This window comes from Rattus rattus, chromosome 8 (genome assembly GCF_011064425.1).
Source record: "Rattus rattus isolate New Zealand chromosome 8, Rrattus_CSIRO_v1, whole genome shotgun sequence".
Lineage (NCBI taxonomy): Eukaryota > Metazoa > Chordata > Mammalia > Rodentia > Muridae > Rattus > Rattus rattus.
Genome location: NC_046161.1, coordinates 105,337,008 through 105,474,277, shown reverse-complemented (window position 1 = coordinate 105,474,277; position 137,270 = coordinate 105,337,008). Strand labels below are relative to the sequence as shown.

The following is a 137,270-nucleotide window of genomic DNA, read 5'->3' as shown; positions in this document are numbered from 1 at the left end:
ACCTTTGATTTCCTTGGATTTAGACGTTTGGGATCCTGTGCATGTTTGATGGTAAAGTGTTACCAGACCCCCATGGGAGCGCAGACAGCACCGGGAAACGTGGTTACGTCTGCCCCCCCTCCTGGGGGAGGGGCCTGTACCTGTAGTGACACGGATCGTTCACTGCTGGAACTTGGACTGAGATGCTGGGACACTGGACTCAGTAAGAAGAGTCACCCAGCGTGACTACCACCTTTGGATTTTGTTTGGCCCCCCAAAGGCCTGTGTGTTCAAAGTTAGCCCTCAGCTCTGTGCTACTGAAAGGTAATTAAAAAAAAAAAAACAAAACATAAGAGACGAAAGAAGGCAGCTTTACTCACCTCAGATCATTCCGTGCTTTAAAGGGAATCCGTAAAGATTCCCTCAGCATTACCCATCACCCTCTCCCCCTCCGCACTTTGACATTATCACTCCTCCACAAGGAGCTGAATTAGGATCTACAACTGGGGAGTGAGTCAGGTGTTTGCCTCACGAGCATGAGGCCCTGAGTTCAAATCCCCAGACTCCACCTAAAGCCAGGGGTGGCCCTCCTCAACTGCAGTCCCACCTCTGCTGTAGTAGGAAGAGGGGCAGAGACCACCAAAGCCGGCCCGTGCGGCAGCAAGCAAGGCAGAAGGTGAGGGCTGATCCCCAAGGCTGTCCTCTGATCTCCACGCGTACATCCCGGCACACACGAACCCACGACCAAATCCCGACCCAGGAACGCTCGCGCACAAAGATGTAAAAAGGAAAAGAGTTGAGATCTAGGACCAGGGACACAGCTCGGGGTTAGAGCACTGACACAGTATGTCCCTTAGTACTGCCACAGCCAGAAAGAGACTCCATCCAATTCCTTTCGACTCTGGCCTGACCTGATGACTCCTGTCACGTGACTTCCCAGGTTCACACAGAAAACGCTAATCTGCTTCTGCTTAGCGGTCTTAGGACGCTCCCTCTGTGGTAAGCCAGCCACTATGTATGAACCCAGTTCCCCTGGGGGTTCCAATGGCCCAGCCAACAGTCCTAGCACAGACAGCCTTCCAGCCACCCCCACCAATGCACCGGACGAGGGTGCCAGCCCCCTGGATCCTTCAGACCAGTCCATCTCCCCACTGAGCAACCTCAGCCCACACCCCAAGGATCAAATGAACCGCTTGGCTAAGTCCTGCTCGAGCTCCTGACCCACAAAGTCTGACACAACAGAGCTTGTTTTTAGTCACTGCATGTTGCCTAGCTTGCTGTGCGGCGTCTGTAATGTGACACACACCCGTGCGTCCCCTGATCCTAATGACAATTGTTCTTATTTCTGGGTCAGAAAACTCACCCGGCTCGGCCCAGGTGACAGGAAGGCCATAGAACAGCTCTCTGCTCTTTCTCCTGACATGTGCTGCTCCTGTGGCAGAGGAAGAAACCAGCATGAAGAAGCAGAAAGCTAGGGCAGACCCTGCCTCCTGTGTCCTGCTATCCCCATAAAGCCGCTTCCAGGACTTCTCCCCTTCTAGAGACAGACTCACGGAACACAGGCTGGCTTGAACCGACTACTGCAGCCTTAGATTTGCATCCTCCTGCCTCTACCTCCTGACCTCTGGGAAAACAAGAGTGAGTCATCACTGTCCGTTTGTGGAAGGGAGGAGACAGAGCCCAGGGCTTTGTGCACACTGGCGACCATCCCACCAGCCGAGTTACATGCCCAGCCTCAAGGTTTTTGATTATTGCTCTTCATTGGTTGGTGGTTTGATTTTGTTTTGTTTCTGAGGCAGTCTTTTTTTTTTTTTAAAGTTACTTATTCATTTAGTTTTTATTTTTAAGATTTATTATGTAGAGAGTCCTGCCTGCGTGTACACTTGTACACCAGAAGAGGGCGTCAGATCTCATTTCAGTTGGTTGTGAGCCACCATGTGTTTGCTGGGACTTGAACTCAGGACCTTTGGAAGAGCAGCCAGTGCTCTTAACCACTGAGCCATCTCTCCAGCTTCTCGGAGACAGAGTCTAAACTCTGTAATTTTGTCTAGGCTGGAACTTACTACATAGACCAGGTTGGCCTCAAATTCACAGAGCTTGCCCTGCCTCTGTCTCTCTGTCTCTATGGAGGAAGGTCTTTGCTGTCCTCTGATTTTTCAGCAAACTCTGACTCCAGTTATTCCCAGTGGTTTTTATCTACTGTGCCCATTGCACACTGAATACTGTGCTGAATGCAGAGGCAAACACATACAAAATCCCTCCCACACCCAAGGATCGATAGAACCTGGTTGTACCCAGGAACAGGTGTCAAGACATAAGGGAATAGGGAAGAAAGGTGCCACAGGCATCGAGGATGGTGGGGCAGGGAGACTTGGACATGTCCTCTCTGCACAGATCTGGGAGGTGGCTTTATAGCTCTCTGACTCTCATTCTGAGAGACAAATTCTGGGCAAGCATCTCTGCAAAGGCAAGGGCCCCAAAGAGAGTGTCTCAGGGTTGGAGAGGAAGCCCTGTGGCTTGGGAAGGGACTGAGGAAAGGGGATCAGAAGTTACTGAGCCCAGAGCCATAAGCTCTTCCCCTTGGTAAACACACTGACCTTCACCTCAGATCAAAGCTTACACGTGCCAATCAAAGCTTACACGTGCCGTAGTTCTGCGCATGATGGATCACCGGGTCTCCAGAACCCAAGCTGGGTCACACGCCTGCTTAACAAGGCCTGTATCAAAACCAGAAAAACAGTCTGGGCTGCTGCTCGTTGGTCGATGGCTTGCCTGGCATGCACAAGGCCTGGGTTTGGCCCCCTGAACCACATAAACCAGATGTAGTGGCACACACCTGTGAGCCTGGCACTCTAGGGGTAGAGACGAGAGGAATGTGAGTTCAAGGACTTTCCCTACACTTAGTGACTTTGAGGTTAGCCTGGGCTACATGAGACCCTGTGTGGATAAAACCCATTCAAAATAGAAGCTAGGAGGACTTGGTCAATTGGAGAGATGCTGGCACAAACCTCTCTTCGGTAACTAGTTGCTATCGTGAAAGGAAATTCTTGTTAAGAACCTGTGTGTGTCGAGGCTGATGGACTGATCAGTGTTCCATGAATGCCAAGTTTGGGATGTTACAGGGTCTGAGGACCTGATCGTGATTTCTCTTAGGCGATCACTAGCCTCCTCCCCCAGCCAAAGGACCTTTCCTTGCCTGTGCATGTGTCAGATCCAACAGCTTGCTAAACAAATTAAGGCCATTGGAATGTACTACCCGAGCCCTCTTCTCCACCAGCAGAAGGGCCAAGAATGCTATCAGACAGCATCCGAGACCATCTGCCTGATGTCCCCTGCTTCCCTGATGTACCCGCCATGGTATCTTCAAATCGTATTAATTTATGACTTTCTTTGTTCTGCTACTAAAACTCTGTGAAACTCCTTTGGGGTAACCTGGTTCTGTTTTCCTGGGCCTTGGTCGCTCGTATTTGGCTCCTGGATAAGCTCTCGTTTATTCTCTTTGAGATGAGAACAATGGTTTTGGTTTGTTTTTAATGGTCACTGGTTAGAGCATTCACACACCCACTCACCCACTTGTGCCCATGTACTGGGTGCCAGCTCTGTGTAAAGAAAGCCCCGTACTAGTAGTCTCCAGGGGAACGGAGGTCTCTGTCCTTAAGCACACAGTGTTTAAACAGATCACTACATCAGCGTAGTGACTCTGCTTTAAGCCCAGCACTTGGGAGGCAGAGGCAGGCCGATCTCCAAGTTGGAGGCTGATCTGGTCTATAGAATGAGTTCCATGACAGCCAGGGCTTCGTGGAGAGAGAGAGAGAGAGAGAGAGAGAGAGAGAGAGAGAGAGAGAGAGAGAGAGAGAGAGAGAGAGAGAGAGAGAGAGAGAGAGAGAGAGAGAGAGAGAGACCAAAGCCCAATCCTAGTAAGATAATTTCAAACTAAAGCATTGTGCCCATTTTAATGGTAGTATGAGGGATTTCAGGACTGTGTGTGGTGGCATGCCTGTGCGTGTGTGTGTGTGTGTGTTGCACATGTGTGTGCACATGCGTATACATGTATGGAGGCCAGAGATGTCAGGCTTCCTCTTTCAGCAGTCTCACTAAGACAGGTCTAGACAGGTCTCTCGCTGAACCCAGACCCTGGCCTTTCTTCCCCCAGGCCCTCCTGTGTTCAGTCACTACAGTACTGGGGTGCAGATGTCCAGGCTATACCTGGGTTCTCATGGGTGACAGGGATCTGAACTCAGGTCCTTGTGCTTGCAAGCACACACTCAAACATACCCAGCCCAAGACTAACTTTTATTAGGTAGGACTCACTGAGAACTAGGGCTTCTATTGGGTCTGACAGCATGAGTAAGTTTTGCAAAGACCAGGGCAGAAGGGTGATCCAGGCGGCAGGCCCACAAGCATCAAGGCATCAACAAAGGAAAATGTATCTATTTAGCCTAAAACTTTTCCTTTGGCAAAAACACATGTCACTAACATTGAGGTGGGCCTCCATTCCTATCATCCAACATGGTGAGGATGTGCTTACTGCCTCGACCCCATCTGGACCCCGGTGTGGAGAAAAGACAGGTTCATCCTCCCATGGAGGCCCTCCTCGGTGGAAGTGTACCTCGATGTGCACCAAACCATCTCTCTACCACCTCCGCAGGAGAGGCTGTGGATCAGAGCTGCTGAGGGTGTGAAGGAGACAGCAAGTCCTGGCTCTGGTCTGTCTCCTCTCCAAGACAGCACCACAGCTCCCCAGCCCCCCATGGCTGGGAACTGCCTGCCTCAGGCCAGAATTAGGAGATGGGATTCTTCCCCTGGAAAAGGAAAAGGAAAAGGAAAAGGAGGGAGTTGGGGAGGCGACTGAAAAGCCAGGCCCCATGTAAAGACAGACATGGGGCAGAGTGTTGAGCCTCTTCCTAGAAAGCTAATTTTGAAGCACTTCCTCCCCCAGCAAGGTCTGTCTGTCCCAAAAGGACACTGTCCCACAGTAGCCTTCAATTGTTTCCTCGGATGCTATTCAGGCAGAGAATGGGAGCCCAGCCTGGGGATTGCTACACAGCTGGAGAGTGCCCTGAAGCTTAGTCACTCAGAAGTTGGGGCGAAGTATAACTAAGCAGCCCAGAAGTGGAGTCTTAAACAAAATCGAGAACCCCTATGGGCTGAGACATCCAATCAATAGCAAGCGGGCACCAAGGCCAGAACCACAAACCCTGGGGATTTTTTTCTTTCATCTGCTTGGAAGAGTGGTCGGGAAGAGAGAAAGTGCATCCCCTTCTCTAGGAGCAGGGCTCTGAAGGGACACGGAAAGAGGCATAGCTATTCCTGTAAAGAGTCCGGAAGATTCTTTGGGTTGTAATTTTGCCGGGAGCTATTTACCTTCCTTAAACGTAAATCACACTGTACAATAGTGTAATTGCTTTCTCGGAATTCACTAGCTGCAAGAACTGAGATTTTCAGTATTGACTCTCCTGGTTTAGGAGAAAGGGTTGGGAGGCGGGAAATGGAGGCACTGGGTGGGAATGATGGAGAGACAGCCCTTCGTGCCAGGGCGTTCAAATGCTTCTACCACATTCTACTGCAGTCTCCTTGGGAGTTCCTCAAAGACCCACTCTCCCGATTACACCCAATAAAGCTCATCTCTGAAAGTGGGAGCTGCCCGCTTACTGCAGAAAAGGCTCTCCTAATAAGACTTTTTTTAAAAAAAGATTTTACTTTATTTACTTTATTTGTATGAGACAGTGTAGCTGTCTTCAGACACACCAGAAGCAGGCATCAGATCTCATTACAGATGGTTGTGAGCCACCATGTGGTTGCTGGGAATTGAACCCAGGACCTTTGGAAGAGCAGTCAGTGCTCTTAACCACTGAGCCATCTCTCCAGCCCAACAGTATTTTTTTTTTAATTTTTACTTTATGTGTTTTGCCTATGTGAACTCTGTGTGCTGACATCAGATCCCCTAAAACTAGAGTCAGCAGCACTTGTGAGCTGCCATGGGGGTGCTGAGAATTGAACCCGGATCCTGAGACAGGGTTTCTCTGTGTAGCTCTGGCTGTCCTGGAACTCCCTCTGTAGGCCAGGCTGGCCTCGAACTCAAAGATCCAACTTCCTCTGCCTCCCCAGTGCTAGGACTAAAGGTGTGTACCACTTCTGTCTGGCACAGTAATTTAAAAACAACAACAACAACAATAAGAAAAACCTTCATGGGCTGGAGAGATGGCTCAGCCGTTAAAGGCTAGGCTCACAACCAAAAATATAAGAAAAACCTTCATGATAGCTCAGTTGATAAATCATTTGCCTTGCAAGCATGAGGATCCAAGTTTGACTTCTAGACATGGTGTCCAGAGCCTATAATCCCTGTGCCAGGGAACTCCATGGGGTTTACTGGGCTGTACTGGCCAGACAGCCCAGTCTACATGGTGAGCTCTAGGCCGGTGAGAGCAGACAAGGTAAATGGTGCCTGAGGAAAAACAGATAGGGTTGTTCTCTGGCCTCCACATGCACACACATGTGCACACACACACACACATACATGTACGTGCACACACATGTACATGCACACACAAACACAAGTGAATATTTCCAGATATCTATAATGAGATCAAAGTCCTTTTCACTATTTTTTATTATATGTGTATGAGTGTTTTGCCTGGCTGTATATATATATATGTGTGTCCTGGCTGCAATAGACCAGGCTAGCCTTGATCTCACAGAGCCCTGCCTGCCTGAGCGCTGGGATTAAAAGACACAAGTCACCAGGCCAAGATAAACTGAATAAAACTTTTTCTTTTTTTCGGAGCTGGGGACCGAACCCAGGGCCTTGCACTTACTAGGCAAGTGCTCTACCACTGAGCTAAATCCCAACCCCTGAATAAAACTTTTAAAACAACAAGTGTGTGGTACTGGCTTGGACTTGGGGAGCTCTGAAGCTCCTCGGGCGATGCTCACCTGCAGGTAGGGTTGAGGACCGTGGTCCTAAGACATCTTCTGTTCTTGCCGTCTCTCTCCCCCAGCTCACGGAGCAGTAGCCATTGCTGCTACAGGAGGGACAGGCAGGGGACCAATGCCGAACCACTGGGCACTCTCACAGAAAACTGCAACCTAAGACGCAAGTTCTAGCTCAGTCTAGCTGTCTTCGTCAACCCAGGAAAACAGGTAGCAAAATCCTGTTGGCTACCATGTCCCCCAGAGACCAGAGAGAAAGCTGGACTCCTCTGGGAAGAGAAGACTGGGGTGCTCCAGTCTTCCCCCGTGAGGTTATGAGTGATCGGCTGAAGAGAACTTGGTGTTTGTCTCTAGATGGGGACCTACTTACAGGCTGGAGTCCTCGTGTGACTGTCACCTGCAATGTGGAATGTCTACAGACCTTTGAAAGGCCAACCCAGGGGCTAGAGACATAGCTCACTTAGAGACCCTGGGTTTGCTCCCCGGACCCCACACAAACCAGGTATCATGGTACGCACTGTGATCCCAGCACTCGTGAGGTAGAGAGAGAAGGATTGGGAGTTCAAGGTCATCGCGAGCTACATAAGGAGTTCTGAGTCAAGCTGATGGGGGGGGGGGAACCTCTAAAAGCCAGCATACGCAAAGCATTCCGAGTCCCCAAGAATGCACAGCTTTCCCCATTATCTCATAAAATTCATGTAAAGAGAAGGCTTGGGTTTTGTTTTTGTTTTCCAAGTTTGAAGACGGCCACGGACTGGTTCCTCTTGCAGAGGAATCTGCAGCCTTGAGCTTCTGCAACTTCTTGGTGGAGCAGTGTCCTGCCTTTGGGAGCATGGGAACCTAATTACTTCTTTTCTTGTCTATGAGATGGAATGAGGAGTACCAAGCTAGCCAGATTGCTCAGGACAGCAACTAATAAAAGGGCTGTGAGTCATGACACAGAGGTTGTAGAAATACCTCTCGTGAATGAATCACCCCTCATGGGAGGCATCACTGCAGAACTGTGAAAGAGAGACCTCAGGAAAAGTGTTGAAATCCAGTCCGTCCACCCAGGCAGTGACGCAATCTTGGGCGAATGAGGGAACCACTCTGCACCTCCGATTCCTCACTGCAGATGTGGTTGACCACACCCACTTGCAGAATTTCTCCGAGGGTCAGGTAAAACAATGCATAGAGATGTTTCCTTTCCCACCAATCCTATCTCAGCACTCAGGAAACAGAGGCAGGAGGATCAGAAACTTGAGGTCATCCTCTACAGCATGGTAGATTGGAAGCTGCCTGGGCTACATGAGACCCTGACTTTTTAAAGAACACAAAACAAGGACCAGGAGAAAACTAGGCCTTTGCTGCAATCAGGAAATAAGGTAACTCAAAAGATTCTCTCTGGTTAACCTCACACCATGGACCCATACTCCTTGTGTTCTGGAGCGAAGCCACCTCTAGAGATGGAGATAAATAAAAATCAGTCACGTGTGAAGCTCGGCCTCAATAAATATCCAGCAAAGCATCCAGAGACTGCACATCCCTGCGGCTTAGCAGAAGGCACTGTTGCTCTGCACCCTGGCTTCTCCCCACATCTTGCTGAACCACCTGCCAATCCCAGTGGCACAGTCTGCACCGTCCCACCTTTTCCCCAGAGACAAGACAGTGGCATAACCATAGCCTAGCTATGATCAAGGGGGTACCCTGCTCTGTGTCTGCCCCCTGACTGTGCTGGGGAATCTAACTGGTTCCTCTGATTACACATAGTCCAGGTCAAAGAAAGGGATGAACTCGAGCTGACTGTCACCTAGTAATTAACCTAATGCTATCATTTCAGCTCAGGCAACCAGGGCAGGGCCTCACAAGTCAGGTCCGAGCCTCTCCCCACCTCCCAAATCAGCCATAAGGAGGTCAGGGACTGAAGGGACAGTTGGTTGCCTTTAAGCAAAAGGAGGTTTTTAAAAGATGGGGGAGTTGGGGAGATGGCTTAGTCATTAAAGTACTGAGCCCTGTGCTCTAATGCTCAGGCTCAGGTAAAAAGCCAGATGTGGTAGCATGTACCTGTTCTTCCAAGATGGGACAGGTGGATCCTTGGGAGCTCACTGGCTAGGACCGGCTTAAGCTGAGCAAACTGAGACCCTGTCTCAAACAGAAGGCAGAAAGCATCTGAGGAGTAACACCCAAAGTTGTCCCTGTACCACACACACACACACACACACACACACACACACACACACACACACACACACTAGGAGGAGGAAGGGAAGGAGGACTCTTGGCTTCACAATCACACAGGCAACAGGAACTGTAGAATGACCCTGTAACGCAGTTTACCTGCTACTTGCCAGGAAGTCTTCAAAAACGCATACATGTACCTTCATACACCTCTGGTGTTTTGTTTGTTTCTTGCTGAGTAATGACCATAGCCACCTCTACATTCCGGGGTCTCATCGCCTCTTTGCAAACAGTTCATTGTCTACAAACAAACATCTGAATATCTGTTGGTGCCCAAGGTGCAGAGCTCTCCAATAAATTCTTCCCAAAGCAGAAGTCCTTGGTAAGCGATAGGCCACTCTGGAAATTGCTTGTTTTGGAAGTTCCTTTGGCCAGAGACTTCAGGCGAGGCACTTGACGGATATAACTGCTGCTTCTAATTTCCTGTCCAACGTTTGGTGTGCTTCCGACAGCACTGTAGACACATCTCAGCCCTTCCTTGGGTGTGGCCAGCATTGCGAGGGCAGATTCTGCTCACCCGGCATTGGGAGGGCAGCACTGCTCACCCAGCACCTCAGACAGGAATTCAAACGTGGGCGCCTAATGAACGCTAATGAGCAGAAGGTGTTGGCATCAGGACCGCCAGTTGAGCTTTGTTCCAAGCCCTTCCTCCTGGCAGAACTTAAGACTTGGCAGTGCCACTAACAGGGCTATCCAGACTGGTCCACTGGCATTCAGCAAGGTAGGCCCTAGCAACAAGCGCGTGGTGTTTTAAGCAGCTGCGGCCTCCAGCTTTATTCAGTAGGGCTTATGGTTTTGTTCTGTGGACCTTCGGCTGCAGTCTTCGGAGATCCTGTTTGGGTCTGTGGTGCTTCCTACACCTTCAGTTCTGCAAACTTGAACTTCCGGCTGCATTCTGGGGAACTTCCGGCCGCATCCCCTCGTACGCCCCGCCCTGCTTTAGGAAGCTTCTCCTGCACCTTTTACCAAGTTAACTGGCCTGTTTCTAGAAACCAGGGTCTTTCTCACTTGGACCTTACTGGGAGACACGGTTCACCCATGGGTCTGTTTGTATCTGACCTGACTCCTTGTTTGATTAAACTTGACCTTCCCTCAATACGCTTCCATTTTTATCTAGTAACCTGGCGCGAGGACGTTCTAAGCCTCCGGGGTGGGAGAAACTAGCCACTTACTGGACATGTATATATTATGTCTGTGTATCTCTTGTTTCATTTTCTGCTAGCTCGTGTAAATAGCTGTAAGTTGCGAGTGTGCAGAACAAGAGAGACTTAACGCATGTTTACCCCCTAAAAAGATTATAACCCGTGGCTACGCCATGTGTTGTATGCCGAGTCTTTGTGTGTAGCCTAGGATGGCCTTCTGTCCTCCTGCCTCTGCTCCCTCCTAAATGACGGGATTACAGATATATGACATCATGCCCAGGGCTAGTTATTGAACCTAGGCCTTCCACACGATAGGCCAGCACTCCATCTTTGAGTCTTATCCCAAATCCCCTTCCTTATCTCTAACAGTGAAATGTTCACCCATGGGATGTTTATTGAAGAGGAGGAGCGGGGAGGAAGGACTCTCTGAAATCCACAGAGGAGGCATTTCCCTTTAGCTGTATCAGCAAAAACACTACTAGCGCTTCCTGTCTGCCCAACTCTGTCTCTTCTATAATTTCCTCATCTAGCCCGTCATTCTTTGCTTAGTTGAATCTGAACAGCCCTTGAAAGCAGTGTAAATATTTGCTCCCGGAAGAAACTGTGCCCTAGCCCAGGCTGATCTTGCTACCCTCCTCCTGGACAAAGTTGTCCCTGGCCCATTTGTAGCATAGTGGGTACCATCCATCCTTGTTCAATCTCTAGTCCATTGGAAGCCTAATGGGGTACCACTCATTCCTGCTGCATCCCACTCTTGATCCCACTCCTTCAGAGAAGAGACTGTGTCTTACTTTCCAAACTGTGTATTCTCGTAGCAAATGCCACACCTTATATAAATACATTTTGAGACTCTGAATACAGATAAGGACACTAGGGAAAACTAGGCATGGTAGCCACAGCTTTAATCTTAGCCCTCAGGAGGCAGAGGCAGGTGGATCTTTCTGAGATCAAGACAAGTCTCGTCTACATAAGGAGTTCTAGGCTAGCCAAGGCTACATAGTGAGACCCTGGTTTTGGTTTGTTTGTTTGTTTGTTTGTTTTCTTAAACAAAGCAAAAACGAAAAATGAACAAACTTCGAGTTCATCTTCTTGTGACCAAGACCTTTTAATAGTTTGTTTGTTTGTTTGTTTATTTATGTTTCTTTGTTTGTTTTGTTGTGCCAGGGATTAAACCCAGGGCCTTAAGCTATATTTACAACCTCGGGAGAAATTTGAAACTATATTTTTATTTTTAACCAACACATAGTAATATAAATAATTGTTTATTGCAGTGTGACCAGCATATATTCCCTTGACTGTTGTTACTTCTTTGATTGGAAACCGCCCCCCCCCCAAAAAAATCCTCTCCCCTCGCTCCTTGAATATATTCAGTTAACTGTAGTCTGTCACAGCTCGCATGCTCAGGCACATCAGTCATTGTCCCTCCTAGCCAGCTGTAGCGCACAGCCACCTCCTCTCCACCCCTCCCTTACTCCTTTCTCCGGCTTTGGTAGCAACTGTTACTTTCTCAACTTGCCTGAGACCCACTGTTTAGCTCCTGCATTAAGTGAGACAATGTAGCTTTTGTCTTTCTGTATCTGACTCATTTCGTGAACCTCCAGCACCACCAGTGTGACTGCGAATGACAGAATGTCTCTTCCTCTTCTGTGGAACCATTCCGCTGTGTACGTACAGCGCATCTTCCAGTTATCTGGTATCGGCAGTTAGATTGTTTTAGCTCTTAGCTGTTGTGAATGGTGCAGCAATAAGCATTGGGGTACAGATGTTTCTCTGACACACTGGCTCCGTTTCTTTTGCAGATATGTCGTGTGTGTGTGTGTGTGTGTGTGTGTGTGTGTGTGTGTGTGGTGTGTGTGTATGAATATGCATGTGGAGGCCATAAAATCAACTTTGGATATTGTTCCCTACGTGCCATCCCCAACTCCCTTTCTTTTTTTCTTTTTTTTTTCTTTTTTTCGGGGCTGGGGACCGAACCCAGGGCCTTGCGCTTGCTAGGCAAGTGCTCTACCACTGAGCTAAATCCCCAACCCCGCCCAACTCCCTTTCTTAAAGTCTTATTTATTTTTCGGGTTGCAGAGGTGGCTCAGCAGTTAAGAGCACCGGCTGCTCTTCCAGAGGACCCAGGTTCAATTCCCAGAACCCACATGGCGGCTCACAACTGTAACTTCGGTTCCAGAGTATCTAACACCCTCATTCAGACGTACGAAACACCGATGCATGTGAGATACAAATAAAACCAAATCATTAAAAGGGGCATTTGTTTTGTTTATGTGCATGTACGCTTGCCTGCATACATTTGTGAGCATAACCTAAATTCGAGAGTCGGTGAAGGACAGAAGGGGGAATTGGACCCACTGAGACTAGACGTACAGGTGGTTGTGAGCCTTCATGTGGGTGCTAAGAATCAAACCTGCGTCCTCTGCCAGAGCAGAAGAGCATCGTGTTCTTTTACCCACAGAGCCATCTTTCCAGCCCCAATCCACCCCAGCTCGGATCGCTGTGCATAAAACAGTGAGAAAGGTTCTCTCACCATCCGGGAACTCACCAGGTAGGCTAGACCAGTTGGCCAGCAAGCTTGAGCGTCTGCCTCTACCTCTCCAACTCTGAGACTACAAGCACGTGCCACCACTCTCAGCTTTTGTCTGCTCTCTCCCCATAATTAAACCCAGTATGCATTTGGATGGGAACGCCGCAGTAGAGAGTCATATTCTGTTTAGTGCATTATATCCAGAGGCACACAATGTCCCCTGAGTTTCATGGGCTTCTCTCCTGCAAAGTTATGAAATTCAAGGAGGAGCACTAGCATTTTCTGGCAGAGTCTTTGAGATGTTGTAAATGGTCTTTTAAAAGTCCTACTTATATCCACGAATCCTAACATCGACTGATGTTTCTTGCCTGAACTAGGAAGTTTAATTTAAAAGTAATGGAATAATAAAAAGATATAAATGATAGGTGGCCCTATGGAGACAACCTCATAAATGAGACTGTGCCCTGGTCTTCTATTAGATAGCAGGCAGAAGCCACAAATTATCCACTGAATGGTTTAAATGACTCTTGACTTCTAGGCCGTCTGAACCCATGAGAGAGTGAGTCTTATTTGCTTATTGGATAATATGGCCCTGCAGCCAGAACTTCACTCTGCATCCCCTGAGAGGAAATCTCCTGGGATCTCTTGGCACTTGGTTGCTCTTGACCAGCTCACCTGGCACTTGTGTCAGTGAGGATGGCTGGACACTGCTGTGATAGCTTGTCTTTTAGTTTTAGTTTTAAAATTTTTTAATTTTTAAATAGCTTTGTTTTGATTTTTAATTATGTATGTATAGGGGCTGTGATAGCTAGTCTTTTGTTTTAATTTGAGATAAATTTGTTTTAATTTTTAATTATGTATGTTGTAGGGGACTGGGGGTGAGTGTTGGTGCCTTGGAGGTCAGAAGCATCAACCCCAGCTGGACCTGGAGTTACTGGTCATTTGTGAGCCATCCGATATGGATGTTGGCAGCCAAACTTGAGAATTCTCTACAAGAGCAGCAAGCACTGTCTAAACACTAAGCTATCTCTCCAGCCAAAAATGAAGTTTTGTTTTGTTTGAGACAGGGACTCACTGTGTAGTTTGGGCTAGCCTGAAACTTACTGTGTAGCTATGGCAACCAGGCTACTCTGAGACTCTTATCGGTCTGCCTGCCTCTGTTTCCTGAGTGGGACTGAGAATGTGAACCCCTCACACTTGACCATTTTAACTTTGTATTCATATTTGGGGTGGGGCTGTCCCAGAGCATGTGTTTAGAGGTCAGAGGACATCCCAAGGGTATCAGTTCTTCCTTCTGCTACATGGGTCCCAACCTTGGTGGCAGATACCTTAACCCAGCAAGCGTCCCATCTTCCTGCTTTCTTCTTTAGTTTTGTATTCCTACAGATCTCAACTCTAAGCACTGTTCAACACAAAGTCCTCAGGGAAGCATTTCTTAAGTTCCTAGGAAAATGTAGTTGGTGGGAAATCTATCTGAGCCGGACTGGAGCTATTTATCATCTTTGTCTCAGTAGGTTAGGAAGTGGCCATTAGGAGACAGCCATAACTCTGTGGGACTCCTTCCACGCAAAGATGATGTTTGGTTTCCTGTTCAGATCTGGCTGGCCTTTGGCATTAGAGTATGTGTCTGTGTGTTTTGTTTTGTTTTGTTTTGAACATGCTGCAAATCTTGAGGGTCTATGCCTGTGGTCCCTGCTTGTGATAGTTCACCTTCAGGTTAACTTTATTGGATTTGAATCACCTAGGAGACACACCTCTGGGTGTGTCTGAGGAATAGTCTCCTGGGAGGTTTAATGAAACTGAGAAGACTCTCTGTGAACATGGGTGGCACAGAAACACTGACACTTGGACAGAATGAGATGGAGAAAGTCAACTGAGCAACACACACACACACACACACACACACACACACACACACACTCACACACTCCTCTCTCTGCTTCCTGCCTGTGGATACAGTGTGGCCAGCTGTGTCCCACTCCTCACACTCCTGCCAACAGACCTCTCCTGCTATGGCTACTGTATCCTTCTCAAACTATGAACCCCAGTGAGCCCTCCCTTCTTTAAGCTTTCTTTGTCGGATACTTGAAGCAACAAGAAAAGTAACTAATGTATCGCTTTTGCCCCTCTTAGTGGCCAGCAGCTACAGAGCCCACCATGCTGCAATGGAGTCCAGCTTCATGGAAAAGCCAGCCCAGTGAGTGTAGCGTCTATGGGAGGGACACCTTTCCAATTACCCAGCCCAGCCAGTTCCCAGATGAGAGCGTGCCTCCAACTCCACAGGAACTGAAGACCTGCCTGCCAGGTCTAGCTGCAATTCATAGCCAACAGTTTCCTGGGTAAATAAAATGGGAATTTGAAGCTGCTGGTGTTCAGAATCAGTTATTCTGTGATAGATAATTCCAACACATACATACACTACAGAAAATTAGTCCCTGTGATTGGGACCTTGCACAGGGTCATCCGCTATATGTGCATCTGTTGGAGCTGGGGAGATGGTTGGTAGAGAAGAGAACTTGCTGCAGGACCTGAGTTCATGTAAAAAGCTGGTCTGGCCACAAACTTGTCTTTAACTCCAGCACCATCAGAGGTGGATACAGGAGGATCACTGGGTTTGCTGGATTCCGACCTACCTCCAGGATCAGTGGGAGACCCTGTCTCGAGGGAATAACACAGTGACAGAACACAACAGTGAATGTACTTCCCTGGCCTCATACACGTGCACTCACTCCCACAAACTCGCCCCCTACACACACATATGCACACACATTCATACACACACACACACACACAAAGAAAATGGCATATATACTTATTTTACTTGTTTTTAAAAAAGGTTTATTTGTTTTATGTATTCGAGCACACTGTAGCTATCTTCAGACACACCAGAAGAGGGCACCGGATCCCATTACAGATGGTTGTGAGCCACCTTGTGGTTGCTGGGAATTGAACTCAGGACCTCTGAAGCACAGTCAGTGCTCTTAACCACTGAGTCATCTCTCCAGCCCTTTATTTTACCTTTTTAAAGATTTCTGTACATTTCTGTGTCTTTGTGAGCGTACATGAAGTGCAGGTCCCTGAGGAATCCAGAAGAGGGCGCTGCATCCTCTGGACCTAGAGCTGCAGTTGGTTATCAGCTGCTGGACAAGGGTGCTGGGAACCCAACTCCCGTCTTCTGTCAGAACAGTCTCGCTTTTGTGCCTGGGCCAACTCTCCAGCCCCTTAGTCTACCTTCCAAAAATAAAGAAGAACCAGAATTCTGAAAGCCATCCTGCCCCACGGGTCTCAGAGAGGGAGTGTCCTTTGTATTATGAATAGAGTTGCTGAGACCACGTTTTCAGTATTGGGTGTGTGGTGTGCCCGTTGCCTCAGGTTCCTCCAGATGCCTGCGTCTCTCCCAAGCCCCATTAGCAATTTCTCTGAGCACTCGGTTTTTGGAGGTTCATCCCCATGCAGCCTCCTGGCTCTGTCCTCAGTAGTTTGGTCTTCTGTGGAGTCTAAAAGTTGAATTCCCGAGGCTGGAGAGGTGGCTCAGTGGTTAAGAGCACTAGCTACTCTTCCAGAGGATGTGAGTTCAATTCCCAGCACCCACATGGCAGTCCACAAGGTCTGTAACTCCAGTTCCAGGGGGATCTGACACTACGGTGCACATGAAATACAAACAATTATATAAATGAAGGTGTGGTGGTCCAAGCCTTTAATCCCAGCCCTACTTGATTCATATGGTAGCAAGTAGGTGGTGCCTCGTGGAAAAATTTTATTTCATTGGGAATGGGAAGGGAGAGCGAGTCTCACTATGTAGCCCAGCCTGGTGTCAACCCCTCTGTGGAGCCCAAAATGACCTCGAACCCTATTTTGAGATAGGGTTTCTGTATCCAGGCTGAGCTCCCTAGGTAGCACAGACTATTGTTTGAGAGGGACTCACCCTATAACTTTAAGCTAGCTTTGAACGCTATCCTCCTGCCTTAGCTCCCCCGCTAATGAGATTATAGGTATGAGCCACCGCACTGAAATTATTGGCATATCCTTGAAACGCTTCACCCCAGAGTTTTCCTAGGGATGCTCCAGGTTTAAACTCTTCCCGCCCCCACCCCTCAAGACAGGGTTTCTCTGTGTATCTCTGGCTGTCCTGGCACTCACTCTGTAGATCAGGCTGGCCTTGAACTCAGAGATCTGCCTACCTCTGCCTCTTGAGTGCACCACCACCATCTTCCATAACTAACTCCTATTAGCTTGCTGATTGTGCTTTCTTTTTGGATCCACCTACAGGATGCACCTTCTGACAACTTTTTAAAATCTGATATGCCTTCGCTTTGAGCCAAAACCCAGCTGGTGGGCTCAGATTAATTGTCTATTGTCACTCTTCACAAAACAGGAAGGGGGACAGGCGCAGGGAAGCAGATCCTATTGGCCAGATGTCCATCGTCCATCAAAGTCTGTCTTGAAACACGGGTGATACCACTGAGGTCCAGTAGAGCAGACCCAGTAACTTCATGCTAATTACACAAGTACCCAGGGTTCAGTGCAGCCCTCACCTGACTGGCACACAGCTGCCCACCCAACGAGATGTCCATCCCTTCCTCCTTGACCCCAAGAAACACAGCTGGCTTGTCATCAACATCACTTTGCACAGACGGTTCCTTTCAAGTTTGAAATACGTTTTTCCCCCCTCCAAGGCTAATGAGATCCGTCATAATGATACATCTTGACCAGGAACCCCGAACATCTCCCCACCTTCCCTTCCTCTCCGTGCTCCAGTTAATCCTCGCCAAAGCTGTGGAGAGTCCCTGGAGACGTCTCGCTCTCATTCCCGGGCGATTAAGTTGGTTCCTCAAATTGTTTCCAACAGGAGAGGCAGGAAACAGAGCCTGGCTTTGGTGGCAGCTGCAGCGGAGTGGGTGAGGGCTGCCCGAGTGGCCTCTCATCGATCCCCGGTCTAGGTCTGGTTGGGTCACAATTCTAGCCTTCCTCCCCCATCCGCCTGGTTGTCTGAGTCCGGGAGCCTCCACGTCCCTGGAGGCCTGGGTTTCCTTAAGAGGCCCTGTTGTTGCCAGTCCGGCCAGGTGGGAGGAAGCTGGTCCAAGTCTGGTGGCCCTAGGTGGGCGGAGCCTGATTGCGGCCCGAGCTTGGAGAAGTGCGACCTGGAGGTGCCGCTCACCCTTAGCGACCCGGAGAGCTCTCAGTCCGCGGGAGACAGGTGCTGTGGCCGCGCGGCGGCGCCCCCGAGGGGAGGTCCCGGAGTGCCCGCCCTCACCCGCCTTGTCTACGCCCCTCCCCTTTTTCCCCTCCCCCGCCGTCCGCAGCCACCGGTCGCCAGCGATCCCGCTCCCGGGTCCGGGAGCAAACCCGGAGTGCGCGCGTCGACGTGTGGGGACACTCGCTGACCTGACCCTGGGGAATCACCCGGGTTTGCCCGCTTCCCATCAGCCGCGATTCTCTGGCCTGCGACCCTGAGCCCAGGGAATTCATTTTGTGGGGGTAGGGTCCCCGGGGACCCGGGCCAGCTCCCGGCGCGACCATGGAAGAGCAGCAGCGCGGGCGCTCGCACACGGTCACCACCACTTCCAGCTCCTTCGCGGAGAACTTCTCTACCACCAGCAGCAGCTTCGCTTACGACCGAGAGTTCCTCCGCACCCCGCCAGGGCTCCTGATCATAGCTGAGATCGTAAGTGTCGGGCCCGGCCGGGCCGGGCTGGGCCGGGCGGAGGGAGGCAGGTGGACTGGGCTAGCTCGCGCGCCTCCAGCTCCGCCCACCGAGCTGGCTCCGGTCTTCCCGCGGACTCCGGGAACACTCTTGAGCTCAGCTTCGACTTCTTTGTAAAGTGTAAAACTCACATCCAGGTTCTTTCGCCTGAGGCTCTCTTGGGGACCGGGGTCGTGACCCTCAGGATGTCTGTTGTGGGAGGCATCCCAGCTTTTGCTGTTTTCGTTCGACGGTGATGGCCTTTCCTGAGAGCCGGATACTTTGGTGGGCACTTATTGATCATGGGTGTCCAGAATACCTAGGGCCTACCTCACCTGATCTCCACGTGCATGGGTCCCTAAAAACAAAACTTTTCTCAAACTGACCCTTCCAAAGTGCTGGGCTGGAACCCAGAGCTTCACGTGCCAGTCGGATGCTCTACCTCTGAGCCGCACCCCCAGTTCTAAACGTTTTCCTGAGTTATAAAGGAGAGAGCTTTTTCATAATTGTCTTCCTGTAGTCAAATTGAGATGAATCAAGAACATTTCCCTGAATAAATCTGAGAATCTCGGACTCTTTGAGATCTTGAGAACCGCTGTACTGGACCCGAGTACATCCTGGTGGGGGCTGGGCACGTGCCTCGGAGGGAGGCTGGGCTTGTACATGCTGTTCCTGGGAAGCCGGGCCTTCCGCCTGGAGTTCTGTTGACTACTTGTGGCGGCCACGATCTATTGTCTTCGCCCTCTGCCAGGGTGTCAGTCCTGAAGAGGCTTCTGAGTTTGTGTGGTCCCTGAAGCGCTCTCCTGTGAAGGTGGTTGCAAGTAAGCTTATTTTACACGCGAGGAAACTGAGGTTCAGAGAGGGGAAGGAAGTTTATAGTGGTGGAGCTGAGATTCAAACCCACGCCTACCTTTTTCTTGCTTTCTACTCTTACCTGCTAAGGAGTGTCGACTCCCATAGTCTAATAGGAGTCCCCCTTCTGTTGTATCTCGGACCCAAGGAAGCTTTTGTAAAACTCAAATCCAGCCCAAATGAAAGCTAGAGGGGCAGGGGGCGGGGAGGGGGGTCGTGGTGTACAGTGACTGAGGCGTACATGAACCCTCTGAGAAACCTTCAGCAGTCCCTGTGTGGATGCCAGGAGCTTGCTGGAGCGTGCGCAGATGCACCCCAGACCCACCCAATCAGCTTCCACAGAAAGTTGGGAACGTGTTGGCTTAGCTCATCTCCAAAGTGGTTAGCCCAGGCAGCCCCGAGGGTATCTGCAGCCCTATACAGTCACAGAGCAAGGCCTGACCTGGCGTAAAGAGCTCTACAAATATTTGCTCTATGAGTGAGGGAGTTGGCAAGCTCTCCTGCTCCAGCAAAGCAAACAGACGCTCAAGAGACTGATCTGGGGCTTCTGCGGGATGGCTCGGACCACCACCACTTTGCATGCTCTCTGTGACGCACTTTCAGAAAACATGAAAGCAAAAGAACTGTAAAGGACCCTTCATCTACCGTTCATGGGTTGCCATGGGTCTATAGGCTGCGGAGAGCTAGCTCCTTAGTACGGTTTTGGGTTTTGGTGTATGTGTGGGCATGCGTGGCTATGTTCATCCTGGTGTGGTGGATTCCTGAGAGAGACCTGCGAATGTCTTCATATTTCCCTTCTTTATTTGGGAGGGGGCGTGGCCCGTGGAGGTCAGAGGACAATGGCAGTCTATTCGCTCCTTCCGCCAGGTTATCCCTGGGATTTGAAGCACGTTGTCAGAATAGGCGGCAAGCATCTTTATCCATGGAGCCGTCTTACCAGCCCTCCACCTTAGTTTTTGCGATACAATCTCTCACTGAACCTGAGCGTTTAGTTGAGCCTCTGAGATCCACTTGTCTCAAACCCCGAACCCCGGCATTATAGACATGTACCAACACACCCGGATTTCTACATGGGTGTTGGGAATCAAACATCAGGAGTCAAATCATCCCTGAGCTGGCAGTGGTGGTGCACGCCTTTAACCCCAGCACTTAGGAGGCAGAGGCAGGTGGATCTCTGTGAGTTCAAGGCCTGTCTAGTTCACAGAGTTCTAGGATAGGCAGAGCTACACAGAAAAACCCTGTCTCAAAAAATACCAAAGTAAGTAGGTAAATAAATAGCCAAATCAGGAAAATGCAAATTTCTCTCTCTGTCTCTATACCTGATGGTAGCCGTGTTTAGATCTCTTGGAGATTTCTTATTTTATTCTGTTTATCTGGCAGGCATGGGTGTGGAGGTCAGAGGTCAGTATGAGGGGGATCAGTTCTCAGTGCAACGTTGGTCCCTGGGATTGAAGGGTCTTCCCGGTCAGCACCTTCACTGCTGAGCTACCTCGCTGTCTCTGAATAAGATGTTCATGGTATTGCTTCTTGGAGCTGGTTGCTGATCTTAGAAACTGTGCCCCCAAAAGGATGAAGCCTTGGCGTCTTAGACCATGATAGTTTGAGTAAGATGTCCCCTGTTGTCTCAGATATTTGGAAATTTGATTCCCAACTTGGAGTCTTAGAAGGTGTAGCCTCGTTGCAGGATGCACCAGAGGTGAGTTTTAGCCTGGGGCCATTCCCAATTGTTTCTGCTTGAGGTTGAAGATGTGAGACCTCAAACTTCCTGCCTCTGTCACCACACCTTAGCTCTGCCATTATGGGGGCCTAACCAAATCAACTCTTCTATAAGTTGCCATAGTCATGTGATTTATCACAGCAAAAGAAAAACAATACATGGACCACTGAAGTCCAGCACTGCCTGTTTTCCATGATAGCCATCAGGTGGCTTGGGCTAGACCAGTACCAGTTGACCTATGACTTGGCAAACACCTCACGACTGACTGACCCATAGGGTAACTTAGATGGAAGTAGAGGTCAGGAGTTCAAGGTCATCCTTGGTTACATAAGTTCCAGGGCAGCCTGTGCTGAAATGAGAACCTTTCTCAAAAGAAAAGGTTAATTCCAACTCATTAATCCCAACTCATCTCCCCATCCCATTAGAATGTTCTTTTTCTGTATAACCGTCATAGTGACATGGCTTTGTGTGAAGATCTTTTCTTCCTGCACACGGAGTACCTGGTATGTTCTCTCAAATAAGGAAAACATAATTTTTAAAAATTGGTTTATTGTTCTAGTCCTTCCACTTCAAAACATTTTTTAAAGACTTATTTGTTTGTTTTATGTATATGAGTACATTGTCACTGTGTTCAGACACAGCAGAAGAGGGCATCAGATCTCATTACAGATGGTTGTGAGCCACCATGTGGTTGCTAGGGTTTGAACTCAGGACCTCTGGAAGAGCAGCCAGTGCTCTTAACCACTGAGCCATCTCTCCAGTCTGTCTTTCCATTTAAAAAAAATAAAAACCTCCTCTTATACTTTATCCTCATTATGTGTGGTCTGCTGTTTACACTTTTTTTAAAGTTTACTTATTGATGTGTGTGCATGTGTGTGGGAGGGTGGGTGGGTATATGTGCATGTGTGTGTGAACGAAGAGGCCTAGTGTGTCCTCTGTCACTTTCCCTATCTCTTTGAGGCAGGGTCTCTCCCCGAATCTAGGGGCTTGCATTTTCTCAGCTAGGCTAGAAGCCAGTGGCCCTCCTGCCTCCATGCCCTCCCGACCTGGGTTACAGGTATGTGTGCAGGTGCATTGCCAGCTTGTTACATGGTAGCCCTGGAATCCAAACTCCCAGTCCTCTTCACTGCTCAGCAAGAGCACTGAGCCATCCCTCCAGCCCTAATTTGCATGGCTGCTTTGGTGGTTTGAATATGCATGACCTGGGGAGCAGCACTATTATGAGGCGTGGCCTTGTTGGAGGAAGTGTGTAATGTGGGGTGTGGGCTTTGAGACACTCTGCTCCTTGGCTTCCTTTGAATGAAGATGTAGCACTCTCAGCTCCTCCTGCACCATGCCTGCCTGGACACTGCCATGCTCCTGCCTTGATGATAAAGGACTGAACCTCTAAACCCATAAGCCAGCCCCAATTAAATGTCCTTATAAGAGTTGCCTTAGTCATGGTTTCTGTTCATGGCAGTAGAGCTGTAACTAAGACAGATGCTGTGACAGTTTTGCAGGATTTCCAGTGTTCTCTCACCCCTGCACTGGACGGTGAACATGCTTCTGGCTCTGGCTAACAGGACGAGGCACAGTAGCTGATCTCCCCGTTATCTATCCAGCTGGCTAAAGAGCATAGATTTATGTTATTTGTGAACATTCTGAGGGCACCTCCCCTCAGAGCTCTGCTGCTTCACGTTGTCATCGGTGGTGCGTGCCATTTGTGTGCAAGCAAGGAGGACCGTGTGAATTCAAAGTGCTGAGGATCACCTGAAATGACATGCCATGTGAGGGACTGAATTCAGATTCCCCAGAACCCATGACAAGCCAGACTCGGTAGGGTGTGTCTGTGACGTTGACACTCCTGCAGTGGGACAAAAGGAGGAGGCTCTCCAGAAACTCTCAGGCTGGCTCGCCCGTAGTATACGTAGCTTCAAACAACAAAGAAACCTGCCTCAAACAAACTGGATACAAGGTGGTAACCTGTGCACATCCATATTCAGGAACATGCTGACATACATCATACGCTGTAACACCTCTCCCTTCCTCTTTCTGCCCATGCATGCTTTTGATCGTGCTCCCCCCCCGCTGTGTGTGTGTGTGTGTGTGTGTGTGTGTGTGTGTGTGTGTGTGTGTGAGCGCAGTGGCTAGAAGAGGGCATTGGGTCCCTTGGGTCTGGTGTTTCACATACCCGTGAACCTCCTGACGTGGGTACCGAATTCCAGTCCCAAACAGTGAGCATCCTTAACCTCTGAACGGTCTCTCTAGCCCCACATGCTTTATCCTAAGATACTTACTTGTTCACAAGTTAGCATCTGGATCGAGATGCGGCTGTTTCTTTTTTGAATATCATGAAGTATGGTGACTGTCTGCAGATGGAGGACCGTGGGTGTGTTTCTGACATCTGCCATCCCATTCCTTAAGACATACCTGCTTCCCTTCGTTGCAAAAAATGACTTCTGTTTGAACCTTTAAAAAATGAAATAATTGGCTGCCGGGGTCAGGGGGAGTGCCTGTAGCTCAACCTACTAGCACTCGAGGTTGTGCCGTGGTAACTATGTCGAAACCAAATTATAGGGGTTTCTTTTGCAGTTTTGCTACAAGCTAGTAACAGCCCAGTGCGTGACCTGTGTGAATTGGAGGATGCCGCAATCTTGTAACTATTACCAGCACTTGAAACAGAATCAAGGAGATTGCAACAATGTCAGTCTCGGTTAATTGAATCCTTCCTGGTATTGGTGCCTTTCAAATGAAGTGTGGCATCCATGCAATGGTGTTAAGTCCCCTTTTATTTACTTAACCGCACGAGCAAACTTAGCCTCGGCCACACGGATTGGGTGGACTGAAGGCTGGCATCTAAGTCACCATTTTGTCAGCCCTTTGCAAAAGAGGGAGGGGTCATTTCCCTTTCACAGACGTCTTTAGAGGAAAAAACTAAAAGAGGCCAGCCAGTGAGGAAAAAGAAGCTTTCAAGAGATGAACTGTCCACCCCCACCTCCACCCCGCCCCCCCACCTCCGCCAACACACACAGACACACGCAGGTGTGGTGCCCTTCTGCATCTAAAGTGGGGAGCGTAGTGAAGTGGTAATTGTCATAATGCAGGGGATTCTACTGCTTGGCTAATGCCCCATGCAGGCTGGGGATTGCCAATGCCTTGAAATTGGTGGGACAATTCCAGCACAAAGAATCGCTGGGGCCCTACTGTTCTATGGTGAGCCATTATCTGCGTTTTGGGGTACACTGTCCTGGAATTTCATGAGTTATACGCTACTTATCCATAATTTTTAAAAAACATGAACAACTCTTTCTTCTGTGGCTATGGTGGAGAGTGGATTGTCCACTGAACACAATCTGATCACCTAGGAACAAGCCGCTGGCTGTATATTCGGAGGGACTTTTTGATTGGGTTAATTGTGATAGGAAAGCTCACCCCAAGTGGGCTGGGATCCTCAACTGAATTAAAAGGAGAACACAATTGAATTTGCACATCATCCTTGTGCAGGGACCATGCTAATCTTCGCTGTATCTGCCCAATTTTACTCCATGTGCTCCCGAAGCGAGCACATGCCCTGTTTCTTGCTGACACTGAATACCTTTTCCCATAGGTGGTTATCCCCATTTGTTTAAAGATTATTTTATTGTTAGTGTGTGTCACCTGTGTCTGTGAACAGGATTGCACACATGGGCCCAGGTGTCCTCACCAGTCAGAGGCATCAGTTCTCCTGGAGCTGGAGTTCCAGGTAGTTGTGAACCACCCGCAGTGGGTGCTGGGAACTGAACTCTGGTCCTTGGCAACAGCAGCAGGCGCTCTTAACCACTGAACCAGCTCCCCAACCTGCTGTGTATATTTTAAAAATTATATACTTTCATAATTTTATATGATGTACTTTGATCATATTTGCTCCCCAACCAACCCCTTTCTCTTTTTCTGTTTCTTTTCTTCATTCACTTATTACTTATTCCTCCCACCTTTTTTTTTTTTTTTTTTTTGATTTTGTGAGACAGGGTCTCATCATGTAGCCCTGGCTACACCGAAACTTACTATGTAGACCAGGCTAACCTAGAAATAGAAGAGACCCACCTATGTGTGTCTGCCTTGGGAGTTTTGAGACTAAAGGAGTGCACCACCGTGTGTGACGCCCTTACTCAAGGCATTAAAGCATTTTTATTATATGAATTTTAAAAATTCCACCTTTTAAAATATCCTTTATTATATGAATGTACATAATTCATAAGTATCATATTCTCCCTGACCAATTTGCTTTTGTCTTTTAAAAAATATTTATTTTGTTATTTTCTGCGGCAGGTGTTTTGCCGGCATGTCTGTTTGGGCACCACAAGTATGTCTGCTGTCTGAGGAAGCCAAAAGGGAGCGTTAGGTGCAGTTAGAGTCAGCTGTGGGCTGCCATGTGGGTACAAGTGCCGTTACCCACTGAACCAACTCTTGGGGCCCCTTAATGGCCACACCATACCCCAGAAGCATACAGGCTACAACGGGTCACATGTGTGTTTGTTTTCTTCCTCGAACGACATCTTAGCAAATATCCTTTAAGCTAAATGAATCTCTCTGGCCTGGTGGTTATGGCACACGCCTTTAATCCCAGCACTTGTCAGGCAGAGGCAAGCAGATCTCTTGAGCTTGAGGCCAGCCTGATCTGTAGAGCGAGTTCCAGGACAGCCAGGGTACACAGAGAAACCCTGTCTTGGAAAAAACAAAACAAAACAAAAAAAAGCAAACAAAAAAGAATCTGTCTCTAGATCATTTTACTCTTAGCCTAGTTAGAATTAATTTTAAAGGATGAGGGAATGGCGGTGCGTGCCCTTTGTAAGGGGTGTCTGTGTGAGCATGGGGAAGGGGTTATTTCCTTGAGCTAGGGCAATTGAGCATGGGCTACACCATTAAGGAAAAGGACACCCGACCCCAGCCACTCTTAGCTACCTATGGCTCCTTAAGGAGGGGTGGAGCCTTTTGAGCTGTGGTGGAATAGTTTTGGGCATTCATTAAGCAGGTAGGCACGGCTGCTGTTGGGTTGTAGGAACAACAGCCGTGTCACATTCAGGACACAGCGTTTTGCAGCTCTCTTCCCTGTCCTGTGGCCCTTCCCCCTCCTCCGCAGTTTCCTGGGCCTTGGAAACAATGTTGCAGATGTCCCACTTAGGGCTGAAGTAAGGTAGCAAGTCCATTTAGCAAAGTAACAATAGTAGGCTCACCCCCAGGGACTATGTCCACCCTAGGCATGATTTTGTGACCAAGTTTATAGTGCCAGGCACAAATTCCTGGCTTTATTGAGATATGACTCATTTGTAAAGTTGACCTTTTGTAAGGTGTACAATTCAGAGGATCATAGATGATTATAGGTTTAGACAAACAATCCCCATTAGCTAATTAGAACTTTACCTCATTAAAGAGACTGCACCTGCGAGCAGTCACTCCCCATTCTCCCCATTCATCTGCTTAAGGGGAAATTGCTAACCTACTTTCTGTCTCTGTGGATTTGCCTGCTCTGCGTGTTACACGCAAATGGAGTTCTCCCCATGTTCCTTACTCCTCGATGGCTGTCACTTAGCATCATGCTTCCAAGAATCATTCATGCGGTCAATGAAACACTTGTTGCACAAGCATGAGAGTCTGGGTTCAGATCGCCAGCACCCACATAAAAAGCTGGGTGAGGTGGCGTGTACCTGGAACCCAAGAACTATCGGGGAGAGACAAGGGGATCACTAGGCTTACTGGCCCGTTGATGAGATCCAGGTCTAATGAGACAGAGACCCTGTCTCAAAAAAACCAGGGTGTAACGCAGTAGAGGAAGACATCTGAAGTCAACCTCCGACTTCTCCATGTGTACATGGCACACGCATGCACAACACAAACACACACACACACATGACTCCAACTGAAATCAAAAGATATATTCATGCTGCATAGTGTGTATTTTACTAGTTTTGTAGTCAAGCGCTATTCTGTTTCCTCATATACAAGATTTTGTTTATGACATGTGCCAGACATTTGAGTTGCTTTCTGTATTTTGACCATTATGAGTAAAGCTACTGTGAACCTTACTGGACAAACTTCTTCAAAAGACATGTTCTTTTTGATTCTTTTAGCTAAAGAAATGGAATCACATAAGGTGACTCAGCTTAATGTCTTGAGACTTCAATAGACTGTTCCCAAAGCAGGCGGACTACTGGGTATCCCGTGAAGGACGTGGGAGTTTCATTTCTCACCAGGATGTACTTTGAGTCTAGCAACCCTGTTGGGTATGAAGTGATTTACCATTGTGAGTTTGGCTCGCTTTGCCTTGGTGACCAAAAACACTGAGCAATTTTCCTCTGTGTGTGTGTGTGTGTGTGTGTGTGTGTGTGTGTGTGTGTGTGTGTTTTGAGAAATGTCTATTTAAATCCTTTGCTGTTTGGAAAATGATTTGCTTGTGTGCATATGAGTGTGCCTGTGTGGATGTGCATGTTGCTGTAGGGAGTGGACATGTCACAACTGTGTGAACAGAGGCTACAGAACAAGTTTTTTTTTCTTTTTTTTTTTTCTTTTCTTTTTTTCAGAGCTGGGGACCGAACCCAGGGCCTTGTGCTTGCTAGGCAAGTGCTCTACCACTGAGCTAAATCCCCAACCCCACAGGACAAGTTTTAATGTTCACCGTCCACCTTGTTTTGAGACAGGGTCTCCCTTTGGTCAGGACCTTGTACAACAAGCTAGTGTGGCTGACCACTGACCACTGGGAATCCTTCTGTCTCTGCCTCCCCAGCTCTGGAATTGCAAGCAAGTATTACCAATGGAGGCTTTTATCCCCCTCCTAAATCTAAATCCTTCAAGCGCTTTACTGACTATTTCCCCAGGCCTGGGTAACTTTTATCTTTTCTCTCATACCCTGTGGTAAATTCCTTAACAGATCCACGCCTTGAAAACGTTTTCTCCTTGGCTGAAGTGGTTTTTTTTTTTTTTTTTTTCTTTTTTTCGGAGCTGGGGACCGAACCCAGGGCCTTGTGCTTCCTAGGCAAGCGCTCTACCACTGAGCTAAATCCCCAACCCCGCCAAGTCCTCTTTTAAGGCTAGAAACAGAAAAGTCCTCTTGGCAAAAACAGCACTTAGTAGGTGATAGCCTAAAATCCAGGATTCCCAAGGTCGATGGGAACAAGGGACTGTGGGTAAGAAGCTGCTCTTAATTTTCCCCCTAAAAATCAAATCTCCCAGCAGCTGAGGCAGGGGCAATCATGAGTTTGAAGCCACCCTGGGCCAGATACTTCGACTTTGTCATAAATAAGTAAGTAAGCAAGTAAGTAATCACATGAGCTCTGGGGAGTAAGTTCGTAAAGCTTTGTGTATCCACACCTGACTTGCTTTGCTGGGGGCTCAGATGAGCATTTAGGTGGTTTTTTGGATTGTTGTGTTTTACTTTTTAATTTATGTTTATGTGTATAGTTATTTTGTCTGCATGTCTTTTTTCTTATTTTTTTTTTTTTTTTTACATTTAAACTGTTTGTTTGTTTGTTTGTTTTTTCTTTTTTTCGGAGCTGGGGACCGAACCCAGGGCCTTGCGCTTCCTAGGCAAGCGCTCTACACTGAGCTAAATCCCCAACCCCGAGGTGGTTTGTTTTTCTCTCACTTTTCTCGATAGCAGTTTCTGACGCACACAGGGTATTCCATGAAGTTTTGTTTTATTCTTATAGGATTATTTCTTTTTCTCTTATGTGTAAGAGTGTTTGCCTGCCTGTATGTGTGTGCACTGTGTATATACCTGCAGAGGCCAGAAGAGGGTGTCCGATCCCTTGGAACTGGAAATACGGGTGGTTTGAGTGGGTACTGGGCGCTGAATCTGGGTCTCCTGAAAGAGCGGCCAGTGCTGTCCCTGGCAGCCATATCTCCAGGGCGCAGTTGTTCCTTTTGTTGTATGTGTATTTTGTCATTTCCAGGAAAGCCTAATTAAGTCACAGAGGTCCACTCCTGTGTATATCCCCCCCCGCCCGTTAGTTTTATACTTTTAGATCTTAAATTTATGTCTGCGATTCGTTTTCATTTTAAAAATCTCTCTAGATAGATAGATAGATAGATAGATAGATAGAGTATGAGGTAAAGATTTCACTTCGTTTTTTTACCTATAGCTGTCCCGTTGTCCCAGCAACACTTGTGGACAAGTTGCCTCCGTCAGCCTAGATTCTGTATCTCTCATATGACTTGTGCTTAGTGGCGGGGAGTGTATATTTGTCTGCTCGTTTGTCACACACAGTGCCTCTTTTGTCCCAGGATGGCCTCAACTCACTGTGTGGCCAAGGAGATCCAACTCCTGAGTGCTGGGATTCCAGGCATGTACACTCGGGTCACATGATGCTGTGGCTAGAACCCCACGTGCTAGGCAAACAGCCTACCAACTGAGCTACACCTCCAGTCCTTCTTCGTGGTTTTGTTTGTTTGTTTAATAATTTATTTTATTTTATGTGCATTCATGCAAGGGTGTCGGATCTTCTGGAACTGGAGTTACGGACAGTTGTAAGCTGCCACGTGGGTGCTGGGAATTGAACCCTGGTCCTTTGGAAGATCAGCCGGTGTTCTTAACAACTGAGCCATCCTCTCCGGCCCCACCCCTCCTCTTTGTTTTTGAAGCCTCCCAATGTAGTGCAGGCCTCAGTTGTCCATCTTCCTCCCTCAACCTCCCAAGTGCTACTATGTAGCGCCTCCACACCTAACAGGGTCTGGACATCAAAGAATCTTAAAGGTTAAAAGCTACACTGGGCGCTCAGCAGTTGCTGTGCACTCAGGAGGCGGAGGCAGGTGGATCTCTCCGAGTCTGGTCTATAGAGTGAGTTCCAGGGCTACACGGAGAAACCCTGTCTCAAATAAACACCCAAAACAGCAGCAACAAAACCAAAATAAATACATACACAAATAAGCAAGCAGGCCTAGAGTGAGAAACCGAGAGACCTGTGTGTTTTACCATGCTCAGTCTATTTAGACTTTGTAAACGATTAATAGGATGATTTAGCTACGGTCATGAGTGGTGCAGCTTTGAAGCCACAGTGGAAAGATGACGTCACCTTTCATTACTAGAAGGCTTGAGTCAAAGAAAGCCTGAAAAGTCACCGGCTGACTGATTTTTTTTCCCAGAGGTCTGAGCTTATGACCTGTGTCAAGAAACAGGCCAATCTCCAACCTCATTCCTTATCTCATCTGCACTTTCCTTCCCATATCCCAGCTCTAATTATAAGAGGTTCCACCTTACGGGTATGGGGCGGGGGGTGTGATTCAGAGGAGAATACTGTGTTTATTTAAAAGTCTATCTTGTTTCCAGAGACAGTTATAGGCGGCACAGATGTCTTTACATTGAAGCTGTAAACAGCTTTACATTTACACCACTACATTCCTGAGATCTCTGTGGAGAATAAATCTCGATTGGAAACATGAGCTTTGAGCAGCCTTGAAGGGGCCCCCAAAGGCAGACACATCAGAGGCAGCTCCTGGGTGGCCATCAGTGAAATCACAGCCAGGAGGGGAAATGTTGGTCTTATCAGCTCTTGACTCCAGGTTTGCCTCCGGTCTGTGAAGCCATGTCCTTCTGTCTCACAAGGTGAAGCGTTCCCTTAAGAGTTAGAGATGTTGGTAGATGTCTAGACTAGCTATTCCGAATGGTCTCCTGGGTTTTGTGGCTCAGAGAGCTTGCTGTGCAAACATCAAGATCAGAGTTCAAATCCTCAGTGTCTATATAAGGAGCTGGCTTCTGGAACCCTAAGCTGTAGGTAGGGTTAAGGGGGAGAGGAAAGACAGGAAGCTTGCTGGCCACCAGTCTAGCTCCATGGTCAGTGAGAGACCCTGTCTCGGAGAATAAGGCGGAGAGTGGCGAAGCAGGACACCTGGACTCCTCTGGCCTTAGTGGCCATCCCTGAATGCATGTGTGTACAGATAGCACATGTGTGCCCCCTCCCAGGAACTTAGATCCAAAGGCTTTAAGTCTGATAGGACTTTCCAGTGGTTTCTTTTTTTTTCCTTCCTATTCCACATCATGAGCTAATTTCCCACTGCCTAGGAAGCTAATGCTGGATTTTTTTTTTTTTTAAACTCTATTATGTGATTACATTGAACTCAAAGGCGGGAGACCAGGGCTAGGTTAAATGGTATTGTGAGGCTGAGCGACACAAATTGTGTCCAGGAAATGGCTCAGGTGGGAGGTACCATGTGTGTTCTCTTTGTTCCCCATTTCCAAAAGCACTGGGGCTTGGCCGCCAGGGGTAATTTTCTGGACTCGTGCAAGTGAGGAGTAGGGTAGTATCTTTTCCTGGGCTCTCAGAGCAAGGTTCCTTCAACCCTCCCAATCTCGGGTAGCATAGACTGGCCTTAAACACCTCATGTTCCCTTCCCTACCTCCCAAGTTCTGGACTTATACAATCTCTGGCTCCTCCTTTTGCCTGTTTAACAACTGGCATGCCGTCAAGCATTAAGACCCATATATATTATGTGTGTGTTTGTATGTCTGTATGTCTGTATGTCTGTCTATGTGGGCCTGCGGGATGGCTCAGCAGGGAAAGGCACTTACTGCCTGTCTTGGGGTTACTGGTGCTGTGATATAAACACCATGACCCAAACAGCTTGGGGAGGAAAGGGTTCATTTGGTTTAAGAGCCCACATCACTGTTCATTATTGAAAGAAGTCAGGACAGGAACTCAACCAGGGCAGGAACCTTGAGGGGCTGATGCAGAGGCCATGGGGCAGTGCTGCTTACTGTCTTGCTTCACTTGGCTTGCTCAGTCTGCCTGTCAGCCCAGTGATGGCTCCGCCCACAGTGGGCGGGACCCTCCACCCATCAATCACTAATTAAGAAAATGTCCTACAGACTTGCCTACAGCCTATGTTACAGAGGCGTTTTCCTAACTGAGGATCCTCCTCTCAAATAACTATGGCTTGTGTCAAGATGATATAAAATTGACAAGCACACTGCCCGAGTCTGTTTGACCTGCTCACCTGACTCCTAGACAAAATGCAGCCCCCAGAACTGTAACTGGGATGTCATCTCAAGTTGTATGAACCCACTAACTCACAGAGGGTGTGGGCTTCAAATCCTGATCTACAAGAACCTTCCCTAAGGTTCTAGACTTCTAGAATATTCCAAATTATGGCCCCTCCCTCTCTCTCTCCTAAAAACAATCAAACAAGGGTCTCATCGTGTACCCCTGGCAACTCAAAATGTGGACCAGGTTGGCTTTGAACTCATAGCTCCTCCTGCCTCTGCCTCCCAAGTGCCATCATGGCCAGCTAAATGCAGCTTTATGGACTTATAGATCTGCTGAGGGACCTCAGAGATCCCTCCTCTCTAAGACCAGAGTCCCTTCCCCTCGATAAATGTGAAGTATTTCCTCTTGCATTGGTTATCAGAGCCACCTCCTCCCCTCTTATCCCACCCCCCCACAAGTGACCCCTGTCACTAAAGGAGAGATATCTTACCTGAGATCTTATCTCTGTTGGCCCTGGAAAAAAAAGCCTTTATTACCTAACACATTTCTGTTTAATCCCCTTTCTTACCTCGGGGAAGCGTTTTTCCTCCCTCTGTACCCAGAAGTTGAGCAAAGTCACAGCCTACAGAGCTGTTTTCCCCCTCAGTGCTTCATGCCTCAGTCCCCTCCACTGTTTCAGTTTTCTGAAAATCTTTCTTCCTCATTCTTGGGAGATAACGACTCAGGTCACACAACTCTAAATGGACAGTTTACCGGTAGTGCGTGGAAGGTGTCTTTCTTCTGTCTTCCGGGTTTGGTGGCTGACAGCCAAGTTGGTGATTAGTTGTAAACCAGAATTTCTTTCTGGTTTAATGCCTTCGCTTTTCTTTTTTCTTTTTCTTTTCCTTCGTCTTTGCAAACAACAGCAGCCTCGCTACAATGTGTCAAACGGGATTGTTTATTTACTCTTTGATTTGGAGTATTGTTCCGTCTATTGAAAAGACTCAGGCCCTGTTTCTCTTGAGTGTTTCTTTTTGGTCTGAGGTGTTTGTCTCACAGGGTGTCTTGGGAAGTCCAAGCTGACCCGGAGCTGAGTGTGTTGCCAATGGTGATTTTTTTTTTTTTTTTGGAGCTGGGGACCAACCTAGGGCCTTCATTGCTAGGCAAGTGCTCTACCACTGAGCTAAATCCCTCAACCCTCCAATGGTGATTTTGAACTCCTGACTTTCCTGTCTCAGCCTCTTAACTGCTGGGATTGCAGGTATGTGTTGCCGAGCCCATTACTAGCCAGGTTCTCTGGGCACACTGGGCATGATGTCGTTCCTGTTTGCCTCATCTCCTCCTGAAGTCAGCTACTCACCAGGTCCATGTCATCATCTGACCCCCCCCACACACACACACCCCACACACACCACACCCCCCTCACCCCCTTCCTTCTTCCTTCTTAAATTTCAAAGCCCTTTGTGGAGATCAGATAATTTTACCTAAGTGGTACAGGGACTGTTTTACTCAGGGTTTCTATCCCTGCACAGACATCATGACCAAGAAGCAAGCTGGGGAGGAAAGGGTTTATGCAGCTTACACTTCCACATTGCTGTTCATCACCAAAGGAAGCCAGAACTGGAACTCAAGCAGGGCAGGAAGCAGGAGCTGATGCAGAGGCCATGGAGGGATGTTACTTACTGGCTTGCTTCCCCTGGCTTGCTCAGCTTGCTCCCCTATAGAACACAGGACCACCAGCCCAGGGATGGCACCACCTACAATGGGCTGGGTCCTCCCCCTTGATCAGTAGTTGAGAAAATGCCTTACAGCTGGGTCTCGTGGAGACATTTTCTCAACTGAGGCTCCTTTCTCCTTCCAGCTTGTGTTAAGTTGACACTCGAAACCAACCAGTACAGAGACCTTGTTGTCTCAATCTCAGCCACATCCCCAAGCCTCCTGCATGCCTCTGTTAGTTCCAATGACCCTGTGCTTTCTTTGCTGCCTTCTGCCTTCTCACAGCTCTTGCCCGGTTCTAATACATTTGAGTTTTATATTTGTGTGCGTGTGTGTGTGTGTGCATGTGTGCCACACATATTTGGGTGCCCATGGAGGCCAGAAGACTGTCAAATCTTTGAAGCTGAAGTTGCGGGCAGTTGCGAACTGTCTGATGTGGGTGCCGGGAACTGCTCTTGCCCTAGAAGAGCCGAAAAATGCTGTAAATGGCGGAGCCACCTCCCCATCCCTTCAGGTCGGTTTCTGATACCCGATATACCTCACCATTCCCACACAGTGAGCTCTGGAGGTCGGGTCTCCCATGTCCTCTCTCTCTCCCTCTCATTTGGAGGAGCTGCTGGTCTGGGTGAACTCATTTAGGGCAGCTCCCGGGAAGAACTTCCTTAAGGAACTGCAGGCGAGCTTTTCACCTGCTGGCATTAGTTATTTATTTATTTACTCACTGAATAGGTAGCTAGCGTTTCCATGGTGCCGCTTTCCAGCCCTGTGGTTAAGAGAGAATTGTTTAATCTTGAAAAGAAAGCAGGGGTGTGCTGGAGAAGTAGCCCAGTTGGCAAGAGTGCTTCCCAAGCCTGTGCAGAGGGCCCGTTCCTTAGACTGCCATAGCCTATCGGAGTGGTGCAGCTCGGAGGCGGAGGCAGAGGGCCTCAAAGTTCAAGGTCATCCTTTGCTACATAAAAACATTCCTTCAGAATAATAATAATATAATAACAGTATTGCGAGCTGGGGGAGGAGGTAGAAAGGCGCAGAATTCACTCTGCTGACAACTCTGGTAGCTGCCTTTTGAGGGTGATCAGAATGGGCAGATAGATACTGTGTCCTCTGTCCCAAGCACAGGACTCTGCTTCCCTTGAGTTCATTGCCACTGTGTAAAAAACCAGCTATCAGAAGGTTTAGATTTCCCTTGGAAAACTGAACAGACGCACAATGCTGAGCCTGTAGTGATAATCTTAGACACAGGAGGGACGTGCCCTCTGCACTTTTAACAGATAGTTGGGCAAGCATCGTGTGTCGAAACAGAGGCCCGGTAAGTGGCCTAGAACAGGCCGAAACCTGTTTTTCCTCTTTTGACAGTCAAATCGCTGTGGCAGGTGGATGGCCACTATGTCAGACCCAGGGCTTCGTGGGTGCCACCAGTGACAGCTTGACTTTTCCTCTCTTCCCTCTGTAGGCACCCCGGCTGGCACAGCACTTTGCACCTAGCACACTAGTGATCAGTACTGTGTGCTGAGTACTTGCTGGAAGGCACACACTTCCTGACACCGTCACCGACATTCTTTTTAACTGTCCACCGTGAGGTAGTTGAGGACGGTGGAAATTTGGCTACGCTGGCTTAATTAAGATCACAAAGGAGGCTGATTTGCCTCGAAAGCTACTCGAAGCTGGGTTCATCGTGGCGGGGTTCAGCATGAGGTGCGGAGTTTACCTAGGAAGGCCGGATCTCTCAGGAAGTTACCTTTGTGGAGCATATGCCATCTCAATACCTGTATAGTTAGAACTTGAGGGGTTGTTTGTTTGTTTGTGACAGAGACTCACTGTCTATCACTGACTGGAACTAACTCTGTGATCTAGACTGACCTCAAACTTACAACAGACTGCCTCTACCTCCCCAGTGCTGGGATTAAAGGCTCACCCCATCACACTTGGCAGATGAGTTTATTTTTTCTTGGTGCTAAGTACAGAAGGAAGTCCTGGCCGATCTCGTTTGGTCACGTGGCTGTTTCTTCTGTTGGAGGTAGAAGACTCCCTACACCTGGGTCATCTGTTCATGGTTGTGGGGTAAACTATGTTCGCTGGAGAGAAGGAGAAACACACAAAGACCTGTGGCAACTCCTGGAGACAGGCTCCTCTGGTCTCCCAGAGACCACTGTGAGGCTTAAAGAAAAGAGCTTGTGAACTTGGCGACAACTGGAAGAAGCAGGAGGGGTCTAAATCCCTGCTTTATGACCCCCAGGTGGAGTCAAGTCTTGACTCAGTGGCTTCAGCTGTTTCTGCGGGGGAGGGGTTCATCATCCTGCCACCCCGACCTTTGTAAGGGGAAACCCTTGCTCCTGCATTTACCAGTCAGATTCTAGCAATTTCCTGCAACCTTGTCATAGCAAGACACTGAGTTCCAGTTTGACTCTAAGCTCTGTTTTCCCTGGAACTATTCTGGTGGCCACCCTTGAAAATAGTGCCCTTAGGGGCTGGAGAGATGGGTCAGCTGCTAAGAGCACATGTACATCCTAGAACCCACATGGTGCCTCACAACCATCTGTAACTCCAGTTCCAGAGGATCAAATGCCCTCTTCTGGCCTTCAAGGGCACTAGGCACACAAGTAGTGCACCTATATTGTGCAGGCAAAAAGCACCTATACGCCTTAACTCTGTGTGCATGCGTGCATGTGTGCATGTGTGCATGTGTGCACATGCTCGAATGTGAGTGTGTTCCCTCTAAACTGGCTAGGTAAGGTATTGAATAGCGTTGTCATAACAGAGGGCAGAGAGGCGAGAGGGGCTGACATAGAAATCTAGAATGGTCAGATGAAAGCAAAAGATGAAATGTTTTTCTCTGTCTCCATCCTCTTCTCCCCTTTCTCCCTGTCTCTCTCTCTCTCTCTTTCTCTCTCTCTCTCTCTGTTTCTCTCTCACACACACACACACACACACACACACACACCACACACTCAAACACCCAGTTTGAGAATCAAGGTATCAGGGGGAGTGAACTGCATAACAAATACATACATATACCATACATACATACATCATACATACACACACACATAACAGTAGGGAACTGTGTGCCCCTCTGGATTTTTAACTGTTTCCTTTTGCTATCTCTAGTCATTGGTTTGTTTGAGATTGGCTCTTCCTGTGTAGCCCAGGCTGCCCTCCATCTTGGAAGCTTCTTGCCTCACCGGGAAGTTGGGACCACAAGTGCACACACCGTCTGTGACTCTTACCCGTTCCTGGCCAGGAAGTATCGTTAGCTTGAGGTGGCTTCCGTGTCTCTTCTTTGTGAAACCTCGCTTCTAAAGCGCAGCCCCAGCGTGTAGAACATTGTGTTTACATGTCTCCATTCTACAGGACCTGGAGGTAAAAATATTTGGTTGAATGAGTTCTCCGTGCCAAAAAGGAAAAGGCCTGTCAATTGTTTGAGGGGAAAGTTTTGTTTTTTCCTGTCACTATTTTGGGAGCTCTCTGGTGTCTGGGCTGTTAGAGCCGAAAGATTCCACAGTGTCTTGAGCTTGGTTTTCAAGAAAGCTAGTGATAGGTGTAGGCTTAGCCTTCTCTCTCTTTTCTTCTTTTCTCTTTCTTTTTTTGGGACAAGACCACACTGTGTCCCAGGCTGTCCTGAAACTCACTAAATAGAACAGGCTCACTTCTGACTCACAGAATCTACCTGCCTCTGCCTTCTAAGTGCTGGTCCATGCCACCATGACTGGACCAGATGCAAATCTATGTGGCTTTTTCTTGTGAGGGAACAGTCGAAGCTGACCAGGGAGCCATGCCCTCAGAGGGCGCAGCTAATGTAGTCTGACTCTTTGCCCTCTGACCCAATGGAAGAACAAACACAGATCTCGTGGGGAGGAGAGGGAACGGTCCTTGAATCTTGCTCCCAGTGAAGTGTTGATTATATACTGGAGGTGGCTGGATTTTAGGTTGTGTACTAAAGGTAAAATGCAAGGGACTTGCTTTATACGTGAAGACCTGGTGCACACAGAAATAGTAAATATACAAGTGAATGTGGTCATTTGGGCTGTAATCTCAGCACTTGGTGAGCTGAGGCAGGGGGGTTGAGAGACTGAAGCCAGCAATAACAACAACGACAACAACAACAACAACAATAATACATAATAATAAGTATATGCATGAATGGTGAGACCTACTTAAGCTCTGGGGATGGCTTAAGACTGTGCCCATACCTGTTCTCTGGCTTGGGCCTAAAGTACCAGTTACATAAGACACTGCGTTAGGAGCTGGGTGATGGGCGTAGAAGATCTCTCTCTGTACTATTTTTTGCAACTTTTTATAAGTCTATAATTAATTTTGGGGACTGGAGGAGATGGCTTAGTGGTTAAGGGCATGGATCTCTTGCAGAGGATCTGAGTTCAGTTCTGCACACCCATGAGAGGTGGTTTCGAAAGCGCCTCTGACTCCAGAAGATCCGACCTACGACCTCCTCAGACACCCACACTCACGCACACCCAGACCCCGGCCCTCGTACACACAGCTAAAACTAAAATAAAAGGGGAGGCTTTTGTAAGGCCGGGCACAGGGTGAGCTGCAGAGCCAGTGCCAGTCCCACGTCATCGCTCCCGAATGGTGACTTTTTTCAATGTCTCAGTACTTAACGTGACGGCAGCCGTGTGCAGACACACCTCAGGTCCTGGCATGGAGTGTTTTGGGAAATGCGTTATGACAGGGTTTTCATCATGTCAAGAACTTCACAGATGATGCCACAGAAACCTAGATAGCATATGTGTATATGGTGCGGCCTGATGCACCCAGGCTTGTGAGGTTGCCAAGTTCAAGGAAAACCATCCAATCAGGAGATGGGACAGAAATTAAGATATTTGATAGTTGCTAGCATAACACACAGCATTGTTTTTGTTTTGTTTTGTTTTGGTGTTATTATTTATGTGGTCAGAGACCAGAGGATGACAGGTGTGTGGTCTCCACTCACCGTTGGCTCACTTCTGCACCGTGGCTTGAAAAACAGCTATCACGGTGTGAGTCACTTACTTACGAAAAATTGTAAAAAGTCAACGTGTAAACATTTTAAATCTCTCAAATTAAAAACGAGTCAGGCGTGGTGGCACACACACACACCTTTAATCCCAACATGTGAGAGGCAGAGGCAGGAAAATCAGGAACCCAAGGTCCTCTTCAGCTACTTGTCCAGTTTGAAGCCAGCCAGTGCTACCCAGTGAGACCTTGTGTTGAAAACGAACAGATAAACACAATCCCGTTTGACAACAATGAAGACTGATGGCAGCTTGATATGGCCCTAAGGGCCACCAGTGGTTCATTGCAGCAGGCTGCACCGTTTGACACAAGTTTGTTCTCCACACTGCTGGCCACAGGTGCACTTCGGAAGCCAGGCACTCTGGTCCCCCTTGGTCCTCAGGTTTCTTTTGCGTACTTTCAGTTACATGCAGTCAACCATGGTCAGCGTAGTGCGGGACGTTCTGAGAGGTATTTGAATACCTTTTCTTAGAGTCTACCACTCTAGGTGTTTGGTTTTATTACCGGTTCGTGCAATGATTTGAATGTCAAATCTTACCCCCTAGGCTCAAGTGTTTAAGCACATGGTCCCCAGTTGCGGGCAGTGTTTTGGGAGGTCGTGGACTCTTGCAGAGGTGAGTCTTAGCTGGCTAAAGTAGGTCAGTGGTGTGAGGTGGGCTTGAAGGATAGCCTGGCCTTACTTCCGTTTAGTTTTATGCTTCTTATCCACCCAATGATGTGCCAAGATGCTGCCCCTCGCACCCAGGCCAAAACTGCAGCCAGAGACTCAACTCTATCATAAAACTGTGAGCTGTGGTAACTCCTCCCCATGAGTTGGTCTTGTCAGGCCTCTGGCCACAGAGACTTTCATAACTAACATAGTTACTGTTAATCTCTAACTGACATAATCTGAATTATGTCCCTTGTTGATCCATGGTTCTAGTAGATTACTGTAGGGCAGGAACATATCATGAATAAGGAGGACTGTTGATCCCTGGTAGACACTGTCAGTTCTACCACACATGGATGGGCACACTGGCTTTCTCACTGGGCTGGGAAGAAGCCACCCCTGAGGGCTAAGTAAACCATGTGGGATTTTTCTTTTAAGGCCAATTTTTAATATTATAATTTTTTATCAGTGAGTGTGTGTGTGTGTGTGTGTGTGTGTGTGTGTGTGTGTGTGTGTGTGTGTGTAGGAGAGAGTCAGGGGACAACTTAGGATCTCAGGGATCAACCCCCAGGTATCTTTACCTACTGAGTTTGCCCCCACCCCCACCTCCATGCCTGGATTTACTGTACAAAGCCTTGCGGCTCAGGCATTGTGTCTGGTGGAAACTGTCGCTGTTGAGCCTATCAGCAACTTGATTGATTTGATTGGATGGAGAAGCTCCTGGGGGACAGAGTGTTTGGGAGGGTGTTTCCAGAGAGGATTAGCTAAGGAGGAGGGCCTACCTAGAGTGTACACAGCAGCAGCCAGGGCTCAGATCCAGCTGGAGCAGAGGACAGGAGGGAGCTCACAAGCTTGTGCACTCTCTTGGCTTCCAGGCTCCTGTGTTACACCCTGCTCCTCGCACTCTCTCCATCATGGCTGACGGAAACTTTGGAAGGCGGAGCCTAGCAAACCTTCCTTCTTTTACATTGTTTCCCTTTTCACCACAGGAATGCCTGACTAACATAAGGCGTAACAAAATAGTCTCAGCCCTGGACTCCTTGCTGTGGAAGGTTCCCCAGGTAAAACCTGTCGAATGCAGAGACCAGGTAGAATCAAGCTCTAGAGCTATGAGTCTGGCAGGACTCTTGGCCCTGGAAATGCCTAGCTTCCAACTAGAAGTGGAGTATTATGCAGCAGGGACGCATTACTAATGCCCTCTGCTTTGTTGTGTGGTAGCAGGTACGGGCTATATTCCCTAAGTCATTAGTACCAACCCTCATACCTTAGGAGGTTGCTTTGAGGCCCAAGATAAAACTAGGTATAAAATTTGTATGAGCGTGTCGATATGCACGTGTGTGTACATGAACACTAATTCAGCCTATGGTTAAATTAAAACATCGGGGTCCTGGAAATAAGAAACTGGTAGAATACACATATTATCTCAGTGTCAACAAGATGAATAGAACTGAAATAAATCAAAATGCATACTGCTTTCCACTTCCCCAACCTTATGGACAGGAGCAGTCAAAGCCACAGAAAAGAGATGACTCAGGTAAGAGCCTGCACTGCTCTTGCAGAGGACCCAGGTTTGGTTCCGAGCACCCATGCAGGGTAGCTCACAATTACCAGGAACTACAGTTCCACAGGCAGCGAGAGCCACAGGCATCTGCATGAACACACACATACAACTAAAAATAACAAAAATAAATATTTGAGAAAAAAAATTGCAGGAGAGATGTTGGTACCGGCTCTGGTTGTTTGTGGAGAAGGTGTGGAGACCGTATGGAATGCTGGGGAGATGGTTCCGCTGGTAAAGTGCTTTCCGTGAAAGCACGGAGACCTGAGCCCAGTCCCCCCAGAATTCACCTAAACAAGCGCAGTATCGCATGTCTGTGGTCCCACCAGTGAGGAGAGGGAAGGAAGGTACACAGGGGTCCCTAGACAGCCAGTGTGACTAAATCAGGATGCTGCACATTCAGTGAGAGACCTTGTCTCAAATACATAAGGTAGAAACATACTTAAACTGACACCTGCCATTGGCCCCTGGCTTCCACACACACATGCACGCAACAGCGCCTGCACACACATACACACACACACACAACTTGCCTGGAGACTCCTGGTAAGATTATAGATGTGATCACCGGGAACCCAAGAATCATGGTTTCCCAGCTGACCCCTATCCAAAGTGGGATTTTCTGCTTAACATTTGACATACAATGAATTCATTCACAATGATTCATCTACGGCTTTAAAAGAAATAATAAAATCTTAGTTCATGTGATACATACTATTTTCTTGGCGTATTTTATTGTGGGCCATAAAACAAAGGTTCCAGAAGATTGAATCACTTGACAGATGGCACATAGCTAGACTGGAGTCTAACCCCAGGTCATCTGAGTGTGCATTCCATGGTCCCCGGGTCCAGGACTCTGCAAACACGTGACCAGTGCTCGCTCCTGAGCTTACAACAGAATGGAGGAACTGACATTCATTCATGAGGGGAACTAAATGCAAACGCAGCCGGCATTCCTTAGGACACCTTAGATACCAGTGGTTTATCAAATTTGAATCAAATACTGAAATACAAATTGGCCCTGGTTCGGGATGTCTGGTCATTTTCAGGATGAAGAAAGCAAGATTCCGAGGCTCAGTGGTGATCGGAAGGTTAAGCCAGGAATGAGAAAGGCTTTAAAGTCTCTTACAGCAGCAGTCATGAGATCCCCCAGGGAGCATACATGACTGCGGGAGCATCAGTGAATGAGCCAGAGGCTGCAGCCTCCAGATTCTAACCAGGGACCACCTGGCGTGACCATGAAGAAACCATGGCCCCAGGCAGTAGTTCTGTTTTTCATTATTCAGAGAAACACTAAATCTAAAGTTTGAACTCACAAATGTACTAAAACATCTTAACCTATTAAAATTTTCTTGGAAGACTATGCGTGCTCAACACTGCATGTACCATTGGACCCCAAGGTTGAGGATGAGTTCCCTCTTCTACTTGAGAGCCGTGAAGGAAAACCGACAGATTTCCCCGAGATGAGCAGCGAGTGGGAGGTTTCAGAGAGCCACGGAATCGAAAACACGCTCCTGAAAAGAGATTTAAGCTAAACCGTAGAGGGACTAAAAAGAATCTCAGCACCATCAGGAGGCTGTCCTGCGGGTCCCAACGACCTGTACCCTCTTGAGACAAGATGCCCTCTTGGCTTCCACAGGGTCTTAGTTACTTTCTGTTGCTGTGAAAAGACACTAACGTACGGAAGAAAACATTTCTTGGAGCTCTAGGAGTTAGAGTCTGTGGCCATCATGGCCATCATGGCAGGGAGCGGGGCAGCAGGCAGTCAGGCATGGTGCTGGAGCAGTAGATGAGAGCTTACATCTGACCACATCAGGAAGCAGAGAGAGAAGACACTGGGAGTGGCTTTGGTACTTGAAACCCCAAAGCCCGCCCCTAGTGACACATCTCCTCCAATAAGGCCTCACCTCCCAATCCTTCCAAAGCAGTTCCACCAACTGCAGACCAAGCATGCACAAGCCTACGGGGACCATTCTTACAAGCTACCACACACGGGCACTGGCACAAATACACACACGCGAACACCCACCCGTTAAAAAAATAAATCATGAGCCAGTTCCATTTCTGTACATAAGTAATAAGCAATTTCAAAATATAAATTTAGAAACCTACAGTATCCATGACGTTTATGAAACAAGACTGTGAAACGTCATTGAAATACAACATTCGAAATGAGGAGGATGGTGAATGCTGGGCCCGGATGGAGATTGCTGATAAGTCAGTTCCAATCCTGCAAAATGGCTCAGTATGTCACGGTGCTTGCCCATGAGTCTGATGATCTGAGTTCTATCCCCAAAACTATGACGTGGAAGGACGGGACAGAACCTTAGCAAGTCGCCCTCTGGACCTCCATAGGAGTAATGTCACACCCCATCCAACTAACTAACTAGCTAACTAACTAACCAACTAACCAACTAAAAAAACTATGCAAGAACAGATGTCTATTCTCTGTCAGGGAAAACCACTCAAAATAATTACAGTCCAGCTGGGTGGTAGTGGCATGCACCTTTAATCCCAGCACTCAGAAAACAAAACATGATGCGTGTGTGTGTGTGTGTGTGTGTGTGTGTGTGTGTGTGTGTGTGTGTGTGTGTGTGTGTGTAGGATAGGTTGCTTTTGGTAGGTTAAATGTGAAGACCACAATGGATGACTTCAGTGCTGGAAGGCAAGCGTTCAGAACCAACACACCTTGCTGGTGTTTCCCACTCAATGGTCCACGCTTGCTTTTCCAGAGATTAACAACAAATTTCTTATATTAGTTTAATGCTGTAAGCAAATTCTGGAAGTCTGAATTCGCCTGTAGCCTGCCATTTTTTTTCAGAGCAGACACCTGTGTTTGTAGTCACCTTGGTGGTGAATTGTAGTGCTTTGTCACGGACTCGTGACATTGGGACAAAGACTGATTATCTAAGAACCCAGCTAGGCCACAGGTAGGTCAATGCCACAGACCAGAAAGGGCTGGCCGCAGCTGTGCTAGCAGTGGGAGAATGGCATGAGCCGGGTCACTGTTCCAGGGGTTGTCAGATGACATGGATATTGTTTGGATAAACCTACAAGAATCTGCCTGGCTGTTGTCAGCACCGTCTTTGAGCTGTAAATAACGGTTTCGTGTCACAAAGATAAGTAAAGTTGTTGATTTATATTTCATTGGTTTATGGTTGAGTGTTTAGTTTGAAATTTTGATGAGATTTTTTTTTCCTTTCACAAGCAATGTCCACTTAGCTGTATGTATGTGTGTGTTTGTATGTGTGTGTGTGTGTTTGAGTGAGTGTGTGTGTGTGAGTGTGTATGTTTGAATGTATGTGTGTTTGAATGCCTGTGTGTGCCTGTGTGTTACTATATTTGTGTTTGTGATTGTGTGTTCGTGTGTGTTTGTGTGTGTGATTGTGTATTTGTGTGTGTGAGCATGTGTTTGTGTGTGTTTGAATGTCTGTGCCTGTGTGTGTGTATGTGTGTATGTGAGTGTGAGTGTGTGTGTGTGTGTGTGTGTGTGTGTGTGTGTGTGTGTGTGTGTGTTCAGAGGTTGACACAGGGACATCTTCGTTGCTTTTCTGCCTTTCCCCAGGATTTCTGGTCTGACAGTTTCATACATTTAGTGAGTGGAGTTTGGTCATTTTTCACCCCCCCTTTTCTTCCCTCTCACCCTCCTTCTCCCACTGTCACCCCTCTTCTCAGCTTTATTTTTATCTTCCTTTTGTGCATGGCCAGCTGACTCACCTCATTTCTTGAGCTAGGGTCTCTTTGCTGAACAGGGAGTTCGCCATTTTGTTTCAGGGGGCTGGTCAGGGAGTTCCATTGCCAGCCAGGGTCCACCTGTCTCTGCACCCTGATGCTGGGGTGCAGGTGCCTGATGCTGTACCCAACTTTTTTATGTAGGTGCCAGGTATCCAACCCAGGTTCCTTTGCTCATAGAACAAGCACTTTACCCACTGGGCCACTTTCCTGGTCTCCTACTTTTAGCCTATAACTCCTGATGCTCCAAAACTCAGCCCTTCTGTGGGTTGCTTTACGAATTGTTTTGAATCAAATGTGGTGTCATATGCCTTCAACCCCAATACTCCAGAGATAGAGGCAGGGGAGTATCTGAATCTGAGGCCAGCCTTGTCTATATATCAAGTTCCAGGCCAGCCAGGACTACATTGAGAGAACCTAATTTTAAAAAATGCAAAAGAGTTGTTTTGACTTTAACTAGTCCCATGAGGTAATCGTGATTGAGCAGTACTGAAACTGGCTGTCAAGGTTTGTCCTTGATTCTAGCTCTTGCTACATGTCCATATGTATGCAGATCAGAGTAGGGAGCTGAGAAACATGGGCTCCTGAAGTTTACTAGAGACCCTTGCCTATTTTCCACATTACCACTGTGGGGTGTGTGTGTGTGTGTGTGTGTGTGTGTGTGTGTGTGTGTGTGTGTGTTTTCCAAATTAAACTCGGTTTTCAAATAGGCCTTGACCAGTTAATGTATCACACGTCAAATGACCAGAGTATGATAAAAACACTTGATAACCACTCCCCACTTCTGTTAACCCTGTGTTGTACACGTGGTGTGAAAAAGGCTTGTTGATCCTTCTATACGCTGGGCTGGATAAACTCTGGAGGGGGCTTTCTTATATACATGGTGGGGTACCCAACAGTATTCCTAGGCTCTACCTATCAGATATCAGTAGCACACCCCCAATTTGAGTCATGACAGTAAGAGGCATGTCCAGGCATTGCCAAAGGCCCCAGTGGGGGCAAAGTCACCACCAGTTGAGAAATCCTTTATGCAAATAGAAACACATATGGCCTTCAGGTTTCGTTTTCAACCCTTCCTATAATGGAGAAGCGGCGGTCTATACATACATCCTTTTCACTTATATCATATGCATAGGAGATTATATATATTTCACAAACTAATATATGAAAATGACGTGTCAGAACATATGTTTTATGTGGTTGGGTCTTCTGCTCTCTCTGGACCACGTACCCTTCTGTGCTTCAGAAAACATACAGAAAATCCCTCCCATCTGACTTCTCCAGCAGTCCGTCACACTGGCCAGTTTGACTTCCCTGAGTTATGCTGGTAACTCAGCCCTTCTAAGAGTAAACTCGTCTCTCTGACCCAATAGTGCCTCAGTAGTGAGCATGAACACTGCCAGATTACAGATGGATAGTCAGTGCGTAGTCAGTCACCTGCTGTGGTGATTTAGATCTTGGGTTTTTTGTTTGTTTGTTTAAATTTTATTTATTGGGCTGGAGAGATGGCTCAGAGGTTAAGAGCACTGTCTGCTCTCCCAGAGGTCCTGAGTTCAATTTCCAGCAACCACATGGTGGCTCACAACCATCTGTAATGGGATCTGGTGCCCTCTTCTGGCCTGCAGGCAGACATGCAGGTGCATCGCTGTAAACATAATATGTACATCTTTAAAAAACGTTTTGTTTATCTTATGGTTTTCTGTGTATGGGTGTTTACCTACAGGTATGTCTGATGGCCACAGAGGTAGAAGAGAGCATTGTGTCTCCTGGGACTGGAGTTGTTAGATGGTTAGAGCTGCCATGTGGGTGTTGGGAATCGATCCCAGCTCCTTTGCAAGAGCAACAAGTATTCTTAGCTGCTAAGTGAACTCTCCAGCCTCTGCAATTTAGATTTCGAGTATCCCGCATAGAACCGTGGTATAACCATATAGTCCTCAGATTGGCTCCTTTAGGGATGGTCAAACCTTTAGGAACTGGAGCCTGAAGGAAGTCTTTAAGTCATTGGTGGCCCAGCGGATTGTAGAACCCTGCCCCCTCTTCCTCTCTCTTTTGACTCCCAGCTATAAGGCCAGTGGTTTTCTTCTTGTGTGTACATCTGTCCTGATGCCTCTCCTCCCCATAATCCCATGATCTCAGGTAATTAGTTGTTACAGTACAGAAAGCTGGCTAACAAACACATCGGGTTTGTCCACTGGGACAAAATAATCTGGGACCCATTTTCCTGTCTTGGGTCTGGGCTTCTCTTTTCCAGTCCTGGGACAGTCTTCACTTCTGGTCAAAACTTGCCTGTCAGCCTCAAAGGCTGTTTGTGTGCTGGCCTCTGGGATTCTCTGGTGCCTTGGAAATGGCGCCTGTATAAATGTTGGTGTTCTTCCCTGAGCCAGAGGGATCAGGGGTGGGGTGCCCTGCCCGTGTTACTCAGATTTTGTTGGGAAGGGCAACCACAAACAAAGCCAGCTCAGGTGGGTCAGAGGATGACAATGTTTAGCCTGGCCAACAGAGGGCGCCAGAGCCATCCTCCCCAATCTCCATACTGTAATACTTTAGTAAGTGGTCCTAAACACAGCCTTCCCTCACAGCTTCTGTGTTTGTGCCTCTTCTGGAAGATTTATGAGCAAATCACTGAACAGGGAATACAAATCTTCCTAAGACAGATGAAGACAGATGATCCTTAGAAAGCTGACCCCAGATTTAAAGGAAAATCAAGCAAATCCCCTCATTTTATGCACATCCACGTGCATGCCTCTCTCTCTCTCTCTCTCTCTCTCTCTCTCTCTCTCTCTCTGTGTGTGTGTGTGTGTGTGTGTGTGTCCATTCATGGAGGCCAGACAGGGTGATAAGTCTCCCGCCACACCACTGTCCCCTTTATTCCTCTGAGCCTCCTCCTGTTTCTGCCCCCCTTCCCCAGCCCCGCTCAGTGCTGAAGTTAGCAGAATACCCACAGCCATGGCTGGCCTTTTCTCTGAGTGCTCTGGATTTGAACCTAGTTACCACCCTTCCCCCTGAGCCTGGGTCTCCCCAGGCCCCATCCTTACTCTTTTGAGCAGGCCATTCTCATCACTGAATCAGTGAATCAGCTCTGTGACCGTGTAGACACAGTGAGAGCCTCCCACAGAGGGTGCATAGTGAGCATCAGCCCCTTTCACTTCTGGTGTGAGCATTCCGGAGCACAAACTTTGAAGAGGAAAAAAAAAATAGTGTTTCTTCTGCGGTTCCCTCGCCTTCTTGGAGGACTTGATTACTAGCTTGTGGTAGTTGATGGGGTGGAGGGGTCCTTACAACTCAGGGGCACTTGGCAGTTAAAAATGAAAGCTCGTATGTGAGATGATACAGTTTGTGTTGGGGAAGGATTTGGGAAATGCCTTGGAAATTAATTTACAGACTCAGTATGATGGTGCGCACACCCATAACTCTGGCATTTGGAAGGCAGAGACAAGAGAATCAGGAGTTCAAGGCTGACCCCATCTACTTAGAGCCTCAGAGTGAGACTCTATTTTTTTTTTTTTTTTTGGTTCTTTTTTCCGGGGCTGGGGACGAACTCAGGGCCTTTTGCTAAGGCGCTCTACCACTGAGCTAAATCCCAACCCTGTGAGACTCTATTTTAAAAAAAATCAAGCAGGGGTTGGGGATTTAGCCCCTCAGTGGTAAGCGCTGCCTAAAGTGCAAGGCCCTGGTTCAAAAAAAAAAAAAAAAAAAAAAAATGAACTGACTGACAAGAAACTCCAGGGCAGAGGTGATTCGGGAAACCTGTCTCCCCCAGCAGGTGCGAGGTCATTCACAGCTCAAACAGTTCTGTAACCTAACTGACATAGTTGTATAAGGATCTAAGGATCTAAGGTAGAGATGCTGGGATGGGAGAGAAAACAGTTAAGAGCACTGGCTACCCGACCAGAGGACCCTGGTTCAGTTCCCAGCACCCACCTGGCAGCTCACAACTGTCTGTACCAGCAGTTGCAGGGCCGCATGGATGAGGTGCACAGACACACATGCAGATAAGACCTCCACATGTATAAAACAAGATTAAACCTTTTAAAATTACAAAACAACGCATATTAAAAACACACGTGTGGCTGGAGAGATGGTTCCGTGGTTAAGAGCGCTGTCTACTCTTCCAGAGATCCTGAGTTCAATTCCCAGCAACCACATGGTGGCTCACAACCATCTGTAATGGGATCCGATGCCCTCTTCTGGGTGTGTCTGAAGACAGCTACAGTGTGCTCATATACATAAAATAAATAAATCTAAAAATAAAAAAGGTAACTTTTTTCCTGAAGTATTTTCAGTCTTTAAAAAAAAAAATTTGAAGCCAGGCAGTGGTGGCGCATGCCTTTACTCTTAGGAGGCAGAGGCATGCAGATTTATAAGTTTGAGGTCAGCCTGGTCAACAAAGATATTTCCAGGACAGCCAGGACTACATGGAGAAACTGTCTCAAAAAAAATTTATTTAGTTTTAGTGGTCCCTTTATAAGGAGACCTTATCTAAATATGCCCTTCCATTCAACTTCTGTTAATTAAATTAAATATGTCCTAGCCACGTGTAGGCACTCGGGGAGCTAAGGCAAGAGAAGTAAGAGCTGAGGTCAACCTGGGCCTCATATCAGCATAGTGGCTCATGCTTTAATCCCAGCACTATGTAGACCAGGCTGGCCTCGAACTTGCAGACCCTCCTGCCGTCTGGTTTGGCATGGCTGGTAGTCATAGCTTTCTGGGGAGTGGAGACCTCTCCTGGCGAGATTTTTCAATACTTTCTTGAGAGCATTAGTGCTAACAAGTTGCAAATCTTTCTTTGATATATGCTTAGGGATCATTTAGCCTATGCATAAACGCTTTGAGATCTGCAGTGCAGCCAGACTTTGACATCAGCGCCTCTTGTGGTAACAAAGTTGACCAGTGTCGCTTGGGCCCACCTGTTTCTGTTGTGTTCCTGGGTCAGGCTTCCAAGTACAACATAGCTAAGGGCTTAGCCTCAGACGAGACAGAAAGTAGCTTTTGGGTCTTACTCTTAGCTCCCCGAGGTGATACATTTCTGAACCCCCTGGTGTGGTTAGCTTTCCACAGCAGTATTCTGTATTTGGTTGTTCGCTCTCCCTCAACTTCAGTTTTGGTTGGCTGTGTTTCCGCTTTGCAGTGCACCTGTGAGTAAGCCCACTGCCACCAAGCGACGCTCCCAGGTCACCAACTTTAATTTTGAAAATCTAAGCAACCTTTGAGAAAATGGAAAGAACGATACAAAGTCCTTTATGTAATCGTTTTGTCGTAGACAGAGACTCCCTACATGCCCCAGGCTGACCTGGAACCTGCCTGATTGGTCTGGCCTGGTTACCTTCTCTGTCTCCTGAATGCTGGGTTCAGCATGCTACTCCATATCTGACCTTCTTTTACATTTACAAGTTACGTGTTCTCTACCCCTTTGTGTGAGTATGTAGGTTATTTTAAATTTTTATGAATTGTTTTATGCTTGTGGTGTGTGTGTGTGTATGTGTGTGTGTGTGTGTGTGTGTGTAGCCTAGGCATTGCTTTGGAAGTTGGCGGACAACATGAAGTCAGTTCTCTCCTACCATGTAAATCTCCAGGGTCAAACTCGGCTCACCAGACTTAGCCCACTGAGCCATCTCACTGACCCTTGCTTCCTTTTTCGTTTAATAATAGAGAGTTGCAGGCACAGCCCTTCTTCCCTAAGTAGCTTGGTCCAGGGTCCTCTGTGAGGCGATCACAACGCTGCCTTCAGCTCACCGAGGGAGCTAGCGTGACTCAGGTACCCACGGTGCAGCTTGGATTGCCCTTCACATTTTTCTTCTCGGCCTTTTGTCTGAGGCTGAATCAACTCCAATTAGCAATAATCTCGCCTCAGATAAACCTCATTGGCTACGATACTGCCACTGCACAAAGCTCTGAACCAACTCCAATGTCCTGTATCTTGAATCATCTCGATCGCTTCAGGCAAAAGACTTTTCCAGGTAGAGATAACTCAAGATATTTTCAGAGAGACTGTGGTAAGACGTATGCTATTCACCTTAGCAAAACTATAGCATGTCTGGTGGGGGGGGGTCACATTACATGGCGTGTGATAACAGATTATTCCAAACTAGTATTGCAACCTCAGTCACATAGTCTTGTGACAAGGACTTGTGAACGTCCATGGGGTTTTAAGCAATAATATGGTGTGTGTGTGTGTGTGTGTGTGTGTGTGTGTGTGTGTGTGTGTGCATGCGCGTGCGCATCTGGAGGCCAGAGGACAGCCTTATCAAGTACTCTTCTCCTGGAGCCATTCACCTCGTTTTTTACACCAAACCCCACCACATCCGAATACTTATGTGGGTGCTGGGGATCAAACTCAGGCCTTTGGAGAGGCAAGCACTGTGCCTAGCGAGCTATCTCCTCTGCTCGCCTGAGTGACGTTTCTTTACAGCTTCTTTGCCAAGGACCCAGCATCCACAGATGATCTTCTAGGCTTCCTGTTGTTCTCTGGGTGGAGGAGGGCTGGGGAGAGAAACATAAAGGAAACAATGTGTCAGATCTCTATAGACCGTCGCTGTTGCTTCTTGACAGGTTTGCAAGGAATGGGTGAGGAATACTCCTGGTTGCTAGACCGTTTGACTCACTATAGGAACAAAGGAAGCGGGTTTGCCTCTGTCTTTCTATACAAAGCCTCCAAGGCAAATATTTGTCTGGAGTCAGCAGCCAGTTTCAATTGCTGAAGGGCTACGTGGGGTTATTATTACCGTGCCTGGTGTTTGCCCAGTGGTGCACATAGGATAGGGAGGAAGGATTCCTCTGGCTTGGTTACGTGTTGGATTTCATTCTGCAGTTAATAGTACAGACCAGGGGGACTCAGCATCCGTGGCTGGCTAGATAAAGTCTCTACAGAGTAAAGTCAGCAGCTCATACCATTGACTCAAGGAGACGCACTGAAACTTGGTAAATAACAGGCTTCCAGGAAGCTTATGAGGAAAAGAAAATCGTTGTGCTGGCACATGAAAACTGAAGTGACTCATATGTTTAATCTTCCCCCACAAAGCAAAGAATCAATACATTGGTTTTGGGCTAGTGGATAAAAAGTACCATGCCCCAGGAGGATAAATGTTGACCATCTAAATCCCCTGTAACTGCTGGGGGAGAGGAGGTGGAGGAGGAGGGGGAGGGGGAAGGAGATTACATAACTGCAAATGTGTTTATTTCAAGTGTATTTAATATTTCCACAAAGCTGTCTTTGAAGGGTAGCTTTGCGTAGCACAATTTTTTTTATTTTGGTTCTCTATATCTATCTGTGTGTATCTATCTATCTATCTATCTATCCATCCATCCATCTATCCATCCATCCATCTATCTATCCATCTATCTGAGATAGGGCCTCACTATGTAACTCTGGCCAGCTTGAAATGCAAACAAATCTGACTGCTAAAGGCGAGCACTGCAATTGTTCTAAAGATTATTGTATTTTTATTTTATGTGTATGTGTAGTGCCTGCATGTATGCATGTGTGTCATGTGCATGTGGTACCCAGGAGGGATAGAAGATGTTGGATCTCTTGAAACTGAGGTTAGAGACATGAACAGCCCAAAGTGCACGCTGTGAAGCTAACTCAGGTCCTCTACAAGAGTGACACCCACTCTTAACTACTGAATCATTCTTTTTTTTTTTTTTTTTTTTTTTTTTTTTTTTTTTCGAGCTGGGGACCCAACCAGGGCTTTAAACGCTTGCTAGGGCAAGCGCTCTACCACTGAGTTAAATCCCAACCCCTCATTCTTTCAAATAAAGAATCTGGAGGGGTTGGAGAGATGGCTCAGAGGTTAAGAGTGCCAACTGTAGGGTTGGGGATTTGGCTCAGTGGAAGAGCGCTTGCCTAGTAAGCGCAAGGCCCTGGGTTCGGTCCCCAGCTCAAAAAAAAAAAAAAAAAAAAAAATTAAATGAAAAAAAAAAAAAAAAACAAAAAAACCTTAAAAAATGACACAACCATCTATAGTGAGCTCTGGTGCCCTCTTCTGGCGTGCAGGCATATATGCAGGCAAAACACAAATAAGTCTTTTTAAAAAAAAAAAATGTGGGGGACTGGGATAGAGCTCATTTGGTAGAGTAGTTGCCTAGTATGCACAGAGCCGTGGGTTAGATCCCCAGCATGGCCGTGTGGGGAGGTGTGCCCCTGTAATTCAATCCCAATACCTTGGAAGCAGAGGCAGGAGGATCTAAATTTAAAGGCTATCTTTGGCTACACATTGATACTCAGACTAGCCTGAGATACCTGAGACTCAGAAAACAAAATGTTGGTGCCCCTTCTGGCCCTCAAAAGAAGTCAGCCATGACAGACATTGAATGCAGGATTGAAGCAAAGTGATCAGCTAGCTCCTGTGGCTTTGCCCTGTGAAACATCTGTCTATAGTAAAATATCCCAACAGAAAGCGAATCCTGAAGGACCTTCGGGCTTCAGTTTTGGGTTACATCCCATTATTGTGGGCGCGCTGGGGAATTGAGCCCAGGGCTCCATGCGTGCTAGGTGGGCACTGTACCCACTGATCGCCTGTATAAATGTTTTGCTTGTGTGTATATCTATTGGGCACCACATGCATGCCTCATGCCCATGTCAGAGGAGGGCATCAGAGCCCCTGAAATGGAGTTACAGATGGTTGTGAACCTCAGGGCGAATGCTAGGAATCTAATCCAGGAAGAGCAACCGCCGAGCCATCTCTCAAGCCCCTTCGTTTTACTTTCTAATTTGAGACAGAGTCTCACCGACTCACTGGAACTGGCCTTGAATTTACTTTGTGGCCCAGATAAGCCCCAAGCATGAGATACCCCTGTTTCGCCTCCTGAGTAACTGGGGTTGCAGGCCGGCACTCCCAAACCCAGCCAGACCCTGTTTACTCTCTTGAGAATCAAGATGATGATAAAGAAATGTAAACAGTGGAGCTTATCTGTGAGCAAGTCGGTAAGCTAACAGTAGCAGCTCCACCCTTTAATGATGAGCAGGCACAGAGCGACGTAAATAAACGACTAAGCCTCAAACCATACCGCCAGGTGTCAGATGCTGTGATGGGTTAGAGGAGCCAAGAGCACACATACGAAGTCAGGACTGGTCCATGGGTTACTGTGGAGAGCATTGGGGCCTGCTGACAAGCCCACTTGCCTGTTTTAATACAGCCTGCGAGTTAGCAATGGCTTTTATGGGACGGGGATGGAGCCCCGTTGGTAGAATGCTTGCCTAGCATGAGTGAAGCCCCAGATTCTCTCACCCAGCAGTGTGCAAACCAGATGTGGAGGTGCACGCCTGAAATCCCAGCACCAGGCAGGGAGAGGGAGAGAATCAGAGCTCAAGGTCGTCATTAGCAAGAGAGCATCAAGATAGTGATCGGAAGGCAAGCGTGAGACACGTCACGCGTGACCACAGGGGCTGGCGCGCACGTGCACACATCGAATAGCTCTCAATGTTTAAATGTGTTTAGGGAATGAGATCTATTTTAGGGAACTCTTAAGTTTCCTTGAAACAACCTGATATCCTCTGGGAAATTGTAAAAAGACAGGTGGTAGCTGCTTCCTCCGAGCTTGGAAGGTGGACAGAAGCATGCAGGAATCAGACCCTGAACTACCCAGATGGGAGCAGAGAAAACTCAACGGGACGCTTTCTTAGAGGTGAAAGGATCGATGACAGTCTAGGTGACATAGTGATAGTCTGTCCAGAAGAAGTAAATGAAAGCAATCATAGGTGATGGTTGCTAATCCAAAATAAAGTGTGTGTGTGTGTGTGTGTCTGTGTGTGTGTGTCTGTGCGTGTCTGTGTGTTTGTGTGAGTGTGAGTGAGTGTGAGTGTGTGAGAGTGTGTGTGTATGTGTGTGTGTTTGTGTATGTGTGTATGAGTGTGTGTTTTTGTGAGTGTGTGTAAGTAAGTGAGTGTGTGTGAGTGTGTGTGTGTGAGTGTGTTTACGCCATAACACTTGTGGGTACCAGGGGACAATCTCAAGTATCATTCCTTGCCTGTCTTTATCCATAACAAGGTCTCTCTTGTTCACCACTTGGTATACTAAGCCAGCTGACCTGTGAGCTTTGGAAGACCCTCGTCTTGACCTCCCTCCTTTTACACGAGCTTGGGGGATTCGAACTGAGTTCATCGGGCTTGTGTGATAAGCACTTTACCAAAGGAACTATCTCCTCGAGACTTCAAGTTGCTTCCTGTCAGGTAATCACTCACATCAACCAGGAACATAGAATACTTATCACTTCTGTCCCCCAAGGAGAACCTGAATACAGACAAGGGGGCTTAGCCATGCATGGTGGCATTTGGCGGGACCGTTTGCAGTAGCTGGAGAAGGGATCGCCAATAGAAACCAGGAGAGAAACGATGGCCCATCAGGAATGCTCCAAAGCAGTCAGAAGGATATAGGGGGGCTTTCCGTGTCCTGAGAAAGGGTCTCCATACTGGGCTGGTGAGATGGGGCAGCAGGAAAGACCACTGCCACTGAGCCTGACAACCTCCCACCCCTCCACTCCTCTTCTCTTTCCTCCCATTTCCTCAGAGGACGTCGCTGTGCTTTCCCTCTTGAACAGTGAAGTGTCTCCACTCCCTTCATCTTTCTCGCCCCAAAGCCCGATCTGTTAACTGAAAAGTCAAGTGACTTTGTCCTGTGAATTTGTAGCTAATGATTTTATCTCTCGCTTCCCAGTTCCATGTTATATTTAAAAGGCTAATGAGGTTTTAAAAAAAAAAAAAAGGCAATGAATTAGCTCGTTTTGCCATCGAGTGCTGCTGTGAAGGGGGCCTGTCAGAGCTGTCAAAACAGCTCTTGTTTGGTTGTCCGCAGACACCAGGGTACTTAGCATAAAAAGCACCGGAGGGTTATGATCAGTAAAAATTAACCTTGAGAGCAAGTCCTTGTAGGGCTTATAGGAAAGGGAGCACCAGCTTCTACCCTATGAGGCGGGAAGGGAGGGGTGGGTCCTGGAAGCTTGCTTACCAGCCAACCAAGCTAAATAAATGGTCAGATTCAGAGAGACCCTGACTCAAAGGAATAAGTTGGAGAGGGGTGGAGAAAAAAACCCCAGTTGGCCTGTACATTGTGTGCACATATGTGTACACCTAGGTGTGCACAAAAATGAATCAATATGGCTAAACCACAACATGCCTAAACCTTGGTGACAAAGATCCAAATACAAAAGGCCATACATTGCCTGGTTCTGTTTATATGAAATGTTGTAATTACATTGTATTGGTGTGTTGTTTCAGATTACTGAAAAGCTGGCCCAGGGAAGTGCTGTTGCCCCACCACCCTGTTTTAGACTCAATCGTGTTTGTCTTTAATGTGTCTACCAAGGTCTGGAGAGATGCCCTTCTCCCAACTCTCTAACAGGGAAAGAATAGCAAAGCAATCCAAGAGTAAAAACATCATATACGTTAGGACAGGAGAAAAGGAAGGCATTTCTAACAGAAGTTACTGTGTTTATCCCATGATGCAAAAGTGTCTGGTTCTAGGATACAAAATAGAAGCTGGGAAGGTCAGCCAGGGGACGGTCAGCCACAGAGAAGAGGCTCAGTCGGGAACTCCAACCAGTTTCTGCTGGATACTGTGAGCCTCTGAATTAATGACATCATCTCTCTGCTGCTGTTCTATTAGCCTGAAACCCTAGAGTGACCCTCTGCTCTGCTCAGGCTTCTAACAGGTACACCAGGTGACTTTTTTTTTTTTTTTTTTTTTTGGTTCTTTTTTTTTGAACTGGGGACCAACCCAGGGCCTTGCGCTTCCTAGGCAAGGTAAACCCCAACCCCACTTTTTTTTAAAACATATTTTTTTATCTTTGTGTGTGTGTGTGTGTGTGTGTGTGTGTGTGTGTGTGTGTGTGTGTGTGTGTCTAATGTATGTCTGTGCACCGCACATATGCTTGGGCCCTCAGAGATCAGAAAAGGTGTCAGAGTTATTGATGATTGTGAGCCAACATGGGAATGCTGAAACATCTCTCCATTCCCCAGCTGGCTGTCTTAAAGGTGTTTTGTCAGTCCATTTCTGATGGATATTTGTAAGTCCCTGATTTGATGATGTTACCTTCCTGTCCGTCCGTCTGCCCATTCATTCATCTATCAGTATTTATTCTTTTATTTTGACTTGCTCTATGCATAATCAGTTCAGTCATTCAAACACAAAACACACACGTCTATCACAGACCATTCCCCAGATCACACAGCACAGCGGGACAATAAAGACTATTAAAGACTGTAGGTCAGTAGGTCAGTGGTTACCCAGGCTGAGGATAGTTGAGGTGGGAGACCATGAGTAGTAACCGTTTATTTAAAAAAGTCCTGTGTGTATGGGGAGGGGTGTGGAGTGATGTGGGTGTCTGGAGCACCACTGTGGGAGCACAGAGCAAAGAAGGTTTCGTGGAGCACCACTGTGGGAGCACAGAGCGAAGAAGGTTTCATGGAGCACCACTGTGGGAGCACAGAGCGAAGAAGGTTTTGTGGAAAGTCTTCCCTCCTTTCCACCTTCACCTAGGATCCCAGGAATTGAACTCAGGTTGTCGGGCTATTCATATGGCAAGTGCTTTACTGCTGAGCCCTCTGTGGCCTGGGTTAAAGGCTTCCCCATAGAACAATGGCGACGTTCTACAGGTGACTGTCGTAACACAACTCCACGAATATGCTAAGATCTATTAATTTCTTAATGGCGGATTTGTGGTATGGGATTATATCTCCATAAAGCTGTCATTTGAGAAATGTAAGGTTTGCGCTAGGGACAATGGACAGTGGGGCACAGCTATTTAGAACACTGACACAGGATTGTTTCAGCCTAGGAGTTCAAGGCTAGTTAAAAGAGCAATGCCTCACCCCAGAGAAACAGGGAGTCAAGGAGGGAGGAGAGGAAGAAGGAAAAAAAGGAGGAAGGGAGGAAGAAAAACTTCTTTAAATACGGCGTCTCTTTACATAGCAATGACTATCCTGCAACTCACTCTGTAGACCAGGCTGGCCTTGAACTCACATAGATCTGCTTGCCTCTCCCTCCTGAGTGCTGGGATTAAAGGCATGCATCACCACAGCTACCACAGAAAGAAACTTTTTTAAAGGATTTTAATTTCTTTCTTTCTTTCTTTTCTACCTGCACAAGGGTTTTGACTGGATGTATGTCTGTGTAACGCATGTGTACAGTGCCTCTGGAAGCCAGAGGAGAGCATCAGATCCCTTAGCCAGAATTTCAGATGGTTGTTAGCTGCCCGTGTAGGCGCTAAAAATGGAGCCAAGGCCCCCGGAAGGAGGAACAAGCGCTCTTAATGGCGGAAGCCTCTCTCCAGCCCCAAAGAGTGCTTTTGAGTAGGGTTTGATTTGCCTCATCGTACATGAAGCCTCAAAGAAGACTCGCTTGTCTTCATCGACGTGTGCTCTTATTTTTATCCCCAGTGGCCTCACGTGATGATGTCTCTCCAGTGCTCCCACGGCCTGGTCATGACCATCCCTGACCCTGTGACCCGCTTCCCGTCCCTCATTGGGCATGACAGCTGTTCTGTGGCAGATAATACCCGCCCCACCCCACCCCTTGTTTGGCATGTAAAGCGTGTTGGTGTACATCTTGGTCCGACGCCAAGGGCTTCCCTTCCCGGACTTTTCCCATGTGGGTGATTGCTTCGCTCCTCACACATGGTGCTGGTATTAGCTAATGACAGGCCCTCCTATTGACACGACTCAACGAGCGGCGGAGTTTAAAAATAACACTCAGAGGTCGGGGTTATTTCGCACGGCTGAAACAGCTGGACCAGCACAGTTCCCAGGGAAACCAGAGGCACTGTTCAAACAACCTCGGGACCGGGAAGAGGGTCACATGCCAGCTTGTGTGAATAGAGAGGACCTCCCCACACAGTGGCAAGACTGTGTGGGAAGGAAGTGAGAACACAGAGCCAGCGGAGAATGCATGCGTGTGTACACGTGCACACCGCATACATGTATGATGGTGTGTGCACACACATGGCGGTTGAGTTAGTGGGAATAACTCCTTAGAGCCTTGTGTGTGGGAGGAAGACGAGCCCAGAGGCGTGTTCTGCTGAAGAAGCAATGCTCCCTCCCTGGTGGAGAGTCCCCATCACATTATCCCCAAGTCCCATCTGGGTCTGGTTTCAAGGGAAACCTGACCTGCTTTCTGCTATGCTGCTTTGCACGTGGGCTAATTTCAACCCTCGATGGCAGGGGAGCGTTCATGACACCGTCTGTCCTGTGTACTGTGGGTCCTGGCTTCAGTGCCGCTACAGGTGGCTTTTGTGAGCATTTACCTGTATCCTGAAGGCTTGGTCCCAAGGCGGTGCAGGCAGGAAGGCGTGGGAGGAGGCAGGGACTGCTGGGACCTGAGGCCATTGCAGGTGTGCTTCTTTTATTTTAATTACACGTGTTTATTTGTTTATTGATTGTGTGGGGGCACACATTTGAAGGTGAGAGGACAACTCTGGGTTGGATCCCTCCTTCCACCCTGAGAACCTGAGTCCCATTCCCCTGGGATAGAAGAAAACTGACTCCTGTAAGCCGTCTTCTGATCTCCACAGACATGTGCACACACACATACACACATGTGTGCACAGGCACATATACACATGTACGTACGCACATTAAATAAATAAGCAAATCTTTTTTAAAAGTTAGAGAGTGGAAGAGATCTTTTCTTTCTTTCTTTCTTTTTAAGATTTATTTATTTTATGTATGAGTACACTGTCATTCAGACGCACCAGAAGAGGGCATCGGATCCCATTACAGATGGTCATGAGTCACCATGTGGTTGCTGGGATTTAAACTCAGGACCTCTGGAAGAGCAGCCAGTGCTCTCAACCACTGAGCCATCTCTGCAGCCCGGGAATAAATCTTATAATAAGTTTCCCTTGTGCAGACTCTAGGCCTCAACTCTCTTCCTCTGGCCCTAAAAATGTTACCGTCCTTGCAACTGAGGGAGGGAATCTTCCAGAAAGAACGTCTCCACCTGTTTTCAGGAAGAAAAGGCAGCGTTGAGGTACTCTTTCTTCTGTCTGCTATTCTTCAGGCTGTTCTTTAAACTTAGAATAATCCGTACACCAAGGTGGCATGTTGGGGGGTTGCACAACTGTCTACATGCTTAGCTCATATGACAGCAGGGTCTTCTCCCAGCATTCATAAGGACACAGATCTGTGACCACCCTGGCGGCTCATTACAGGCAGATTTAAAAATAGACCAAAGAGTGCCTTGGAAACTTGGGAGCTGAATAATAGATGAATTGTTATTGGCTTTGAAATCCAGTCCAATCCTCTGTTCCTCAGACAAAAGCCGCCTCACCTGTTTCTAGAATAGAAGAGTGGACTTTAAAAAAAAAAGGAAAGGAATTAAAAAAAAAAAAAAACACTTAAGGAAGGCAAATGTCACAGTGGGTATCCAAATGAACAAGGCGGTTTCTGCACTGGGCTACAGAGCTTTTCATCCATCACATCACAGATTTCATCACAGCCCTCCTAGTGAGCTCATTGTCTCCCAACGGGTGAGAGCCGGAAGCCAGAGGCTGCCCAGGTTAAAAAGGGTTTTGAAGTTTATTTTTTATGTCCCTATGAACTATCTCCTCCCCTACAGTATTTCCGAATTTGACTTTTCTTTTTTCTTTTTCTCTTTTCCTTTTTAGAGGCAGGATCTCATTGTGTTTGTATGTATGGGTTTAATTTTTTTTTTCCCCTATGGAAGTACTGAATTATTTCCCCACAGTAGTACTTAACTTCGTCCCTAACTCACCACCCCAGACATACTCCTTGTCACTGAGGGAGTCATGAGGAGTCAGTGCCTGGCTGACCATTTAAGGGACTGCCTTTGTTACAGTTACTCTTCCTGTGAAGAGGAGGGGGTGTTTGGTTTGGTTTGGTTTGATTGACATATCCTGAGTCACAGTCCACTGAGTGAAGCCAAGACAGGAACTCAATCCAGGTAGTTATCTGGAGGCAGGAGCTGATGATGCCGAGGTTATGGAGGGATGCTGCTTGCTGGCTTGCTCCTTATGGCTTGCTCAGACTGTTATCTTGTAGCATCTAGGACCACCAGCCCCACCCATCATTGGCTGGGTACTTTCACAGCAATCACTAATTAAGAAAATGGCTTACAGACTTGCCTACCTCCTGATTGTATGAAGTCAGTTTCTCAATTGAAGGTCCCTCCAGAGACGGCACCAGCTTGTGTCAAGTTGATGTAAAGAGAGCCAGCACAGCCACCAAGCAGACACAAATGTGTGCCCTCTCCTTGTAGCTGAGGCAGTCAGTGATTCCAATCCACATGGGTTCCCTGACAAGACTGTGGCACACAGCCAGCTCAGAATGACTGGCTTGGAACCAGCTCTCGGGAGCACAGGCAAACCAGCTAGGACCCCTGTGGAAGCCGGGCTCGCAGGGTCTCTTCTCTGGCCTCTGAGGCCATGTCATATGGAAATGCATCCTTCCAGGGACCACAGCTATTTGATTCCATGAATGAATGTTCCTCCCTACCCAGACATTGCCAAGAAATGGGTTTTGTTTTTTTGTTTGTATGTTTGTTTGTTCTTAGTTGGGGGGGGGTTGTTGTTATTTTACTTTTATGGGCAGTTTTGTTTGTTTTGATTTTGGTTGATTGGTGTTTTGATAGTTTGTTTCTGAGGCAGGGTCTGACTATGTAGCCCTGGCTGGCCTGGAATTCACTGTGTGGACCAGGCTAGCCTTAAACTCCCAGAGTTCTGCCTGCCTCTGTCTCCCAAGTGCTGAGATAAGAAGGTGGGCACTACTATGCCTGACCTGCCCAGAGATTTTAAAGATGTGCCCATTCCGTCACACTGCCGCCAGGATACATTTCCAAAAATACCTCTAACCCCATGTCTGCCTGCTCAGTGAATAGACCTGGAATCCTTCACAGAGCTGCCCCCAGCTACTCTCTTCTGCTTCATCTCCCACTGCCAGCCCAACTGTTGCCAACGTCCTCAACGAGGGTGCCTGGAATGCAGACACATCCGTGGCTTCCCTGCATGAATATCAGCATGTCTTGCCGTGAACCTGCTTCCTTGACCCCTTGCAGGCTGTGCGCCTGCTTTAGTTTTCTGCTTGTCGCATCTCCCAGGCGACACGGTCAGGGAAAGGAGACTGCATTGTCTTGCATGTATGCTTTGGCCTGGTGCAAGGTCACTGGTTGTCTTGGTGTCTGCTAACCTTCCCGACCCCCACCCTTGGCAGCCAGAAGAATGGACAGACACAGCTTTTCACAGATGTGCTGACTAGGGAAGGATGTTAAAGCTCGCTCAGAGACAAGATCATAAAGTCATTAGACACCCAGGCAGATTCTCTGTATTCTCTTGTGGACCCCTCTCTTCCCTATGGTCTTGCAAGTTTGTTTTAATTAGAAGCAGTCTTCTAGGGGTTGGGGAAGAAAAGGCTTTCTTCAAATGGTGAGCTTCACCTAGATTTAGAAGCTACATTGTTCATGGGTTTTAAAACATATCATTTTAGAAGGAAAAGGTCTGCATGTTCAGTGCAGTCTAGTCTCTCATAGTTTCAATGCCACATTTTTGCAGAAATAGACAATAAAAAAAACCTTTGAAATTCACGTGGGATCTAGAAATGCCCTATACATGGGAGATGAGGACCTGTGGATCCTGCCAAAATGTTCTGGGGCAGAAAGATCTTCAAACCTATGCTTGGAGGCCAGCCCTCTCTGGAGTTCTTCTTCCTTTCTTCCTTAACGAGTCTACCTTCTGCTCCATCCCTGTCCTGCTTTCCTTGATGTTCTTGGGCATGGGACAATGAACTTAGATGCCGATGACTCCTGGTGGCTTTGGAGATCACTGATGATCGGGCACTCCAGTCAAGGTTCTCCCCTGCCTTCCCCAGTTAGCCTCCCCCAGAACCCAGAAAGACTGTGGGAAAAGACCTCCATCCTGTCTCAAAGAACCCAGATCAATGGGAGAGCAACATCTCACGCAGAGGCTAATGGAGCAGGGACTGAGCACAGCTGTGGGAGCCAGTGTCTCTCCATAGGAGGGGAGACACTGGTCTGTGTTATTTTACCTGAGTTTCTTTCTTCCTTAAAATTATGTGTCTATGTGTGTGGAGATAGATAGATAGATAGATAGATAGATAGATAGATAGATAGATAGATAGATAGATAGATAGATGGATGTGTGTCTGTGTGTGGGTATATGTACGTGTGTGTGTGTGTGTGTGTGTGTGTGTGTGTGTGTGTGTGTGTATGAGTACAGGTTCCTTTGAAGGCCAGAGGTATCAAATTCTCTTGGAGCTACAGGCTGTTGTGAGCCTGTCAATGTGGACACTGGGAATTAAACTTGGGTCCTCCGAAAGCTCAATGCATACTCTTAACCACCGAGGAATTTCTTCAGCCCCAAACTGAGGGCTTCTTACCCTCCTGCCTCCACTCCCTATGTACTAGAGTTACAGCCGAGCCCACCACATTTATTTTATGTGGAGTGAGACACCAAACCTTGGGCTTCACACCTTGGCTAGAGGTGCACTCTACCAGCTGAGCTAAGTCCTCAGCCCTCTCTGTCCTTCCATGAGCCTGTATCTCTCTTTTTTCCTTTAAGACTTTCCTTTTCCCTCACCTTCTCTGTTGTCGTTGTTGTTGAAACACTTTATTCGGAGGCTTGGGAAAGGTCGGAGAAGAAAACACCACTCACAGAGGGAAAATGCTGAATCAGCTAGAGCCGAAAGTCAAGTTGGCACCAGAACGCGTCACCCAAGTCTAACACTCAGTGCTAGCCTTGGAGCATCAGGAAATCAGGACAGAGTCATCACCACAGGATCCTTTGTTCTTGCAGACTTTCTGGTTTGCCCGATGCCTTTCCCTTTGGTGACTGGATGGGAGCAGAGCATTCCTCACTGATTGACCACACTCATTGTGATGATGCGTGCTCTTTGGGAGGTCTGAGAGCTTAGAGCTGGCTCATTGGTGTCTGTGCTGGACAGTTCTATGTCAGCCTGACACAAGCTAAAGTCATCTGAGAGGGGCAAACCCTTGAGAACATGCCTCCATAAGATTGGGATGTATGGAAGCGTACGATCAGGCTGTGAGCAAACCTGTAGGGCATTTTCTTAATTAGTGATTGGTGGGGGAGGGCTCAGCCCATTGTGGGTGGGGCCACCCCTGAGCTGGTGGTCCTGGGTTCTACAAGAGAACAGGCTGAGCAAGTCAGTAAGCAGCACCCCTCCATGGCCTCTGTATTGGCTCCTGCTTCAAGATTCTTGCCCTGTTCTAATTCCTGTCCTGACTTTCTTTAGTGATGGACGACAATGTGTATGCCCAATAAATCCTTTCCCCTTCAGCTTGCTTTTTGATCCTGTTTCATTGCAGCAATGGCAACCCTAACTGAGTCAGTGTCTAAGCCCCTGATGCGTGGGACACTCTATGGGAAAGGAGAAGGGGGGGGGAACAAGGGAGAGAAGAAGAAAGGGGAGGCATGGGGGAATGAGGGACGGGGTAGTCCCTGGACCTAGCTGAGCACAGGATGGTGACCCCCTTGCCCTGCCTCTTCCTGTCACTGCTGAATGACAGGTCTAGATGGAGCCTGCGTGTCTGTGTCCTTAGCTGGTGGTGCTGGACCTCCCTGTCTGGGACCACACACTTGGAGAGCCTGCCAGCCAAATCTAGACTGCCCTTGTTTGTAAATAAAGTTCCCGTGAAACCTGGCCATGCTACAGCAGCAAAATGAATGGCTGGGACAGAGACTGTATGGGACTCAAAGCCCACGACATTCATCATGCAGCCGTGACGAGAAGGAGTGCTAACTTTACCGCAGCATTTCATTCTCCTGAGCACCACAGTTCTAATTACAGTTCCTGGCCCTCCATTTTACTGCCAGGGACTCTGAGAGCCCTTACTGCCAGCGTTTGGGTTTGTGCAAAGCATTTGGTTATGTTTTGGTGGAGGGAACGGATGTGAGACCGGTGCCCTCTGCAGAGTTCCATGGAACTTGGTACACTGGTAACGTTATTCTCTCCGGTGTCACCACTCACCAGAGATCGGGCACAGGCCTCGGGCCACATGCAAATCTGTTTCAGTGAGCCAACCAGTCTATCCTGGTTCCTTACAGGCGCTCGGAGAGTTCAAAGGCAGCTGCGTCCATGGTGACAGGTCACAGGGGCTGCCCAATGCAATGCTGCCTAAATTCAGCCTTTAGACAAATTGTAACCCTCACCTTGTATGCGCAGTCCTGTCCCACTGCCTGCTGGGAATAAGTCCTGTGGTACGGCCTCCATATAGGACTTTGATCATGAACTGTCAGAATAATCTAAGTCCCAAGTTCTTAGCACCACCGTGGCTGAGAAGACCCCACAGCAGTACTGAGGAAAAGCTGGAGTGTGTGACACCCTTCAGAGTTAGGAACAAAATTCATATGGTTTGAAACCTGCTCTCATGAGGCAATCTGGGTCCACCCAGGAGCCAGACCCCTAAATCCCATACCTCTAGTCCCTCATTTCCAAGACTGGACACAGAGAGCCTATGCGCCCTGTTAGAGATGCCACCAAGGCCCGAGGCCCCTGGGTGCATTCTCCCGCGGATGTGGTCCCAAGGCTCTGCTGTAGCTCTTGAAGATTTTACCTCAGTAAAATCTCTGCAAGAGCATCACATGGAGTAAAAGAATCCGGGATTACGTCGGCCTTCTGGGTCCTTTTCTCCGGCGAGATGGAGCAAGGTCGATGCTAACAGCAGAAGTCAAGTCCTTCCACTACCTGCTTCATACCAGTCAGACAGCCCACTCTGGTCTGTCGGGGTTGGTTCTGCTAGCCTGGTCATCCATCAGCAGTGTGAAGGTGCCCCCTAGTGGATAAATGGAGGTGGTCCCCGTGCATGCTGACAGACCCTGAGAGAGGGAAGAGAGGAAGGGCTGGCTGAGAGTCCCTGACTCTGGAGGGTAAAGTGAGCAGGTGTGGGAATCAACGTGGGTCCCAGAAGGAAATGCACCTTTCTTTCTTTTACAGTCTCCAGCATCCTGTATTAATAACCTGATTTGTTTGTGGAGGGAAAAATGTCGGACAAAACCCTGTGTGGGCGCCTGCATGTGTGCATATGCATGTATTTTCTGAAGCAGAACATGTGGAGTGTGAATCAGGAGCTGGCAGGCATTTTCTGTGAAGGTGGCCATATTAGGCTTCGTGCAGGAGGCTGTCTTTTAGGTATGAAATCACAGGCAACGGGCGAGGGAACGTTGCAGGGCTGTGTCCGTCGGCGGCACGAAACGGGTTGTGTGAGCTGAGGTCATAGCTCCATTAGTAAAGCACCTGTCTCGAAAGCATGAGGACCTGAGTTCCATCCCCAGCATTCACGGGTAAGAAAATAGGCATGGTGGTGCGTGTAGGTGTGGGAAGTCAGAGACAGGAGGTCAGGAGTGACGAACCCCAGGTTCCAGGGAGAGACCCTGAGTGGCTCCTGAGGAACAACACCTAGAATTGACCTCTGGTGTTCACACGCTCGTGCACACACACATGCCGCCACCGCCACCACCACCACCACCACCACCATCATCATCAATTGATTTATGCCATGAGCTATCTGTAGTCACAGTCATCATTGGTCAACTGTGTTAAATCAGACCTGAATAGTGCGTCATTAACACGACAGGTTTAAGGACGCTGTGCCTCTCTCCTATCTGTGACCTAAGTGCCCCGCACCATGCACGATTGAGAGTCAGTGCCCAGGGAGCACATTGCTAACCCAGATGACCCTGATTGACCTCTGTAACTTAGCGACTTCACCACAGAATTTCCCAGAATTCTCTGAGTGATAAAAAGTGTGCTCTCCGAATCGGCCATTTAAAGCGTCACAGCGGATAGGGAGTAGTTGCCGTCTCTGCTTTCTTTTCCAATCTGTCTCTGTCTACAACGAACCGGTCTGTAATGTGAGAGGCCAGTGGGCCAAACTGCTTTGTTTAGCACGAAGAAAGCCACCACAGAAGTGGGAGGCTGGCCTGGGTGACACGGCCACAGACTCGGGCACTTATGACGCCGACTGCTGCACAGCTTAGAGATGTATTATAAGGGATTTGTTTTTAAAATTTATTTTTATTATGTGTAAGTGGGGATATGTCAATGTGAGTGTGCATTTGTGGGTGTGTGCATTTGTGGGTGTGTGCATGTGTACAACACCTTGCTAATGGCTGTCTCTGTGTTCCACTCTCTCTCCTCCCCCCTCTCTTCGCACCACCTCTGCTACTCTGCAGGTCCTGGGACTGTTGGTGTGGACGCTGATCGCTGGCACCGAGTATTTCCGAGTCCCTGCTTTTGGCTGGGTAATGTTTGTAGCTGTCTTTTACTGGGTCCTCACCGTCTTCTTCCTCATTGTCTACATCACCATGACTTACACCAGGATTCCCCAGGTGCCCTGGACCACAGTGGTAAGGATACCTCAGGGGCTGCCCCTGCCCAGGTGGGACAGCAAGTGTCTTCTTGTGGACTTGGGGACCCCTCTGCTCACGTGGGGCAGGCCAGTGCTGGAGACGCCAGCAGCAGTATATGGTTCCTGCTTGCCCAGCGGCCCGAGGGCGAAGCCAGCACACCTAGGAACGAACGGGCTCCCAGACAAACTGAGTCGAGGGAAACTGTCACGATACACAGTGTCACCTGCAAAGAGGTGTGTCGGGGCCACCGTGTCCCCTGATCATCCTTCCTTCCAACTCTGTACATCGCGGTTCTGTGTGCATGACTAAAGAAAAAGGAACCTGACAGGGGCTGTTAAAACCAACGCGTGGCATCTGGGTGAAACCAGAGTTTGGGAAGCCTTGGTCTCTATGCCCTGTATAGCAAAGAAAACACACAGTGTGGTGGATGGGTTCCGGAGTGTAGCTGTGGCGGGAGACCTACTTGGCATGTTTGTGGTCTCGTATTTAAACCCCAGTACCACAGACACACAGATAAAATTAAGTGAGTGTCTTCCCACTTAGAAACAAGAATAGTTAAGGGTTTTTGAATTTTTTTGGCCCCGCTCCAGGCAGCATGCGATATACAGGTTAGACAACGGTGATCACGCAGTCTTCTGATAAGAGCCTGCAGTCTGGATAGGGAATTGGATAGGCCATATCAGTCAGGAGAGGGCTTGCCTGGTACACGCAAAGCCCTGGGTTCAATACTCGGCACCACATAAAGAGGCACAGTGGCTTAGATCTATAATGTCAGCATCTGGGAAGTAGAGGCAGGAGGATCAGAAAGTCAAGATCATCGTTTTCGGCTGCATACGGAGTTGGAGACCAGCCTGCAGTGCAGGAGGCCCTATTTCAGACACACAGACATACAGACGCACAGATAGATATGGTAGCACATGCCTATAATTCTAGCAATTTCAGAACTTGGGAAACTAAGGCAAGACGATCTCAAGTTTGAGTCCAAGCTGGCCAAATAGTGGGTTCAAGGTCATCATTTAAAATGATAATAAATTTCTTTTATAGTGGTACCACATGTACACGTGTATAAAACAATGCAAAAGACATACTATGTTTGTTTCCAACTAATGCACACGCGCACACACACACACACACACACACACACACACATATGCACACACTCACTCCCGTGCACCACCACTCTGGCCCAATGCCTTGAAAGCCATCCTCCTCGGGAGCTGCGGCCGATGGCTTTCACACACTGCTGTCATTGTTCAAAGTGTACCTGCCCCTCTCCTTTCTGCGCTGCCTCTAGAATTCAAGTAAACCCAACCAGAAACAAGTCTCCTTTTACTTTTCAAAACAGGTAAACTTGCGATTGTTTTCCCACACCCCAGAGCGAAGATTCTCCGTTGGCGTTTTCAGGCACCTGTATCTGGGTCTGAAAGCCATCCCAAGTGAGGTGCCTGTGCCCATCTAGGAGCACGCAGGTGGCCCTGGGAATCAGTGACCTGATTTCCCTAGGACACTGGGAAGGGCAGACTCAGTAGGATGTTGGATTCAAAAAGTAGCCAATTCTTTGGTATAATAGTGGCTGTGACAACCCAGTAGGAGAGGACAATAAAGGGCGTGAGATGGGGCTGGGCGTGTAGCTCAGTGGGTGGGATCTTTGCCTAGGGTGCATGAAGCCTGGGTCCCGGCCCCAACACCCTATAAACTGCGTGTGGTATACACCTGTGATCCCGGCCCTCAGGAGATGAGGCTAAAAGATTCTCAGATGAGTCGGAGGCCAGCCTGGGCTACGTTGAGATGTAATGTCAAAATTAAAATTAATGAATTGTCCCTTCTGGTAGCTGAGACTCCGTTAGCCCTTGCCGGCCAGAGCTGGAGATGTAGGAGAGGAAGGGAATGCTAGCTCTGTCTTCCACATCCTTCCTCCTCCCTCTCAGCTGCCACCAGGGGCTGGGGCCTGCACCTTCCCAGCCACCTGCCCCTAGGTGAGCCTTACGCCTGACTGACTACTGGTGTAGAAGAGGGTGTGATGTGTCTGGCCCCTGTGTCATTGACACTGGGAGAGTTCTTGATCCTCTTAGCTGGGGTGCACCTGTGCCCAGGAACACCTCCTAGCCCCATAAAGAACACAAAGACCTGGAGGTGACCAGAGTTCCTGTGGGCTGGAAGGAGGCAGCCAGACAGGCTCTGACTGCTTCCGCTCTTCCCATGATAGAGGAATGAACTCTCGAGTTACTTATTTTGGGTCATGTGTCTCAAGGAGATAGTTGGCCATCTCAGGGGTTTACTGTCTGCAGACCTGTTGTTCCTGCTGATATCTAGAGGACTTGTCTGAGGTGGCCTCTAAGGGACCTTTTTGTCTTCACAAGTGGAAAGGAAGTGGAGAATCAGTTCATACCCATGATGATCCTCACATCCAGGAGGCTGAGACAGGATGGCCTGTTCCAGGCTAGCCTGGGCTACAGAGGGAGGGTTCCAGGCTAGCCTGGGCTACAGAAGGAGGCTCGAATACCCAAACCCAAGGCTGACTACATGGCTCAGCAGGGAGAGGTGCTTGCCTCCAAGACTGATGCCCAGGGTTTGATCCCTGGGACCCACATGGTGGGACGGGGATACCAAGTCCCAAAAATTCTCTGACCTTTACACACACACACACACACACACACACACACACACACACACACACACACACACACACACACACGGGGAGGGAGGGAGAGAGGGACTGAGGGAGAGGGAGGGAGGGAGGAGGGAGGGAGGGAGGGAGGAGGGAGGAGAGACTGGCTGACTCTATCACTTGATCTTTGGTTAGTATCTTCCTTGTTGATTTAGTGCCGCTACAAGGAACTTCTTTTTAAAACTATATACTTATTTTTTACGTGTGCGTGCAGGAGCTCAGGGACATCAGAAGAGGCGCAAATCCTCCGAGACTAGAGTTACAAGTGGTTGTGCGCTGTCATGTGGGAGCTGGGAACCCAACCCCTCTCCAGCCCCTGACACGGGACTTCCTAAAACACTTCCAGCAGTTAGCGTCTAGTTTTGGCCCATAGCAACCTGCCAGGACACTGAACGGACACTCTCCTGTCAGAAATAGGCATCTTTAAACTGAGCCCCCCCCCCGTCACAGAAGCTGGAGGCTGAACAAAGAGAGGCCGGCCAAGCTTTCATCTGTGTGCACCTCCATCCCGGAGAATACAAAGTGCTTTCAGAGCAAAGCAGGATGGAATTTCAGGAGGGAACTCTGGCCTCCCTCCTCTTCCCTCTACAGAGAGCAGCTGGCTGCCTTTGTTAAGATTCTGTGTTCTCTGAAGCTCAGATCTATAGCACAGGGATGTCTGAGATCCAACAGGAGCTGGAAGGTCTAGCCTGGCTGAGCTGCACTGGGTCCCAGCCATTTATTTACAGCAGCAGTGGGGCCCCATGCTCCTTCCTCCCGCTTTACCTCAGTAGCCTTTTGGTTCAACCTCTAGAGCCATCTGAGGAGCTGGTTTCTTTGTTTTGTTGTTTGGAGTTTGTTGGAGACCGGGTCTTGTGGCCCAGGCTGGTCTCTATGACCTTGAACTTCTCCCTACCCCCACCTCCAGCCTGCTGGGATTACAGGCATGCACCCACGATACCTGGGATTTCCAGCACTAGGGAAGGAAGCCATGACTGCTCCCATGCCCGGCAAGCATGGCTACATCTTAGCTAGGACGTACTCTTTTTTCTTTAACCTTGTTCTGTCCAAATTGGAATTTGTTACCATTTGAATAGATTTGACTTTCTTTTAATGTTTTAGGCGATTTTTTTTTGTTTTGTTTTGTCTTGTGTTGTTTGAGACAGGGTCTCCCTATGTAGCCCTGGCTGTCCTAGAACCCACTGTGTAGATGAGGGTTACCTCAAACTCACAGAGATCCACCTGCCTCTGCCTCCCAGGTGCTGGGGTTGAAGGCATGCACCACCGTGCTTGGTCCCCCAACCGTTTTTTGAAAGGTGGGAAATATGTTATCTAATAAATGATGAGGGTATATGACCCTTTCTAAGTCCCTGGACACGAAACCAACAGTCGCAGGAACCATCCAGGGAAATGGGACCTACTCTTCTATTCTTTCTGTCTTTCTTTCTTTCTTCCTTTCTTTCTCTCTCTCTCTCTCTCTCTCTCTCTCTCTCTCTCTCTCTCTGTCTTTCTTTCTAGGCTTAAATGACTAAAGGCAATTTATTAAGCAGTATATACTAAATACATAGTGTCCATTTTTGTTCTCAACTTATAAAACTGAGCTATGGGGCTCAGCGGTTAAGAACGCTGACTGCTCTTCCAGAGGTCCTGAGTTCAATTCCCAGTGACCACATGGTGGCTCACAGCCATCTGGAATGGGATCCGACGCCCTCCTCTGGTGCGTCTGAAATGTACTCATATGAAACTGAGCTATTTCTGCTGGATGTAAATTTTCAGTGACTCACTTGAGAACCGTTCCATCTCTGGTGGCATCCCGGGCTGGGGCTGCAGTGACACACTCTCCTCTTGCTGCTGCCTCCTCTTGGTCTTCCCTAGCCGTCCACTTGGTTCCCTCTTACGCCAGGGTACAGCTCCTGCCTGCCGTGAGCTCCCCTTCCCTCAACAGTCTGCCCCTCTTCACAGGGCCTGTGCTTTAACGGCAGTGCCTGCGCCTTATACTTCTCAGCTGCCATAGTGGACGCATCGTCTGTCTCCCCAGAGAAGGAAGGTCACAACTTCAACAGCTGGGCAGCCTCGTCGGTGAGTGAGTCCTCCCAAACGCCACCCATATCCTCCTGGAACCTCTTCCCCAGGTCAGCCTGTTCGGGATCAGGGAGGGGGCTCGAGTTATCTGCAAGAGACAAAAACCACTTGCAATAGCAACAGAACAGCAGTTGACTGGTCGATAGCCAACAAGGCGTTAAAACTTGTAGGCTGGGCTTGGGTTAACATACAGCAAGAATAAGCCAGAATATGCCGTCTTCAGAGAGTGATGGCTGAAGCTATGGCGTACAGTTGGGACCCTTGTAGGCCAGAATGAATCTTTAAAATAACAGTGGCAACCTCCCTTCCTGCAGCTGAGCCCCGCCTAGCTCCTCCTAACAGAGATGTGCAAATTGAGATTTGAGATCCGTACCGGACTGGGTGCGTGCTGCAGCGGCTGGGGCTGGCTCACCTGGCGAGCTAGCGGCCGACATCCGAGGCCGATCCCTGTCTAAGGTTACCTGAACTAGATTAGGCGCCCACAGCTCCCATCTTGACCCCTCAGTGAACTCCCTGAGGAGTCCTCAGACCTGTCCCAGGAACTCAGAGCGGCGAGGCCAGAACACACCAGGAAAGGAAACAGGGAGGGATGACCCAGCTGGTACTGGCGTGGGCCGCCACACCCAATGACCTGAGTTTGGTCATATGGTAAAAAGAATGAGCAGATTCCCACAGTTGTTCTGACAGACACCTACATCAAGATGATGATGGCGGTGGTCATGATGTCGGGAAGTTTAAAGAAAAAGGTTTTCAAAGCAACAAAGTAGGTTTAGAGAAGGAACCCTAGATAGAATCCAGGGTACTTTGAGCACCAGACACAGTGGAGGGAAACGATCATTTGCTAGTCAGGTCACGTAGAAAAGGTCTGACTCTACCACACTTCATTCTCCACAGTTTTTTGCCTTCCTGGTCACCATCTGCTATGCTGGAAACACATACTTCAGTTTCATAGCCTGGAGATCCAGGACCGCACAGTGACGCTCCCTCCTCAGATAACGGAGAAGACGACGCACCAGGATGAATCCCACTGTTAAAACAAAACAAAAGACAGTTGTAGCTATAATGTATATTGCCCCAGAATTGTATTTAACTAAAGTTTTTATATCTTAGTTAAATTAGCTCTCAGTGTCTCGTTACAGTTAAACTGGATATTTACTTGGGGAAGTGTTGTGGCTTCTAATGAATCCTGAGGTCTCCTGACGTCCTCCTAGGCTTTATTTTCTTATACAATGTAAAAATAAATTGCTAAATGTTAAGAAAGTGGAGTTTGTAAAGCTAACGCTTGAGATTACACTGGTTTCATGCATGTGTCCCTGGATGTGTGCTATGTGGATATGGCTATGGGGGGGCAGTGCGCAGCTGAGGTCAGGAGTGAGTTCTCTCCTTCCGCCCTTCATGTCCCAGGGATAAGATTCAGGGCTTCAAGCTTGGCTTCAGGATCCTTTGCCCACCGATCCATCTTACTGGCCCAAAGATAACTTGTCATTATGAAAATGTATTTTGATTTTTAATTGTGTGTGTGTGCGCACGCGTGCACACACATGCACATGTCTGTCTGTCTGTCTGTCCATCAGTCTGTGCGGGACGTCAAATCGATGTAGCTGGTGTTTAGGCAGCTTTGAGCTTGGGTCCCCTGCAAAAAGCAGTGTGCGGCTCTTACCTGCTGAGCTATCTCCCCAAATCTAAGGTTGAAGAGAGCAGATTAAATGGTCCGATGCCTCAGCTAAGGTTGAGTGTGGCTGATAAGGGACACTGGTACTAGGAAAGCTTTCAGGGCTGCTCAAGCAACCATATTTGTCAGAAAATGCTTGTCCTTAGTCGGCAGGGTAGGGCGGCAAGAGAGACCCATTTCTTCTGAGAACCACAGGTACCCATGACTCTCACATGCTAGCTCGTACCCTAGCGACATCAAATGAGACATGGCCTTGGGCTCAGCAATGAGCTCTTGCAAAGAGGTACTGCCAGGCCAGGGGCTAGTTTGTTCTAGAACACGTTCAAATGAGTAGCCATTGAAAGGATCAGTAGATACAGGCACCTTTAAATCATTTAGCTGAGGGCTGAGGAGATCGCACGGCCGTCATGCCAGCAGAGGACCTGGTTTTGTTTTCCGGAACCCACATCAAAAACAGAAACACTTAGAATGAGTACCCAAGTGCCCCAAGTTCAATGCCTGGAAAAATGGTGCGCAGGTATGAGCCCTGCTAAGAAGTGGAGCATCAGGAGTTCAAGGTTAGCCTGAGGCTACGTCAACCCACCCCCCATCCCCATAAAAACGTCAGGCTTGGTAGTTCTATTATATTTTGGTTGTGAGCCCAGCCTTTAACAGCTGAGCCGTCCTGGTGGTGCATTATAAGCCCAGCACTAGTACGGTAAAGACTGGCGGACTCCTGGGAGTTCCAGTCTGCCATCGCAACCTACTTGTGGAGCTCCGGGCTGTCAGACACTGTCTAGCAAGAATGAGGAACTCTGTCTAAGGCTGTGCCTGTGAGTACACACACACACACACACACACACACACACACACACACACACACGCACGCACGCACGCTTATCCTCTTGCTGACACCAGAGATGTGTGTACCAAAATGTCTCCACCCCTCAAATCATTATCATGACTCCAAGGTGACATCTTCTGAAGCTCCTATCAGATGGTGGAAGAACTCAGAGGAACCAGGCAGATGCACCGAGAGGAAGTGTTTTTAGGCAGGACAGTTCCTGCTGCTACAGGGGTAACGTTTCAACTTAGATAGAGAAACCACAGAAACGTTAGTGGGCGGGGTTGAAGACGTGCCTGTGCCCTTTCAGTATGATGTCCCACCGGCTTCTAGGGCTCTTCTTGGTTCACTGGTGCACTTGGGTTTGTCCTCCTGCTTATCTGGTTCTCCATGGCATCCCGGGACAGCCTGCCACTTGGAATAACAGAATAAAGCTTCCAGCGGTTCCCGTGGTTACCGCCCAGACTGTCGCTCCTTGCCGATGTACCCAATCAATGTTGCTTGCTAGGCTGGTCTCAACGGGGAATGCACTCGCTGCCCACATGATCTAAAGCAGCCGTTCTCAACCTGTAGGTCAAGGCCCCTTTGGAGGTCAAATGACCCTTTCACGTGGGTCGCCTAAGACCATCAAAAAACACAATCCCACAACAGTTGCAAAATTACAGTTATGAAATATCAACGAAATGGTTTTATGATTGGGAGTCACCACAACATGAGGAACTGTATTAAAGGGCCACAGCAGCATAAAGAAGGCTGAGAAATGCTGGTCTAAAGGGTGAATATATTTACCACCCACAGTTCCTTCCTCTCTACTCTGACACTTAGTCAACTACAAGTCCCTCCCCAAAAAAGAAGTGAGGTCTGGTGGTCTGAGTAGGAATGGCCCCTATAAACGCATATGTTTGAATGCTTAGTTTTCCGGGGAATGGCACTGCTTGGGAGGGATTAGGAGGTGTGGCCTAGGGGATAGAGAGATGGCTCAGTAGTTAAGACTACTCTTCCAGGGGTTGGGGATTTAGCTCAGTGGTAGAGTGCTTGCCTAGCAAGCGCAAGGCCCTGGGTTTGGTCCTCAGCTCCGAAAAAAAAAAAGACAAAATAACAAAAAGACTACTCTTCCAGAGTTCAAATCCCAGCAACCACATGGTGACTCACAACCATCTGTAATGGGATCGGATGCCCTCTTCTGATGTGTCTCAAAACAGGTACAGTGTGCTCATACATAATAAATAAATAAATAAATCTATTTTTAAAAGGAGGTGTGGGGTTGGGGATTTAGCTCAGTGGTAGAGCACTTGCCTAGCAAGTGCAAGGTCCTGGGTTCGGTCCTCAGCTCTGAAAATAAATAAATAAATAAATAAATAAATAAATAGATGGAGGTGTGTCCTCATTAAGGAATTATGTCATGGGGAGCTTTGAGGTTTCAAAAGCTCAAGCCAGGGCCAGTGGTTCTCTTCCTGCCGCCTGGGGTTCCAGATGCAGAACTCTCAGCTCCTCCAGCATCATGTCTGCCTATGTGCCGCTGTTCTCCCCACCATGATGACACTGCACTGCCCCTCTGAAACGCTAAGCCGGCCCCAATTAAATGTTTTCTCCTAGGAAAGCTGCTGTGGTGACAGCCATGGTGATACAAGATTTTAAGCCCAGAGGTAGGTGGTTCTCTCTCTGAGTTCAAGGCCAGCCTGGTCTACCTAAGAGTTCCTGGTCTACCAGAGCTACAAAACCAGGCCCTTTTTCAAAACAACAAGGAAAAAAAAAGGTTGGGTAATCTCACTGTATTTATTTCCCCCAGTCATCAAAAACAAAAATAAATTAATTAAGACAGTCTTGTGCGTTTTCTCTGTCCTCTCACTCACTAAAGCAAGGACAGCTCCCACATACCAGTTGGGTTTTGTTAGGCATTCATACTGCAGTCAGAGCTCCAGAAAAGGTCAACGAAATAAAGTCCCAAAGAGGTGTTTTAGAGGCGCTTCAGAGAGAAGCCCTTTTAACCATGAGGGAGATGGGACCACAAGTTCAGGAGAAGTTCATGGGGTGAGCAATGCCTTGGGCCGACCTTGGCTGGGAATCCCTAACACCACTGTAAACAGCTCCTTACCTTCTGCCTTTATCTGTAGCTTCTCAGAAGCTCCCCTGACAGCTGAGCAAAACAAACATTTTTAACCAAAACAAAATTTTCTTTAAGAAAAAGAAACATGGAGACCTTTTTGGTGAATCATCTCCAAATTTGCACTTTTGGACAACCAAATGCGTCCAGACAGCCGGCGTCCACAAGAATTCCTGGGAAGAAGCTTGAGGCTGCAACAGCTGATTGACAGATCAGGGCTGCAGCAGGGTGGGGCAGTTGGAACATTGCAAGTCCTATGCTGATGGCCTTATCTCAGGCTATCCTGCTCCCACCCCCTCCCATGGAATTCCTCTGTGCTGGGTTAGCAACTTAACAAGCTTTGGGTAATAAACTGGAAATCTCTGGAATCTACTAACTTAGCAGGTCACAGGCGTCCACGACCCAAAAGCTAAGAGTGTCATCAGACAGACAGAATGGGAGGCTGCAGAAAATTCCATCACCCTGCTTGAGCTGCCTCTCCCTCAGGCACCCACTGATGTGCTTTAAGCTTCCCCTAATTTTTAACTCTTTGTTCTGTAAAACTATAGAGCTATTTCCAAAGGAAACGTGGAATTTGGGTTAATATAAACTGCTTCTGGGCCATCCACAGTCACACTCAAAGTTGGCTGCAGAATGAAAGGACTCTAGCCAGCCCGAGCGAGCATGGCCGTCTTGGCTGTGGCAACCCTTGCCCTTCTCCCACTCCCCCTTCCTGGGTAAAAAAAAAAAAAAAAAAACTGTTAGATTACATTCCTAACGCTAGTCTACTATCCCTTATTTGACTTCTTCCTCCCTGAGGCTGACTACCAAGGCCTACCCAGAGGCCATTTTTTTTAAACCCCCCCCCCCAACACACACACACCTGGGACAAATACCCTTCCCCTCTCCCTTCTTCCTGGTCCTCTGTCTCCTGTCTTTGTCTCTCTGGAACAAATAAATCTGGCAGCCAGCCAGAACTATCTAGTAAGACCTGTTTGAAAAAAAGAAAAGAAAATAGGAGAGGAAGCAAGCAAACAAAAGTATAATGGCAGTTATTCATGAAGATTCCATGGTAGGTGGCAAGATGGCTCTACCAGTAAAGATGCTTGCCCCCAAATCTAATGACCTGAGTTTGATTACTCTGGACTCGTAAAGATGAGAGACCACACACACACACACACACACACACACACACACACACACACACACACACACACACACACACACGCTAAGTAATACAACTGTAAGATACCAGGATGAAACCCGTTACTTTGTTACTTTGTATGCTTCCCTAAAAATACCCGTTACTTTGTTACTTTGTATGCTTCCCTAAAAATACCCGTTACTTTGTTACTTTGTATGCTTACCTAAAAATCGGCTCTCCCACAATTCGTGCTAACATCTGAGTCCACCTCAGACAGACTTTTCTGGCCTCTGAGACGGAACTGGGGGAGTCTCTAATTTAATGTGTTTACCTACTCCAAGCAAATCAATAATATGCTTGGGGCATTTCATCTCTCGCTGTTGCTATTTCCAGTCCATCCTCCTAATGATAAATATTTGGCTAGTATTTGAAAAGTGTAAGGAAGTCGAGAGATGAAATGTTCAATAGTAATAATTCATGTTCAGGTTTTTAAATTGCTCCGTTCACAGGAAAAACCCCTTTGGGGTATTAGCACAGGAAAGGATTCTAAATGCACCTCTGTCTGAAGCATTGAAAATCCATTCAGGTGAAAAACCGGTTCGAAGTCAGTCTCTCTATCCCCAAGGCAATTAGTTTCATTTTAATGGAGAAGATGGCGGGTTGTTGTTTGGTTGTTTTGGGGGAGTTTTTGTTGTTGTTGTTGTTGTTCAGGTTTTTTTTGTTTTGTTTTGTTTTTGTTTTTGGTGGGAAAACGGGCTTTTTTGAAATGTAGTGGGAAAAGTCAAAGAAAAGAACAGATAATGCTAGGATGTAAATACATGAGTGCACAATGCACATGCATGTGCACTCAGGAAGTGCTAACCTAGCGAGAACTCATGCTGAGGAGACGGCTCAGCAGGTAAACACTCTTGCTGCACAAGCCTGAGGACCTGAGTTCTGATCCTTGCACCCACACAGAAAGCTGGGCGAGGCAGAAGTGCCTGCGTTCCCAGCACCTTGGGGGCAGGGACAAGAGAGTCCCTGACACTTGCTACCCAGTCTAGCCTGCTTGGACTGATACTTTCTTGCCGAGCCCTGTCAGAAATAAAATCTAACAGTTCATTTTCAAAGGTTTCTGGAGCCAGCTTAGGTCCTGCTACCAAAAATTAATTAATTAATTGAAAATAAATAAATACTTTTTTAAAAATCAGGACCCTGCTAATGCCTGCTGGTCTAGCTATCACCTCCAACCCAACCGAAACTCTGCTGAGTTACCTGCCCACCCTCTCCTGCCCAAACTAGATGTTCAGATGGGAAATTGCTCACACCCAAGCTTGCCCACACAGCCATGAGTCTGATAACTTTAAAATAAACAACATACAGACGGGGCACGCCTTTAACCCCAGCACTCTGGAGGCAGAGGCATGCAGATCTCTATGAGTTCAAGGCCAGAGTGGACAGCCAGGGATACTTCATGAGACCCTGTCTCAAACCAAGTACACAAAAAATAAACCAGAAGTGACGGGTAAGCAGGAAGCTGTAACGGGCAAGGAAGGCTTGATGCATATGAAATGCATGATGCTGTGAGTTGGGACGTATGTGAAGGTAGGAAGGTAGGTGCTCGGAATATATGAGAGAAGAGGAGATTGCGGGCTTCTGGCATTATAGGGGTAACTGTTTTGGTTGAGTGCATTCACAAAAATGTGTCGTCTGATCTCCAGCCATTTCAACTTTTAATGAGGCTTCAACCTTGTTGAGCATTAAAAAAAAAAAAAGTCTCCCTTGGGTTGCAGAGATGGCTCAGTGGTTAAGAACACCAGCTGCTCTTCCAGAGGTCCTGAGTTCAATTCCCAGCAACCACATGGCAGCTCACAACTGTCTGTAACACCAGTTCCAGGGGATCCAGTCATTTCTTTCTGGCCTGGCACACACATGGCACAGACATAGATGTGGGCAGAACACCCACACACATAAAATAAATTAATTAAATAATCCAAAAGTCTATTTTTAAGAATGTCTTAGTCAGGTGGTTATGGGACACGCCTTTAATCCCGGCATTTAGGAGGGAGAGGCACACAGATCTCAAGGCACACAGAGTTCAAGGCCAGTCTGGTTTACAGAGTGAGTTCCAGGACAGCCAGGGGCTACACAGAGAAGTGTGTGTTGTTTGACGTCTAACACTGAGACATGAACAAACTTCTATTCACCCCAGGTCCAATTACAGACCAGAAAAAAAAAGGGAGGGGGGAATATTCCAAATATTTGGTTCGTGCCAAATAATCTCTTCTTTCCTTGGGTTGTTTTTACATTTTTTCCATCCTGAGAAAGATGAGTTACTGCATCACAGTGTACGGCAGAGAGTGACAGTACAGGACATTGGACATTCTCCTCTGGCCTCTGAAAACACACACACACACACACACAATTAAAAAGCTGTCATGATGCTGAGGGTGGTGTCCTGGTTAGCTTTAACTGTCGACTTGACACGGCCTAGAGTCATCTAAAAGGAATGGTATGGTACACACCTTTCATTCCAGCACTAGAGAAGCAGGAGCAGGAGGATGCCCATGAGTTTGAGGCTAGCTGGGTTTAGATAGAGATACACAGTGAGACCCTGGCTTGTTTTTGTTTGTTTTCGAGACAGGGGTCTCTCTGGGTAGTCCTGGCTATCCTGGAGCTCACTATGTAGACCAGGTTGACCTGGAACTCATAGAGATCCTCCTGTCTTTGCCTCCCTAGTACTGGGATTAAAAACATGTGCGACCACTCTGGCAAAAGAGAGTATGCTAAAAACAAACAAACAAACAAACAGGAAAGAAAGAACAGAGGGAGGGTGGGGGAGAAAGAGGAAGGTCCTGAGGTGTTGGGCCTGTTTTTTTGTTGTTTTGTTTTTTGCTGTAGGTGATGGTGGCACAGGTGCATGTGCCTGTGCATGCGCAGGTGCGCGCAAACACACAAACACACCACACACACACACACACACACACACACACACACACACACACACACGCAGAAATGAACAGCACAGCACCGGTACGCTCGGGGCATTTCCCCCTACTAATGTCAGTACCCAGCAGCAGCTGCACCCACACAAAAAAAATCCCTGGAGGCTCGTCACCAGCTGTGACCTGGGCGGCGCGCTCCTGGGAGAGGCCAGTGCCCCAGGCGTCCGGTTTCCTGCCCACGCCAGTCCAACTTCCGCGTGTCTGGGGGGCAGGGGCTCGCCGGGCTCTGCTCCGGTCTCCTCTCCGGGTCCCGCCACAGCTGGGAAGTGGGATCCGTGCGCCCCGCCTCTGAGGCTCCGCCCCGTCCCGTCCCAGCTTTACCGGCCAGAGGTCCCGGGGCCTCCGAGGCTGCCGGCCGGGGCTGGGCCGCGCGATGTCGCATGGATCGGGGCTCGTCCGGACCACGTGCAGCAGCGGCGGCGCTCCGGGGCCAAGCCAGCCCTCGGAGGGACTGCTGGACCCGGTGTACCCGCGCACCCAGGGCGCCCTGCTCAAAGTGGCGCAGATGGTAAGAAGAGTGGAGTGGCCTGGGGACGGGTACACAGGGTTGCACCTGGCCGGGATCCTGGGGGCATCGCGCACCCCTTTGCTGTTCCTGGTGTCCCCTAGAAAGTTCCTGGAACAGCCCGCAGGATCCCTGGCCCCCTCGCTTCCCCAGCCGCCGCCCTACGGGGCCCAACTCGCGTCCCCACCGAAACCTGGGGTGCGAGTTCCTCCTCGTCCTCCTTCCTCTTCTCCAGGCCGCGCGTCTCGCACCCGGGCAGGGGAGGGAGAGTCTCCCGCCATCCCCTCCGGTCCCCAGGCCGTCTCGCCCTAGAGCGGAGGGCTCGGGTTGGCTTTTGAATCTCTGCTCGGGACCCTGCAGGGAGACGCGCTGCCTTTAAGATCATCGCCAGGTCCCCTGCACTCCCTCAGGCTTCCGAGGCTCCTCAGAAGGCAGCGGGTTAACTAGGCAGGCCTGTGGCTAGAGGGCTTCTGGTGCTCACTTGGAGCAAGGCAGAGTGAGGGGCCGGTTGTTGGTATGACCAGAACTGCACAAAAGCTTCTGACCCGACCAGAAGTTGCCAGGCCTGCTCTGTTTGCTTTTTACCCACCCTTCTTTTATCCCCCCTCCAGTTTTTGTTTTCCAACTTCTCTGAAAATGTCTGGTCTTCAACACCTTTTCTGTTTGTGTGGTGTGTTTTGAGACTGGGTTCCCTACTCATCAAGGGTGGGGAGGGGAGCTGGAGCGTAGGGACCCCGGTGCAAGGTCACAGACCCGGAAGCTGGAACTTCCAGCTAAGCTGGAGCAGCCCCCAGGGGCTGGTTCAGGGCCAGAGCTTTGTGCCTTCCATGACCGTTACTTTGGATGACTAGTGTGTAGAAAGGTGGCTGGCATTCCCTGCCAAATGGGAGAAAGAGGTTCCTGCCTCTCTTGAGAAGGGTGCCTAAAGGACACAGGCAGTTTTAATAAGGACTAAAAAGGCCCGGTGCTAAGCTGACTTGGGTTTGAGTGGATGGTGTGTGGGATCCAGGCTAAGGGCTTTGATCGGTCAAATAAAAAAACAAAAAAAAACAAAAAACAAAAAAAAAACCCGAGGCCACCGGGGCGGAGCTGAGATCTGCATCGGAGATTTGGATCAGAAGTGAAGCCGATGGAAAATGCTTTTCTTTGCTGGTCTGTGGTTTGGGTGCACAAACTTAGTGGAGATAAAGAAGCATTAATGCTGGTCCGGGAGTCTGAGGGACAGGGATATTGCGTGCTTTGGATGGCAAAATCAGTGAGCATAGATTTTAACCATGACTTCGTCTGCCTGCTGCCTCTCAACACCCTCCTCTTAAAGCCCTGGCTGGGAGTCTCCTGCCTTCCCTGCAGCTGGATGACCAAGTCCTGGGAGTGAGGCTGCCTTCGTGGTCCTGGCTGGCTCCTGCCTCTGTCCTGCAGTTCTGACTGGGATCTTCACTGTTAGAATCCTCTGCTTATCCTCCGAGGGTGATCAGAGACAGATGCACTGTGGCTGGGGGCCGCAGTCTCAGTTTGCCAGTGGCTCAGTGGCATACAGACCCCTGGTTCTGTGAAGTGTTTTTAGCGTGCTCTGACCTGTCGGCGCCAGCACCGACCTGGTACCGAGAATCGGGCGAAAGCCTACGGGATGAAAGAAACACGCACACACACGTTATTCGTGTCAAGCCAGGAGAGGGAGAGGGAGAGGGAGAGGGAGAGAGAGAGAGAGAGACTCGTGACTTCGGTAACAAAAGACCGACTAGGAGATCTGAATAAATTAGGGAGAAATCCGAGAAGGCCAGCCTAAATCTCAAGGATAAAGGCTGAGGAAGTAAAAGGCAGAAGTAAATTGACCACCACCCAGGTGTGGTCCAGGTGTGTCAGTTCCACATGCATCAGCCGGGCTCAGCAGAGGTCATGCAGTGGAGACACCGGGTGTTTACTACTTGGTCTTTTCTTCCTGTGCCGTAAATACATGGGAGAGGCCTCTGTCCAACAATCCCATGACTTTGTGGCCATACAGTTACAAAGTGGCCAGGCCCAAATCCAATATGGCACTACATCTCCCCCGTTATTCTTTTATTAAAAAACCATTAGGTGGAAGTAGTGGTCTGAGAGAGATCAGACATGCCTCACAGAGTGCCCAGCTCGGCCATGGCGAGCCACTCTTGCAGTTAGGACTGCACCCCAATGGCTAGAAATGAACTTATGCTGTAACACACCGTTCTGGGCTAACCGTGTGTTTATTGGGGGAGAAACTGGGCAGAGGAGCATTTGACCGGCCCGTACGTTTAAACGGGGTGTAGCTACCTCTGTCTTAGGATCGACCTCTCAGACCCCAGCCTCTCTGTCATAGGACCACCTTGTCGCCCTCAAGGCTCCATGTCTAGATTAGTCAAGGGTCAGAGGAAGTTGCCCGTCACTGAGAATAGCTACATCAGATCATCTTCTCATTCCTCTTACTTGAGCCCAGGGGCGAAGGAGCAGGGGCCAGATGGCATTAATTTAAGAGATTGTGGAAGTTGAGCCTCTCCCGATAAGTAGTGGGCACCTCATCTGGTTCTCCTCAGCTGCTACTACTAAGGGCCGTAGTCAAGCTGCTCCTGTAATAAAATTTAGAATTCCCAATTGTTAGCAACTACTCCAGAAAGTTCACCCACTGTGCTTGCCTAACAATAGATTGGGGGAGGGTAACTACAGACACTGCAGACACAATGGCTGCAGCAGTAATGGCTGCTACAATAGCAGCAAAAGTGCCAAGGTCTTTCCCAGGACAGTTCAGGATCAGTCATTCTTCTCTGGAACAACCAGCAGGCAATGGAACCATTTCTGAGATCTGCATAACCAGGACAGAGTTCTCCAGTCCACAGCAGCTTCACGCAGGCAGCAGTGCACAGAGGGTCGGAGCGCAGGCCGCGGTGGGACGGGACACACTGACTGTAGCAACGCCAGAATTTCTGTGATGACAAAAGATGAGAGGGAATCCTCCATCTTCCTCTAAGGACACAGGAATGACTCCAGGGACCCGAACTAGGAGAGCTGAATCTTCATGCTTCCAGGATCAGCATGTCTCACCAACCACTCAGGCAGCTGGCACACTCCTGTAGCATCCTGTAGAAAAAACACAAACATTCCCTCTTCCCCATATAAAATACCTGGACAGGATCATGCCAATATGTGGATCTTTCTATTTTACCTAGGCTGAAGTATGCCTAGTTGTAGGGAGCCATAAACCTTGGCATCCAAATTTTAAAATTTAAATAAAAGGAGCATTATTAGCATTCAGGGATAGCTCCCCTTTATTTATTAAAATTTGTTAAAATATTATTTATTAAGATAAGTCCTCAAGGATTAAATTGAGGACACTGAGCACTTGTATTTATAATTTGACTTGTATACCAAATTATTGTTTCCAGCATTATTGTTTTGGATATATAAAGAATGAGACTTTTTGACTAATTGTTTCTATGTAAGGCCTATAATCTGCCTGGTATCATTGTCCTCCCTTGCTAAGGGGTCCAGGCAATCCAGTTTGAGTTCTTAAATGGCCTATAAAGGAACAGTACTTAGTGCTCTTAGCCACTAAGCCATCTCTCCAGCCCCTCACCAGCTTTATTTACCTAAACATATGCATTAATTAGAAATGTCAAATCCTGTAAACATTGTCCAGAAATCCCTGAGTTGGCAGGGTGAGGCTGGTAGTTGAAAGTAAGCAAATGGAGCTTCCTCTTTTCGTGAGGGTGTGTTATCAACTCCATTACCATTTTCAAAGAGCTGGGTCTATGGTATTGTTTAGTTCTCTGAGCCAGAGCACTGAAAGGACAGTGAGTTGTCAGACAATTCACACTGAAATCACTCACTGATTTCAAGTAGAAAACCTGCCTCTAATAAAGCATTAAGTAATTGTAAAATTTGAGGGCTAGTAGTATCTAAAAAAGGAAAACTTTTTAATCAATTGTAAAACCACAAGCCACACCTTTGGCTATCAGTATATGAATTGAAAGCTTGATTTTAACATTAAAAAACAGTGGCTACAGCACGTAATTTAATAGTCTATATTGAAGCAGGGGAAACTCAAGAGAATAAACAGGTGATCCAATCATACATGTAGCCTTTTCATTAGATGAACCACCTATAAATACAGTAAGCGCATTTTCTATGGGTTGCATGCACAAATTTACAGTAAATACAAAAGCATGCAAGGAGTAAAATTATCAATTTTGCCTGAAATTTGTATATGTAATAGGCCAAATATCAGTATTTTGTAATAACCAATTAAATTGCTGTTTGGACTAAGGTATGTTTCACCAGGTTTCTTAAAATACTTCCATGACTCTAGCCTACAATTCTGTATTAACACAGCTGAAGTTTTATCTCCAATGTGCATAACAAAGTTAAGTCCTCTGGTAAGGTGAGGTACTTTGGCAATTAACATATCCTTGGAAGCTTAAAATTAGTTTTAAATATTAAAATGAATATTGAATCTTTTTTGGAGCAATAGCTACTCCCCAAATATTAAAGCTCATTTTGAGAGCAAAGGTTTGTAGTAAAATTTCCATATACACTGAAAGATTCAAAGTTCTAACTTCTACATTGAAGAAGCAAAAAAATTACATAAGGCTATTAGGCATTTTTTGTAAAATTTTTTATGATACCAATTCATGGGCTCTCTAAAATTATAAGCAAGCTCGCAAAATAAAAACTCACAATCGCCAGGTCGTAAATAAACTGCATAAAAACAATCCTCTAAATCTATCTTGAAATGGCAGTTGGAGTAAGCAAACAGGCTATGATGCTCTCACAAGTTCTAAAACCTCATCAATCCTTTGTAAATCTTGTAACAATCTCTGCCTGTTTGATTTTTTCTCAATTATAAATAAGTTTGAGTTAGTCAATGTAACACTGGCAATCCTCAATCACAATCCTTAAATTCTCCTTGTAACAACAGAGCACAACCACAAGGTCACCTGAGTTCTGAGTAGTGACTAGGCAGCTGTTCTCTGGGCAGTGGAAATTAGCATTAGAATACAGATAACTTCAGGGCAAACTACAACTTTGGAAAGCAAAACTCAACCTCCAACAAACTAGTCTCCAAAACACCGAGTCTATCCTTCATGCTACTAAGTTTGACTGTCAATTCCTTTACATATGAACGCATCGATGGTGCGGTCTCCAATACCTCAAGAAAGAGACATTGCCCTAAATTCTTTTAGAAGCCTGGTTTCTAGAGTAAGAATTCCATAAAAATATAGACCTATTTCCCTAGGTTGGCCGCATGTTGTCTAGAATGACTCCATCCAAATTACCAGCTTTATGTCAACTTTCTGTTACCAATATTATACCTTTTTAACCATATCCAATAACTTAAAAGCCAATAGTCCATAACCAAGGCATGTAGAGCATATTTATACATTTAAAACCAATCAGAAACAAAATTGAAGTGGCTACACCTATCTTTAATATTTAGACCAAGCACCATTTTTACTTTTCTAGCTATGATTTTAAGAGAAGCACCTTGTAAGTCAGGGATTTTTCTAAGAGAAACAGCCATCAGCTCCTGTACCAAGGAAGCTGAGGGGCTGCAGGAGCCTTTAGGATCGGCTCAAGGTAAACATTTAGCCAGCCCCTGGGGAGCTTGCCCAGCAGACTTAGGCTTCTAGCTACAGATGTAGGCTCCAAAAGCCAATTGAAACCTTTTATTTATTTGTACCTTTTTTGAAAGGAGTTAAAACTACATCAATGCGTGAATCAACCAGCATTTAAAATTTTAACCTTTTCTTTTAAACATGAAACACAAAACATTTAAACAACGAGAAACAAAAACCAGACATAAACTGACAGACATGGACAGCTTGGTGCACCAAGGACAGACAATAGACATAGAGGGAAAAACTAGATGGTGTCCCACCGAAGGGACCCACATATCCTACCTATGGAACCCAGAACCAGAAATAAACATTTCTCCAACAGGAGCCAGCAGAGAGGCAGGACGTCTCCTGCTTTCCCTCTGTTCCTAGGAGAGCTCTGAAAAGGTTTTTCTCTTTCTCCAAAGCATCTGCGGAGAGTCCGGGAGGACTGTTTTTCCCAAACCCGTTCTCTCTCATGTCTAGGGTGTAAACTATCTCTAGCCAGGGTCCAAAGACTAAAATATAACTCTAACAGAACACATACGCAAAAACACTTTACCGTTACCTTGTCCCTTTTTTATGACAAGTTTTACTCAGGCCAAATCATCCAGGCCTTTTCTGCTCCATCTTACGCCCAATCCGTCCCTTCTCCTACGCCGGCCGGGCTCCAGGGACGTCCCGTAGGTGGTACCCCCTTTCTTCTCCGATCTCGGTGGGACCTCCATTTGTCGGCGCCTGCACCGACCTGGTACCGAGAATCGGGCGAAAGCCTACGGGATGAAAGAAACACGCACACACACGTTATTCGTGTCAAGCCAGGAGAGGGAGAGGAGAGGGAGAGGAGAGAGAGAGAGAGAGAGAGAGAGAGAGAGAGAGAGAGAGAGAGATGGAGAGCGAAGGAAGAGTGAGAGTGAGGAGGAATAGTGAGAGAGAGTCCTGTAGCTTTATTCACCACTTATATACCCAAGTCTCCAGGTAGAAAATAACTGGGAAGCACAGTGGGAGACCCTGGCTCGTGACTACCTGGCTCGTGACTTCGGTAACAAAAGACCGACTAGGAGATCTGAATTAATTAGGGAGAAATCCGAGAAGGCCAGCCTAAATCTCAAGGATAAAGGCTGAGGAAGTAAAAGGCAGAAGTAAATTGACCACCACCCAGGTGTGGTCCAGGTGTGTCAGTTCCACATGCATCAGCCGGGCTCAGCAGAGGTCATGCAGTGGAGACACCGGGTGTTTACTACTTGGTCTTTTCTTCCTGTGCCGTAAATACATGGGAGAGGCCTCTGTCCAACAATCCCATGACTTTGTGGCCATACAGTTACAAAGTGGCCAGGCCCAAATCCAATATGGCACTACACTGACCAAGAGGTTTTTTTTTTTAACATGTTACCTTAAGAACCAGAAAGGTTGAAGGGTGGAAAAATGGCTCAGTGGTTAAGACCTTATTCCAGAGGACCCAAATTTAATTCGTGGCACCCACTTCAGGTGACTCTATAATTCCAGGGAGATCTGATGCCTCGCCCCACCCCCACCCCCCGCCACACACACTCCTGCACTCACATGCACCTACCCATGCACAGATATAGGTACATAATTTAAAACGGCAAAGGCCAAGGCTTGGGGCTGTGGCTCAGTTGGCAGAGTGCTTGATCAGAACTCACGGAGCCCTGTGCTCCAGTGCCAGCGCCCGTAAGACTGGGTACGGTGGTGGCTCCTGCCTTTAACCTCAGACCTCAGGTGGTAGAGGCAGGAGACTCAGGTTCAAAATCATTCTTATCTGCTTAGTTCCAGGCCAGCCTGGGCTACATGGGACCTGGTGGTGGGAGTAGGGGGACTTGCCTTGGGCTCCTCTGGGCTTGTCACTTCTAGAAAATGAAGAGACTAGGGGTCAAGAAGAATCCCAGTCTGGTGTTGAGTCCTTGTGCTTCATGGGTCTTTTCTCCAGGCGTGATTCCTGCAGCTCTGTGCTCCCTCCCCATCTTCCTCAATAGGCAGTCCCCTGATCACTGCTCTCGACTTTGAGGCAGATCTTTTTGTTTGTTTTCCTTTTATCCAGACAGGGTTTCTCTGTTCTGAAACAGCTCTGTAGACCAGGCTGGCCTTGAACTCAGAAATCTGCCTGCCTCTGCCTTCTGAGTGCTGGGATTAAAGGCCACGCCTGGTTTGTTTGTTTGGTTGGTTGGTTGGTTGGTTTTTTTTTTTTTTTGGTTCTTTTTTTCGGAGCTGGGGACCGAACCCAGGGCCTTGCGCTTCCTAGGTAAGCGCTCTACCACTGAGCTAAATCCCCAGCCCCTGTTTGTTTGTTTTTAAGTCTTGTATTGTTCTCACCACTGTGCAGGGGACTGCACACTCAGCCCCAGGACTGACTGTATCATCCCACTAAATGTTTTTAAGGAATGGAGTCATGTCTTTGTCTAGTAAGGAAACTGCCTAAGACAACATGAGTGCCTAAAAGCCACCCAGTGGGTGGCAGCCGCCCAAGGCTGGTTTTTCATGGGTATCCGAAACTTGCATCCCTAGAACACACAATTCTGGCAAAGTCTGAACTTGCGAATGATCCAGAGAAATCAAAACCATGGTGAGGCAAGGTCACACACGTGACGCTGTTGATAATCAAAAGGACAGATGACAAGTGGCTTGGGTGCAGAAGTAGCGAGGCTGGAACTCTGGGATGCTAAGGATAGGAGTCTGAAACAATGCAGCCACTGTAGGGACAGCGCACAGTAGCTCAGAAGTTATGCCAAGCAAGCATGGAGGCCTGAGTGCACCACACACGCAGGCGTGTGCGAACACACGGGCACACACATCACACACGCGGGCACACACGTAAAACAGGAGCTGCACGACCAGCACTCCTGCTAGCCTAGGAGAAGCAAAAACTGTACCGACACATATATAGTCATTTTCATTATCACAATAGCCAGAAACTGGAAACCACAGACAACCTGCCAAATGGTGAATGAATTAATAACAGAAACAGAAAGGGCTACATTTGATGAGTTATTATACAGGAAAAAAATGGGGAAGAATACTGAGTTATGACGCTATATGTGAGCTTTGGAAACATTGTGTTAAGTGGGAGGGGGAAAGCCACTCACCAAAAGATCATGTTCTATGATTCTGGTCAGATGAGTATTGAAAGTAGGCAAATTCATAGACACAGATAAAAATCAGTGGCCGCTCAGGGCTGGGTCGGGGCACTGGCGGAAGGAAGTTGGAAGTGACTGTTGATGGGTGCAAGGTTTTGGGTGGTGAGTGAAACGGTTAAAAGTTGTGGTTGATGGTTAGACAACCGTTGAGACTATCCTAAAAGCCGCTGGACTTCACACTTGAGATAGGAGTTAAGGCTCAGTTAGCCATTAAAAAAAAGAAAGAAAAGAAACCTTAGAGAGGCAGTTTGTGAGGGGAGGAGAGCAAAGAACACTTTGGGCAGCCTCCAGGGACGGGACGCAAGCTGTATTTCAGGGACACCCATAGCCTGCCCAGCCGCAGAGCGTAGGCTGATGGGCCAGTCTTCTGGTATCACCTGGGTGTCCTCCATGGGGCCAGAGCTGGAAGGGAGCAAATGGGTGTATGCATCAGAGGACAGCTTTGTGGTCCTCTGAGCTAGGCGTGGTGTGCAGATCTAGCTCATGGTGTCCTAGCTACGCAGAAGGTGGAGATCAGAAGTTCGAGATCATGCATGGCTACACAGAGTTCAAGACTAGTGTGCACTAAAACAGGCCCTGCCCAAAGGGAAGGAGGCATGGTGTTCCACACGGTGAACTTCAGTAGTTCCAGCGTGTGGATCTCAGAATCCAAGGCCAGCCTGCTCTACCTAGCAAGCTCCAAGCCAGCAGAGGCTACGTAGTGAGACTGTCTCAAAAAGAGCAAAATAAGTAACTATAGGGTAGCATCCCTTGAATCTTTTTTATAATAATTAAAAGCCTCCTCAGACCCCATCCAAGTGGGACCTCGTTTTCCACCTCCAGAAATACAGAGGCTAAAAGACAGCAAAGAAACACATTGCTGACGTCCTGCCTGCTCCTAACCCACCCCTGACCTGAGGACAGGAAGCTACTTTCTGCTGAAGGCTAAAGAAAATTTTAAAACTCGGTAATAAGGCCAGAGGGGTGGCTTGGTGGTTAAGAGCACTGGCTGCTCTTCCTGAGGTCTCAAGTTCGACTCCCAGCACCCACATCTGGCAGCTCACAACTGTCTGTTGTGTGTTTTATTCTTCCTAATAAAGGTGATTTGTTTGTTGTACATACCATCCATCCAAAGCATTAGTAATGAGGAAATTCTTAGGATTTTGTAGAAGGTACATATAGTTTGGGTGTTTTACAACAAAATTAGAAGGTGCTTCTTTCTGGCTTACTGAATGAAACTTGCTGTGTGGCTTTAAAATCTTTGTATTTGTTTCTGTGTGTGTTTGTTCCCAGGTGTTTATGTGTGCAGGAACATGCCCGTGTACATGTGCGTGTGTGTGTGTGCGTGCGTGTGTGTGCGTGCGTGCGTGCGTGCGTGCGTGCGTGCGTGCGTGCGTGCGTGCGTGTGTGTGTGTGTGTGTGTGTGTGTGTGTGTGGTGTCCCTGTATATGGAGACCAGAAGGTCAGCCTCCAGTGTCATTAGGAGCTGTCCTTAGCTGTCCGACCTTGTTTCCTGAGCCAGAGTCCCACATTGGGAACTATAGCTTGCCAATTAGACTAGAGGACTGGCCCACCGCCCCAGTGCTGGGATTACACTTGGTTGTCACTGTGCCTGGCTTTTTACATGAGTGATGGGGGTTTAAATCAAGTCCGTGAAGGAGTAAGAAGCAAGTCCTCCACCAACTCCACCCCTCGGCCCCTCCCCCCTTTGAGGCAGCATCTCAAGCACCTAGACTATCCTAGGCTCAAACTCAGTACATAGCTGACGATGACCTTGAACTCATGATCCTCCTGCATCCACCTCCAGAGTGCTGAGATGACAGGATGCCCCCGTGGGCCCAGCTGCAGTTTGTTTCTTCCTAGTGAGGTTTGCAGCCATGCATGGAGGCACTGTGATTCACCGTACAGCTTCTCTCCCTCCCCCGCCTCACCTTCAAGTTCGCTGGCCTCCAGGCCGGTTTGTGGAACACAGGGTCCTTCCTTGTAGAGAAATCTTGTTGAACAAATGTGCCAATAGTTCATCAGGATTCATGCCGCCTGCCTCCTGCAGCGAGAGAAACTGAGAGCTTTGTGCTCTTCTGGGATGGCTGGCATTGAACAATTTTCTAGACTGGTCTCAAACTCAACAGAGATCTGCCTGCCCCTGCCTCCTGAGTGCTGAGTGCTTTACCAGGCTTTTAAAATATTATTTCATTTATTTTGCGTGTGCACGTGTGTGTGTGTGTGTGTGTGTGTGTGTGTGTGTGTGTGTCCACATGAACTCACGTGTGCACATGCAAACATCCAAACCTGATCTGCACTTTTGGCCTAGAGACTTTCAGTGTCTGCAAATTAATGGCTGTCCCTTTATTGTCCAAAGATTTCAAGGTGCCAAGAAGACGAGCTATCACAATTTTAACCGTGGATTTGGTGCCTGGCATTTTGAAAAAGGGACAGTGACTGGTTAGTCAGTCGTGCTTTGAGATGTTCCTGTATTTAATTCATGTTGGCTATGATTGTAGGCAGTTCTAGAAGGCAGAGCCCCACAAGTGGGAAACTTTACGTATCCTCCCACCCCCGGAAAAGCCAGCTGCTGCTGTGCTGAAAACCACTGGCCAGAGGTGAGAGATGAGATACCTGGAAACCAAGAGAAGGGTGCACCAGGCTACAGGGCTGCATAGAGGAAAGGGTGTGGGGTACCAGTGATTGGTCCCCTAGGGTGCCAACAAACCCACAGGTTTTTGTTTTGCTTTGTTTTGTTGGTAAGCAATCTAGTGGGTCTCAGAGACCTCCAGGGCCCTGCTGGCTATGCTCAGAGTGGTACCGGGGGAACAGTGTAGTTCTGGTTGTTGGAGAAGGCCTCTCTCCGTCTTCCCCTGCCCTGGTTTCCTGCCTGGCAGTGCATCTGTTTCCTCCCTGACATATGCCTACCGCCTGTACTGCTGGCCAGCCTCCACCCTGGCTGGCCCCTCTGACCTGCCAGCCGCTGCTGGCCCTGTCACCAGACTGGCTCCTCACTCGCTGGCTACACTCCCTGCATCTCTCACAGGCCAGGGGAGGCATTCTCTTCAGAGCCTGGACCCAGTTGAGAGAGCGTGAGGGACTCCCAGAAGTGACAGAACACGCCTGCTCCCCCATTCCACTCCTTGTGGGGTATCTGTAACTGCTGAGGCCCAGCCTCTGTCAGACAGCAGGTCCCCTGGCTCTGGGCTGGCAGTTAGCAAGGCTGAGAGACCGGCCCTCCCCCACGTTTAGGACAAATGGCCTCATGGTTCAGATGAGAACTTTCTTGGGTAAGCACTTTCTGGTGCTCTGAAAGGACAGCCGTGAGACTGGGGAGGAGCCCTTTCTTACCAAGAAGACAGGAAGCAGGGGAGATGAGAGCCTGCAGCAGGACCTCAGGGCTTTCACACCCACCTCTCTGAGCAGCTGGCTGCCACTCTCCATCTTGCTTATGAAGAAGCAAAAACAAACAGACGACTTTACCGTGGAAACATGGCGGTTAACTAATGGTTGTCTGGGTAAGATGCTGAGCTGGGTGTTTCCTCCTGTTTCCTTGCTAAACTCTCACGGCCTTAGGGGCTTGTAGTGAGGCCAGGGAGCTACATCATCCAAGGCCTGAAAGCCATGACTGAGACACTTGGATTCTGGCCAAGTCAGAAGTCCAGAACCTAAGCTTTTTTTTTTTTTCTTACTTGAGACCGGGTTTCATGTATCCCAGCCTCAGGCTTTCTATGTGTGCCTAAATATAAGCTTGACCTTTTGACCCTCCTTCCTCCACCTCCAGAGTGAGAGATTACAAGCATAAGAGAGCTGTGGGCGCTGTTAGCCTAGCGGGGCAGGCATTTTACCAACCGAGCCATCGTCTCCGGCCCCTCGCTGTATGAGTCTTTTTTTAGACTTTTATTGTTTTTGTGTATGTGTGTGAGCACCTGCAAGGGTTTATGTGCACCACCACAGGACCTAAGATGCCCTGGAACTGGAGTTACAGGATACAGGCGGTTGTGAGCTGTTATGTGGGTGCTTGGATATGAACTCAAGACCTCTGGAAGAGCAGTGGGTGTTTTAAAGATTTATTTATTTTATGTATATGCATTCATTGTCCCTGTCTTCAGACACACCAGAAGAGGGCATCAGATCCCATCACAGATGGTTGTGAGCCACCATGTGGTTGCTGGGAATCGAACTCAGGACCTCTGGAAGAGCAGTCAAAGCTCTTAACCACTGAGCCATCTCTCCAGCCCCCCAGCAGTGGGTGTTCTTAACACTGAGGTATCTATCTCTCCATCTCCCTGGCTGATTAGGTTTCCTTTCCCCCCTTCTTTTGGATAAGCAAGCACTGAGATAATTATGATTTTCCCCATGCTAGAAACAAAAACAAAACCTACTGAATTCTGCCCCTGCACTTGAACCTGGCTAGGGCCAACCAAGGCACTTTTTCTCACCAAGCCTGCAGCTTTTGTGTATGGTGAGCAGGCTCTCCCAGGCCTGTCCATGATAGACACATCCTTGGGGTAACCCCCACCAAAGACACATTCTTATGTAAGTGCATTCTAGCGAGGGTGGACTCCTGGCGCTGGTGTGTGGCTTAGGACAAGGGGATGGGGCATCATTCCCACAAGTACATCCTGCCATCGTCGTCTCAGAGGTGAGCGGCTGCTGAGTGCAGCCAGAACAGAAGGGTGTGGAGGAATGGGTTCATAGCAGCGTCCCTAGCTGCCGGAGGGAGATGTCCTGCTGGATAGAGGGGATCCGGGCATTCGAACAGGAAGAAATCCGACCTGGGAGTTGCGGACTCCCTGCTGTGTTCTGTGGAAGCCACTAGAGCTGCCTCCTCTGTCTCATTCCCACAGAGACTGTGCCAGGTGTGTCCAGTCTTCACACTGTGGCAGACACTGCCACACACTCAGTTCACACCAGAGAACTGCACAATTGAGTTTCTCTCTATCTCTCTCACACACACATACATCATCATCATCATCATCATCATCATCATTGTGTCATCATCATCTAAATGTTTCAAGTAAGTTGATACTTTGTGTCAAGCTACCACTGTTCATAGCTATCCTGGGGCACGTGCGGCCCACTGGCCACAGGTCGGACACATCCGGGCGGAGTCTGTGGGTATCCACACCTGCTGCATGTCCCTGTCTGTGATCTTGGCTTGTCTGCCGTCTTCTCTCCTGTCCCTCTGGACCCAAAGCTCACATTGCAGATGCCCTCAGGACTTCCCATGTTACATTTGTTTCATTTTGCTGTCCTCTGAAAGAGCTGCATAGGTTTTTAGGTGTGTGTGTGTGTGTGTGTGTGTGTGTGTGTGTGTGTGTGTGTGTGTGTGTGGCATTTTTTCCAACTCCAATTTAAAATAAGAGCAGGAGGGGTGGGGATCAATATTTACTGAGTGAAAAATAAAATCGATGGGGAAGAATATTATTTCAACAGCCTTTTCCTGTTTCGATAATGTCATAGTGACAGCAGTAACTGAATCTGTGTGTGCGTGCATGTGTGTGCGTGCATACGCATGTGTGTGTGTGTACATGTTAGCTGCATGTACTGGCAAGATACCTATGTATGCATATGCATGTCAGAAAGTCAGGGGTCAGCCTCAGGTGTCCTTAGTCATTCTTCCCATTTTATTTATTTATTTATTTATTTAATTTGAGGCAGTGTTTCTCTGTGTAGTCTTGGCTGTCCTATAACTCTGTAGACCAGGCTGGCCTTGAACTCAGACATCCTCCTGCCTCTGCCTCCTGAGTGCATGGGCCATCACTGTGCAGCCACTGTTCACCTTTAAGACAGGTTCATTGTCTGAACCTGGAACTCACCTGCCAAGTGAGCCCCAGGGATCTGTCCCCACCGACCCAACACTGGGGTGACAGGTATGGATGACCAGTATTGGCCTCCTTACATAGGTGCTGAGGATCAATCTTTGCTCTCACGCTTATGCGGCAAGCACTGTGCCACCGGGGCCACCTCCCCAGCCCCTTCCTGTTGAACTCCTTGTAACACTCACCATCGGCAAATGTGTCCTGGAGAACAGGGTGTGACTGCCAGAGTGGGGACTGTCCCTGTATCTCCCGATGATTCAGTTGGAAAATTAGCCGGGCCATAGACATGCTTGTCTATAGGGCAGCGCTGGTTTTGCTTTTGAAGAAAGCTGGCCTGGGGCTCACAGTCCAATCCTCCTCCCTCCCCACCTTGTGCTGTCATCCCCAGGGGTGACACTGGTTTTCCAAGGCTTCTTGGTCAGGGTGTCCTGTTCACTGTATGACACTTTGGGTAGAGAGAAGAACTCTGGGTCAAGACACATGTAGAAGTCTGAATAAGAACTCCCCTCCCCCCTCCAGCCCCTGTAGGTTCCATATGTATATTTGAAGGCTTAGTGCCCAGTTGATGGAACTGTTGAGGAAGGATTAGGAGGTGTGGCCTTGTTGGAGGAGGCATGTCACTAGGGGTGGCCTTTAAGGTTTCAGAAGCCCACACCATTCCAGTTGGCTCACTCTATAACAACCTTATGGTTGTTGTCTCATCATGTAAGACCTCAGCTACTGCCCCAGCATTCTATAACTTACTTTCCATCTTGGTGTTCCTTCACAGCGATAAAAAAGTAACTGGGCTGAAGAGTGGTCTCAGTGATGGAGACACTGTTGCAAAGGAGCCAAGGTCAATTCCCAGCACCCACACGGAGGCCTGACACCTCCTCAGGCACCAGGGATCCCTGTGGTGCACAGATACTCATGCAGGGAAAGCACTCACTGAATAGGATACATTTTAAAGATTATGAAAGTAACTAAGACAGCACATGTGTCCTGATGAGGCTCCACATGGCCACCCTCAGTGGTGACAGCTGTTCTGAGAGGTGCAGTGACTTCTTTCACAGCCGGTTGTCTGTTTCACTTCAGCAGGCAGGCTACGCTGTAACTTTCCACTCTAACCTAGTTTGGATGGGGGTGGGATCATTTAGCCCAGTTTGGTGGGGAGGAATTGCTAGAGCAATCCTCATTATTAATCATCATTAATCATTATTAATCATCATTAGCAGGGCCTGGGGTTTGCTGATCATTTGTAGCAGGGCCTCAGCTGCTCTGAAGCGTCTGTGAAAATGAACCATCAGATTTGATCTCTGAAAGGGGGAGAGGGAGGAGAAGAGATTTTCCTCAGTGGCGTAGCCCCTGGTAAGTCGCCCGTGCTTCGGGAAGCAGGCCTAATTAAATTCAGTGCAAGGGAAAAAGAGGAAGTGTGTGTGAGTGAGTGAGTGTGTGTGTGCGTGCGTGCGCGTGTGCGCGCGTGTGTTTGCGTGCACGTATAACTGGGAGCCCTGGCGCCATAAGAGCTAAAGGAGGAAAAGAACCTTGGGCCGGAGTCCACAGAAAACAAGGTTCTGCCATCTTCATTCCTGCTTAGGAATACAGATCTCCCATTGCTGACTTCCAGAACTGCAAGGGACTAGACATCTGTTGGGGACCATTTGTTCGAGAAGCCATGAGAGACTCATGCAGCCCATTAAAGACTTGTAGTGCAGCCAGATTCTAAACAGCGTGGACGGACACAGTGCACTGTTGGCATCATATATGCACTCCTTCTGGGCGGCCTTCCCTTGTTCCCAGGCATAAGCCTGCCAAGGGCCGTGGCCAGCCTCTCAGTCCCTCTGAGTGACAGTTATCTCTCAGCCCTCTTGGAGTACATTATGGCCTTTGCCAAGAAAGTAGCATCTTGAGATGGCTGCTGAGACCCCAAGAAGACAGAAACCACCAGAGAGCAGTTCCCAGATAGCAGAGGATGAAAGATGTATCCCAAACAAGTGCTGGGCCTGGCCTTGGGTGGGGGTTGGGGCTTGGGCGGGGCTGGAGAGATGGCTCAGAAGTTAAGAGCACTGACTGCTCTTCTAGAAGTCCTGAGTTCGAATCCCAGCAACCACATGGTGGCTCACAACCATCTGTAATGAGATCCGATGCCCTCTTCTGGTGTGTCTGAAGACAGCTACAGTGTATCATATGCATAAAATAAATGAATTTTTTTTTAAAAAAAATGATGAGCTACAGGCCTGGGGAGATGACTCGGTGGATAAGAGCACTTCCCTGGAGACGGGAGTTCTGATCCCCAGAACCCACAGGAAACCCAGACCCAGGAGCAGGCATCTGTAACCCTAGCCTGCCTTTACAGGAGATGGGAGGCCGGGGTAGCCCGCCTCACTGTTTTCTCTTTGAGCCAACTGAGAGTGAGTCACAGATAGTCCTGTCACTAACAGGAAGTCAAGAACACCGATGATGTTGAGCTCTTATCTCATTCAGGCTTCACCATAACTAACGACGTCCTTCTGCTCTGGGGCCCCGGGGTCACATGATCACACGCGGTCTCCTTACCGAATGAGAGTGGTCAGGGCTCTCTCTCCTTCAGTGTAGAAGCTTCATGAATTAGAGGCGAGCACCACACACTTGATTCGTGTGGCGATGAAGACTGAATGGGGACCGGGGCTTTATGCCAAGTGACCCACACTGTCCGCCCAGTCTTTCTCATTAAATTCCCTTCTATTGTAGCATTACTTACAGAAGAGGTCAATATAAACGTCTTCTGTCTCTCTCCACCTGATCATTTTAAGACAGGGTCTCACTAGGTAGCCCTAGCTTGCCTGAAACTTTCTACGTAGACCAGGCTGGCCTCGGACTCAGAGAGATCTGCCTGCCAGTGCTGGGGTTAAAGGCACGCGACCGTCGCAGGCAGCCCGCCGTATAGTTTTCCGGAGCAGGGTCTTTTGAGTGCGCTTGGATCACACTAGTTCTGCTAGACTGACTGGCTGGCTGGTCATCTCACCTCGTCAGCAACGGGATCACAGATACGCGGATGCTGTGGACAGATCTCGGGTCCTTGCGGCTGTGTGGCACACACTTCTGACCGAGCCATCTCCCCAGCCTCTCACTTTATACATCTGTCCAATCAAACATCAGTTGGCCATGGTCTCGGGGAATCTCTTCTCTTCGGCGACCACGTACGTGTCTCTGCTTCAGCCCAATCCACACTCTCTTAGACACCATTGTCTTCTGCAGCAAGCCTTCAAACCAGATAGTGTTCGTCTGCAAAACTGTTTGATTATCCTTTGCTTTGCCGTATAAATTTTAGAATCAGTTTGTCAATATCCACCACCACCACCACCCCTCTCCCCAAAAGAGGCTGAATTGCCGGGTCTTGCCTCAGGCTCTGTTGAACTGGCTTCTCCATCCTGGGGAGAATCACTTACCGGCGATGCCCAGTAAACATCTCCAGAGTTGCTGCTGTCAGAAGTGGTCCTTGGTTGTAGTGAGTAAATTCAATGCTCGTTGCTCACTTACAGGAACACGGTAGCTCTTGTAAGTTAAACTCTGTGACCTGCACCATCAAGGAACTCATGGATTCGTTCCAGAACCTTCTTCCCGAGTTCCACTGGATTCTCTGTAGATGTGAGCATACTGTTTATAATAAACCGGTGTGTTTTCCTTTTCAGTCTTTCACGCCTCATTTCTGTTGCTCACCTTACTACAGCTTCAAACAGTTATGGGCAGGGAGGGAGGACATCTTTTCCTTGTCACCTTGACACCTTCCCCTGTCCTGAGGGAAGCCTCACCACCATAGTTGTACCACAGTTTTCAAGTTAGGTTAGTGCCTTTAGATCCTAGTTTAAGGAGAGGGTTTTTTGCCTTGTTTCTTTAAAGGAATTCTTTTTTATTTTAAAGATTTACTTATTTATTACATATGAGTACACTGTAGCTGTCCTCAGACACCAGAAGAGGGCGTCAGATCCCATTACAGATGGTTGCGAGCCACCAGGTGGTTGCTGGGAATTGAACTCAGGACCTCTGGAAGAGCGATCTGTGCTCTTAACCGCTGAGCCATCTCTCCAGCCCTTTTGCTTTGTTTGTAATCGCGACTGGATATTGAAGTTTTTGCCATCTATTCTTTTCCTGAGTCAGTTGACCGAAACTTAGGCTGCCTGCCCCTCGTGTCTGTTTCTCTGGTGTGTCGATTCAAATCATTTGAAACCCTTAAACCAACCGTGCATTCCCGAGATGCCCTGCGTTCCCATTTCCTCTGTGTTGTGGATCTGTTGTGCTCACATGCAATCGAGGGACGGGAGCTCTGTAGCTTACGCCATTCCTTCTGAGGCGTTTGCATGTGAATGGCCAGTCCACTCCCAGTTCTCCTGTTCCCCCTCTGTGCTTTAGTTTTTAGCCTGTATCTCAGTCCCTCCATGTAGGCGTGGAGGGGGTCCAGGGTGGGGGTTAGAAGGAAGCCTTTGCTCCTGGTAGCCAGGTTCATGACAACCTTGACCGGCCCTTTTAAGGAACTCTCTGCCCACTGTCACCCAGAGGACTGCTGGCTCCCTCGTGTCCGGTTCACCTGAGATGTGCAGTTCAAGGTGGATGTGTGCAAGCGCTATGGAGGACTGACCACCATCCCCCTGCCTCCCCTGTGGAGACTGAAAAGCCTTCTTTGTCTTTTTCCCCCAGAGGCTTTGACAGAAACCAGGCAGCCTCAGAGTGACCCTGCAGTCTGTGAAGGGAGCATGTGGGGCTAGCCAGGGTCAGCCTTCCCAGGTTATTTTTAATAAAGTGGAGGCCAAGAGGAGTAGGGACCTCACTGAAGGGAGGCCTTTGTTTCCACAGGACTCACCAGTGAGAACCCAGACAAGGGCCAAGGGAGGCATCTTCCACTGTGCCTGGCACAATGCCGTGACAGATCCCAGACCCATCAGACACCAGACCCATTTGCTTTCCTGGAAGGGCTCCTTATGGCCTTCCTGCTCCTTAGCAGGCCTGTACAAGCTAGAGGCAGAGAGGAAGCTGCCCCTCAGATGAACAAGGCTGCCTGCAGGTTGAGGTGGCCAGGCCTGAGTCGATTTCACTGGTATTTGGTTTGTGGGAGGATCTGACTCGATTTGAAACTGTTGTAAAAATTCTGAGGAATCTGAGGGGGTCGGGGTGGGTGGGGATGGGGAGGTGTTGTTGTGGCCATTCAGAGTCCCTGAAAACACCTGAAGGTCTTGAGGGGGCCCTTGCCCTCCCCACACCTGTATCTCTCTGGACACACACACACACACACACACACACACACACACACACACACACACACACACACACACACACACACACACACACACACTGGCAGTTACAGGAATGATTCTCTCTATGTGGGACCCTGTGATCACACTCGGATCCCGGGGCTTGGCAGTCAGAGCTTCCAGCCTCTAAAATCTGTCAGGCCCCGCCCCCTTCTGCTTCACGTGTTCTTGCTGAAGGCCCGTCTTCAGGCAGCCTCAGAACCCGCTTCTCTGCTCCTCTTCTGGTCTCCACGGTGGGTGATCACAGGTGTGACAATAGTGGCGTTCCATCTGTTACCCGGGTCATAGGCCTGTCACGGTTCTGGTGTCCTCGCTTGGCCATTTTTCATCCTGGACAATTTGCTCTCCTCAGGCTTGACTCCAGGCTGCTTCGGTTTTTAATCAAGGCATCCTGCAGCCTCATTGTGGGACTCAGCGGGCACACACTTCTGGCACTTGCCCAAGGCTGGATGCCAGGCGTCTTTCAGGGACTGACTAAGCCTCACGGATTCTCTAAGCATTTATTTCCTCCAAGATGCTGTCACAGCACCAGCCACTCCGCGGTGTGCTTTGTCCAAGAAACCCCGGAGAAAGCTCCCTGGCAAGCGGAGGCCAGCATGGCCTTTATGGTGTTTGGCTTTTGAAATGTTAGCGTTATCGTGTGTGTGGGGGGGGGGCATGTGTCCCACAGACCACGTTTTGGCAGACAGAAGACAAGCATGTGGAGTCAGTTCTCTCTGTCTACTTCTTCCACAGGTTCTGGGCTGGACTTCCCTTACTGGCCGCATGCAAGTGCATCTCATCAGCTGATCGCTTTTGAGATGAGTCTCAGGCTGGTCTCTCCCTCAATGACCTTGACCTCTCTCCTCCACCTCCCCACGGCTGGAACTAGGCTTGTATCACCCTGCCTGGTTTTATGAAGTGTTGAGGATTGAACCTACGGTCTTGCGAGCATCGGCAAGCACTCTGCCAACCAAACTACACCCCAGCTCCTAGTTTTGGCTCACTCTGTAGCACTGGCTGGCCTTGAACTTGAAGCAATCCTTCTGCCTCTGCCTATGCTGAGATTAAGGGCATGGGCCGCCATGCTTTAGCTTCAATGTGATCTTATGTCATAGATGACAAAGATTGGAACTGGGGATGCCATTTGTGCTCAATGAATAATTATCAGATAAATGTGTTCTTCTTCCCATCCTAAAAACAATTGTAGACTGGCTCCGAAGCTAAGCTAGTTCTGAAAACCAACGATGTATCAGTCAGCTCTGCTGTGTAACAAATAGTTATAAATCCTAATGGCACCCAGTAAGTACTTACTGCTGGCTGGATAGAGCTCTCAAGGGACAGCTCTGCACGTCATGAGCCTGAGCTGCTGAGAGTCAGGGCTGGCTGATGTCCCCTGATCTGGGCAGCCTTTAGTGGGGTAATGAATATCTTTGCACTATCCCAGAGTGTCTCATCCTAGATCCTGCAGGATGGTAGCTTGGAGTGAAAATCGTGGGGCAGCTGTGGATGGAGCTCAGTCTGTAGAGTGTTTACCTAGCATGCAACAAGTGCCGGGTTCAATCCCTAGCACTGCATAAAACAGACATGGCAGTGCACACCTGTAATCCCGGTGCTCTGGAAGTGAAGGCAGGAGGATCAGGAGTTCAAGATCCTCCTGGGCTACTTAGTGAGTTCGAGGTGAATTGCCGTTAGGGCAAACTCATGAACACCAGTCGTTCTGTGTGGCTCTTTATTCATTGTGTATGTATGTTGAGTGCACGTTACATATGCATGTGCATGCATGTGGAGGCCAGGGGACAGAGAATTGGTTCTCTCCTTCTACCATGTGGGTCTGAAGGATTGAACCCAGGTCTCCAGGCTTGGCAGCAGTCACCTTTATCCACTGAACCGTCTCACTAGCCCAAGGAGAGGTCACATTTAATGTTATAAAGTGCAAGGTGGGAGAGTATTTGGTGCTAGATCCCACTTCTCCTGTGGAAGCATCCACGGAGTCTAGAGGATGCTGGAGGGTGATATGTCTTCCTGAATGCCACCGGTGGCTGTCATTTGCCTGCAGCAGAGCTCAGCTCTACAGGCCTGGCCTCCAGGCAGCAGGTGGCTCGAGACTCTCATCCATCCAGGGCTGTGGCTTAGAGGAGGGGATTTACCAAGCTGTTCTCCGATGGTCCCCTACACAGGGTTGCCATGGCACCCTCAGGGCAAGGTTTTCCGTGACATCAGCTGCAGTTCAGCTAAGTTCATCCCAGTGGTGTCTCTCTGGCTAAGAGACATTTTAAGGCAGTGCAGGTGTCTCCTGGCGTGTACCCACCATTGCCCTTTGAGAGTTCAGCTTTTTAAGCAAAGAGAAAACCCAGAACAACTCATGCATTACTTTCAAAACATGCCAAGTATGGGTCGTGTGTGTGTGTGTGTGTGTGTGTGTGTGTGTGTGTGTGTATGTGTGTGTGTATACAATTGTTTTATTATTTATTTATTTATTTATTTATTTATTTATTTATTTATTTGAGAGACAGGATGTCACTATATAGCTCTGGCTGACTTGGAATTTGCTATGTAGACCCAGCTGGCCTTGAACTCATAGAGATCTCTGCCTCCCGAGTTATAAGATTAAAGACGTGAAGCACCATAGACCAAGACTTGTTTTAAAAGTGCACGTTTCGAGCTGAAGCGATGGCTCAGCAGTTAAGAGCACTGACTATCAGACAGCCCAAGTTTGGTTTTCAGCCCCACGTCAGGTAGCTGGCTCCCAATCATCAGGAACTCCAGCTCCAAGGGATCTGTCCCGGCTTCCTCAGGCACCTGCACATACATACACCCACACGTAATTAAAACCAATAAAAATAAATCCATTTAAAGCGCCTATTGCTGGGCTAGGGAGTTGGTCCGCACTGACTACTGAGAAAGCTAGGAGCAGGCTTTTCCTGAAGAAGGGCACACGAAGCAGAGCCAGGGCTCAGGAGATGGCTGTGGCTCGTTCAGTCAGGGGCTTGCCAGGCAAGCATGAGGGCTGAGTTTGGATCTCTGGAACCCATGTTAAAAAGCCAGCCATGTACATGTAACCCCTGGGACTTACAGTCTAGATGAATCGGGAGCTTTAAGTTCAGTGTGAGATCCTGACTTGGAGGATATGGCATGTCTACCTCTGGCCTCCACACATGAGTACATACATACATACACATACATACACACATACATACATATACACACATACATACATACACAAATACATACACACATACATACATACACAAATACATACACACACATACATACATACACACACACACACACGCATGCACACGTACATGGACACTGATTTTAATATGTTACTCCCTACAAGCTGAACTAGTTGGACTAATTAGTAACTGTGTGCCTCAGTTTCCCTATATGAAACAAAGGACGGCTTCTGTCTATGTGGCAGAGCTCTTCAGTGCTTCAGCAGGATCATGTATGGAACATGCCAGTCAATAATAGCTCAGTGTCTACTCTTTGAACTCTGAAGCGACGGCCACGTTTGCTGACGAGTGAGCCCTGGCTCCCCCTGCAGGTACCTTCAAGCCCTGCAACCGATTTGTGTGGGAATAACCTGGATTGTTGCAGCACCTCAACTCAGGCTTGACGCAGGGCCGGACGGCTCAGCTGGTTTCCGGTTTGCCCCCTACCCCTGGGTGCCGGGGGCAGAAGTGTACTGACGTTTCCTTATCTGCCACAGGTCACCCTGCTGATTGCCTTCATCTGCGTGCGAAGCTCCTTTCCCATTGACTATGGCGCCCACAGCTTCTTTGAAGTTGTCACCATGTGCGACCTGATAATGATCCTGGTCTTTTACCTGGTCCACCTCTTCCGCCTCTACCGCGTGCTCACCTGCATCAGCTGGCCGCTGTCGGTAAGAGGGAGGCCTGGCCCCGCCGCTGGAATGCGGGAATTGGGACGTGGCCACTCGTTTCTTCGTCTGCCCGTTCCACACCTTCCAGCCGTCTCAGCTGCTTTGCCCCTGACTCTCCAGTGCTCGCTGGACATCTCTGCCTGCCTCCTGAGGGTTTCTCAAACTCCCTTGCCACTGTCAGAGGCCCTGGGCTCCTCTCAGCGTTTATCTGCTGTGAGTGGAGCGTAGGAGGGCAAACCTTTTGGGCAGGAGCTGGTGACCATGGTGATGCCCCTGAGTACACTACTGGGAGCGTTGAATGGTGACACTCGGTGGCTGAAACCCCCTGGCAGAGTCCGAGAAGATAAATCAGAAGGACTCTGTGTCAAAGACAGTGTCTTACTATGTAAACCAGGCTGGCCTTGAACTCAGCAAGATCATGTGTGTGCTACCACACCCGGAAAATATACTTAATTTTGTGGTTTGATTTCTACCAGAGCATAAAGGCCCTCTGTCGATTCTAACAGAGATCTAGTGGATTCCTTAGAATCCACTATGTGCCAAATCACATCTGTGTATATCAACGGCTCACTTCTTCCTGGGTAATCTGCGTGCCTTCCATTTGATTGCCTTGCCTTAAACAGAATTAGCCAAACAGAGTGGTTGGAGCAGTGTCATGGCCTTTACCGTGAGCACTGAAGGGGAGCATGGTATCTTCTACGCTGCATATGAGGCTGCGTATATACGTTTTTATAGATATCCCTCATCAGATTGAGTGCTTTTGTTTAATTTTTTAAAGATTTATTTATTTTTGTTAATTTAAGTACACTGTAGCTGTCTTCAGACACACCAGAAGAAGACATCAGATCCCATTACAGATGGTTGTGAGCCACCGTGTGGTTGCTGGGATTTGAACTCAGGACCTCTGGAAGAGCAGTCGGTGCCCTTAACCTCTGAGCCATCTCTCCAGCCCGCCCTTTTTATTTTTTTTAAAGGTGTTAGACTTGGTGGTTTCTCACTTTTTGCTTTTCAGGGTATTTTGCTGTTTTCTGTTCTGTTCTGCTTTGTTTTGTACGGGATTAAATGCAGGACAGAGGAAGCTCTGCGAACAGATCTCGGGAACTAGGCAGTTCTTAGTGAATAGCTCTGCTCATCCGAGAAGCCTTTCCCTGTCTCCTTCCGCTTTGCTCTGCATCCTGTGTCTCCAGTGTGGCTCCTCCTGGCCCAGCTTTCTACATTGCTTGCCTGTGAGACACACAGAGCTCCTCTGGCCCAAGAGTTCTGAGGGAGGGCAGTGTCGCTGCCTCGGTCTCAGTTTCCGTCTGTCTGGGTCTTGCCTCTTCCCCCCTCTGTCTTGTCCAGCAGATCAAGAGCTCGCTCCGCCCACACCTTGTCTTTTCTCGCCCCTCCTCCAGGAACTTCTACACTATTTAATCGGCACCCTGCTTCTCTTCATCGCTTCCATAGTGATAGCCTCCAAGAACTACAACCTGGTGGCCGGAGCGGTAAGGTGTTTTTAGGAACCAATTCAGGTTTCAGATGGTCCTGAGGGGAGGGGAGCCAGGGAAGGGGTTGGTTAGGGATCCTCTCTTCTTTGAACTCATACCCACCTCAATCCAGCCAGCTACCCTCTCCAAAGAGCCTGACACATGGGCTTAAGTTAGAGAGTCCAGGAAAGTAAACCTAAGGGCTGTTGACAAACTTAAACAACTACAGTCGTCTGGGCCTGTCTCCCTTCAGCCAGTGCTTGAATCAGGGTGAAAGGTCTCGATCCCCACGTCTACTCTGAGTGCCTACTCATGGCTGGCTTTTCACTGCAGAGACGTATTTGGGATTTGGGGGTTTCTTTTGCTTCTAGAGGGAAGGGTACCATGATCAACCAGTGATGTTTACCATGAGTCCTTTGTCCCTTTTCTTTGGGGGTGTCTTACTAGGTAGCCCAGGCTGGCCTAGAATGTACTATGTAGCCCAGGCTGGCCTTACACTGTATCTGCCTCCCTTCTGCCTCTTCCTAAGTGTTTGGGTTGTAGGAATGCACAGCCCTGCTCAGATTCCTTAAAACAAACAAACAAACAGACAAAAAATCAAAGAATCTTATGTAGCCCAGGCTGACCTCAAGTTCTTTGTGTAGCTGAGGATAACCTTGGACTTCTGATCCTCTAGCCTCTACCTCCCCAGTCCTGGGATTATAGGTGTGCTCCATCCATGCCCAGTTTTATGCAGTGCTGAGCACTGATTCCTTGGTAGACAGGGACTCTACCAGCTGCTTCAACTCAGGCTCCATTTTTAGTTTTAACAACACTCAGACCTGTCGTTGTAAAAATATATATTAAAAAAAAACAACTGCTGTCTTTTATCCCCACTAGGTGTACAGTGCAGTGCCCCAAGATATCTGCTAGGTATCTGGTCTGAATGAGCAAAGCCTCTCACCCGCTCTGCTCCATCCCATACCACACTGCCCAAGGCCTCTCTGTGAGCCTGGCAGCAATCTCTCTACCTACCTAGTTCCCACGGCAGGTTTCCATACCAGAGACGCACATCCCAATTCCATGGCAACCTGGTGTCTCCAGCCGTCACACACTTTCCCACATGAAAGAACACACAACACAATAACCCCTGATCCAACTGATAAGATATAATTGCCCACCTAGACATACAAAGCCCTGTACACATCCATCCCTTAAGAACATTCATAACAACCTGTAAACACACAGAGTGGAATACTAATGTCGGCCTCCATGCTCTCTCCGCTGCGGCTACCCTCCCTCTCTCTCCATTCCTGTCTCCTCCTCTTCCTTCAAACTTTTCTCCCGCCCATCCTTCCCTCTCATCCAATGACAGGCCTCCTTCTATCCTGTATCTGTCCTCACCTGTATTTTACAAATTCAATGGGGAGAAGGTTCTGGTGAAGTCACCTGAGTCCTGAGTACGAGACTAGGCAGCCATCCTAGGGGCAGTGGAATTAGCATCAAAATACAGATAACTCCACAGGGCAAACCACAACGGGTACCCTTATCCCTTTCAGAGTCAAAAAGGACCCCAAGGATCCTGCCTATGACCATGGACAGCTAGGATGTGGGTATCCATGCATACATTCTAATTATGCATATACATGTACATATATGGACACAGAGCTGAATGATTTTAAAAGGTCCATAGATTCTTGAGATTTATGGTTTATGCCCCTGGAGTTTCCCTCAGACAGACTCTCTGCTCTGATTATGATTTTGCTAATTTCATATCTACTTGGCCATTACTTCAGAACTGATTTGCTACAGACAAGATTTTTTTTTGTGTTTAAGGCCTGGTCTCTTGTGGTTCAGGCTGGCCTCCAACTTAGTAAGTAGCCAAGGGTGACCCTCAACTTGAGATTCTCCTGCCTGCAGCTCCCCAGTACTAGTATCTCGGGCGGACAGCACCACATCTGGTTTATGTGGTGCTGAGGGTAGAACTCAGGACATGGTGGTGCAACCTGGGCAAGCGCTCTACCCACTGAGCTAAGACTTTTAAAATTAGTTTCAAGGACTGTGTGAGTTTCACTTACAAATCTCACCAGAATTCTCCAGACCGTGGCCTCTCATCGGGTTTGCCCCTGGAATTTCCCTCAGACAGACTGTCTTCTCTGAAGGTCCACGGGGTGGGGACCAAGCATTACTGCAGAGGGCTGACCAAGCCTGTAAGCCATGCTGGCCCAGTGCCCCTTCCACAGTGCCTCTCGTGCTCCTTGTGACCTCTGAGGGGACACGTGACTGATGCCTGCAGGTTGGCACCTGCCTGCCAACGGTGCATGCTGGGAGAAGAGACCAGGAACGCACACACACCTGACTGTCACATACTGTGCGTCAGGGCACACATGAAGAGATTCCCACTGGGTTTCATTTTTTTTTTTTTAAGATTTATTTATCATATATATGTACACTGTAGCTGTCTTCAGACACACCAGAAGAGGGTTGTGAGCCACCATTGTGGTTGCTGGGATTTGAACTCAGGCCCTCTGGAAGAGCAGTCATTGCTCTTAACTGGCTGAGCCATCTCTCCAGCCCCTCACTGGGTCTCATAATCAGGTCACGCGTAATGTGACACAAACTGTGTCAGCCCAAGATCCTGAGCCCCGACAGCTAACATCCATCACACCACAGGGAAGCCTGGAAAATAACAGAAAGCCAGGTTCCTTGTTCATGACAGGGCCCATGTGACAATTAGCAAAACAAACAAGGCTCTGTGGTGCAGACTAGCCTTCTGTATGGGTGCAACAATAAACCGTTCAGTCATGCAGAGAGGACAGTTGGGGACTGGGCTGTAATGTGGTGCTGATTGTGCAGAAGAGACAATGGCGCGAAGCCTGGCTCTACTCGGTTCATTGTGTGGCTCAGACAGTCTGCACTCAGAGAACCAAAGGCTTTGGGGTATGGATTGCCCAGGACAGCGAGAACCTGTGAACCAGTAGCTCTGTTTGAAAAGAATACCAAACCTTATTGGGAATTTCCCCTTAGTGCGGCTGCCCCAGGATCACACCTGTCCAGTGTCAACACTAGTGGTGGCATGGTGACCCGATGTGTGGGCCTGAGGACACCTGGGCCGCCATCTAGCACAGCCTGAGTCCCGGAGCCCACTGCTCCGAGTCGGGCCCTGTGCATGGCCCTGTTGTACTCTGGGATCTTAAGCAAAGGAGTAGTTACTCGACCACTACTAGATTGTCACAAGGAGGGTACACAGCCACCAGCCTCACGGTTCCCAAGACACGAGAGGCATGATTGCTCTCCCTCAACCACCTTTGAGAAGCCTGTCTGGTCAAGCAAGATCAACCCTCTTCAAGGGCGTAGGGAAGGGTAGGAGCGTGGTCTCAACTTATTTTTACTGTTACCATTTAAATGTACATAGACATAAAGTTGAACTCTGGAGCCCTCAGACTCTTACATGACAGAGACCAGAAGACCATTACCAATGAGACCCAACCATGCTAACCTTATAATCAGTCTTCCCAATGTTCCAATATTTAGATCCAAATTCAAATGTACAGTACCAGCTTTCACATTTTTATTGGTCCTGGGTCATCAAGACCCAGTGGCTCTGCTCCAGCTAGGTTGTAAACATAAACCCAAACCTAGGCCTTCGAGTCACCTAAAGTGATAAGGACAATGCCTGAGACCCAGAGACCTGGCTGCTGGGCCTGACCAGTGCACAGACGCTGGCTCTCTCTCAACTTCCCCTCTGCAACTAGGGGACTAGGTGGCTAGGTCACATAGCTCCCCGCTTCCTTTCTGGAACAAAGAAGAAAATCACAGAGATGGCCCTGTGAGCTTCCTATCCTCTCCCGACACAGATCTTTGGGTTCCTGGCCAGCTTCCTCTGCCTCGCGAGCTTGTGGCTGTCCTACAAGGTCACCTGCATAACCCAGTCATCAGGTAAGCTTGTATCATCAGAATGCAGGGCCCTGTGAGGTGGGGGGCTTGTCCTTGGCTCAGCAGAAAGCTGGTGTGAAGGGAGAAGGCAGGGGACAGAAGGAGAAAGGGTGGGACCTAAGAACCCTACCTTCCCGCCCACCTTGAAATGCCCGGGAAATATCCTGGAATAACTCGTATGACCCAGCGTGACTTAGAACTCTGGCTCCTGGGGGCTGGAGAGATGGCTCAGTGGCTAAGAGCACTGACTGCTCTTCCAGAGGTCCTGAGTTCAATTCCCAGCAACCACATGGTGGCTCACGACCATCTGTAATGGGATCTGATGACGTCCTTCTGGTGTGTCTGAAGAGAGCAACAGTGTCCTCACGTACATAAATCTTTTTTTAAAAATTAAGAAAACCAGGGGAGGGCATGGTGGTGCACACCTTTAATCCCAGCACTTGGGAAGCAGAGGCGGGTGAAGCGGGTGGAGCTCTGTGAGCCTGAGGCTAACCTGGTCTACATAGCTTGTCCCAGGCCAGGGCTACAAAGTGAAACCCTGCCTCAAAACACAGAACCACACGTGCCTCTCTTTCTCCCCTCTACTTCATCATGTGTCAGATATTAGCATTCTCTCTCTATCGTATTTTTTGGTGATGGGGCCCTACTCAGTTTTAGAGTTTTGGCTTTCCTTAATGTTTTGTTACTAAACACTGCTGTAAGGAAGGCCCTCAGGTTATAATTGTAATGAACCCTGATGCACACCCTTGATGCTTCTTCTCCCAAAGGTACCTTGGGGGAGGGGTGTGGGTTTGCCAGTGTCAACCTGTGTAGCCCAGACTGGCTTTGAACTTGTGGCAGTCCTTTTGCCTCAGCTCCTCAAGTTCTAGGTTTACAAGTGTGCACTAGCACACGTTGCCTGCTGTGTTCTTTAAAGTTGGTTGCAAAAGCATGGGGCTTTGTGGTGCATGCTTGTGACCCTAATTGTGGGAGGACGAAGCAGGCAGACCCTCAGTTCAAGACAATCAGAATGTATGCTTTACGATCTGGTCAAACACACACGCACACACACACACACGCGCGCGCGCGCGCACACACAGGCACACAGACAGACAGACACACACACAGGCACACAGACACACACACACACAGGCAGACAGACAGACAGGCACACATACGCACACACAGGCACACAGACAGACAGGCACACACACGCACACACACACCACATGCACACACACAGGCACGCACACACACAGGCACACAGACGACAGACAGACACACAGGCACACACACACAGACAAACACACACACACAGGCACACACACACAGACACACACACACGCACACACACACGCACACAGACAGACAGACACACACAGGCACACACACACACACACACACACACACACACACACACACGGACAACCCCCACCCCATATGCCACAGTATCTGGAGCCCATGGCTTCTGAGTGAGTTCCATTCCCGGCCAGGTAACCTTGCTCTCCGTTTCTCTCTCAAGACATAGCCGCCTGATGAGACCATAGCCTCTCCGTCCCCTCCGAAGGATCTGCAGGATGTAGACCCGCCCGCCCCAGGAAGACCCCAGGCATGGCTATGGACTTCAGGTGACAAGGCCTGTGCCTTCCCTGCTTTGCCAGGACACTGGGCTCCCGGGCATCAAGCAGGTACAGCCTCCATCCACACTGCTGCAGAGAACATTCCTCCATTCTGAGCCTTTAGCACCACTCGGATACCAAGGACTATGCTGTGCACTGTGGAGAGACTTCTGGATCTGCCTGCGCAGAGACGTCTTTCTTCACACCCTCAGGACCGAGACCACCGAGAGTCGTCCCAGAGGCAGCAGACCCTAATTTATCTGGCCTGTCAATCTGGTCTTGAAGAGTCTCTATTCTAAGGGAGAAGCCAGAGGAAACAGTATGTGGCCATCCTGCCTCTCCCACCTTTGTCACTGCAAGAGGGCTGTGGTAGGCGTGGTGCATGGTTTTTAATAAAATATCAAATGCAGCAGCTTTCTTATTGAATGAGATGTTCTAACAGTCGGTCTTTCTATGCTGGTTTGAGTATGGACTCCTTGCTAAATGCCAGTCTCCCTTTCTCCCTCCTAGGCTGACTTCAAAGGAAACTATGTAGCCGAGGATGACCTTGAACTCCTGATCCTCTTGCCTCTACCTCCCGAATAGACACCCAGTTTTGTGTGGTGCTGGGGGTGGAACCCAGGGCTCCATGCACATTAGGCAACGGCTCTACCAACTAAGCTACATCCCCAGTCAGACACACACACACACACACACACACACACACACACAAACACACACACACCCTTCCCATTTTAGTAGGATCTTAAGTAATCTGGGTTGGCCTTGAACTTGCTTTGTAAGCAAAAGTGACCTCTGAACTCCTGACCCTCCAACCTCCACCTCCCAAGTTCTGGGATTCTAGCTGTGTGTCACCACATCAGCTTCCCTTTTTTATGTCCTGGACCTTAAATTCCCTTCCAGTTAGGACATGGCATCTGGGGTAATTTTTCAGGAGTACACTGGGAGTCTCTGAACACCAGACAGAATCCTCATAAGAATCTGGTAAAGCCAGACATGGTGGTGCACGCCTTTAATTCCCAGCACTCGGAGGCAGAGGCAGGTAGATCTCTGAGTTCGAGGCCAGCTTGGTCTACAGAGTGAGCTATACACAGAGAAACCCTAGGGGCAGGAAAGAGAGAGATAGAGATACAGAGAGGGGAGGGGAGGGAGAGGAGTTAGTACTCTCAAAGCAATGGGAGGCATTCATTGCATGTGTCAGGGAAGCTGAGGGGAAGTCAGTAGTGACAGAGTAAGCTAATTATGTTATAGTGGCCATCTGTGCTGTGGCCAGCAGCCCGAGGGCCTAGAAGAGGGGGGGGCTATAACTGGGCTGCCTCTGTCCTCCAGTGTAGCCACCAGAGTCCCTGGACCTGACTGGGCCCTGGACAGGGAAATGAAGTAGGGAGAAGCTGTCGATGGCAAGCTCTGCTTCAAGTGTAAGTTCTGTGGGACTCAGAGAGGCTCTGGAACATGGCTGGCTCTGAGGCCCTTCGGGAAGCCACCAACCTTGGACATACTAGCAGTGTGGCCTGCAAGACCCAAGAAGGAAGCCAGGACAGGAAGGAGATGGGCCATGGAGCTGGTGCTCAACCCAAGCTTGGCTGTCTCCTGAGCCTGGGCAGGACAGCAGAGTCCACCAGGCTCCTTCATAAGCATTGACCAAAGGCGGGAAACAGACACAGAGTCTGCTTGTTCTAGGGGCCCAAAGTGTCTGCTAACACAAGGGACAAACTTCTACACATTTAGGGTCTTCAGGGCCCTGCTCTACACTACCATCTCCCTCTTTTGGATGTGGCTAACTCCTGTCCTGTTAACCCGAGGAGGAATTGTGGGACTATAGGCATGCAGTGCATGTATAAAGTATGTGCTAACAAGAGCCGCACACAGGCAGTGCATGTATGAAGTATGTGTTAATCACGGCTGCACACAGGCAGTGCATGTATGAAGTATGTGTTAATCATGGCTGCACACAGGCAGTGCATGTATGAAGTATGTATTAATCAGGGCTGCAAACCCAGGCAGTGCATGTATGAAGTATGTGTTAATCACGGCTGCACACAGGCAGTGCATGTATGAAGTATGTATTAATCAGGGCTGCACACAGGCAGTACATGTATGAAGTATGTGTTAATCAGGGCTGCACACAGGCAGTGCATGTATGAAGTATGTATTAATCATGGCTGCACACAGGCAGTGCATGTATAAAGTATGTGTTAATCACGGCTGCACACAGGCAGTGCATGTATGAAGTATGTGTTAATCAGGGCTGCACACAGGCAGTGCATGTATGAAGTATGTATTAATCACGGCTGCACACAGGCAGTACATGTATGAAGCATGTGTTAATCAGGGCTGGAGAGACAGATCAGTGTTTAAGAGTATTTACTGCTCCCGCAGAAGACTGGCTCCACTCCCAGCACACACGTGGTGGCTCATAACCAACCGTAACTCGTTTCTTCAGCGGAATCCAATGCCCTCCTCTGGCGTCGTCAGACACTGCATGAGTGTACAGGCTGCAGGGAAGCACTCATCCATGAAAAAGAAGTCTCACCGAGAGAGAAGTGTGCTATCACCTTAGTGTCACACAGGCCAGCCACCAGCAGCAAATAGCAATGGTGTGAACCTCACTGTGTCTCACCCTGCTGACCCTGGCATGACCTCCCGGTGCCACATAGCCCAGGCTGGCCTTGAACTCCATACATACCCAAGGGTGCTTCCTGCCTGCTCTTCCTGCCTCTCTGTTCCAGATGCTGGGGTTATAACTGTGAATCACAGATCCCTCTGTTTTTATCAACCAACCTGACAGTAAGTAAATGTTCTTTGTGTTAGTTGTGGATATTTGTACCAGTTCCCTGTTCTAGACAATAAATTTTCATGAATGAACTGGATTGAAAAGATTTTTTTTTTTTTTTTTGCTATTAAAAAAATGAATTTAGTTTGCTTAGTAGAGTACTCATCCAGCCTGCAAAGAGTTCCCTCGGTGAAGACGTGGCAGTAAGTCCACAATCCTAACAAGGCCGAAGTGGACACAGGAGGACTGGGAGTTCAACCTTTACCAAAAACAAAAACAAAGGAGGCTGAGGTAAGAAGATGCTACATGGATACACACAGGGAGACCTTGTCTCAAAAAAAAAAAAAAATTAATAAAAATATAAAAATCGTTTTTAAGGTGTCTTTTGTTGTTTTGTTTGTTTTGGTTTTGGTTTTTCAAGACAGGGTTTCTCTACAGCCTTGGCTGTTTTGGAACTAGCTCTGTAGACCAGGCTAGCCTTAAACTCTGAGATCCACCTGCCTCTGCCTCTCAAATGCTAGGACTGAAAGTGTACACCACCATGATTCCAAAAAAGTGAGTTCCAGGACTGTTACACAGAGAGATTAAAAAGTTTGTAAGAAAACGGTATGGAAGATGCTACTAGATTTACACTGAGTACCAGGTGGATGGCCAGCTCCAAGAGGCTTTCCCTCAGAAAACACTCGCTGCCTTCTGGGAAGTTGAGGACAGTTGGTGGGTTCCTAAGATTTTACTGTCTTCCTATGTATCTAGAAAAATTGCAAAAATAAAAACTACTCTCTACATAAAGTTGCACAAAAAGGAGAAAGAAAAAAAAAAAAAAAAGGAACCAGTTGGCTACAGGGTTCTCTATGCCTCCACAGACCCTGCCTGCTGGGCGCTTCGCTTCGGAGGTGGCAGCTGGCCCAGGGCTGCCACCTGCCAGCTGCTCACTGCTGCCAGCTGCCCCAGTGACCCAGAAAATTGGAAATCTGGGCCTTCTAGCTAAGCATCTCCCGATCTGGAAACGTTGCCAAAGAAACCTAGGAACGAAGCTGAAGCCAAACAAACCCTGTCTGGGGACAGATGCGGATGGCTCGCCCACTGGCAAGTGACCCCACGCGTGTGCTGGCAGTCCTGGGGTAAAGCGGGGAAGTCCTGCTGAGGCCCGCAGGGCTGCCAGCTGTTTCCGAGCGGAAGCCTCCTTCCCCTGCTGCACCTGTGCACGCCTGCAGCAGCCTCTCCCTGCCGCGCTCTGCTTCCCAGTTGCAGAAACGAAACTCCACCCTTGGTGGAGGCCAAGAACTTGCGCCCACTCGTGCAGCGCGCGCCCCCTTGCGGCCCCTGCCCCGCCAGAGCAGAGGCTGAGGTCCAGAAGCAGAGATGCACATTCTTATGTGGACGCATGGATTAGTCACAGTCCTCAACTCGGGACACACCATAACCACTGGTCCACACCTGGCTTCTTTCACTCTTCTATCCCTCCCTCCCCTACTTCCTTGAGATTAGCTTGTTACTATGCAGAATCAAGAAAACACCCTTTACTTTGTATTAGGATTCTCCAGAGATAGCTCCCCGCCCCCCCCACACGCACGAACGCACGCACACACACACACACACACACACACACACACACACACACACACACACACACATAGGATTTATTAGAGTGGCTCACAGGGGACACAGGCTTGCCCAGATACTTGGCTTTTAGTTGATTGCAGATGTGGCCGAGTTGACAACCAAGATTAGCCATTACATGGCTGCTTTCCCCTCTCGAGCCCATCTTTCCCTTCCCACCATCACCTCGGGAAGCACCAATCACCACACAGTTGCTTTTCTTACACTTGTTCCATTCTAGAGTGCATGAGGGTTATGAGTTCATATGTCAGCGGGGGACATCCCTGTGTAGGCTGGGTGGCCTCATTTGCCTGTCACTCTACTGGCCTCAAACCACACCTTCTCTCCCACACCCTTAATTTTTAAATTAAAGATAGGATCTCAGTAGATATAACAGCACAGGCCTTTAATCCTGAAACTCAAGGAGTTCCAAGCCAGCCTGGTCTATATAGTGAATTCTAGGACAGCCAGGGCTATACAGACAAACCCTGCTCCCCCAAAAAAAAAAAAAAAAAAGAAAAGAAAGAAAAAAAAAAAAAAGAAGGTAGGGTCTCACTCTGCACCCAGGCTGTCCTGGAACTCACTATGTATCATAGGATGCTGACTTTGAACTAATAATGATCCTCCTGCCTCAGCCTCTGAATCTGGGATTATAAGTGTGCACCACCGTGTTGGGCTTCTCCTCTTTCTTATTTTAAAAAAAATTATTTTATGTGCATGAGCGTTTTGCTTTCGTGGATGTGTGCAAACATGCATGCATGCTACCTGCAGAGGCCAGATGAGGGTGTCAAATGCCCTGGGACTGGAGTGACCGACAGTTCGTGTGGGTGGTAGGACATATGTCTGTATCCCAACGTTGGGAGGTGGAAACAGAAGGATCAGAAGTTCGCATTAATTCTGCTACTTAGTGAACTCACTTCAGGCTAGCCTGGGATACACAAGGCCCTGCTGAGAGAGAGGGGAGGAGGGGAGAAGGGGGAGGGGGAGGGAGTAGGGGAATGGGGGAAGGGGAAAAAAGAAAAAGAAACAACAAAAAAGTCAAAATGTACACACACAAAGATTTTTGAAGATTTTATTTTATACGTGAGTCCTCTATCTGCACGTACACCTGTGGGCCAGAAGAGGGCATCAGATCCCATTGGAGATGATTGTGACCCACCATGTGGTTGCCGAACATTGAACCCAGGATAGACAGTGCTCTTAACCACTGAGCCATCTCTCCAGGCCCACATGAAAAATTTTAAAGGGCTGGTGAGTCTGATCAGCAGAAAAAGGCGTTTGCTGAGCTGGATCCTGGGTCTCCCTCCTGGTGGACAAGGAGCCCTGACTCCCACGTCTGACCTCTAACCGGCACAGTAACATGCGCATACAGACACGCATAACATTAACAATAAGTGACAAGCCTTACTGCCTTTCACAGTTGCCTTTATTAAAAACTTTCTGGGATGTGTATTACTCGTAGAACTATAATTATGCCTAAAAAAATAATAACAGACATCTCAGGGCAGCCAGGACTACAACTGTGTGTTCACACACGTTCACGTGTGCAGCAGACATGTGTGAACATGCACATGGGCATGGGCATGTAGACCAGAGAGACAAGTGTTTCTCGGGAGCATCCACCTTTTCTCTGAGATGAGGTCTCCTCAGCCTGGAGCTCACCAAGCAGGCTACACTGGCTGATCAGAAAACCTCAGGGACCCACCTATCTCTGTCTCCCCATTGCTACATGTGCAGCCACACCCAGCTCTAGGTAGGTTCTGGAGTTCAAACTCAAGTCTTTGTGAGCACTGACTGGACCATCTCCCAGACCATAATAACTGCTTTATAAACTGGGGGTCAGTTGGGCTTTTTTGTGGAGGTAGTTCAAGACAGTTTCTCTGTGTAGTCCTGGCTGACCTGGAACTTGCTGTCTAAACCAGGCTGGTCTTGAACTCACAGCGATCCAACTGCCTCTGCTTCCCAAGTGCTAGGGTCAAAGGTGTCTGCCACCACTGCCTGGCATAAGGGTTTGGTTTTAATCTATGCATTCCCAGTTTTATTTGTCCTCAATCTCACATGATCCCTTCTGTTAGCAAAACCAACTCTGGTAGGTAGAGGACCGCTTTAAATCTAGGTATTTTCACACTGCTCTGTGTGTGTGTGGGGGGGTATGTTAATCTAGTCATAGAACATCAATCAGTCATTGAAACCTTGAGCTCACCTGTAAAATGAGTCACTAAGAGCTCCCAGGAAAGGACCATCTAGAGACTCTGGAGAAATCAACAACCCCTTCTCACCTCTGGACAGTCCTGTGAGTGTAAAGTCTCAACTCTGAGGACAAGTCACAGCAGAAAACGGGTGGACAGAAGGGATCCCCCTACCCCAGGCCCACACGTGCATGGATCAGAACCCAGGCCGTCCAGCCAGGCACCCTGCATTCCTCACTGCTGTGGGTGCTGCACTCGGTTTTCTGCTCTTTACGGCTGGCTGTATATTGATATAATGGTCTTTATCAACATAAAACAAACAAACAAGAAACCCTGGAGAATGTACAAATCCCAGTGAATTCCGATGACCATAAAGACCCTGTTATTCTCCAGGGACTGGAGGCAGGAATTTTACAAACTCCACAAATAGTTCTGGCTTCAGCGGAACGTCCTCCTGGCTCTGCTTCCCACCGTCTAGCCATCAAACTGCCCCCAGAGAGATGTCTGTCTGTCCACAGCCCAGCAGCTGCATCTAGAGTGTGAAGCAGAGTCCAAAACTTGATTATTTCAATTGTTAGGTGGCGGTGAAGCGCAGCTGTGATCCCAGAATTTGGGAAGTGAAGACCAAAGGACCAGGAGTTCAAGGTCATCCTCATCTACAGAGTGAGTTTGAAGCCAGCCTGGGCTACATGAGACCCTGTTTCAAAATAGCAGGGAAAGGAGAGAGGAGAGGGGACAGGAAGTGGAAAGGAAAAGAGGGGAGGGGATTTAAGTGTGGTCACCCAGTGTATAATATTCTTCTACAGCCCATGCCACGTGATTCCCTAAAAGTATTTTTGTTTTCCTTTGTTTATTTGGCTGACCTGGAACTCACTACGTAGCCTAGGCTGGCCTTAAACTCAGAGATCTGCCTCTACCACAGCCGGCTCTGAGAATGTTTTCACTACTGTGTAAACCAGGTTGGCCTAGGTGATGGCTGCCACAGCTGACGAACGTGACGTTTAAATGCGTGTTCCACCTCTCCTCCAGAAGACAGCCCACATAGGACATGTATAGTCACAAGGGACCGCTAACACCCTCAAATGAGGGGTTTATCTAAATAGGTCTACATAATGAACAACTGTGAAGGCATAAACACTGGAATTAAGAGGATTTATTTTAAAAGATTATAAAAGTTGATATTAAGAGTGATAAAAAAGACCCACAGGCTTTAAATCAACAAATACAAAAGTGATCTGATATAAGCAATGTAAAAATACATTTTTCCCGTCCCACATAAAGCATAATTTAAGTATAGTAATTATAAAAGTCTTGTGCTGTAAGTATATTTCCCTTCTAAGTCTTAAAAACCATTCTAAACAATTTGTATAAATTACAGGAACTCAAATCTGCCACAGCTACTAAAAAGGACACTGTCCCTTCTGTGCTGACAGTCTCTGGTCCCAGCGCTTCTGAGGGTGTTTGTTGCCACGGTCTTTAATATCATCTCTCTCCATCAAATCCAGAAGCCAACCAGCCACAGGTTCCCCCAAAAGAGAAAGTTCTAAGAGTGGCCACAGACACAAGTGACCAGATTATCTTCCTAAAAGGAAAGCCTGAGGTGGCCCGGCAGAGTCCCCCGCTGTGGGACACTAACACAGCAGGCCAGAGTGACTGTCAATCACGAACAAGCCACACACGGGCAGAGAGGCGCCTACCACTGAGTACAATGTCCCTAAGCACCTGTGAGTTAGAAGCTAGGTCTCAGGATGGCACTATTGCAGGCAGACACCTTTAGAGGTGGGGACCAGTGTGAAGTCTTAGGTCAGCGGGGACAGGGAGGTGACCCTTAAGAGACCTCAGGACCCCAAGTCACCACCCTTCTTTCCTTGCTTGCAGCTCTACCACGAACTCCCCAAGTGATGTGCTGCCTTCTAAAACAACAGGTTTGACCAAGGGTTGAAGCCTCCAAACTGCAAACCAAGATTAACCCTTTCTCCAGCCCTTCCTCTTTTTAAGTTGATTGTCTCAGGTATTTTGCTATGGTAAGTCAGCTGACTAATAATTGGCAACACTAAAGTAGCCCCAATTTGCTGTTAATTCTCAACAGGTCTAAATGATATTTACAGTAACTACAGCACAGCTTGATATGAAACTCTAAAATTGTCTGCAATAAACTGGCTACTTTTGAATTTTTCTATTCTTAGCTTCAAGAGCCTACTGTCACCTCTCTGAGAAGGCACACCCAGTAAGGCAACATCCATGATTAGTTTCATGATCTCCAAAGCAGCTATGGTGACATCACCAGCAATGTAAACCCTGAGGCCAGCAGATCAGTCAGACAGTGAGGCAGGCACAGAGCAGAAGCTGTGTGCCCAGATTCAGCCACTTCCAAGAACTGTAGCAGGCTCACTCATGAAACTGAAACCGTCTTCCACACGCAATGGCAGACAAGACACTGGAATGGAGGGGACTTTACAGTGACTCCCTGGAAACATGATCGCATGATCGCATCGCTTCAGAGAGAAACCCCAGCCTGGGAAACCTGAGTCTCAGTTAAACTGTAGGAAGGTAAGAAGGGTCCCCTTTGGTCACGAGGGTGCCCAGTGGCTCTAAGATAGCCTTCCAGCAACAAGCAATTCTTCCAAAGTCTCAAGAAGTCTGGCCCCCTTACACCACCAGCAGTATTCACTAGCAGGGCTTCTAGGATTCGCTTTCTCAAGACACCTCCCTGGAGAGAAACCCAAGCAGAGGCCCATGGGACGAGCCTGACACTCCTGCCTCGGACGCTTGGTGACGAGAAGGGACACGACTCTGGATGGCCTGGAGATGGCTGACAATGGGAAGAGAACGGAGAGTGAGAGTGCGCGCTCACCTTCACAGATGGTACACGACACGGGACCATTCTAGAGCTGGTCAGAAAGGAGGCATCTCTGGTGGGCGAGAGCTCCCAGTCTAGGCCTCTGAAGAGAAGCCTGCAGAGCTGTGTTCGCTTGAGTAGAAATGATCATCTGCCCAGAGGGAGACCCACAGTCTCTAGTCTGACATCATCAACTGTCTGCGTGTGTGAACACAGCACCAACCCTTCACATCTCTGCCGAGTGATCAAGGCCTCTCTGTGTGATTACACCCGCTGTGCGGGACAGTCTCTTCTCTTTGGTCTTTAGCTAGACTAATCAGTTTCCTCACTTCCCTGTGGCCCATAACAAACTTAATCTCAACAACCAAAGTGCAATGTAAAAGCCACCACAAGGCTGATGCTACTGTTACTTTCATACAAATAAACACCAGCAGCCTACACATTTTCTGTTAGGCAATGCATGGCTCAGAAGGAATTAAGAATAATTGCTTTGAAAGGTTAGCACATAAGTGTAAGGCTGAGTGGGATCCAGTAAAGGATCTAACATTAAGGAGAGAAGCCTACACCAGCCACTTAAACACAAATTAAATCTCTAACGACACAACAGAAATTAACCAGTTCCTGAAAGGACGGACAAGGCACGGTCAGGAAGCTAACCCCGGTGAGGGGTGGGCGTCCTGTAGCAAAATGACAGACATGCAATTCAAAGAGACAGCAGTCTTCATCTCTAAGAACAAAACAAACAAACAAACAACAACACCTCCTCCGTTTGAGACAGGTTCCAACAGTTGTTAAAAACCCTCTGAGCTTACTGCTGGGCTGTCACCCAGCCCGGCTCTGTGAAGCTGCTCTCCTGTCCATTCCCTTCTCTCCAAAAGGTGCACACATGACACAGGTCACAAGGAGGGAGCCTGTTTGGGTCCACAGCCCCCACTCCTTGTCTTTAAGCATTCAGTGGTTCAGTGAGGGCTTCAGCTCTAGCGTTGTTCTCGGGCTTTCTAAGAGGGCTCTCCCGCAGCTTCTCACACAGCATGACGACGAAGTCCAGTAGGAACATTGAGCTTCCTAGGAAGCCAAACACCTAAGGAAGAAAGGGGAGTTATATGAGGAAGTGAGTTACAGCCTTGTGTCCTCCTCAGTCTGAGAGCTCACATCATGGAGAGAAGGCTGATCACTTCTACCTTATAACTACTTAAAAAGATCTGCTTTAGTCTTACTTACGTCTATGTGTTTGTCTGTGGAAGTGAATGCCACATTTCTGTGGGTTCTTTTGGAGGATTACAGGATTTCCTGGAAGTGGGACAGAGTCACCTGACGTGGGTGCTGGGAGCCGAACCCTAAATCTCTAGAAGAGCAGCGAGTATCCCACGTGCCGAGCCGTCCCTCCACCCACACTTACTACTCTTTAACAGAACTTAAAAGTTATCCAAAGAGGAAAGGAAGTGACAAAGGAAAGTCCCCAGAATGACAACAGCTGCCTCTGTGTGCCTCACAGGGCGCAGATGCCAGTTCTTCTGCTGGGCGGTGCGAGGGACAGAAGCCCAGAGCTGCCAACCCAGGGCCAGTGTCAGGTGTAGACGACAGACAGGAAAGATCTAGCCTCCCTGCTCCTCTAGTCCCTTCCGTGTTCCCTTGGCTACTAGAAGTCCCTGTGCCATCTCCTCTGCCTGACCCCTCCAAGCCACAGACTCCCTGAAGGATGGCCATGCAGCTTCTCCTCCAGAAACTCAGGAAAGGAATCCCCTTCGCTCCCTGCTGACTCCGGTTGGGATTTGGAGACTAGTCCTTGCTGGGCTTATTAAAGAACCTGTCTACGTCACAGCTCTCACACACCTGCTTCCCAGCTGAAACCAGAGCCTGAAAGATAAGCTGACTCCAGCCGCACTATCCACGTGTTGGAAGAGAGGGTCTCTAACCACCAAGAGGTCACCATCATCACTCAGAAGACCCTAACCCTAGCTGCTTTTGTCTGCCTCCACCTCAGTCAGCAGCTACCCTCCATGACGAGAGACACTAGAAATTCCTATTAGCCTTGGGAATCAGAAGGCTGACATGAAGACTGGACTTCAAGCCTCACACCTACCTCTCTTCCTTTCTAGCTGCTGTTTTTTAATCCACCCCCAAAGAAAAAGGAAAGCCAAGAGGGGCCCACAGGAGAGGTGCCAGAGAGTGAAGTCCAAGGGAACACGGAAGGGAGTGACTATGAATGCCATGGAAAGACTCCATGGTAGGGCCTCTGACAAGACTGCAGTCTACAAGGCAGAGTGTGGGTGCCTCCCTACAGGCTTGAAGGGTGTGTTCTATGCTACATGGGCAAACGACAGTCGACAGTATGTGCTTAGAGTCAAGCTGCCTCTGACTCTTGTGTGGCGGGGGAGAAGAGGAGAGCTTATAACCTTCAAGGACAGGGGAAAGCAGGGAGGGGTGGCTCTGAGGGAACAACCCTCTGGCCCAGCACCTGATTAACAACACCAAACACGGGCTGGAGAGATGGCCCAGCAGTTAAGAGCACAGACTACTCTTCCAGAGGTCCTGAGTTCAATTCTCAGCAACCACATGGTGACTCACAACCATCTGTAATGGGATCTGATGTCTTCTTCTGGTGTCTGAAGACAGCTACAGTGTACTCAAGACCAAACACATACTGGTCCTGATCCCTTCTGAAGGGGCAGAAGGTACGCACATCCCACGCACATCCAAGGAGCTGATGCCATAATGGCTGTCTTATCACAGTAGTGCCCACACAAATGCAATGGTCCTGCCCACACATCTAACGTCAGAGAGGGAGCCTGCAGAGCTCTCCACAGGACCTGAAAGTCAGATATGCTGTAGAGCCTCCAGCATCATGGAGAGGGAGAGAGGGGTGGCCTCACACAGCACTGTGCGAAGGTCAACGAACTAGCCTGACTTCCTCTCTACCACTCCCGTCCAGCCCCGGGCTCCACATGGCCTAAGTCCTCTCAAACTCATGTGTGGGATGCTCCTCACATAGGTAGCTCCCTCCCCTGCCCAGCCCTGGGTGCCGACATCCCACTCTCTCACACACCTCACATCTCCCGAGGCACACTGCTAACGACCATCCACCAAAGCCATCCTCTGATCCAACATCTGTCCCCAAGCACTGGGGAAGGAAGTCTACATAAAAGTCTTCCCGCAAAGCCCGTCTAGACTCCTTGCTCAGGGACTCCTTAGCCCTTCTCACCCCAGCAACTGCTGAATTATTGGGCCTTAGCTGTTGAGTTCAGTTTTTCAGGTTCATAGACCACGAACAACCCATCCTATACTGAAACCAGAGGCTCCACCCTCGAGGAGTAACTCTCACAGTCACCCCTCAGCTACCCTCTGACCTCCGGGGACCTCAAGCCGCTATTAAAGTATCAGCCAGATGAGGCTGCTCCCTCCAACTGTAACACAGGCAGAATTCCTGGTGACCAAGCACACTGACCACAACGGTGTCCTGCACATGGTAGTCGACACTGATTACAAAGGAGCTTTAAGTAGCAGATGAAGCTGTGTTCTGTGTCTCCTGGTAACTCTGGCCTACTCACAGCAGGCACTCACCCTTCCTTCCCGCTCTTGTTTGTGCCTGTCAGTCCCCACTGAAGAGGTGCTTCTCTTATTCCTGCCCCATGTCCACCTGAGGAGACTCACTCTTGGGTTCCAACACTGCTATTCTGACAGGAGGCCTCAGACTTACAGGAGATACACACACACACACACACACACATATCCAAAACATGTCCTAATTTTGTAAGTTTACAATTTGAGTCCCCATTGTAAGGGGGCTCAATACTTCTGCAGTGGCCCGTGTTTCCCTCTGCTTCACCAGACAAGCCTTTCAAGAGGGCACGAGGGTACGACGTCTGGATCCCTCACTGTACACACCTTACCATAACCTTCAACATTTCTATGGCTGCAAGCAAGACAGTCCTACAAGTCTTTCCCAAACCCTGGGACTGAATATCTCTATCTCATGTCCAGCTGGGGCAGCGGGGTAGCTGGTCACCAGAGCGTCGGGGTAGCCAAAGCCACATGCCTGCACCTTTTAAGGCTGACTGAAAATGAGAAATCCAGCCAGCCATGAGGAAGGCTACTGCCCTATCATCCTGTTATCCAGACATCAACTGATCCTATTCTCTCAGAATGTCTCAACCCCAGCCCCTGTCCATGACAGTAGCAGGACACAGGGTGACATCTCAATCCCCATGTCCCCATGTCCTGTAACACTGTGTCTTTTTACACAGAAAGCCTGGAACGTTGTATCCTGGACCTGCTGCTCTACTGCGGCCCTGCCAAACTGACCTCAGGTACAGTTTTTTGGTTTTTTTTGGTTCTTTTTTTCGGAGCTGGAGATCGAACCCAGGGCCTTGCACTTCCTAGGCAAGCGCTCTACCACTGAGCTAAATCCCCAACCCCTCAGGTACAGTTTTACTTCTTATCTAAGCTCCTACAAGTCCCGCATTCCTCCCTCAGAGCCATCTATTACCTTACAGCACCCCACCATGAAGCTCATTAGTGGAAGGCAATCCCCTGTTCCCTGTCTCTTCAGTAGACTCAAAGTCAAGCCTCTAAGTGGGAGTCAGCCCTGAAGTGTATGTAGGAGTCTATGGGATGTCGATAATGACTTGGGTCAGTGGATAGAAAATTAAATCCCACAAGATGGTACTCATACATGGTTAGTAACAATGGTTTCACTGACACACAGATGTGGGAAACATGGTGTGTAACAGGTTAGGTGAAGACAGATGACGCTCTTCAGATCAGAACAAACCTCCATTCTTAAACACTACTTACTAATCTAATACACTCTCCATCGCTTGTCACACTGTGGTGACACAGGGACCTGATGCTATTACCTAATTCCTCTTCCTTAAATCACTTCCTCATTGTGTTATTCTAACATATGACCTAAACGTTCGGAGAATTCTGTCAAGAAACAAGAGACCATGCTTCAAATTTGGCTTCCTCACTAGCAAACCCCTTGAGGAAGTAAAGGCCAAAACAGGAAGAAAGCAGTAGCAAGTCTCTCGCAACCTCAGCCTGCCGACTTTGTCCTGTGTGTGGGAGGGCGGGGGCTGGGAGGTAGCTTTCCAGGTAGCCAGCCTCAAACTCAATCTTCCAAATGCCGTGACTGAAGGCACGCCATCATGCCTGTACTTCCATGACTGTGGCCACCTCTTGCAGTCCCTGGCTGCTTCTTTCCCTGCTCCACCCTAAGAACACAGGACTTTATCTCCCCCACCCACAGTAAATGAGCTCACCTGGACACGCCAACACAGCCAGCCTAAACATACGCTCACTGGCAAACCCTCTCGCTGCCTGTGGAGTCTGTTCTGCGGCTCAACTGCATCTGTCTGTCTATCCCCTGACAAATCAGACCGGCACAGCACCATCTGCAATTCTTTCAGTGTTTTCTTTTAAAAGATTTTATTTCTTTTTCTTCCTGAGTCTGAGTGTTTTGTCTGCATGGATATCTATCTGGACGCCTGGTGCTATAAGGAATTGGGTCCCCAGGTAACTTTGAGCTGCCGTGTGGGCACTAAACCTAGGCTTTCTGCAGGAGCAGCAAAGGCTCTACATGTCAAGCCATCTTTCAGCCTCTGAGCCTATAAACAATATAGTATTGCTCTATATTAAAATGTAGTTTACTGTAGCTATCTTCAGACACTCTGGAAGAGGGCATCAGATCCCATTACAGATGGTTATGAGCCACCATGTGGTTGCTGGGAATTGAACTCAGGACCTCTGGAAGAGCAGTCAGTGCTCTTAACCACTGAGCCATCTCTCCAGCCCCTCAACCCTACATTTTTAAGAGGTCTAGCACCTAGTGGTGCAAGCCTTTAATCCCAGTACTTGGGAGACAGAAGTAGGCAGATCTCTGACTTTGAGGCCACTTCTGGTCTAGAAAGGGAGTTCCAAGACAGCCAGAGCTACACAGAGAAAGAAACTTTGTCTTGAAAAACTAATGAACTGAACCTAGAAAAGGAGGCTAGCAGAATGGCTTGATGGTTAGAAGGTGCTTGCTGGGGTTGGGGATTTAGCTCAGTGGTAGAGCGCTTGCCTAGGAAGCGCAAGGCCCTGGGTTGGTCCCCAGCTCCGAAAAAAAAAAAAAGAAAAAAAAAAAAAAAAAAAAGAAGGTGCTTGCTGCTCTAAGCCTAATGACCTAAGTATGAATGACTCCCAAAAATCTTCTTTTTGACTGCTACATGCGTGTTATGGTGTGCACACACATACACTCACACTCACTCACCCACACAAAATGAAAAAATATTTTTCCTAAAGCTAGATGCTGTCATGTGTTTGTAATTTCAGTCCTGAGGCACAGGAAGACAGAGCCCCAGCACTTGCTGGCCAGCTATCCTAGCCTACGTGGCAATATCCAGGCTGGTGAGAGGCCTTGTCTCAAAAAACAAGGCTGCGGGCTACAGAGAGGGCTCAGGGGTTGAGAGGATACACTGTTCTCCCTGAGGACCCAAGTTCAGTTCTCAGCACCCGTGTTGTGAGGCCGACAATCCTCTGTACCTCTGGCTCCCAGGGCGTCTAACACCTCTGGCCTGAGGGCGCCTACCTGTACACACATGCACACAACCACACACAGATTCAGAATTTTTTTTAAATATTAAAAAAAAATCAATGTTGTCTTCTGACTTACACAGTGAAACTCTGTCTAAAAAAAACAAAACAAAAAAAAAAAAAAAAAAAAAAAAACAACAGTTGGCCCAAAGACTTCAAACAAAAGCTGGCTCTTCTCTCAACTGCCCCTTGTTGTCTCAAAGGTTTGGCTTTTAGAACTTAACACACGCTGCAGCAAGGTTTGCACAGGCAAGGTTTGCACAGGCAAGCCCATTTCTGTCTCTCTTTCTAGTGGGTTGGGGAGTCGATAGGGCAATGAAGGAGAAAATGGGAGAGAGCTGGTCAGACTCCTCCACCAGAGAACTGTCACAGAACTAGTTTTAAGAGTGACTGATGGGGGGGGTTGTGGATTTAGCTCAGTGGTAGAGCGCTTGCCTAGGAAGCACAAGGCCCTGGTTTCGGTCCCCAGCTCCGAAAAAAAAAAAAAGAACCAAAAAAAAAAAAAGAGTGACTGATGGGCAGAAGAGATAGCTCAGTGGTTAGGAGCATTCACTGCTCTTCCAGAGGTCCTGAGTTCAATTCAGCACCTACATGGAGGCCCATACCTGTGTGACGCTGTCCTCTGGTGTGCATGTATATAGGCAGACAAAGTACCCAATACGTAAATAAATAAATCGTTTAAAAAAAAAAAAAAGAATATGTTCTGGGCATGGTGGCACACATAATTAGTTCTAGCACTCAGAAGGGGGAGGCAGGCTGATCTCTGAGTCTGAGGCCAGCCTGGTCTACACAGTGAGGTCCAGGATAGCCAAGGCTACACAGATAAACCCTGCCTCAAAAAAAAAAAAAAAAAAAAAGAAAAAAGAAAAGAAAGAAAGGGATTGATTCCATGTATTCCATGTAGAGGGGAAAACCTGAAAATGACTTACTTCCTCAAGAGCAAGCCCTGTCTACCACACACCCTTAACCAGGCTTTAGGAGAGGAGCAGCCTGACCTGTTGAAGACCATTCAAGACTACAGGAGCCGTACAGGCATGGAGTCGCAGCACCCAGGACACTGAGGCAAGAGACTTCCAAGGTGAGAGCAGCTTACAACAAACATCAAATTCAGGGCTAGCCTAGACTACAGAGCAAGACTCTATCCCACAATCCAAGAAATAACCCTGGGGCTGTAGCTCGAGGGTAGAGGACTTGCCTAGCATGCATGAGGTCCTAAATTCGAGCCCCTGTACTGCAACAAACAAACAACAGGGGAAGGAGGGGGAGGAGGGAGAAGAAGAAAGAAAAGAAAGATAAGAAAAAGAAACAAAACAAAAACTAGAGTGAGCAACCAAAGTTAGACTGAGCGCAGGCAGGCTTCGCTCCAACGCCGTCACAGGTTGCCTGGCCAACCCTGCCAGCCCTTTCTCCACTTTCTCTGAACTTAAAGCAGTACTGAGGGCAGAGACATCTGGACAGGGACAAAGGCGACAAAGGCCAGTGTGCCACCTGCCTTAGCCAACACTAGTTTATATCAGCATAAAGAGAACTACGGCAACAAAACTCAGCCAAATTCCTCACAGGTCCCTAGATTCCTGAGACTACTTTTAGGTCTCCCATTATTCTTTAAAGTAGAAAAAACTACTCTCGGCTGCGGAGATGGCTCAGTGGGTAAAAGTGTTTGGCACACAAGCCTAAAGACCCGAGCTCACATCCGGGAACTAATATAAAAGTCAGGCACAGTGTCTGTAACCCTGGAACACCTACAGGAAATGGGAAGTAGAAACAGGAGATTCCAAGAGCTAGTGGGGTCAGGTGAGATGACTCATCCCTCCAATCCCAGCACAGTCCTGGTGAGCACCAGGGCCAGCCAGGTAGGAGCCAGTGGGCAGCTGGCCCGGCACTCACTGGCACTGGCACTACATGGCAGTAGGAAGGCAGGGCCAACACCAAAGAGCATCTCTCATCTACACGGATCTCGGCACACAGGTGCACATCCCTCACAAACACACGTATCAAAATAAACAAATAAGTAAAAACTGTTAACGCTGATCTGTGAAGAACTTTCTAAATTCTCCATTTCTAAGGAAACAAAAACAAGGCTAACAGTGCAAAGTACTTACGATTGCAGCAATCTCAGCCGAGGTCCCGGAATGGGTAGAGACGAAGATGATAGAAGCCAGCAGAAACACACACCCTGTGCCCAGGGTGATGTAAAAATCCTACACACAGGGAACGAGAGCGCACAAGGTCAGAGCAGCGGGCAAAGTGACATTTTTCATTTCAAAGACCCTGAATGACTTACATTTTCTTGGTGCAACCCAAACTTAAAACATGCTATGGTACCTTTTCAACATGGCTACATTCAAACAACACTGTCTACTTTAGGCTGCATGTAATAGTATGCTGCAAAACTTTTCTTTTTGAGACAGGCTCTCACCATGTAGCCCTGGCTGGTCTGGAACTGAATGTGTGCACCAGGCTGGCCTTGAACTCACTGAGACCGAACCATCTGCCTGTGCCTCCCCAGTGCTGGGATTACAGACATGCGACACCACACCTGGCCCATTTTTGCTTCTGAATAGGCTTTGCCTGTTTGCTGTTTGTCTCTGTCCTTGTGCGTTCCTGGAGAGTGAACCTGTGGCCTCAGGAAGGCACTGCCCTGGAGCTGACTGCTGTTTGCTGGGTTTGTATTTATTTCTCACAGGTTCTTACACAGCCCAGACTGGCCAGGAACTTCTGGGAGTCCTGCCTCTACCTTCCAAGTACTAGGATACTCAGAAAAACCATCTTGAGATAGAATAATGCACTACCAGGGCTAGAGAGAGACGTCTCAACAGTTAAGAGCACTGGCTGTGGGGTTGGGGATTTAGCTCCGTGGTCGAAAGCTTACATAGAAAACCAGCCAGCGACAGGGCCTGGGTTTGGTCCTAAGCGCCGGGAAAAAAAAAAAAAAAAAAAAAAAAAAAAAAAAGAGCACTGGCTGCTCTTCCAGAGGACCAGGGTTCAATTCCTAGCACCCACAGGATGGGTCACAATCATCTGTAACTCCAGTTCTGGGCATTTGACACCCTCTTCTAGCCCCCAAGGGTACCAGGCATGTACGGAATATATACAAAAGCATGCAGACAAACAAATACACAAAATAAAACATTTTTTAAAAAGATGCAATGTTTGATAAACATAGCTGTAAAGTCAGACTACCACAGTTCAAATCCCAGCTATGTAACTTACTAATTATGTAATTCTTGTTTCTTATTGTTGGCGTGGGGATGCCAGTGCCACTGCATGTGTGTGAAGGCCAGAGGACAGCTCTGTGGAGTAAATTCTCTGTACACCTAACTTCAAAGATTACAGGCATGTAAAACCATACCAATTCATAAGGCCAAGGGCTTCAGTGCAATCCAAACAAGTGTTCTCCCAGCTGAACCATACCCCAGTCAATTTGGGGTGGGTTTTGTTTGTTTGTTTACATGTATATTGCAGAGAGATTTTAATCCAGCAACATGGTTACTCTGGCTGGAATATAGACACATCCTTAGCACCCACTCTTAATCCCACACAATGAAGGTAAAGTTAGTTTGTAGAAGGAAGCACCCATGTTGGTAAGTGATGTCTAATTGAGTGGCAGACAATGTGAAAAATCAGAGAAAGATTTGACAAAATAGGATATGCCCAACTCTCACAAGACAGAAGACAGGGAAGCTACTTAAGAGGGAGCAGCTGGGGGTGGGGGGGGGGTTTTACCACAAGCTGCAGAGAAAGAACAAGGTAGACAAAGGTGAAGACAGAACGAGCCGGAAAGTTGGAAGAGCAGAGCAATTCAGTCAGAAGAAGCCAGATTGAACCAGTCAGTTTGGTGAGGCGTCCGAGGCAGAACAGCTGAATTAAACCAGCCAGCAGAGGTCAGAAAGAACTAGAAAGTGTGAACTTATTCAGCAGCAAGTCTCAGAGGTTAAAACATTCTAGGCCTAGATTATTTTATTACAGAGGCTAAAAGCTTCCAGGACTAGGCCTAGGATAGCATACGGAGGCAGTGAGCCTCCAGGTGACAATTACATCAGGTAAATAAAAGATACTTTCACCTGTATGTGTGTGTGTTTGTATGTTTGCATGTGTGAGCACGTCTGAGGGTTGAGCCACAAACCCCAGCCTGGAAAACATTGTAACAGTGACCCAACAAAGACACTCTTTATTCACCTAAGCACAACTTTTATCTTTTTATATGATTCAATGAAAGCCCAGCATGGTGGTGCACATCTTTAATTCCAGGAAATCCCAGCACACGGGAGGCAGAAGCAGGCAGATTTCTGTGAGTTTGAGGCCAGCCTGGTCTACAGAGTGAGTTCAGCCAGGGATAAACAGAGGAACCATGTTTCTAAAGACCCTATAGTGTCATGGGATCTCTCTGGCTCCCATGCACAGTAAAATGTCTGGTAGAGAGCGGTCACTCAATTCCTAACTGTAAAGCTAATGAGTGACACTCTAAAATGTAAGAAATAAAAAGTGACAAAATCAAACTTCTAAGATGTTAGGTGGCACAGTGGCCGATGCCCACAATGCCAGCACTCAGGGCAGGAGAATCATAAGTTCAGGCCAATCTAGGCTGGTCTTAAGACAAACACCACAAAATGTCTAATGTGAACTGGGTGAGGCCGCCACTAACTACCAATCACTGGTGGCTTCCTCTCCCCGAGGAGCATTTCTTCTCTCGGTCTTTGAAGAGGAGCCCCAGTTCCCAGGGCAGAGAGCCAGAATACAGCCAATGCTCTGCCCAGTGCTGTGCTCTGAAAGCATCACCACTCTCACAACGAAGCCAGGAGAGCCCCACACAGGGACCGTGTTTTCCCCACTTACCGATGACTTGACTTTTCCAGTATCCACTCTGTCGTACACTGCTGTGCAGTACACGATCAGCAGGAGAAGGCTCAGGAGAAAGGCGCTGCAGCTCACAAACTCAAAGAAGTACAGGCCTCCACACAGCCCACACTCGGACACAACCTCTTCACAGATGAAGGCCAGGAGAGACAGCAGCTAGAGATGGGGACCATTTGACCTCGGTGAGTGAAATAACCCACGGCACCCAAAACCCACATGCAGGCTGTGCCTATAAATCCAGGCACTTGGGAGGCTGAAGCAGGAGGATCAAAAGTTCCCGGCCAGCCTTTGCCAACGCTGTGAAACACCCCCTTCTAAAACAAAATTAAACCCACTCTCTGTTTGCTAAAATGTTTGTAAAGTAGAGACCGGAGCAAATAAGATTAGTGAAAAAGCCTGGTAAACAGAACTCAGCGTCTGCTCGCCTTGAAGGGATACACCCAGTTAACTACCGTGTGTCAAACGCTGAGACTCAGAGATGAGAGTGTGCTAGCAGCCCATGGGAGAGGCTTCCAGACGGAAAGAAAGCCGAGCGCCACTGTGCATGGCAGTTTTGGTGTTGTTAGCTGTTGTAACGGAGTCATCGGGAAAGTCAGGCAGAGGTGTGTATAGTTGGAGGCACATGGTGAGACTAGTCTAGAAGCCAGGGGAAGTGTGGCTGCACACAAAGACTCTGAGGGGAAGCCAAGTAAAAAGTCAAGAGCTCCCTGAGAGAGGGCAAAGGGGAGATGCCAGCAATGAGAAATGGCAGAGCAAGCGTGCCCATTGGAAGAAGGCAGCGACTGGGCTACCGTTACAACACTGGGACCTGGACTAGATGCACTGAGACAGCGGACCGTGATATCAGTGACACTGCAAGCAAACTCCAGTCTGGCAGAGAGTTCGATAACTCTGTGTACTTGAGGAAGGGGGTTATGGTGGGGACAGAAGGCAGCAGCAGGTGTGAGCAACTCGTCAAGGGTGCAGGGGATGAGGTCATGGGAAAGGAAGTTCAAGATGAGAGTACTCAGCACATTTTACCACCCTAGCAAAAACCCTCTGCTGGGAGGACCAGAGACAGGCAGGGAGCACCTCTGTACAGGGAGGAGCTGGCACTATGAGGTTCAACTCTTTAGGAAGTGGAAAAAGACTGCTCAGGAGAGTGGTTCATGAAGGCACGGGGAGTCCCCTGAGTGTCCAGACCATCAAAAGCACTGGTGGCCTAAAGTCAGAGGCCAAAGGGAAATTCCACTTCACCCTAGTGAGGATAGGGGAGAAAGCCAGGCCCAGAGCGCCATACAACTGCTACAAAAAAAAGTCAACACAGTAGACTAGAGTGGTACTGACACCGAGAAACCCAGACCCAGGAAACTGAGACAGTAGGATCCACTGGAGGCCGAGGCCAGCCTGGGCTACAACATGCGGAGCTAGGAATGTAGCTCACTGGTAGGATACATGCCTGGCATTTGGGAGTGTCTGGTTCAATTCCCAGCCCTGGAAAACAAACAAACAAACAAAAAACAGAGGAGCTTGGGAAAGAAAAGAAAAATGAAGACCCAGAGTTGTAGCTCACGTGCACAGTCCATTCACCCACGATCTGATTACAAATGCCAACAGAGCGGTACTAGGAAAACCAGAAGCTTCTTCAAAAGCTAAGCACTCTCAGGTACTCCAGAGAAATGAAGACCCACTTGAGAAAAAACCCGTGCAGGAACTTCAAGGTGACTTTACTCATACAGCCCCAAACCAGAAACAATGCAGATGCCCTTCAACAGCCAAAAGGAGCTCAAGTACAAAGTGTCCAGCCCTGATCCACCTCCAGATAACTGGACAGAGGGAAAAAAGTCCAGTCTCAGCAGCTGAGGCATCCACACGAACCCACACATACCATGCACACAAACACTCATAATAAATCTAAGCTAAAACTTAAATCGCAGACTGGGTCATTTAAGCAATAAAATTCCATCACCAAGTATTTAAAGAATAGCAAGTAAAATAGAAGAAACATAGGGCAAATCGACAGACACAATAAACCAAAACTCTAGTGGCATAAAATTTACGATTTCTTTTTTTTTTTTTTTTTTTCGGAGCTGGGGACCAAACCCAGGGCCTTGCATTTGCTAGGCAAGCGCTCTACCACTGAGCTAAATCCCCAACCCCAAATTTACGATTTCTTACGCCACTGTTTCAACTTATTTACTGCTCAGTCTGGAAAGGTATGAGAGTGAGACAGGCCTTTCGATGTTAGGCAAGCCTTTGACAAGACGCAGGTCAGACGTGACAGGTACAGCAGACTAGCCGAATTCCAAGAGCAGCCAAGTTTTAGGCTTTTATCAGAATCTCCTAGCTTGCAGGTTCATCCCATGCCCCTTGGTATTTAGCTTGGTAAGAGCAAGTTCCAAGCACCTGGGAGATCTAAAAGGCAGAAAGAACCTAGAGGAGAACCACACCCCTCAGCCCCCGCTCTCCCAAGCCTGCTGTCTCACAACAGGCTTCTTTTCTCTTTGCAATCTTAGAAAACCCGTGCTAAGATTTATGGCCCAAAATAACAAATCACGAGCACACACTCCGAACATGTTCCTCGAGATTTGAAGGTTCCTTGTTAACATACTGTGCCTCCTCTTCTGATTCTGGTGTCTCCACACCCTTGTTTTCTTATCGGGGCTCTGCAATTCCATCAGACTTTCAATCAACTAAAGAATACAGCCTGGCCGAATACTTCATAGGCCTCATCTACAACTTTCCTGGGACTTTTTCCAGTAACCCCGTAGCACATTTTTATTGTTAATGAGTAAGATAGTACTAAACAGTTTACAAAGCAGAAACAAAAGGGCAACCATTAAAATGAAAAAGTGGGCTAGTCGTGGTGGTAATCCCAAGAGGCAGGCAGAGAACACTGAGTTCGAGGCCAGCCTGGTCAACAGAGTGAGTTCCAGGACAGCCAGCCTGGGAGTGGGGGTGGAGGTGGGGTATGTGGAGAGAAAAGTGTTTTAAGAAAGCATCCTTTAACATTTCAAGTTCCCCAGAACAAATGAATTTCACAGAGACAGAGTGCTCTGTTCTAGTCCCACGTTGGCAAACACTCAGAGCAGCTAACAACCTTTTCAAGGCAAACTGACCTCCGTGGTCCAATGGCAAAACAACCGCAAAACTTCTGGTCGTGTCCTATTCTGAAGAGACAGAGCTAAGGCCTGCTGAACTAAAATAATTAGAGTTTTGACTTTGGCTTTAGCATTTCTTATTAGAGAGAATGAAAGCAACTAAAAATAAAAGATTTTGTTCTGCACACCCATGCAGAAGACCAACACAGATGATTACCTTGGAGCAGCAAGAATACTTCAGCCATACAGAAACTACTCTGTTCAAAAGGTTCCATTAGAAACGTGTTGACTGGGCTGGAAAGATGGCTCAGCGGTCTCAGCAGTTAAGAGCGCTGACTGCTCTTCCAGAGGTCCTGAGTTCAAATCTCAGCAACCACATGGTGGCTCACATCCACTGTAACGGGATCCGATGCCCTCTTCTGGTGTGTCTGAAGACAGCTACAGTGTACTTATGCTCAGTTGGTAGAGTGCTTGCCTAGTTACGCACAAGGCCCTGGGTTCAATTCTCTGCACCATATAAACCACGTGGTGGAGCACACCTATAATCCCAGCACTGTGGTGGAGACCTCAAGGTCATCCTCTACACGGATTAGTGTTTGAAGCCAACTGAACTACTTGAGACTTGAGGGGAAGAGAAGGAGTGTAAAGGGGAGAGAGAAGGGAGAAGAAGGGGGAGGGAGCAAACCACACCCATCTGGGTAAAAAGAACAGGTTCTGCAAATAAGCAAAGACAGGAGGGAACCTAGAGGTGCCCACCGCAGATGTGGGGGGGTCACACGAGACCAGATCCTCTACATGCTGCTCCTTTATCACTTTTCTCCAAAGGTTTTTCCTCCTCATCCCCAAGCTGGCAACTAAAATAGCAGCGCCAGTTTTCTAACTGCTGGTTTTCTACTTCAGGAAAGTAGGTCAACTGAGTTCCAAGAACCTAAGTTCTGATTATCGGCGTTTTGAGAATTTTAAATCTTCCCAAGGAAACCAGTGGGCCCGCTTTTAGCATAAATGGCTCATAAAACTAAACAAAACCCGTAAACATTTTTAACAATCTGGTTTTCCTAAAAGTGTCTTCTTGAAAAACCTTAATACCCATTGACAGCTGAATCAGGACCCTGAGACACAGGAATATCAAGTAGATCATATTTTAATTATCAAAGATGTCTATATTTTCATGCCTAAGCTTATCGTACTTAACTGCTGAAAATAAAGAGAAGCATGTCGCGATCTAGTTCTCTCACCCGCACACACGAAGCAGGAAGATGCCCTTTCGACCCTCTCTGACTCAACTCCCTGTGCAAGTTAAACACATACACAAACTGTCCAGCAAGTTAAACTGCCCTAATGGGCCAGCACCCGGAAAACCGCAAAAACCAGAAAAGATAAACAGAAAGCACTTCGTTGTCTGAAACACAAGCATTCAGGGCGATAATGAAAGAATTTCAGCTGAGAGAAAGGAAAGGAGGTTTAGATGGCTAAGGCCGGGCTACCGGCAGGAGGCAGACGGCAACGCCTCCTTCCCAGGCAGGAAGGGAAGGAACTGGAGTGTGGAAACGGCTGCTTCCCGAACGAGGAGGCCGAGCGGCAGCCTCGAGGCATCCACCCCAGCCCACAGGTCCCGGTCCCCGCCTCCGCGCCCACTCGTCCTCCGCCGCCGTTGGCTCACCAGCTGCAAGCCCTTGAGGATGCGCCGATACCATGGGAGCCGGCCCAGGAAGAAGTAGGCGGCCAGGCCGCTGCGAGCGCCCCTGCCAGCGCCCGGGGCCGCCTCCGTGGTGGGACTGTACACCGCTCCGTTCTCCATCGCCCGCAAATACTCG

At 48.3% G+C, this 137,270-nt stretch overlaps 3 protein-coding genes, 1 non-coding gene and 1 pseudogene across 4 annotated transcripts in view; 2 read left to right on the top strand and 3 right to left on the bottom strand.

Moving 5' to 3' along the window:
• Positions 1-17,910: 17,910 nt before the first annotated feature.
• On the top strand, positions 17,911-72,939 carry Cmtm8 (CKLF like MARVEL transmembrane domain containing 8). The gene is made up of 4 exons (XM_032911016.1): positions 17,911-18,460; positions 66,778-66,951; positions 71,564-71,680; positions 72,578-72,939. The coding sequence occupies exons 1-4, from the start codon at positions 18,314-18,316 to the stop codon at positions 72,659-72,661; spliced, it is 522 nt and encodes a 173-aa protein (XP_032766907.1). The 5' UTR covers positions 17,911-18,313; the 3' UTR covers positions 72,662-72,939.
• Positions 24,486-24,592, bottom strand: LOC116908323. The gene has a single exon (XR_004388880.1). It is a non-coding gene; the product is annotated as a U6 spliceosomal RNA (small nuclear RNA).
• LOC116908450 lies at positions 50,389-50,513 on the bottom strand (annotated as a pseudogene).
• Positions 72,940-80,585: 7,646 nt separating the features above from the next.
• Positions 80,586-111,958, top strand: Cmtm7 (CKLF like MARVEL transmembrane domain containing 7). The gene is made up of 5 exons (XM_032911033.1): positions 80,586-80,897; positions 104,394-104,567; positions 105,962-106,051; positions 109,870-109,951; positions 111,450-111,958. The coding sequence occupies exons 1-5, from the start codon at positions 80,763-80,765 to the stop codon at positions 111,461-111,463; spliced, it is 495 nt and encodes a 164-aa protein (XP_032766924.1). The 5' UTR covers positions 80,586-80,762; the 3' UTR covers positions 111,464-111,958.
• A 7,284-nt stretch (positions 111,959-119,242) lies between these two features.
• Positions 119,243-137,270, bottom strand: part of Cmtm6 (CKLF like MARVEL transmembrane domain containing 6) — an 18,079-nt gene continuing 51 nt past the window's right edge. The window contains exons 1-4 of the mRNA XM_032911006.1: positions 137,117-137,270; positions 132,356-132,532; positions 129,622-129,720; positions 119,243-122,027 (exon numbers count right to left, since the gene is read on the bottom strand). The exon at positions 137,117-137,270 is cut by the window's right edge and continues 51 nt beyond it. Coding sequence (XP_032766897.1) covers positions 121,890-122,027; positions 129,622-129,720; positions 132,356-132,532; positions 137,117-137,254 — 552 coding nt within the window. The 5' untranslated portion in view covers positions 137,255-137,270 and the 3' untranslated portion in view covers positions 119,243-121,889. The remainder of the gene's footprint in view (positions 122,028-129,621; positions 129,721-132,355; positions 132,533-137,116) is intronic.

Bases quoted from the DNA above. Each gene is read 5' to 3' on its own strand.
- Cmtm7 (XM_032911033.1), top strand. From the start codon at position 80,763: ATGTCGCATGGATCGGGGCTCGTCCGGACCACGTGCAGCAGCGGCGGC. The intron at 80,898-104,393 runs GTAAGAAGAGTG...TATCTGCCACAG, and splicing joins TGCTCAAAGTGGCGCAGATG to GTCACCCTGCTGATTGCCTT. The intron at 104,568-105,961 runs GTAAGAGGGAGG...CCCCTCCTCCAG, and splicing joins GCATCAGCTGGCCGCTGTCG to GAACTTCTACACTATTTAAT.
- Cmtm8 (XM_032911016.1), top strand. From the start codon at position 18,314: ATGGAAGAGCAGCAGCGCGGGCGCTCGCACACGGTCACCACCACTTCC. The intron at 18,461-66,777 runs GTAAGTGTCGGG...GCTACTCTGCAG, and splicing joins TCCTGATCATAGCTGAGATC to GTCCTGGGACTGTTGGTGTG. The intron at 66,952-71,563 runs GTAAGGATACCT...CCCTCTTCACAG, and splicing joins AGGTGCCCTGGACCACAGTG to GGCCTGTGCTTTAACGGCAG.